This window comes from Cupressus sempervirens, chromosome 6, assembly GCF_028749045.1.
Source record: "Cupressus sempervirens isolate cs-2001-9-10 chromosome 6, ASM2874904v1, whole genome shotgun sequence".
NCBI classification, from domain to species: Eukaryota; Viridiplantae; Streptophyta; class Pinopsida; order Cupressales; family Cupressaceae; genus Cupressus; species Cupressus sempervirens.
In genome coordinates, this window is record NC_143123.1 from 675491831 (window position 1) to 675636009 (window position 144179).

General features: G+C 34.2%; 1 protein-coding gene across 2 annotated transcripts; it reads left to right on the plus strand.

Annotated features, from left to right (window-relative positions):
- Positions 1 to 4251: 4251 nt before the first annotated feature.
- Positions 4252 to 81093, plus strand: LOC149553993 (ribosomal RNA-processing 7 protein). 2 transcript variants are annotated; one of them, XM_089789323.1, is made up of 9 exons: positions 4252 to 4399; positions 28105 to 28215; positions 28386 to 28496; positions 28666 to 28776; positions 28955 to 29065; positions 29264 to 29416; positions 78241 to 78338; positions 78567 to 78777; positions 80630 to 81093. In XM_089789323.1, the coding sequence occupies exons 1-9, from the start codon at positions 4384 to 4386 to the stop codon at positions 80713 to 80715; spliced, it is 1008 nt and encodes a 335-aa protein (XP_089645449.1). In that variant the 5' UTR covers positions 4252 to 4383; the 3' UTR covers positions 80716 to 81093. The 2 variants fall into 2 exon arrangements, with proteins under 2 accessions (XP_089645449.1, XP_089645450.1); XM_089789324.1 differs by lacking the exon at positions 29264 to 29416.
- The last annotated feature ends 63086 nt before the right edge of the window (positions 81094 to 144179 follow it).

Genomic DNA, 144179 nt, shown 5'->3' on the forward strand with positions numbered 1-144179 from the left:
TGAGGAGATTGTATAAGTATACGCCACCTGTTTGACCAAATCCTTCTCTCCATCTCCTTTTCCCCTACGATGCGCCCCTACGATGCGCATAGATGACGTTCAACATAGAGAGACGATTGAAGATGCTGGTTTTGAAGCCATGTTAATTGAAATTGACGATGGTGGTCTGCAACCATGCCATGCGAACCTCGATGATTGGCTGGGAGAGTATAAAAGGAATGATAGAGCACGTGAACTTTTTGAAATAATACTTCAAGAGGGGAGAGTATCTTGAATAGCTAAATTGGGTGTAGTAATTTCGGTGTGAGGTGTTTGACAAATATAAAATTGGCATGTGTCTATTATTCATCTAATGATTGCAGGGTATACATAATTCTAGCAAGATACACTTCAAATGGAGAAATGGAGGTCATAGTCTCCGCTAAATGAAATTCTGAGAAGCAAAGTAGGATTAACTTACATTGAAAAGTGACGTGTCACTTATTGTAACCAAAGTTAGGATGTTGTGCTTCGACTTCGTAAAAGGTTTGAATTGGTTGTGAAATGCATTCCCAATGTCCAAATCATAACTTTTTAGGTAGTTGTGAACTTGAAAAATTGGTTATGCTAGAATGGCTATAAATTCCCAAATCTCAATGCAAAGGGGACTTTTTTGGATTTGGAAATAAGGGGAAACTTATGTTAAAGTTTGATAGCAAAGTAATTTTTGGAAAGTGTGTACAATTCTTGCTCTTGTAATAAAAAAAGAGTTCTTATGTTCTTGATGCAAATAAATAAAAGGAAATGCATTTTGTGTTCTCTTTTCTACAAAGTCTAAACTGTTTGGGTGTTGATTCTTGTTGTAATTAATGTTTTCAATGTATGGTGTAGATGTTAGTGAACCATCGAATCATCACTAAGCTAATGCTAGCCTTCAAGCGTAGTTCTTGATCGCTTTTATTAGTAGTTTAAGTTGTTTTAGGGAAGCTTTGAAATTGTTTGGTGCATTTATCATCAAAAGCTTTCTTTCAATCTTTTAAGTCTGAGTACATCTTATTTTGAAAAATCCAAATTACATCTTATGAGGGAGCTACCCCTCTAAACCCAGAGGAAGGCATACTTTCCAAGTGGCAAATTTGTTTACCAACACTAACCATAGTGGAATACGATTAGGGTAAAATTTTGTTAACTTCATTGAATTTTTCTTTTGCAATTTAGTGAATTGAATTGATTACAATACTCAGAAAGGAGTAAAAGTAGAGATAGGCAGGTCTATAAAGACAAACTCTAAGTAAAGCACATTCTTATTTTTACATGTATAAAGAAAGATTCAAATTCAATTAATTTTTAATTAACATCTTTTATATAACTATTGATTTTATTAGAAAACACAAAATTTCAAAATCAATTAAAAATATTTAATCAATGTAGTAAAATTTTTACCAAAAAAATGAAGTAAGTAAAGGTATTTTGAATAGATATCAATAATTAATTGCTTACATGGTTCAAATGCAATGGTTTTATGATTATATTAACCTGAAATAAGTTTTCTTTGTGTTCCTGTTGACAATAATTCCCAATTAACTTTTGCATTTGATCAAACCCTATTTAGGAATAGGATTTGAGGAAACTTATCAAACTGTAATACCAACGCAATTGGTGAGTAATGATTTCTGTTCCCTGAGTAAAGCCTTGCTTTCTTTGATTTTAGTATCTTCTCTCTTGTAAGTTTTGAATGAATGCCTTACAATCGACATTGATAGAGCTAAGCTTGAGAAATAACCAACTTTTTAGCACCATATGGGTAGATTTAGTAGTGCTTGAGATGTTTTAGGTTGTGGACCTCATCAACAACCAATTTTGTGGTGATATGCAGTCAGAGTTTCTCAATCACTCATCCTCGCAATAGCTAACACTCTCTCATAACATATTTACTTCCATTTAAGTACCAGGAAATTATGGGACAAATACTTCTAAGCTTATTTTTGTTGATTTGAGCTTTACTCAAATTCAGAGCTCTCTTCCTTTTTTCATGGTTACAATGCCAAAACTTTGGTCACTTTCTTTGGAGTACAATATTTTTATAGGAACTATTCCCTTTTGGTTCAAGATAAAAAAAGATCATTAGGGTTTTGTAACAACATTCTCTAACATGGAGGTGTGGCTAAACCCTAGGAGATATTGTTGGGAAGGTAAGTGAAACTATTAAATATCATCTAAAATCTTATTTGCCTTTTCTTAACATTTTGAAAAAACAAAATAATTCATTGCATAAATATTTTAAAAAGTAAATTTAATCAACTTAAACAATATCATAAATTTATAAGAAGCTTGCTAGTGCTAAAACAATATTAATAATAGAAAGATTAAAACACAATTAAATACATTTTTATTTTATTTAAAGATAAAATAAATGAATAATAAATAAAAGAAAAGAAAAGAAAAGAAAGACAAACAAACATGCATATGCAATGTATATTTGCCTCATATGAGGTAATTTAAGTTTGGGAGTGTCCCAAAAGAATTAATTGATGTTAACATTACTACTAATGCCATTCAAACAAGAGCTCTAGTTGTTTTGTCTTAAATGGAGGATAGATTTGTTCAATAGTGGAAGCATACTGACTAGTAAGTCAAAACAAGGATTACCATATATCTCTAAGCAATATTGTTCCTATTTTATGATGTAAGATGAAATTCTTGATCATGATTTAATTTATGTGTTTTAAATGAGAATGATAATTGACCTAAGTACCTCGCTGATCATACTCTATATTTTTATACATTTATTTCATTTTAATTGTATGAACACATATGCTTTTGTATAACATATGATGTGGAGAGCACACCATTTCATGAGAGCAACCTATAACTAAGAAAATGATTGTGCATAAATACAAACTTATATAATGGAAGGTTCTTTATACAACAAAGTAATAACACATGAGTTATTTATACAACAAATTATATAAACCAAATAAAATATTTCTTATTAATTTTTAATAAACAAAAATAAAAAATAAGATAAAAAATTACTATTACGAAATTACAATTATTATTATTTTATATATATTTTTAAATTTAATTAAATTAAGATAAAGAAAATTAAATTCAAATATCATAGAAAAGAGCACTAGTATTAGCTAGTATTAGAAAAGCCAAAATATATATATTATCAACATTTCAAATAGTCTTTTATTGTTTATAATTATTTTGAAAAATAAATAGTAAAATATTTTTATAATTGTTTTGAACACAAATATCTTATTTATTATTATAATTATCAAGCTAAAATAGTTGAAGTTGTAACACTAACTTGGTCTAATAATATCATACTGAATTCAATCTAAGCTTGATCTTATAAGGAGAATTTTAATTTTACACTTCTCTAAATATATGATAGTTGAACAAGTTCATTTTTGTTCTAGATTTAATGTTAATGCTCATATTTTTTTACAAAAACAATAACAAGAAGGTGCTAGTTCGTGGTAGAAACATCACACACACATTAACAAAAGTGATACAAATAGGAAACAAAGTAAAAGCATAATAGAACTATCATAAATGCCCAATAGTAAATGTTAGATGATAGTTATTAGATTTAAAGGATGTTAATTTAAATATGGAAAATTTTATATTTTAAAATTCAATAATAAATAATTAGTTTACAATTCATTACATTTTAACAAGTTATAAATAAGAAATAATAAAATTATAAACTAAACAAAAAACTTTTTGATTTCATAAACAAATTTTTGGATTCACAAATATACTTATACACTTTAAATATTAACATAAAATTACAAATGTGGGAACTACCCTTTTTTAATAAATTAAATAATTTTCTATTTACACAATAGATTTATTATTATTATCCGAAGAAGCCTAGATTAATTATTATTATTTATAAGAATTAATTATTATTATATGTTAAGCAAGGTAGATTCAAACCCAAGAACTCTATTTCCCAAATTACCGTTGAGTTGTAGACTTTTACCTAATACACAATAGATTTTTCAATTAATATTAATTTTTTATTTAATTATTAGCTTTGATATAATAAATTTATTAAAATTTAGTAAATATTGTATATTTTTAAAATTTAAAATCAGATAGCTTTCAAGATTATAATAAATTCTTCTTATTTGGTTCCAAAGGTGCGGAAAATACAAATAAACGCCGGGAAAATATCGATAGACCAATCAAAAAATCAGAAATCATATCTCATAATTGATTTTTAAAATAAAACAATTAATTGACATCAGGTCTAACAGGAACATTAGTTCCCAATAAACGGATTTGTGTTTGAAGTTACTCCGAGCTGGTTGAGGGTTTATGAAAGCATTGTAGTGGGTTAGAGGCAGGTTGACGAACAGCGCAGGAAGCGCAAGGCGAAACGCATCAATGGCTCCTCGCAGAGGTACTCAATGAACTGTCAAATGCAATGGTTTTATGATTATATTAACCTGAAATAAGTTTTTTTTGTGTTCCTGTTGACAATAATTCCCATTAACTTTTCATTCGATCAAACCCTATTTAGGATAGGATTTGAGGAAACTTATCGAACTGTAATACCAGCGCAACCGCCGAGCAATGATTTCTGTTACCTGAGTAAAGCCTTGCTTTCTTTGGTTTCAGTATCTTCTCTTTCGTAAGTTTCTAATGAATGCCTTACAACCGACATTAATAGAGCTCAGCTTGAGAAATAACCAACTTTTTAGCACCATATGAGTAGATTTAGCAGTGCTTGAGATGTTTCAGGTTGTGGACCTCATCAGCAACTAATTTTGTGGTGATATGCAGTCAGAGTTTCTCAATCACTCATCCTTGCAATAGCTAACACTCTCTCATAACATATTTACTTCCATTTAAGTGCCAGGAAATTATGGGGTGAATACTTCTAAGCTTATTTTTGTTGATTTGAGCTTTACTCAAATTCAGAGCTCTCTTCCTTCTTTCATTGTTACAATGCCAAAACTTTTGTCACTTTCTTTGCAGTACAATATTTTTATAGGAACTATTCCCGTTCAGTTCAAGACAAAAAAGATCTTTAGGGTTTTGTAATGACATTCTCTAACATGGATGTGTGGCTAAACCCTAGGAGATACTGTTCGGAAGGTCAAGTGAAACTATTAAATATCAGCTAACATCTTACTTACCTTTTCTTAACATTTAGGAAAAAATAAATTAGAAATGGAAAGGAATTCGGAAATTATCTAGGGCGGTTGCTCTTCGGTTCCTTAGACTGCTCTGTTCGCGTGGACGTCATTAAAAAAAATCATTTATAAATACTGAAAAGGGTGAATTTAATCAACTTAAACAATATCATAAATTTATAAGAAGCTTGCTAGTGCTAAAACAATATTAATAAAAATAAATTAAAACACAATTAAAAGTATTTTATTTTATTATTTATACTTTAACACCAGTGACAGTTTTTAGCTTCCATTTCTCTGTGACCAGGATTTATCAGAAACTCTGGCCTAACTTAGAGTGGTCTAGGCCAAATTTTGATCCCAGGCTCATCCAGTTGTGTATGTGCAGGGTCTAGTCCCAGCCTGATTATTCACACTGGCACGTCTTAAAGATCAACTTATAAGGTTGGCTTGAATTAGCTCTACATAAAATAATTTTTTTCCACCCTTCCATGTTCTGCTGAAATAGGCACCTTTTGAAAGGATTTGGAGTTATGTTAAAACTTCCAACTTCCAACTAAAACTGTTAAATTATGAAAAATGGCATGCACTGTGAAGGTCACTGCACACTCCAAGTCCTTAGTTCGAGCTTGGTGGCAGGGGTTTTGCCCAGCAACCTGATGTGGGCTGCCATCCTGAAACCCTGCTCTAGTTCTAAAAGCAAAAATAAAATGGAAGAAGATTGTTTAGAACTGCGTTGATGAAAAAGTAGTATTCTTGTGCATGTTTTTTGTTTTTTTTTCCTGTGTAAATAATTTCCATTTATACTTTTTTGTATTTTATGTCAATCCTAATTCAGAGTATACTTGAACACTGCTATATCAAATTAGGAAAGCCAATCTGGCATTATATTTCTATTCATTAGACATTAAAAATTGGGTAGAACCTTCCACACGTATTGTAATCTTTCAAGCATTGTTGTCTATGAACTTAACAAGCTGGTTCAGCTTTGTTGCAATTCAGTTTCTACTAAGGCTGCGAGAAAATGATTTAATGTTTGAGGCTTGGCTAATTGAGGTTGATTTATGCCACAAGGCTTTGAGGGAATATACCAAGAATTAGATAAATCATTCAACCTTCTCTTTGGAGTTTGATAGGATCCAGTATCTTCCAACTTTGATAGTCACATATCAAGATGTAAAGGGCAATAATTTTTAGTGTAACCATGTTATGAACCTTCATTGCTGACACTCCCAAACAATGATTGGGGTTTGTAGTATACAAACAATGAGCACACACAATTTGTTTTTCACAACAGGTTATGAGCATGCTGGGATTAGTCAGACTTGTGAGTAGAGTCTAAGTTGATTGTGGATATCTGTTCAACTAAATATTTTTCTGATTTCACTGACAAGTGGAAGTTACGGGTATTACTTTTTGACTGCATGCTGTGAACCAGAGAAATGGTTATATAGGTTGATTTACTAGCTTTACTGTTTAAATGCATATTCTTGTATGTAATCTAACTGATATTTGATATGCCTATGTGTTATATGCATTTACACTTGAATTAATCCAATTTTGAGCAATGCTTTTTGCTTTAGCTGCTACAAACAAGGCTTATCCTAAAGGACAGGCACAAAAGACTGCCAAAGCTGGAGCAATTAAATTGAAGAAAAGAACCAAAACATTCAAACATCATGATCGAGTGTTTTGATGATTTAATCAATTATATTTTTTGTGTCTAAGGAATGTGGAAAAGAAAACTATTCAGTTTTTTAAAATTAATATTATTGTCCAAATGCCTTTGGCAACTACATTACTATGATCTCATAGGAAAACAACTACTTAATGCAATTTGCTGTGTTGTATTTGAGTGCTTTTCCTAAGGCCAAAAACCAAAAACCAAAAACCGTTCATGTTATTGTTGTTTCTCTCACCTATGTCATTATCTAATTGCACAGCTTTCCATTTCTTTGATTTCTTTTTTTTCCCCCCTTTTCCTTAATTTTAAATTATTAAGTAGCTTAAAAGAAGTTGTTTCTTTAGTGGTCATCTTATTTAGTCTTTGGTTTATTAGGTAGTTTCTATTTCCATCTTTAGTTTATGATTGTTTGTTTTAGAAATATCGTCATTGTAAATCTATATAAGGACCTTTCATCTCCTTTGTTTAATACAACTACAACAACATTTGTTAAATTTCCGGATCGCTGCAAATGTAATAGCACTGGCATTAATTCGGTATGTGTTTTCCAAATGCAACATCCTCTTTAGATATAGATTGAGAATAGGTAAATGAGTAGACAAAGGGACGTGTCTATTTGTTAATCAGATAATTAATATAATAATATATTTAATCATATATATAAAATATATATATCATTATATTAATTTCTTATCTCATATATTTATAACTCAATTATATCTCATATAATTATACATATGTTTATCCGACCAAAGCTATCAAACATTAACACTCCCTCTTAGCTAGGAAGGATGAACAAAAGACAAATATTACACAATTGGTAGTATTACAAAATTTAAGGATATCTCATTAGATACCCAAGAAGTTTTCCACCATATGATATTGCATTCAGCATCACGAGTATTGGCCTCTCAAAATATCAATGATATTCACAAAGTACTCAAAAGGTTTTGATATCACATTTGATATCAAGAGTATTGGCCTCCCAGAATATCAATGATATTCACCAAGTACTCAAAAGGTTTTGATATCACATCTGATATCTAGAGTATTGACCTCCTAGAATATCGACATCTGATATTCACCAAGTATTCAAATAAGGTGTGATATCACATTTGACATTATGAGTATTGGTCTCCCAGAATATCATAACTTATTCACCAATTATTCAAAATAAAGTTTGATATCACATATGATATCAAGAGTATTGGCCTCCTAGAATATCAAAGATATTCACCAAATACTCTGAGTAATGGTCTTTCAGAATGTTGAGATGCAAGACATTCACTATTTACTCAATTTATTTGATCTCATAATACAAGCTATTGTAAGATCGTCACCTTACAACAACTTCTCCAAATACAAGTGATGATCATTTGGAAGTCGTCACTTCCTCATGATATACACAAGGGGTAGGCCCATTTAAATCACATGGTCACGATGTATGAATCAAAGTCCTCTTGACTGTGACAACTTATTGATCACCGGAGAATCCATCTCATCATGGTTTACTCCCTCTTAATTAATAACAATGAGATCACTGAAGGTTAGTAATATCCTCAGTCTTCTCCCTCTCTTTCAAGGTTGTCTTTAATAACATGTTAGGCTCCCTCTGAATCTCAATCTTCCTTTTCCTGTTGTAACATTCTTAGAGGAAAAGATCAAGGATCATAACTCTTATAATATAAATAAGAATGATTTGCATAATAATATAAGTTATTCTAATTCAATATAGATAAATATATAATTTAAAGCTATACTTTAATCTATAGTCACTTATATTTATAAGAGTTTATATATTAGTATTTTGATGTACATCAACTAATTCTTTTACATTTCATAATGTCAAATTATTAAATTAAAAGATGTTACACAGATATATTTCATATATTCATGCTATTTCCATTTACATACAAAATAATAGTATATTATACTTACCTTAGGAATTGCTACCCAATACTTCTATTAACTTAGTACTTTACTGAATGTATGCCCTTATGTTGCACAGTCACAAATCCCACATCATCCAATAATTATCTTTGATCCTTATCACTATTGACATTGTTAAAGTTGATGTTCGACTCCTCTATTCAGTCTTGCCTTAGGGATGACGTGGCTCTTGATTCATAATGTGAGGTCCGTAGTGACTTTATGCAATTGCACTACCAAGGTAGTCCAATCCAACTTGCGATTGTATTCTACAAATTTTGGGAACCTATAAATCCTTCTCTTAATGGATTGTGTTATCCCTCTTTTCTTCTCTATAAAAAATGAATAAGATTGAGAAATCCATCTTTCTTCCTCTTTTAGTGAACACTAATAGACATATCGATGCTCCAAGAGTCTTTCCCTTTGTGTAAGATTACTTGGATATGAAAAGAGAGTTCAAAATAACTGAGACTTTCATATTTGGAAATGGTTATTCTTCTTCTTAATTATGGTGTTCGATGACTATATATTTTCTTTCACTGATTGTGTAATTATGTCTTGATTTCCTATGAGCACCGACAGTGAAGTCAAATTTGTTATTGGATTTCAATAAACGACAACATCATACGTCATGCATCATTACATTCTCAGTAACCATGAATTATTTGAAGTTTTTGGTCAATAAATAACTAAATTTGTTGCTTTTGCGACAATCATAGTCCTTATTGTGATTTAAATTACTACTTATAATTTCTCTGTCTTCGGGGGTTATCTATTCTTTGCTCAATCCATTTCTCAACAGCAGTAGCTGTCAATTAAATGTATCTGTGCACATATACTATTGATACTAGGTGACCTTGTAATGACTCATGCCTAATAGATTGACCGTAAAATCATCGCATCTTAGAGTTTAGCATAAAGCTCATGACCAATCTATACCATCCACCCACATAGAGATCCAGAGTCAACCCAAAATACAATATTTGACATTGTGCGATATTTCCAAATACTTTGATCAAACATCTTGGTCGACGCCTTGAGCACATGTAGCAAATAGCTCGAGCATCGTTAGAAGCCTCTAGCAGTGAAACACGGGGAAAATATGAATTTAAGGGTGATTGCATCAATTCATTGTGGATACTATTTTTCCTTGAACCATGGCTTTGATACTATGTTAAATTTTCGGATCGCTGCAAATGTAATAGCACTGGCATGAATTCGGTATGTGTTTTCCAAATGCAACATCCTCTTTAGATATAGATTGAGAATAGGTAAATGAATAGACGAAGGGACATGTCTATTTGTTAATCAGATAATTAATATAATAATATATTTAATCATAGATATATAATATATATATCATTATATTAATTTCTTATTTCATATATTTATAACTCAATTATATCTCCTATACATATGCTTATATGACAAAAGCTATCAAACATTAACAACATTGATTTATCATAACATGGTATTAGAGTGGGTTGATGGAATTTCATAGGATTTGACGAATTTTTTAAGAAAAAGTCGAGCCACTTTTGATCTGGAATGTTTTCTATTTTTCGATTTTTAGAAATAACATTCGTTAGAGGTATTTTATGAAAATTGTGGTTTGCTTTCGACAATTTTTGCTGGAAATTGCATGCTTGGTTGAGGGTTTTGATCCTTTGATTTCTTGGTTGCAGCAAAAGTCTTTGATTTTCGAGGGTTGCATGTACTTGCATGTTTGTTGCATGCACTTGCATATTACTTGCATGTGCCGTTTTACCATGTGAAGCCTTGCGTTTTGCTGCATGAAGATTTTTTTGATGGGTTTTCATATTTTTTTCCCTAAAAAAATTATTTGATGGTGTAACATACCATTTTTCCTAAGCTAAAAGAAGAAACATATTCTAAGGTAAAATTGGATTTCATAACAGAATGACACAAAAGTAGTTATATTAGAGATGAAAATTTATTTCATTATAGATGCGGGTCTGTATGTCCATCAACACCTGAAAGCATGGTAATAAGAAAGGATTGGAAATTTCTGTTACTTAAGCAACTTTCTATAGCCTTTATCTACGACCATTGGTGTTTCGTTCATGACCAAGAATGGATAATGAAACTACTACAACTCAATTATATCATCGGTTCCTCTTTTAAATCGACAAGAAATGACAATAAAATATAAAAAAATGGTTACATGACCTGTTGATGGTTGGATGCTCTCTGTCTATTACGACTTGATGACAACGAGCTCTTACGCGATGAATGTAGTCCAGAACTGTTAGCTATGGCATTGGGTAATTTGCAGCTCTTGAAATGCACTATATGAAACAAGGATTTTATGATATCCTATTGATGGGAGTTGCAGTCAGCTTGTAGCTGTGAGCGAGTTCTAGCTAGAATTAAAACTCAAAACCAAGTACGAGGAGAGGAAAAAGAACACTCCTGAGGCAATAGAGGAAGAATTAAATAGATCACCCGCTTGTAATCATAGTTACAAGAAAGAAACAATGATCATGCATGGCCAACCATCGGTCATAAGTAACTCCACCAAATTTTAAAACTTAAAAGGGAATATATGTTGATATGAAGGTGGCAATCACTCATCAATATGGAGCCAAAATTAAAGACATATTATAATTCCTCATGGTTTTATATCAAAATATATTGGCATCATGCTATTGATGTCACCTATAACTGTACGTACATACATATATATATTCTTGTGTAATTTTGAATTATATAATTCCTTTTATCAATATATTGATTGTGCACACACACATATATACATGTAGGTGCAATTATAGATGTTAAAAATAACATGGTGTCAATATATAGAGTTACATCTTGACAACCACTCAACGGTCTCAATATAAAAAAAAAAGGTAACAATTTTTATGTTATTAAATGTTTAATGTTTTTCTTGTATTAAAAACCGATTGGTTAGCTCATGATTGTCCAAGGTATACTTTATGTTGCCTAGCCGTTAAATCCTTCCCCAAGATGGTTAGAACCCATACCTGATGGCTTGTTGATGGACCTTTTTGGTGCTCCATTCCTTAAATCTCGTTTAGCAATGCTTTCCCCCCTTTTCGTCTACTCCTACATCCAAAAAAGAATACTTCCACGATAATAACATATTCCTCAATTTAATTCAAGATAACTATAAACAAAAGTATTTCATAATTGTCATAATAGCTAACCACCATATATTATTCCATAACTGTCAGAACGGCTAACAACTATATTTATAATTTCTTGAAATGCAAATATTCATTTTTAGTTAAGTCGTAACAAGAAATTAACAAGTAGTTTTCACATTAATCAGAACGATTAACCATAATTTCCATTTCACTAGACCATAACATTCAATTGTTTTAACTATCTAACTGTCATTCACATGAAATATATAATGGCTATATGATTATTTTAAATGGGCAAAAATTTGGGATGTAACAGATGGGTTTTCATAATTTTTTCCCTTAAATTTTTTTGATGGGTTTTCACAAATTTTTCCCTAAAAATTAATTTCTGATTTTGTAATTCACAAAGTTGCGTGGGATTCCTTTGTGGGTTTATATTTTTTTCCTCAAAAAGCATTTGGTGGGTTTATAATTTTTCTTCAAATTATTTGTTGGGTTTTACCTCAAAAATTAAGTATGTCTCAGATCTATGTGGTTTTGATTGTTTTTTTGCCTCAAAAATCATGTTGGGTTTTGATCAATCTTTCACCTCAATAATTGTGTTGGGTTTTCGTCGATTTCCTAAAAATATCGTGGCTTTTTGTAGTCTATTTTGGAGCATCATGCTCATTTACAAAGTTTGGAGGGTTTGATGATTTTTCTTCAAAATTGTGCTAGTTGTTCTCAATGTTTGTTTTTGTCTCCAGGGAAGAGCAACTTCGTTTTCCAACATCAGGTTGGATGTTTTTGTGATGATTTCTGGTTAGATGCTTTGCTGATTTGGGAGGGTTGGTGGCAGAGTCAGTGACATGTTCTTATCTTTTGTTGCAAAGCATTCTAAAGAAGGGGACACCCTTATCTGTTCATTTTTGGGCATATTTTGGCTTCTTGGTCATTTACATTTTGCAGATCCAGGGAGGGTCTCAGTAGTAGCAAAATGTTTTGAAGAATTTGTGACCGAAAGGCATCAATTATACAATGACCATTAAGGGAGGGTATTAAAATATTATAACATTTCTTTAATGGTCATCTTAGTTAGTCTTTAGTTTATTAGGTAGTTTTTATTTTTGTCTTATAGCCACAACTAATTTATGCGATAAAATGTGCCATTAACTATTTTATGCAATTCTCTTTTGACTATTGCACTAGTGCTAAATGCCTTTCTACTAATTAAAACAACCCATGCGATCATTGTTTTCTTCACCCGCTTCATTGTCTACTCTTCCAATCTTTTGTTTCTTCACCTCTTTATTCTTCTTTGAAGCTGAATATGCAACTTATTCATGCAATCAGATTTTAGGTTTATCAACCCTTGAAAGGAAGACCATTAAAATAATCACACCTCATCCATCAAATCCAAGTATGAAAAAACTATTTTGTGCAATTCTATTTGCACAATTGTCTTATTTTTTTGCAGGGTATTGATCACATTATCATGACATGAAAAAAGAGCTAATCTTTTAAGACCTCATAAACAAAACACTTTAAATAAATGCCCAAACTATTTCGAAAATTGTAGAGAAAGATACAGAAAAAGAACTGCGTAGTGACTGACTTTGCAGTTCACTGTTGGTGTTGTTCTTTTGCCTCCTTATTTTTGGTTTCTTCCTATTCTTCTTCAACTGTTCTGAAACTGCCATTTTAGTCATATATTAGCTGTGCACAAAATGGCCAGTGTAAATTTTTTCTTATCAAACAATTCTCATACATTATCATGCACTCACACACATGAAGTAGTAATGCTGAATATGTAACAGACGTGAAGCAAACACATAAATATATGTAGGATACATGCAAGACACAAAGCATACATGTAAGAGGTATTATGGTAAAATAATGAATGTTTTTTTAAACAAAGATCATAAATGATCTATATATACAAGTATACACAAGAATGTTTCTATAACGAAAAAAGAGAGAAATAAAAACATTCTAAAGAGAGAATATTATGGTAAAATAATGAATGTGTTATGAAACAGAGATCATAAATGATCTATATATACAAGTATACAAAATAATGTTTCTATAATGAACAAAGAGAGAGAAATAGAAACATTCTAAAGAGAGAGAGAAAGTTTCCATATTGAATAGAGAGAATATGAAAACAGAAGAGGAGTGACTATTAGAAATAGAAGTTAATCTACGAAATAGAAATAGAGAGATTTAACTCTTATACCCTCTCTTAGTGGTCAATGAACTTCAAAACAGATTTTTTTGCAAGGGAATCCGCTCTGTATGTTCTGCAATATTGGTCCGTGGTAGCATTGATTGTGGGAGGACGAGTGTCAATACCCAGAACAAGCACCTCAAGACGATGGAAATCAAAGATCGTCATCATTGCTTCCAAGTGTTGTAGTTCTTTCTGTTGAATCGCTGACTGCCTTCCAAGAGAAGTTTTGAGAGTGATGACATGACACGCTTTTGACGCAAAAAAAATGTGAATATTTGAAAAGGCATGAACTTTGAGGCAATTTAACGGAAGACCCAAAAAAAATGAAAGGACACTTAGAAGAGTGCTTGAAACATCGAGAAGGAATATGAAATTAGATTGTAAATCTGCTGGCTCAAAAATTGAGGCACGAAAAATGATGCACCCAAAAAAAACAGAGATTGACCTAGTTGATATCTACAAAAACCCACCAAGAATACGTGAAAAGTTCTAAAAACAACACGGAAAAAGAAAGTTTCAACCCTAGCCATTTTTGAAAAAACAAAAAAATGGCAGATTTGACTATAAAGATGGTGGAAAATGAATCTGTTTTGGTCGGAAATCAATGATAAAGGGTTATAAAAACCCTAGACACTGCCCTTTGTAGAAGATGTGTAGGAAAAATAGGTCGAAAATGCCCCCAACAAAGAACACGATATTGTAGAAAACGGGCTCACAAAAAAACGTCAAATGCAGGTCTAAAATGCCAAAAAGCCAATCGTTTTCCTTAGGAAGCTGGTCGCGTAGGCAGGGAAAAAGCAGATGACGCATGAGCTATAGAAGAAAAGTGGTCTAGATAAAAAAATATAGAAACCCTAGACAGATTTTAAAAAATATCCCTACAAACAAAATTTTTGTACACACCTAGGCAAGGGATGTTGAAAATCTTACAAGTCTAAAAATTTCATAAAGAAATCAAAGATTTTCAAAACCACTTTTGAAAAACAACTTAAAAAATTTTAATAATGAAATTATTATTATTTTTCTGAAAAATAGCTTTGATACCATATTATGGTAAAAGAATGACTGTGTTATTAAACAAAGATCATAAATGATTTATATATACAAGTATACAAAAGAATGTTTCTATAATGAAGAAAGAGAGAGAAATAGAAACATTCTAAAGAGAGAAAGTTTCCATATTGAATAGAGAGAATACATAAACAAAAGAGGAGTGGCCATTAAAATACATAGGGAGTACACATGGAAGAAGCACATGAGGCATAAAGCAAACACATGATTATGCATAAGATAGGAAACATACGCATGAAATATAGACATGAATATATGTAAGGCATGAAGCATCCACACGACATGTAAAGCATTGTCATGTCATTTCCTAAAATAGGATTACATTATTAAACAATAATAATTAAATAAAAAAGTAATTAAAATTTAGTTAAGTTAACAAATGGTCAAAAGAAATGAATGGAAAATCTGTACCTTCCTCAAACATGAGGTATAATTGGAAGAGGAGAATTTCATTTGAAGGGGAGGGGGAGGAAGGAACAAGAGGAGAGCATAGGAATTAGATAAGGATCAAATAAGGAAGTGACCCTTTCAAAGGGAGGCAATGATGAAGGGTTGCAACTATGAAGGTTTGTGACTCTTTAAAAAGGTGGTAATTATGAAATGTTGTGACTCTTTCAAAGGGCATAAGGGATGAATGGTTGTGACTCTCTCGAAAGGATGACAAGTACAAAAGGTTTTGATTCCTCCATAGGGCATAAGTAATGAAGGGTTGTGACTCTCTCAAAAGATGTGATTGCGAAGGGGTGTGACCATTGCAAAGAGCAGGTGTGGTGAAGAGGTGTAACTTTCCCTCTCATTGGAAAATATAAAAAGGAGAAGGATTCATTTGAGGACATACGACATCTAAGGAGATGAATTTGGAGAATTATTTATTATTCTCAAAAGTAACAATCAAAGGTGGTGACTCAAATCTTATGAAAGATGGCGATCCTTTCACCAAGAAAGCATAAAGGAGACCTCATTTTAAGTATTAAAGGATCTTCTATCAATCATCAATCATGAATCCATCAACACAAAACCTTCATTCATCTAACAATCATTTATTCCTATTGATATCAATCAATTGACAAGCTGAAGCAAATAATCATCAAATCCATATCAACCATTCCTTCACCTTGGGATCAAGGAACTAAATAATTGTAACAATCAAGCTTCAATCTATTAAATCAACAATCCCTCAAATCGTCAATTCAAAGTAGTTCATTCATTCAATCAATCAATCATCAAATTGAAATATGATATAATCATAGTTGCATGGGTACTTGTACCCATACCTGTGGGTTGTGTTTTGGTTGCTGGTACACATACCCTAGTACCACATACACATACCCAAGTACCTATATACATACCCAAGTACCCGATACTCGATGGGACCATCATAGCTAAGGATTTTGATTAAGATTTCTGATTTTTGGTTCAGTTTTTTGTTTGCATATCAGCTTGCTATTTATCAAGCTTAATTCAATATGTAATCAGTTTGAAACTTTGATAAAATATTGATTAACAATAAACTTTATCATTGTTTGAGTCAGAAGTTTATGATTTGTAATATGTCATTGTTATATGATTTATGATCTTGTTCATGTTTAAAGTTTGTCTTCTCTGTTATACATCTAAACATGTAGCATATATTATTATTGCAAAGATATTGCAAATGTGAAACTGAAAACAATACATTACATATGAAAACTTTATCACTGTTCTTGTTTTGAAAGCTCATTGTCATGAGTCATATTTTCATATTTTCTATAAAATTTTAACTTTACCGTATTTTAAAAACTAGGCGTATTTGTACCCAAAGTACCCTTGTCCCTATTCAACCTTGTATATATCAAATGCCATTCTTGACTAGATTTTGATTACAAATTGTCTAAAGATGGTAGGACTTCACAAACTTTGATATAATGAAATATTCCTCCACATCCCCATCAATAGTCAAAAAATCATTAAGTTAAAGCAAGCAATCATAAGCTAGCGATTAAGTTAAGAATTAAATAAGGACAACAATTAAATGAGTTGAGGGGCATGTGGAAGAGACACCATTGTTTGAAGAGAAGGGTAACCACCTAAGAGATGTAACCAAAGATATTTAAAAAGGAAAGAAGGCATCATCAAAAAAGAAGAGATAAGATAAGATAAATTTAGTAATGTCCAACAAGAGACCACAAGGGTTTAAGGGACTAAAAAATGTACAACAAGCGAATAGCTAGCAACGAGAGCACTAAACAGTGTTTGCAAAAAGAACTAGCAAGGAAAAAAACAGAACAAGAAAAGACTAAATGCTCCTCACAAGCGAGAATTAGTCCAAACCCAAAGGATATGGTCTCGGGCGAGGCTGTGCTTGAGACCGTTTTAGGGAGCCGCTAGAGAAAGAGTGATGTTGCCGAGTATGTACTCTGTGAGGCCTCATAGATATGGTGTGTCCCGAAGAAGGGCCAAGCGATTGCTTCTTCCCTCAAGTAGGAGACCTAGGTGTACAAAAGGAGGCGATGAGCTGGTCTGAAGTCTGTCTCAACGGGAATAGAAGCTGTAAAGTGTGACCATGAAGCTGCATGGCCTCTTGGAGATAGAGGGAAAGACATTGCTGATCAGTGTACCTGAAAAATGAAGAAAGGGACATGCACTCTCTAAACAAGCAATAGAACTTCCCCTTGATCTCATAGTATATGGGGCAACAAAAAGCAAAATGGGCCTCCTTTTTCGCTTTACCTAGGGGACAGAGGTAGCAAATCTTGTCCTCTTCATTTTGGTGGTCAGTTTGTATATGTAACTGATGAGAGCCCACTCTTAAAGATTCAAAAAGATGCAAAGGGCATGAGATTAGCGGCGAGTGAGGTACCAAGGGTGCGCAATAACCCCGTCCTAGATATCCATGTAGTGCTCAACATAGAAAGCCATCCTCAGGTGGAGCCCCCTCGGAGGGTTATTCCATGTTGTGATAATATACTTCCTGACGTGCTCATTCAGCTCCTATTGAGAGGGAAGGAGGTGAGTGGGGGTGTCCATAGAGAACTAAAAGCGGGGAGGTGGCCCATCGTAATCCCAATCGAACCAAGGAGAGCCGAGGCCTGTGATAACCAATAGTGAGCTCTGCCAATAGGATCAGAGCCCAACATTGCCTTGGAAGAGCAATAGGCTAGGTAATAATATTTGTTGCGACCCTTAGTGGAGTCCGCAAAGCCAATGGAGAAACCAAATCAAATCAAAGATGGTCCCAAGTTTGAAAGGATGAGTCTCAAACTGGGCCAAGATGATACTGTGGGGAGTGAATCAATGACATCTGATGATGTGTCAAAGGAGGATTGGACTCTCTCAAACGAAGCCCAATCAAACTCCAGGAGAGAGGTCCCCACACAATAGAGCCATAGAGGATGGTTGCTCTGACCAAGGAGTCCAAGAGGGACATCTTGGTTGTAGTATCTTGGAAGTGATGTCTAAAGCACTGTTCTCAAGCATAGCCAGGGAACTGAGCCCCTTATTAACCTAGGGCTGCATGGAAAGTCTCATATTGAAACGGGGAAAGGAGAACTTAACCCCCAGGTAAGTATAGGAGTATGTGATCTCAATGTCCTCGCTTTGAAAGTAGAAGTGGAGATGCGAGGTCTTCAAGCAGTTAAAGATCATTACCCAGGTCCTGCCTAGGTTTACAACTGATTGCCGCAAGTCACCAAAGGAGGCTAACCCATCAAGAAGTTGTTGGAGGCCCTTTGGGGAAGAAGCCAAAAGATCTACTTCATCGATAAACAATAAAATGGAGATCAAAACTTGGTGTAAGCAGCAACCATTGCTAGGGAACGAGAAGTCCCAAAGGAAAGCCTTGAGCTCGTTTATGTAGTTACCAAAAAAAGTACGGGTGAGAGGGCAACCCTGATTCACTTCGATGGTGCTTTGAATAGGATTCAAGGATTCTTGTGGAGTCTTGAATCTGCTCACAACACTCTCATATAACCTCACGATAAACGTCAATAGAGTTTCAGAAACTCGAATGCCCCTAAATCTTTGTAAGAGAGCAGTTTGAGGAACAAAGTCAATTTTTTTGTGAAATTTTACAAAGCAATAGTAGACTTTTGTCGAGCAGTGCCAAGCCTCCTCAATGATAGTTCGTAGAATTAGATTATGGTCCATGGTCTGAAAATCTTTATGGAAGGCCAAGCCTCCTCAATGATAGTTCGTAGAATTAGATTATGGTCCATGGTCTGAAAATCTTTATGGAAATCAGTCTGCCCCCTAGCCCAATGGACATATAGAAATAAATTTCAATGCAAAATGGGATGAATCTTGTTTATTGATGTGATTTTACTTTTCAGTTTTTTCACAAGCTTAATGCCTTTCTCCTTTATTTTGCAAGGTGAATTCAAGGAGAAGGGTTGAATTGAAATTCATTCTTGGGAAATCTTGGAGAATTAGAGCATTGTTGGTGCACATAACCTCCATCTTCACGCCAACGAGAAGGAGAAGCTAGAGGGCAAGGTGATGATCAAGGCCTCAAACTTCAAGTGGATATTGCAAGAAGATGACTTAAGTTTAAGGACTCAAGTGAGAAGGAAGGATTCATGGTCAAGCTATCAACTTACAAACTCAAGTTAGAATCGGGAGCAAATTCAGGAAAGCACAGAGGATCCAGCTACATGAGTACATATCTAAGGAAAATCAAGAAGGATCAAGTTCATGGGTTCAAAAAGATGCAAGCGGTGCAAGTCAATTCCATGAGGAAATTTCAAAGCATGGAGAAAATCACAAATGTTGGGAGATACTCTACAAGCCAAGACTCTAAGCACACGATGAGGATGATGAGGTGGCAATTGTCTGCCTCCTCCAATTAGAAAATTTCAGCTTCAAGCACAGTCAATCATAACATGCTAAGTGTCCTATTTTCTCATTGGCTATCATAATCATTGTAATTTTCTTATTGGCCCACAAATGGGTGCCTTTATGTAATTGGTTGCAAATTTGGCAACCCTAATTAGGGTTTGTAGTAATAAATCTCGATCCTTGATATTGATTCGATCTTGGCCTTTCTTTGTAATCAAAGTAACGAGACTCGGACCTGGCTTAGACTTGGCAAGGGTAACTCGACTTGTGACCTGACTCGGACTTGCCTATGACTCGGCAAAGTGACAAAACCCTTGAAATTTAGAGATTTTTTAGGATTTAAATAAATTCCAACCCATTATTGAATAAAACGTAAAGATACAATTACATCATGAAATATAAGGTAATTTGATCACATACATAACATACATCGTTTACATAAGTACAAAGGTAAATTTTAGATGTATTAAGAAAATTTTGAAAACAAAAATTAAAAATCAGAGGAGTCAAATGAGTCAGCCAAGTCAGCTAAGCGAGTCAGTCGAGTCAGCCAAGTCGGGTGAGTCAGCCCAGTTAACCCATCGAGTTAGGGTCACAGGTAATTTTGACCCGACCGAGGTAACTCGACTTGTCGACTTAGACGACTCGCTCGACTTGCGATGAGTCTCGTTACTCTGATTGTACTAGAACTACTATAAAAGGCCAAAGCCTTCTCATTCGTAAGTTGTTAGATTGGAGGAGCTTAGGAGATTAGCTAGAGATTAGAAAGCTAAAGTAGAGTAGTATAGCTAAGGGAGAGACTTGATGAAGTTGTTGCTATAATACTTGTCAAAGTAATTGATAATTCATTGTTGGTTCTTCATGGTGAATTACTTGTTATTGCTTTGAATTATTGCATGGTTTCTTCAATCTTTCACATGGAGTAGATTTCTTTTCATGTTGAATTTGTTTAGTTGAATGAAAGTTATTGTGGATGTTTTCTTGTTTGACTCGAACAAATCAAGGCCACTAGCCTCTTGTCGATGGTAAGGGTGCCTAGTGTGGTAAACCGATGAGAACACTAAACTTCAATTGATGTTCAATCTTTAGTTTGCATCCAGATGATGGGATTGGAGAGAGGATATTGATATGAAAATCATTTGTGTATTCCTTAGAAGCTTGCACTAGGTGGGTGGAGCCACTGGTGAAATTACATCTAGCAGAGTCCAAGACATCCATAAATCCTTGCATTTCTAGTTAGAAGTAGAAGTAGAAGTAGTAGTAGAAGTTAAGCTTAATTTGAAGTGGAAAAGTTGGAAAAGCAAACTACATTTTTATTGCACATTGTAGAGCCAAATCTCTTGAAACGCACGAGTTGATATCCATTGAATGAATAATGTAAGTCCCTTTGTGATAACCAACATATCACATCATAAAATTGAGTGATGTCCACAATAAGAAGGAACCTTGAAGTTATTTCATGATTTTACTTTGCAAGCTTAGCATGAGAGATGACCTTATAACAAGAGAGGATTGAGTGTTTGGCGTTTCTACTCAAAACATTAAGTATTTGATTCTATATGTTGTACTAGAACAAAATTCAGATCAACAAGACCCACAATCCTCATCAAACCACTGATTCATGGGGCAAGTGTTCCTGTGTTTGGGGCAATGAGAAAGGGAGGAGGTGTGGTGGGGAATGGAGAGGAGGGAAGAATTTCACAACACAGTCTCAAGAAAATCAAACATGGAGGGAGCATAACAAAACTCACATCAATAGGACTTGCAGTCCTCATCAAACCACTGATTCATGGGGCAAGTGCTCGTGCAGTTGGGCAAACGACAAAGGGAGGAGGAATGGTGGGGAATGGAGAGGAGGGCAAACTTTCACAACATGTCCTCAAGCAAATCTAACATGGAGGGAGCATCCCCAGAATCAATGAAGGAATCATGGGGGAGGAGCCATCTAAGGTGGTGGACGAAGAGGTCACGATCATTCTTAGTGAAGCAAAAGGAGTGTCGGTTGGGGGGGAGTCACCTCATGAGGGGGGAGAAGGCGGAGGGGTAAGGGGGAGGGGAGTCCCTGAGGGTCTAGAGAAGACATTAAGAATAAACTTTAATAATAGCTTAGAATATTGATTCATTGATACGAGCATCACAAGATATGTATATTGTATAATAGGTGTTTTGATGACTCTTCTCTACTTTGATTCTGCATGCATTTTAGTGATATAATGTGACTATCTATATGTAGATATACATACAAAATCATATATATACATTTACTAGTGGTTCAATATGCATCTCACTGATAACTCATGAATGCTATAATATTGGATTTATATGTGAAATATCATGTATGTTATCTATCTGCTACAACTAGCCATGGTAGAGAAATGAGGGAGTCATAGGAGATAAAATGGTGATGATTTCACCTTCTAGGCACAACACCCCATGGTATGTGATGAAGGAGTCCCATGGGGCCAAATAGGGGATAAGGGTACTGCAATTGAGCTTAGGAAGGAGGGACTTTCTGGGCATACTGTAGTGAATGACTCTGATGATGTCTATCATGGCGAACCAATGCATACATGTACTCAATCATTGAGAGGCGAGGTAAAAGTGACAAGGATGAGGAAAATGGTGATAGGACATAGCACTAGGTATGCCACCTAATATGTATGGCAAGGGCCACATGAGGCCAAGAGGGATGGTCTATCCTCTCTTGGGCCTAGGGTAGGGGGTCTCTTGGGCATCTTATCAAATCATCCTATCTTATTACTCCTATGGTTGAGAACTTGAGATATCTTAAATCTGATTTAAGCAATCTCTTAATTTGATGTGTTCATTTTTAATTCAAGAATGTCTAGTAATGAATTATTATTAGAATGTTTCCTCGCTTGTGGGATCTCACTCAATTGAAAAAGGTACCCCTAAATCCCTACTTATTTTGTATAGAAATGACACTCCATGGCAAAATTTGGATTCTCCTAATTTGGGGACAGTACATGCATGACGTAGTACACATAATTACATACAAGGCAGGAAGCATACACGTGAGGTATGAAGCTTTTGTATAGGACATGTAATGTAGTACACATAAATATACATGAGATAGGAAGTATGCATGTAAGACATTTAAGACAATACATATAAAAATACTCAAGGCATGTAGTATATATTTAAGACATCAAGCATAAATACATAACAATAATAATCTTATTCTATTTAGATAAAACATGTGATAATCATCCATGGTTCTATTTGCCACAATTAATCACATTTAGGGCTTTGAGAAGAAATCCACAAAGGGTGCCTGAGGCCATCCACAAATTAAGTCCAAGGGCCTGGAGCATCCTGTTAGAAAGTAAAGTCCACCAAGGTAATTGAAGGTGGGTTGGGGGGGGGGGGGGGGGGGGTGTGAACCAGTTATGAATTTAAAACAACTCTCAATGTCTGTATTAATTTTGAGACATGTAAACAATAGATTCAATGACCATAGAAAGATAAGCATGCACAATAACACTAGATATGTTACCAAGGAAACCCTTGATCAGAGGGAAAACCTTGGTGGGAACGATGCCCACAAGATGATGTACTAATATAAAAGTTCCTTGTGAAGGGATGGAGTCTGCTAGGAGCCAGCGAATTGCAATCAGTACATATGAGTCCATGTTAGGAGACCTTGAATCCCTATCAGGAGATTCCAACTTTGTTAGGAGCTGTGCCAACCCTATTAAGAGTTGAAAGGACAACTGAACTTACTATTCAAATGGCCTTAGACTGTCTTTACTAAACGATTTTCAAGATAACATATCCAAGTTTTGAACCGACTAAACAACAACAACTTTGCCAATATAGTTCCTTTGAGGCTCACAATACATCCTCAACATTAATCTTTGCTTTGATCAAACATAATTCGCATTCAAGCTCGCATAACCAATAACCATCCGTACTTGATACTAAACCACAAGGAAACAAACTTTCCTTTATACCAAGTCCTAAAACAAGTATTGAGTCGGCGTTGAGGCTTTCTCAATTTAGAATGAATAATATAGGACCTCATTAAGATATTACAATACACGTTACATTACAATTAACACTTCCCATAATGATTTTATCAATAGTTGACTTCCTAGGAACAACACGCTGAACAGTCTTCATAAATCCTCACAAAATGAACATATGATTCCACCACGTTAATTATAGCATCATGAACATGTCTTGAACCATAATCTAAGTGCATTGAATGATTCCCAGCCTCTGCAAAAAGATACAATGCAAATACCATAACCTATCAACCAGAAACTCTCTCTGAGAAAAGTGTCCACCAAACTTTCTGTAACTCACGCAAATCTTCATAACTCTCCCCTCGAACATAGATATAGCATCAAGACAAGTTCTTGAATATACCTTCAAGCGCACATAATGTATCTCTTTGACCACAAACCTCGCCAAACAAAATTTCCTCTGCAACTCTGGCTGAACTATCTTGAAAATTGTTATGTTGACATCAATGACAAACACTGTCATGATTGCAACACATAAGTACTCAATCATCTCTTTGACATACTGACAAACTCCCACATACAACTACATCAAGCATTCATGCTTAACACATCCAACCAAGATAACTTGATCCCTTGTCCCACAAGTGGCGGGAACATCCTACCAAGACAATTCCATCAATCTCAGGATGGTTTGCTTAGAGGGTAAACCTATATCAGTTCTCCCAAACACATCTTCTTCCTCACCCTTATATTATTGTTTCCTTGGGAGAATAAATAAATTAATTAGCATTTCACATCGTTAACTATACCAGACACAACAAATTATATGTTAGATAATATTTTCATCATGCATACACAAAGCATATATCTCATGCATATCACACTTAGGGTCCGTTTGGTTCATGGAAGATGACAGGAATTGACTTTTTCAAAACCTGGATTTGAAAATTTTTGCGTTTGTTTCAAAATTTGCAAAATGGAATTAGCATACATGACTTCCAATTTTGCCTCAAAACCAGGTTTTCCAAATTCCTACTAGCAGGCAGGAATTGAAAATCAAAACCTGGTTTTGTTTTTTAAGGAGTGTAAAAGCAATAGATTGGACTACTTTTTGAAATTTGCCTTCAACTCCAAGCTTACGCACTTCACAGGCTCGTCCGAGTGAAACAAACAGTTTCAGTAAAATCCCAAAATTCGGAATGAAGATATGCAAAACCTTGATTTGGCTAAACCAAGGTTTGTAGAAATCCGGGTTTTTAAAATTCCATGAACCAAACGGACCCTTAAAGAAGACTACTGCCTGTATTAAATAATAATTTCTGATCTGATTGATCTATGTGCCTGATTGTTGATATATTATGAACTGATCTGCTCATTACGAGTACCAATGCTGATTGAATTGGTTTCCTATGCTCTAATGCTTGAGATGCAGATAGGTAAGATGTTTCTTCACAATTGATTATTATGTTATAGAAATTGTTCCACATTTCTTTCTAATGTCAGTAATCCCAGTTTATTTTCCCTTATAATTTTTTTTTTTGGTTCTTCAACCCAAGAAATCCCTAAACTCAAAATTTCCAAATGACATATCTATGTGTGAGATGTAGTAGTTGGGATATCTTTTGCAAAGTTGTTCTAGTTGTCAATAAGCAACTTTTGTATGTTAGGTTTAGACTGTCTGTTCTTTCCCAGTTAAGAAGATACAACTCATTACATTGGCGCTTTCTATAACATTTTATGATTAAGTTTGTCCTGTACTATGGCCTATGGACATATTTGGTGGATAAAGTTTGACAGGTAGCTGGATTGTTCTTTATCCTCAATCACTGAAATATAGAGACACCTCAGTTACAAAAGTTCCGGTGTCTGTTGTATATCTTTGTACAAGCATTTGTTTTAGTCTGTTTTCTTTGTCAAGATTGACAATCATCCATGTTGCTTCAAGGTCTGATTGACCTTCTTGAGTTTGTTAAGTCTACCATTGGCCTTGTGAAAGTCAGACTTAACTACATTTTATATGTAATTTAGAGGGACAGTCTCTGGGTCCAATTTAGCATTTTAGATAAATTCACATCAAACTCGATAATCACTAGAATCATGGTGCACATGTTGTGCCCATAGAATCATTATATCACAATTACAAATTTATCTAAAATGATGAAATTTTATTTTTGTATTGAACTTGGTAATTCTACGAATAATTCTGAAAGGAAAACTCATCTTGGTTTCCAGCTGTGTTATTATGATTGCAGATCTCTTCCTTATTACTGACTTGTCTTTCTCTTTTGTCATGTTTTCCAATTCTTTCATGCCCTCCTCAAATGAAGATCCTCCCTTTTTGTATCGCCCTTTGTATAAGGAGTTGCATGTATTTATTGCTAATACTATTATCAAAGGGTTACATTCCTTCGTTCTGTTACCTGCTTGATAAACAATAATTAATTATTTACCATTGCTGCCCTTTGTTTACAACTTAGTCAGCAAGAATTCTAATCACTGCTTGATTAACTAATGAAATAGCTGCTTTATAAATAATGAGATTACTGCACTAGTCTTCTGTAATTGCAGCCTATCCCATCTGCCTTATCCCCCTTCATGTCTGCAATTGGCATATTAATTATTTGCCTTTTGTCTTGGAAATGATAGTGAGGTCGGCTAGCCTAGGGTTAACTTTTTATTTCATTGTATAGATGTTAATACAAAAAGAATGCCCATAGTTATCCAGTGATCATCTTTTATTATTTGCACTTAAACCGTAGGTCATTTGCTTATTCCTTCATCTGTTCACTTTTAGTGCTGTGATTTGTATTAATATTATCCCTTGGCAAGGCATGACGCCATCTTGCTCACATCATATAAATTCTCGACATACCTTAAGAGACAATTTGATTCTTTAAGAAAAACTGAAGATCTAGGGTTTTGGGAAACAAAAGACTTTGTAGAGTTCATTCCATCTGCTTCGGGTATTAAAATAACTAGGTAGTATGCCCATTGAAAAGTTTCTTTTTACATTAGCTATTCTGTGTGCAGATAATATATAATACTAAAAATGGTGGATTCAGACCAGTTAAAGAAGAATAAGAAGCAAACAAAATTAAGAGGAAAAAGAATGACTCCAACATTGAACTGCAAGTGTCAGTCCCTTAGCACAGCTCTTTCTTTCCACTCTTTTATTTCCGTTCTTTTTTATTTTTTTGCTGGGGTTTAGAGGGTGGGGAAAGTGTTTTGGTTTGTGGGTTTTAATCTAAGATATTGGTGTGCTCAGGTATTCCCCGGGTGCTGGTGCTGGTGCACACAGATGCGCCTGGGTTCTGCACGGGTGCTCTCTTGGGATCCAAATGCGACTGCTTGTCCAACATTACTTTCACTCGTTTCTTCTTTTTCTTGGCATAGCAAAACCTGTTGTTTCCCCCCTCCCTCCCATTTTTTGCATTAGGTGCCTGCTATGGACTGCGATGGCAGATCTGTTTTTTTAGCTTGACCCTCTTCCACGTGCAGAACTGAATCACATGCCTCTATCCTGCTCAGCCGACGTACTTCCTGCGGATCGGCACCTTATTTTTTTCACCTGTTGTGTCAAGGGTGGAGGATTAAAGTCAATCCTTGAGGAGAATCAATTCTAATAAAGAATCGATTTTAATATCCACTGATGAGTGTATTGGGAGGCCTGGTATTTGGTTTATTTGTTTAGCTGTTCAGGCAGGAAATTTTGGACTTTCCTCCATTGTGCTAAATGCTTCAATCTGCATGCATAGTCATCTAAAACTCTCCCATCATCCTGTTAAGCAGTCACAGTTGGATTCCAGCTTGGGCGGTTGGGGTGTATATTTTTTGCATTTCTTTGCACACCCACACACACACACACACACACACACACACACACACACACACACACACACACACACATATATATATATGTAGACACATCCAAAATTGAATTTTTTTTCCGCACATCAGATCCCTGCACTAGAGCCAGAATCAGCAACTTCGGTTTTAGTCAATAATTGTTTTTTATGTTACTGATTGTGTGATAATTACCTTGCTAAATGAGATCAGGGCAGTTGCACATATAGAATTTCACAAAACAGTTTATTCATACTTAAATTTGATGGTGAGGTGTGATTATATTATTATTGTCTTTCAGGGGTTGATAAATCTAACAAAAAAGGATCACACAAACAGACAGCGCATTCTACATCAAAGAAGAACAAAAAGATGAAGAAACAGAAGATTGCAACAGTAGATAATGACATGGGTGAGAAAAACAATTATCATATGGATTGCTTTAAAGAGAGTGGATTTAAATTCATTAAGTAGGTGTGAAATTATTGTATTACAATAGTGTAACAGTCAAAAGGTAATTGCATGAAATAGATAACTGCCTTTGCATGAATCAGTTGTGGCTATTCGTTGGTTTTATTTCAGAGATGAGCAAGCTGAATGGAGAAGAATTGCTTAAAGAGCGGGGGGATCTGGTCTTAAAGAAAAAGAAGATATCGAAGAAACAGAAAGCTGTACCAGTAGAAAATAACATGGGTGAGAGAAACAACAAGATCATTAATGACTTTTTGACCTTGGGGAAATTGCTTGAAGTCAATGCAGAATATTGCATTCAGTGGTTATTTTCTAGGAGATCATTGTAATTTAGTTGTCTCATTTTTGAATTTGATGGGTGAGGTGTGGTTATATTATTCTTCTCTTTCAGGGGTTTATAAATTTAACGAAAAAGGACCGCATGAACAGACAGCACATTCGGCATCAAAGAAGAAAAAAAAAGTGAAGAAACAGAAGATTGCAACAGTAGACAATGATATGGGTGAGAAAAACAATTATCACATGTATTGTTTTAAAGAGTAGACTTAGGTGCATTAAGCAGGTGTTAAAACTATCGAATCTCAACAATGCGACAGTCAGAAGGCAATTGCATGAAATAGATAACTGCATGTTTATTGCATGAATCAGTTGTGGCTATTCAATGTTTGGTTTTGTTTCAGAGATGAGCAAGTTGAATGGAGAAGATCTGCTTGAAGAGTGGGTGGATCTGGTCGTAAAGAAAAAGAAGAAATCAAAGAAACAGATAGCTGCACCAGTAGATAATAATATGGGTGAGTGAAATGACAAGATCATGTATGGCTTTTTGACCTTGTGTAAATTGCTTGAAGACAATGCAGAATGTTGCATTCAGTAGTTATTTTTCTACAAGATCATAGTAATGTAGTTGTCCAAAGCATTTGAATGAAAAGGTTAAAACCCATTGAATTCAATGATGAATCTTGCTTATGCATTGTTTTATTTTCTTTCAGAGATGAAAATGTTAGATGCAGAAAAATTACATGAAGGGGAGAAGCCTTTACCATCAAAGAAAAAGATGAAAATAAAGAAAAAGAAAAGTTTACCAGTGGATGATAACAATGGGGAGAAGAACACAAAGGGTGCCCTTCTAAAGGGAATGAAAAGTACGTAAAGGTTGGTTGTTTACTTGCAAGGATATATTTTTTGCCTTAATCGTGAGATGGAGGTCTGCAAGGTATCCTTGTTAAAGCAAATCACTTAGGAAGGGTGGCACAACAGATAAAAGTCGAAGTAAGAAGCCAAATCTAGCCTTGGAATTTATGTTCAAGAAACTATTTTTAGCCCATGCTCTACCTCTTAGACTAAAAGAAAAGTTAAAACTGGCTATTTGATTTTCAAGAGCAATGTTTAAAACCTTATTAAGGAGCAAAAAAGTCTTTTATGGTTTTTAATATCCTTATGGTCAACGGATCTTAAAACATTTTAAAATTGGATATGAACACGTGCCAGCCCTCCACCCGTTTCTTCATGGTAGAAAAACAAATAACCAGCATAATAGCTAACTTCAGAAACCATCTCTATATGGCAGGACTACCATAGCAACAATTTATAGCAGACCAAATCAATTGAGGATAGATGTAATGTGCCCTATTTTTAGCAGATGGCAGGTAGTCAGTGAGGCCAGTCCATCATTGTGATCCTCAGGGTTTGGCAGGATGTTTAGAGAGTCCATGGTGATCGACTTACTATTTTAGTAAGTCAGTGATGACAGTTTCCATTTCCTGGCAGGCACCTAGGCGCTATATTTAGCCAGTGATGATATGGGCACTTTCAGTGGTATATATTGAGTTAAAGTTCTATAAATTGCTTTTGGGCGCCTAAAGTGGTTTTAATCATTAACTCACATGGAATATAATCCTAAGTTTAAAAGCAAAGCCTTTAAGTGAAAGGTGTTTTGAAGAAGCCTTTTTAAGTTAAAAATGTCTTCATGAAGCTTTTAGCTTGGGAGTTATTTATTAATAATTCAAAGTTATTAAATGAAGGCTTCTAATTAAAAAGTGAATTGATGAAGGCTCTTTAGTGAAAAGTGTGTGAGAGAAGCTACTTGCTTTTGGTGTCTTGAAGAAGACATCTCTAATAATTATAAAAGCAATGCTTTGTGAGAAAGCAATTCATCATATGCATCGTGTTTATGAAATTTTGTGATAATAATTATAAAAGAAATGCTTTGTGAGAAAGAAATTCATGATATGCATCTTGTTTTGTGAGAAAGAAATTTATGACATAGTTGTTGAAATTAACAATTTTTGCAACTCTTCTTGCACTTTGAATTGGTTATCTATACTAATGAATTGTGCCTTTCAATCTGATTACTGTTACGCTATCGAACTGGGGTTTTGTAGACACATTTTTGATTCAAACAAACATTTGAATTCTGCTGGAAATAAGAGGAAGAAGGACAAACATTATTGTTAATTATAGCTAGATTGAATACTAGCTAGATAGATCATCGGGCCCTTTTGTCAATCAATTACATCATATATTGCCTTGTGTAAATAAAATGGGCTGGGCCCAAAGTTAAATTGAATTTCTAAAAATCACTGACACTAAAGATGGTTGGCTAGGAAAGGACTTGATATAAAGGAAAGGTCATTTCCTTGTGGTAAAGTGTGGCATTGGATCAATGAGATCGTTGTGTTGTTTATGCAAACTTAATGCGAATTTGGCTAAGGTTAGAGCAAAGATTGATGTTGAGGATATACCGTGAGCTTCAAAGGAGCTGTATTGGCAAAGAAGTTGTTGTCTAGTCAGTTCAGAACTTGGATAGATTATCTTGAAGATTGTTTGGTGAAGACAATTTGAGGCTATTTGAACAGTGGGTTCAATTGTCCTCCTTTCAACTCCTAACAGGGTTGAAATTTTCTAACAAGGATTCAAAGTCTCCTAACTGAGACTCATATGTATTGATTGTATTTTATTGGCTCCTAACAGAGTCCATCCTTTCACAAAGAATTTTTATATTAGTACATCATCTTGTGAGCATCATTCCCACAGGGGTTTTCCCACTGATCAAGGGTTTCTCTAGTTAAGATATTTGGTGTTGTATCACGTTTTCTGGAAATTTTGATTGTGTTAGATTTTTTAACATCAATGTTTTGGATCGCATAGTGTTAGATTTTTTAACATCAACATTTCTCTCATCCTGATGATGGATCATTGTGTGTGATCCAAAACATTGATATTTAAAAATCTGACACAATCCAAATTTCTCAAAAACTTGATAGATTACGAATGGATTGTGGAAATCTAATGACATTAAATATTTGGTGAATTGCGCATGGTTATCTTTCTATGGTTGTTGCATCTATTGTTTACATGTTTTAGAATTAATAAAATTTTTGAGAGTTGTTTTAAATGCATATACACCCTCCCCCGAGTTATCTTGGTGGACTTTACTTCCTAACAATTGGTATTAGAGCATCAGGTCCTTGAAAGATAAGTTGAACAACTTGAGGAGATCCATGGCTTATTTCAGGAAAGAAAATCCGAAGTTTGAATGAATTAATTATGACAGCTGGAAGAAGAAGATGAAGACTCACTTGCTATGCATAGGTTCATAATTTTGGTTGGTTAGTATGAAGAAGAATACTGTGGTAGATGAAGAAAAGCTTGATCTTGTGAATAAAGTGAAAAATATCTATTCATTCAAATAATGTCGGCTAGAGAAGCACTACTAACTACCCTTCTCGAAACTGAATATGGAGAGGTACAATCTTTAAATCTTGCACAATATTTGAAGGTGATGTGATGGAAATATTGTCATTGATGTCAATGGGTTCCATAAGCACGAACAAGAAAGTTAGTGTTGTTGAAAATTGGCGGATTGCCCCTTGAGCCAAACGCCCACCTACTCGGTAGAAGCATTTAACACGGTAGGTGAGTTCAAATTCGAAATGAGAGGGGAAGTTTTTGAGACAAGACAAAAAGGAAGAATGTTCATTCATTCCATAAGGGACAGAGATCAGTTCAAGAGAGCAAAGCATTCAGAGAGCATAATGAAGGTTTAGGAAACCAAGAAGAAGATCAGAGTGTGTAGCAGCATGGATTAGATTTTTTGTTCTTTGTAAGTTCATTTTGTTTGTCCTGTCGAAGCAGTGATTGCTCCAGGCTTTATTGTATGCAGCCATCTAGTGTTGCAAGTTCATATTATTAATAAAAGTAGTAGGTTAAAGTATTTTGATTATGGTTTGAAGCCATATGCTCCCAAATTTGTAATAGTTGAATCAATTTTTTGAATAGAAAGTAAGCAAGCAGGCACATTAGTCAATCTCCAATTATTTGGCTTGTTGTTGTCTTCATTTCTATCTATTCCACATTGTGTTTAACATTTGTGCAAAACAGAGTTGCAACTCTTTGTTCTTATCTTTGTGTTTTAATGGTGGAAAAAACCAGACTGTAACTCGGTCCTAGTGTTAATCGAGTCCCTTCCTCCTTAGCTCGGTCTTTGTTATGTTTATGTGCTGACCGAGCATCCTTCACTTTCTAGTCTTGACCGAGCATCCTTCACTTTCTAGTGTTGACCGAGCTCACTTGGTCCCTCTGGTAACCGAGTTCACTTGGTTTAGTGTCGACAGAGCCCGTTGTTGCCGAGTAATCTCCTTTGGTGAACGAGCAACTCGGCACCCCTTGCTGCCGAGCTACTCGGCATTGCCTGTCACTTGGCTCTTTAAGGTGCTGAACAACTCGGCACTCACTGTGTCACTTGGTTGCTGAGTAAAATTTATTGAGAAGTTTTTCACAAGTGTATCCATCATCAATGTCAAAGGTATGAATATGAAATTACAAGAAACCAAAGCTATGTTCAAAGGGATCTTTTAATGCGTGAACACGTTTAAGATTTAGAATGAAGGCAATAGTATATAAGGAATTATAATTTCATAATAATAACAATATTCTTGTTGAAGGATAATATTGGCTGAAAGTGATACAATGATAAATGGAAAAAGTAAAATCACATAAAGGTACAAGTGTTATGGTTTAGCAATTCACATAATAAAAAAAGAAGAGTGACTTCTTGAGTCTCATTAATATGCTTGAGGATGAGAAGCATGTAAAGTTTCTGCAAATTCTGTAATAAAATCAGACTTTTCAAATACCCTTGAGTTTTTGTAGATAATCTTCTTTAACTTTTGAGTGAAGGAGGAGTTGTCAGAAATTTGAATGCTGTTCTGAATTTAATTGTCTCTGCAATAAATTCGTATGAGGCAGCATTGCCTTAAGGAGCAAACTTATGTTAATTGTGTGTCTTCAAACTACAATAACACCTACCTATTATACCATGACCAAAGGGCATGTCCCTCAAAGGGACATGACCCTCTCTAGGTCGGCCCATACTACACTTGCATAAATCGATGACCAATGGAGATAATACAAACATTAACTAACATAACTGTTTAGTTATAGTTAGTGCTAAACATGAATATTTCCCAAGGATTGCCGCCCATCCTTTTATCAAGTGTAAAGTATATAATGCTATAAATGGTATGCAAGGGGAGAAGATAATGGTGGGGTTTGCACTCTCAGACTAGTATGATATCACTGTTAATATTTAACACTCCTTAACTTGATAATCATATCGAGAGATAACATATCTAGCATCATCAATTATGATGAATAAGCATAGATTGATGCTCTATATCTATTTGAATCTTATGAGAAAATAGTATCATGTAACATATGATACTGAGTCATATAACCATCTTGTGATATGACTTATCACTTATACTAGTGATGTCAGTATTGCATGTAATGCAATACACATGATAAAATTCGAAGAACGATTAAGTTAATCATTTATCTAGGTTGTGATTCATAGGAACTAACAATCCTATATCACAACTTGATCTTGAGTTAAGATCTACCAGAATATAGGATAAAGCCTGAAGAATAAATTCTTCCTTTATCCAAGTTGTGATTCATAGACATGGAAATGCTTATGTCACAAATGATCTTGAACTCATCTAGATCTAACAGTAGTTCTATACTGTTTAATACATTATATGAGAAATTGTCATTTCTCATAATGTCTTTTATACAAGTATTCATTACTTCAGAGATCGTCATCTCTTAAGTAATGAATATAGATGGTGGAGCCCATAATAGTCAATAGCCTGACAATAAAATTATTTTATTAATAATTTAAAGAATACAAATAAATTACAATTCAACCATACCAAGTCTTTTTCTGAAGTGATCTGTCTTCACTCTAGAGAGAGGTTTGGTGAAAATATCTACTGTCTGATCTACAGTGCAAATGTATTCTAATTTTACAGTATCCCTATCTACCATATCTCTTACATAATGGTAAGGAATTTTGATATGCTTGGACTTGTCATGAAAAACTGGATTAACCGAAAGCTTGATGGAACTCTGATTATCACAATGAATAATCGTAGGATTCATGGCTTGCCCAAATAATCCCACAAGTAACTTTCTAAGCCAAACTGCTTCCCAAGAGGCCATCGCTACTGCAATGTATTCGGCTTTTGTGGAACTTTGCGTTACTGAAGACTGTTTTTTGCATATCCAAGATATCATTGTTGATCCTAAATTGAAACAACATCCTGAAGTACTTTTTCTGTCTTTAACACTTCCACCCCAATCTGAGTTAGTGAATCCGTGTAAATCTAAATCAACTTTCTCATATTTGAGCCCAAGATTAAGAGTGCCTTGTAAGTATTTCATAATGTGTTTGACTGTAACTAGGTGAGTCTCCTTTGGCTCACACATAAACTGACTTAAGGCATTAACAGCATAGCAAATATCAAGTCTTGTATTTACCAAGTACATCAGGGACCCAATCATCTGTCTGTAGAGAGTAGAATCTATGGAAGGTGATTTGGTTGCTGCTTCTTTAAGTTTATGTAGATTAGTCTCCATTGGAGAAGACAGACTTGCAATTCCACATTCCAAATTTCTTCCAAATACCTAATGTATACTTCCCTTGATTAAGGATAATGTTGTCAGAAGTTTGCCGTACTTCTAGTCCTAGGAAGTAATGAAGGAGTCCCAAGTCTTTCGTCTCGAATTCTCTAATTAGATCTTTTTTGCATTGATCTATGAGATGATCATCACCTATTATTAGTATATCATCGACATACAGTATCAGAATTACTATATCATCTTTATCCCTTTTATAATATAGATTTGGATCGGCTTCATTTTTGGAGAATCCTAAGCTGGTGAGATATTTATCAGCTCTTTCATACCAAGCCCTTGGAGCCTATTTAAGCCCATAGAGAACTTTCTTGAGCCTGCAAACAAAAACGTTAGGATCATGAGTTTCAAATCCTTCAGGTTGCTACAAATATACTTCTTCTGTAATCTTTCCATTCAGAAATGCTGTTTTTACATCCATCTGATGTACTTTCCATCCCTTCAATGTTGCAATGGCTAGGACTGCTCTTACAGAGGTGTATCTGGCAACAGGAGCAAAAGTTTTTTCATAATCAATCCCCTCTTTTTGAGAGAATCCCCTAGCTACAAATTTGGCTTTATATCTTTCAATGCTATCATCTGCAGCATGCTTTATTTTAAAAATCCTCTTGGAAGAAACAACAGATTTTCTTTCAGGTCTTGGAACAATTTCCCAAACATCATTTTTCATAATAGATTCGTATTCTTCTATCATGGCATCTTTCTAGGCTATATGTTTACTAGCCTTTGAAACATTGGTTCGTTTTGATTTAGACAAATCATTCATGTTTGCTGTGTGTAAGAATTTGGTATAGCTCTGATACTACGTAAGAATTTGCCTAAGGCAATAATTCAACATCAAGATCAAGAAGCTCAGTAGATAGCACAAGAGAGACAAATAGTGATTAAATGAGAATCTCAATAATGATCAAGATGATAATGCATATCAGATGATTGGATGAATACATCATAGAGGGTGATTGTATATAAGGGCAACTGATATGACTAGGAGTCAACAAAGAGATAAGGATTACAACTCAGCACATGTCCAACAAAGGTGGATTATCCTCCATTGAGCACAGAAGTTTGTGCGATGATGAGAGGATAAGTTTACATAGGTGTATCTCATAAAGAGATGTTGTAGACACCATGTGCTCTAATAAGTTGCTAACTCCTGTGTTGTCAACAAGACAACTCATGTGTTTATGCATATTCCTAAGTGTCTACATGACAACTAATATAAAAATGCATTATCCTAAGTAAACTTAAGTAAAGTGTAATAATAATTAATTATTTACACTAACACTGTGTAACTAGAAAATCTTTTGGGTCTTTTGCTTTTTTTTATTGTTCCGGATGGTGCAACAAAGTCTTATGCTTCCTCTACTATCTTAATTGCCCAAAGTGGTCTTTTCTTAGAATTTTGAGTTTCTTCAGGATTAAGATTTTGAATTTCATCTTCAATTTCTTCAATGTTCTCCCTCTGAGACTCAGTTTCAGTATTTCTTTTAGAACTAGGTAAAGGAGAGGGTTCTTCAGAACTTAGGGCATTTTTGAATGCTAAGTCTTCTTCAAAAATTACATTCCTACCAAGTTCAATATTTTTTTGTCCAGGTTTGAAAACCCTATATGCTTTAGATGTTTCACTATACCCTACAAAAATACCTTTCCTCCCGAAGGGTTCTAACTTAGTTCTCTTTTCTTTTGGAACATGGATAAATGCAGGGCAACCAAAAATCCTAAGGTGACTTATATTGGGCTTAACCTTAGTAAAGACTTCTTCAGGAGTTTTATCTCTAAGGTAGGAGTGAGGGCTTCTGTTTTGAATATAGACAACAGTACAAGAAGCTTCTGCCCAAAGATAATATTCTAGATTTTAATCAAATATCATAGCTCTAGCAGTTTTTATAATTGTTTTGTTCTTCCTTTTTGCTACCCCGTTTTGTTGTGGGTTATAAGGAATGATATACTCCGTCTTAATTCCTGTTTCTTTAGAAAACCTTTTAAACAAATCTGAGGTGTATTCCCCTCCATTATCAATTATAAGAGTTTTGGTTTTATGTCCTGATAAATTTTCAGTTAAGGTTTTAAATTCTTTAAATCTCTTTAGGATTTCTTCTGATTCTTTGCATTTTAAAAAGTAAATCCAAGTTTCCCTAGAGAAGTCATCTATAAATAGAATATAGTACTAGAATCCTCCAAGAGAAGGAACAGACATGGGTCCACATAAATCTGAGTGGATTAATTCCAAGACATTGTTAGTTTTTCTAGTGCTATCATGAAATGGACTTTTGGTGTTCTTACCCAGAGCGCATCCTTTGCATATGCTTGAGTAATCTTTATTCAGTTTAGGTAAACCAGCAACCATCTTCTCTATAGTTGATAAAGTTTTGAAATTTAGATGTCCTAACCTTCTGTGTTATATTTTATTTATATCCATAGCTTCATGAATTAAGGCTTGAATAGGTCGACTAGGTTCTGAGTTTAATTTATATAGATACCCTTTTCTTTGACCAATCAATTTTGCTTTCTTAATTGAGGAGTTTTTAGCCCATTTTATGACTTTATTGTCCATGAATGCAACATTATGTCCATCATCTTCAAGTGAAGTAATCGAGATTAGATTCCTTTTTATTCTTGGTACATAGAGTACTCCTTTAAGAAGTAGAGAACTACCTGACTTTAGTTTCAAGGTGCAATTTCCAATTCCTTTGATGGAATGTGCTGAATTATTACCGATAGTGACTTCGCCGTTAACCTTTTTTGACATAGAGTCTAGTGCTTCTTTTTATCCTGTAATATGTCAAGAAGATCCACTATCTATCATCCATGCTTTATTTGAGACTTCATTTGATAGTACCGAATACACTACACGATTCTGAGGATCATAGTTGTCTTCTTCCTTAGTGATGTTTGTACAGTTCACTTGTTGTTTAAAATTCTGAGGGCAATTTGATCTGTAGTGTCCAAACTTTTCACATGTGAAACATTTTATTTTGGATAGATCTTTCTTAGGTTTTTCGTTATTTTGATCACTCCTTTTCTTCTTGAAATGCTTCTTTTTACCTTTATAGGAATTTGTATTAAGAACATGAAGTTCTTCATCTTTTGTTTTTAGTTTTCCTTCTTTCTTAAGTTTTCTAGATTCTTCCTAAAGGCAATCTCCTTTAAGTCTGTTGAAGTCAAGAAGTTTGTCTCTAGCACTTACTTCTTGTGCGAATGTTTCCCATGAATCTTGTAATCCGTCTATAGCCATTAGTGTTAGTTCTGTGTCACTAATGATGGTTCCTATACTTGCAAGTTCATTTCTTAGAGTGGCAACCCTTAGGAAGAAAGAATTCATTGATTCTCCTTTCTTTATTTGTATGTGATTTAGTTGCCTTTTAAATGCGAGAACTCCAGTTGCGTTGTTGACCTCATATGCATTTAGTAATGCATTCATCATATCAAATGTTGTCTGATGTTTCGTTAGCATAGGTACAATATCATTTTTTATTCCATCTAATATGATTTGAATGACTTTTTCTATTTCCTTTACTCCAGATAGTTTTATGAGGTTCAACATTAGGTTGTTTGGATGCTGAATCAACAAATTGTTTTACATCATTTTCTTCAAGAATCATCATGATTCTGAATTTCTAGGCATTAAAGTGTTCTTTCCCATCAAACCTGTCCTCGGGTCTGATTGTGTATGCCATTGGAGATAGGAGAATGATGCTAGATATGATATTAAGTCCGATTAATTAATATGCAGAACCTAGGTTGGACTACCAGAGCTCTAATACCATGTAAAGTTTCTGCAAATTCTGTTATAAAATCAGACTTTTCAAATACCCTTGAGTTGCTGTAGATAATCTTCTTTAACTTCTGAATGAAGGAGTTATCAAAAATTTGAATGCTGTTCTGAATTTAATTGTCTCTGCAATAAATTCATATGGGGCAGTATTGCTTAAAGGAGCAGACTTATGTTAATTGTGTGTCCTCAAACTACAATAACACTTATCTATTATACCATGACCAAAGGGCATGTCCCTTAAAGGGACATGACCCTCTTTAGGTCGGCCCATACTACACTTGCATAAATCGGCGACCAATGGAGATAATACAAACATTAACTAACATAACTGTTTAGTTATAGTTAGTGCTAAACATGAATATTTCCCAAGGATTGCCGCCCATCCTTTTATCAAGTGTAAAGTATATAATGCTATAAATGGTATGCAAGGGGAGAAGATTATGATGCGGTCTGCACTCTCACACCAGTATGATATCACTGTTAATATTTAACAAAGCAGTAGTGAAAGATATACTACAAAATATAAACAATGAGTTTACTAAGAAATGGTTGGTTCTATATCAATATAGCAGGCATAGTATGGAGGGAAATGACAAAGACAAATAAGCTTTCGTAAGAGTCCCCAGATGCAAATAGAGACATCATTTTAAATGGGAAGACGAGACGTTTATAATACCTACAATAGAAGAAAAACCTCAATGTTATTGGCAACCATATGCAGTGACGGTGACCAAAGCAATGAACAAGGTAGAATAAATTATTGATTATGATGACTCAGCATTGAAATAAGATGTGGGTAAGTACAAGTCAATAATGAAATGAAGCTGTCCAATATACATACCAAATAATGTGCGGATGCTGTTGGGAATCTTTAGAATATTTAAGGGAATGATGGAGGTTTTACAACAGATAAAGCTATTGAATCAGATGCCATAAGTGAATATTAAAAATAACTCGGTGATTAACCATAGTCAATAGTGATGAAGCATTTGACTCTTATGCAGTAGAGATTTCTTAAGGAGCAATTTTAATACATTACATCCAGTCATCTGGAGTTTGATATATGCAAAGGACAGAGCAAAGTAACGTCGAGAGTTTTAATTGAATAATATGCACCACATATGGAGCTGGTGTGATTACAGAGACTTACAGTGACCTTATCACTGTCAATTATATGAGTTAAAAATTGATTAAATACATGTGTATTAAGACATCCTAAGCAATTCATACAGACCATCGAATGAGCACACAGGAAGTGATATTAATAGTTGAATTTGGAGTCTTGGTCGCACTTCTTGGAAATATGATGGAAAAGATCACCTAAGCTATGGTTTTGGAAATTAAAAAATTAACATATCGTGTGACAACAAATACCTTTACGCAGCTTATATAATAAGTCACGATGGACAAAAATTCTCATTTACGCAATTATGGAAGAGAATAGGGCATTCAACATACTACAATAATATATCGATGTGTGTAAAAGGCAGAAAGTAATATGTAGCTTTGTGTAACCACCGGTTTTCCCGGGTCTAATTTTAACATCTATCATAAGCATAGAATACAGTTTTAACTTCGACTTCATAAGAAGGCAGTTACATCATTCATGTTCATGTGAAGAGGATTACCGTTAAAGTTAGTCAAACAAAATTGCTTAACTAAATACTTGAAATACTTTTCAATGAAATTACTTCAGAAATTGAAATCACATACCTCGGAAAAACTGAGACTGAAATTCATCTAAGTATGCTTCTGCAACCACTCGGGTTAGTCCACAAATATACTATTACAATTTCTCAAATCGACTGCTATCTCAAAAATCATTTGATGAATACCACTAAATACCATTATAACTTAAATTAGGGCATCACATGTTATCTTACCAATTAGGGCATCAATTACCATCGGTTTATTTAGGGCTTTTGGTTCTACTTTACCACTTAGGGCTTCCGCGACCACGGATTCAATTTAGGGCTTCCGCAACCACGGATTTAACTAGGGTTTCCGATACTGCGGATTCAATTAGGGCTTCCAATACCACCATATCAATTAAGGTTCCAGCTGTCACACAATCAATTAGGGCTTCGGATTTCTTTTCCTTCCGATTGCTTATCTGTGACAATTTCTCAAAATTAGATAATTACTTATATTCAATATTCATTTATATGAAGTAAAATGATGATAACAATGAAATACCTCAATTTAATCTTACCTTCTCATAAACAAAAATGATAATACTTGTTTCCGATAGACAATTGATTTCATGGCTTATCTCTGTTTGACGCATATCTGATATCTTGAGAGAGGTGAAACATTGCCAGGGGCTTTACCACCCAACCTCGGACCACAATATATCCCCACACGATCTCTTAACGAGAAAGGCCCTCCCTACCCGGAATTGACAGGGAACATCTTACCATTCACTGGCCATCATGATATATAACATGCCATACGACTTGACAGCAGGAGATCATCATAACAGGAATATGCATGAGCTATTTTTAATGATATGTATTAAAATGTCATAACTGATATTATTGATTCTTATTGTTGATGAATCTTTCCTCACGCCCCCTCAACCTCATCAGGCCTCCAAGCCCGTGATTTCCAGGTGCTTGTTTAATATTAATAAATTCACTCTTGCAGGGTATGAATGTTTGTAATACATTCTGAACTGAATTAGTTAATCACAGTTTTTCATTGCATATCCTTATCTTTTATACATGTTTAATACTCTCAATACACACAGATACAGCAGATGAACTCATATTATATTCAACTTGCAAACTAGAAAAGAACAACTCTTTGCACTCACTAACCATCAACAGGTCTTGAGATCGGTGTCTCCTCGGTGCCTTAACCGTTACATTTTATACCTATTCATAAAATTAAGACTCTACATTCTCAGAATTTCCTTGGTGTTCAGAGTTGATCATTATTACTGTTTGTTTGTTTGAGAACATAGCTTTTCATGACAAAATCTACAAATTTAAGACATACGTGGTTTGATAAAGATATAGTCTGTATTCAAAAGTATTTTTGAATTAAGTGATGGCAATCGGTAATATCAAACAATGAATAAGATGAGAACATAAAGTTTTATTGCCTCCTTTATCGGCTTCTATCATAAGCATCAACTAATTTATTAGTAATCATGTAAACAAGCTTTGTTGGTATTTCTAATATTCTTAGCACAAGGTAAACATCAGGACTCTATTCTGTGCACACAACTCTTACATCTTGTATCAACCCGACCCAGAAAAGACAAGGAAACGTGAGTGAAAGAAGAACTATGAAATACAACCGCAAATAATGCATTCAGATAGATTTATTAAATCATGGTTATCATTGTATTTCCATCCTATATCTATATGGGTGATACACGATTATAATTTAAGAACATCAATGATAAAATAAAGAGAGACTTTGTGAACTAAAAAAAATCTATTTTAAGTCTACCTGATTCGGTCTGTATTAGACTGGCATCAATATTGGTTCTCATGCAATCAAGACTTCTTGAATCTTGACAACAGTGTGTAATGGCATTAGTAGTGTTGGAGTGCATTCTTCTAAGGGCCATGGTTGGCAAGTGAAGACTACATGATGCATGAATTCCATATTTAAATAGTCTCCTGCATTACCTCCTGGAATGACTTCAGATAACAATGAGCCCCCAAGCTCTAACTTGAAAAAGGGCGGTGGGCAATGTTCCACAATGAACCTGCGTTCTCTGCATATCCTGGTATTTGAACCGAGCTTAGCAGACGTTTCTCCCCAAAAGGATTGTTTTAGATGACGTTAGATTGTCTCTCCTAATTCTTTGTAACCAACCTCTCTCTCCCTCACGACTTCTGCTAGTTTAACCAGGTACAACAAACAGATTACAGGATATCAATTAGGTATAAATCCACCAAAATGCAAGGAATGCTTTTAAGGAAAATCGAATATGAGAGTTCTTGTTTTTCCGCTAACCCGACTCACAGGGTAATTAGTAGATGAGAAATTGGAAAGAAAGAGAAAAACGTAGACCAAAAAAATAATAATCGGGTGCTTGAAAATATATCCCATGACTTCCATATAAGGGACCAATTGTGGCTATCCGGCTCCCCATCAGTTACAAGAATCTTTTCAACTGCCCAAACAAATTATTAGGAAAAAAAAAAAAAAGAAGTTGAAAAGAATAATTGTAACATTACAATTTGAAAATAATTATTCAATTATTATAATTCCAACATTATTATAATGTACAACTAAACATCATTCTATTAATTTATTTAGGTATAATGATGCGAAATCATTATAATATTTAAATGCACAAATTTAAATATTTACAATAATAATTATGATGAAAGATAAATTAAAATCCTCTAATATAATTTAATTATTTATTAAATAACTCAATTATTTTAATTTAAACCATTTATTAAAATAACTCATGCGATTCCACAGATGTATTCTGTTCCAAGTCACTAGGTCCTCTATCTGTCTGCTCAGTGATGGTGACGCCCTGCCTAATTCTTTTCTGACAATGCTTCCACCCCTTCAACATGCTTCCTACAAGGAATTTCTCGGTAATTAAATTATTTATTGATAAATAACTATAACAGTTAACCTTTCATCTTAATTCCATGAATTCGCGATTAACGATCAACTAACATGTCATCTTCACTTGAAATCATAACGACTAAATATCAAATTAAATTGACAACTGACCTCATGTGAACCTCAACGACTATATTTCAAGCTAGGTCAAAAATTGGGATGTAACACTTTGATAAAAAAAAAAAACAAAAAACATCCATGATATATACCGTTGGGAGCAGCTTGGGAACAAATTAATTAATTTACATCCAGTCCAGCGATATCAAATAGAGGAAACAAATAAAAATCTGGCAGATACTAAACAGTCATCAATTTGTAACTTTCTATGATTGCAGTAAAAGTCTAAACTGCCTTAGTTCATATCATGGTCATAGTCAGCATATCACCAAAACATTATAAGACAAGTTTATTGGAAATCCAAAATAAACTAAAGTATGATCAAATTAAAATATATTAACTAAACTGAAAATATGAGAAGCATATAAAAGATGTGTCATTTGGCTAAAATTCACACCATTCAAATTTGAAGTAAAACAATATAAATACAAGAAAGTGAGTGGTGGATTATGTGAGAAGCAGAGAAGAGTATGATAAGAACTGTGAATAACAGAGTACAAAGAAGAAAATGAAATATATATGTATATATATAAAGCAAAACAGTGAAGTAAAAAGGAGATAGGGGAATGTATTCAGATTAACACATGCATATATATTATAAGTGTGAGAATAATAATAAAAATTAAGGAAGATAGTTGTTCTAATAAAGAAGTTTGAAAACAATATTAAGAAGGATATATTCAGACGTGAATGTGCCAAATTTCGTAATTAGACAAAAAGAAGATTGTGTTTTCAGATCGATGGAAGAAATATAGCATTTTCAATGGAGAGATTTATAAGGATCCATCATCCGTTGTTAGAGCAATATTATCAAGGTGGAAGTAAAATTTTTGTGTAGTGGGTTGGTGCTCACAAAGACAACAATGGGGGTTGGTGCTTCTAGTAGGTTGGAGCATGCAAATTGTGGAAGTCGGAGCTTCTAGTGAGTTGGTGCTCATAAACATAGGGGTTGGAGCCTTTAGTACGCTGTAGCCTACAAATCATTGTAAAAGAACAAAGTATATATATATAAAGCAATCATTTTGCTGTGGTTTTCTCCCGCATTGGGTTTCCATGTAAATCTTGTGTTATCGTGTTCATGTGCATAATTGTTCATTTCAGCATTTGAAGTAAATTGTTTGGATAAAAGTTTTAAATTGGCAAAGTTGTTATTAGACTGATTCATCCCCCCTCTCAGTATAATCGTGTGCTCTTAATAATGAACATGCTAAGAAGGCTAGATTGTAGAGTTGGATATGTATGTTTCAAGATGCTAAAATGTAGGAAGATGGAACTATAATAGTATATTTTGTTAGGATATCTGAGATTGTATCAGGAATCAAAAATTGTGGTGGAACTAAGACAGAAGATGAGATTGTATGGAAGATTTCGAAGACTTTGACACCTGCTTACCGTTAGAGGGCACAAATGATTGAACATGTTATTCCTTGTACACCGAACTTTACAAAAGAGACTCTTCTTAGAAGGTTGCAGTCATCTGAATTGTGGATGAAACAAAATGAAGAATTACCTAGAGTGGAAACAACTTTCAGCGTACAAAGAGACAGACTTACATTGACAAGAAGTGCCCTGCTTATGAAGAGAGAACCTTAAGGTAACAAAATTCTTGTTTGTTGGACATGTAAAAAACTTGGTCATTATTCTTCTAAATGTCCTAAAAGAGAAAAGATGTTTAAGCCTAGAAAGCCTTACAAGTTTAAAATACCTAAGTGTTGATGTTTAATAGCTGCTGTCAGATAAACCTATATATATATATATATATATATATAATTTTATAAGAGATATAATCTATATATATGTATTAAGATATAAGTTTATTGTTATATAAGAGATATTAATATAAATATTGATATATATATGTGTGCATGTGTGTGTGTATGTATGTATGTGTGTGTGTGTGTGTGTGTGTGTGTATATATAAAACTATAGCTATGATTAATATTAATATAAATTATAATATCAATATAAATTATTTGATTATTGAATAGATATGTCCCATGTCTATTCATGATCTATGTTCAATATAAATGTGAGAGGATGTTGCATTTGAAAAACACATACCTTTGAACAGGCAGTGCCATTACATTTGTAGGCTATCTTCCAATTCTCAACATGGTATTAGAACAGGTTCCTTACTAGGCCTGTGAGATTTTAAAAATATTTCATGGTTCATGGAAAGGGATGAAAATTGTTTTGGTCTGGTAAATTCAACACGAGGAATAGTTTCAAGAAAAATACTTCGGTAACATATATATTTCTAATCGAAGAAGATATGCTGATCGAAGATATGCATGAATTAAAGATATACTTATGGATAGCATACCCATTTATATGTAGCTGGAAGACATAGTTACAATGGACAATATATGTGCATTGTAGATAGTTTAAGTTCCAGATCTGTAGTGAGCTGTAAATAAAACTGAAATGATACACAAAATTTGGTGTAATTGATGGAAAACACGACGACTTATTTGATTCATTTATTATTGAATGCAACACCAATATTGAAAGATACAACACATCCATATTCATGCTTGAAATTTACCATGAAATAGTACACAGTGGAGAAGCATTACTTAAAATTTCATGGAAAACAAGATGATTAGAGAAAATTACAAAAGCATTGTCAATGTATACATAGTGGAATTGATGTTTATATGTAGCAATGATATAGAAGCAACATTGGTAAATTATGTTTCAGTTTGAAACATCAGCATGAAGTGCAGAGTAGTACAGAGCAATGTTTAAATGTGTGATTACTAGATTTGCCTCTATACAAATTCACTTCTGTATACAACAAGCGATTATGGTCGCCTGACAGCATGGAAGTTTAAAATTCAATGGAAGATGACGAAAGTAAGGGCATTAATATCAATAGAGATTGTACAATACCTTGATATAAGAAAGAATAAATATCCCATCCATTGCAAAGTGGCGTTAAAAAATATGAACAAAAAACAAACAAAGAAAACCTTGTGAAGCATTACCTTTGGGAGTCGAGCGCAAATACTGATTATTTCTAAATCAGAATGCTTGATGGAATTATAAGTATATGATAGTGTATAGATATCGAATTCTCAAAATTATCTGAGCGTTGGTAACTTCCACTAGGATGTGTTTGCAAAACATATCGCGAGAATTTGGTTTCAAACTTTGGCCATCCTTATATTGTCAATAACATGAGGGGCAAAACTAGGAAAGATAGTACTAACATTTTGTCGTGGACTTCATTACAAGGCTATCATTCCATGATGGATAGGCATACAATGACATTTAGAGATTTACAACTATCATCGAAGCAGTAAAAGGCATACAATGACATTTAGACATTTAGAGATTTACATTGTTACCAACAATTCTGAATGGCTCGATGAATTTGTACCGTACTACATTGAAGTTCTCCAATAATTTTGTTAATGCATACGATTGTGTATGAAGTTGATAATGAGTAGTGTGTAGGTGCCTTCTTGGCTCTTGCAAATCACCATAGCCCAAATCCTCCCATGAAGTCTTCATTTCAGGATCGAGCTTTAGAGGACATTGACAACTCGTTGTCACTAGATGATTTTTTGAAACGACACACAAGTGAGGACAATGGAAGTTCTGCTGAGATGGTTGAGAAATTGAACAAGAGGATGATGGAGAAATTTAAGAAATTACAAGATTGGATTGTCATCGTCATTGTCTTTGCAAGTTGGTCATGAGGATCATGATAGGATCATAGATGGATATGGCACCTCAAGGAAGCTTGAGAGCATGTTTGATTCATGGTAAATAACTTCCTAGAGGATGCCCTTAATGTGTTGACAAGTACATAGTAATGAAGATATGTCACCATGAGCACATAAAAGCCCAGGACACAAATAGAGTCCTTAACGATTGGATATCGTCAACTATGCTTGACTAATCTTTTAGATCAAAACAATATCCAAAAATGAAAATTCATTAAAATACTCGTCCAAAACTATTGTTGAGATTATATCATCATAGAAGATATTTGCGAGTGTGTAACTATTGCTTCTTAAGATCATTTGAGAGAAGATCATTTATGATATCTTATGTGGCATAACATTTTTGGCAGTAACTACATATTATTCACAATGTCCTGTTACGTATCTGTCTATCAATGATATGTGAGCCCTCAATGTTGTCTAAACTGCAAATTGTTGGATTCGACAATATATTTCATAGTGATCAATGGTGTTCGTAGGTGCACGTAAGGAACTAAGCAATAAGTAAGGAATTGTAAAGAGCTTAACAATTTACACATCTCTTTGCTGTTATATTATCAATAGATTGTAACAGCCCATAGGTATTATTGGGCAATTAGCCATGTGGATGGTGGTAGTTATACTCTGACTGGGATCGGTTCATAAGAATCATAAAGTATATGCAAGAAATTACATTCAAATATATATGAAAAATAAAATAAAAGGGTGGCCTTCCACGTGGGATGGAGAAAAAGTACCAATTAGGTTGTAATGTGAAATGACCATAGGGTGAATAAATGACACGCGAAGGCCATCAAACAAGTAGAGTATGTAGAATGCGACACGTATGAGTGTGTCCCACCACCAAACAAGAGGAGGTACACCTTAATATTATAAATTAGCTTTTGTATTATTGTTATCATTTATATGGTGAACTAGTATAACTCTATATACTTTGTTTAATGAATAGTTTGATATATGAATTAGTATAACTAATTTATTTGACAAATGATGGAGTATATATATATCTTGATTTTCAAGACTAAATTGTGGAATTCCTAAGATATTGATTGATTTCTAACGATAAGTTTTAAAAGGGGTTATGTTTCTACCAGTACGAGAGTATGAAAGGTATAGTTATATTTGAAACCCTATACATCATATAAAATTAAGTATTATGTTATTTTTGAAAATAGTTATGTTATAAGTATTTATGTTATGTAATGAGTTAGATTAATAACATCTTGATTAATCTCAACATTCTATTAGAGCTATTTCCCTTGATCTTCTTCGAGAATGTTATTGCAGGTAAAGGGAGATTAATTTCAGACTTGGAGGGAGTTTGACACTTCTTCAAAGGTAAAAGAGCTTAGAAGATTGATATTCAGATGAAGTCTAACACATTCATCTGAAGGAGCAACTAGCGGACATGGTTCAGTCAACCTTCGTCGATCTCAATCAGATTGAGATTTAAAGGGAGACTGCCAGCTCATTAGAGGCAACCTGGGACACAGAGAGGGAGCATAAAACAAAATAAAAATGCTTCAATCGAACTTTTGATGATCTTGGTTTAGAAGGAGTAGACCTTGTTGAGATAGATTCTACACTAGTTAGAAACTATAACAGCTAAAGGACTATGATTCATGGGATAGTCTCATGTATGTAGGCTGGAAGGCCTTATGCTGTCAGGATACCTATTGAACTAGGGAAGCATGACATGACTTGGTACCAGAGTTTAGAAGGATGATAACCAATTCAGAGGGAGTCAAACACTTCATCGGAGAGAACCTTGTACTAAGAGGTCAGAAAAGTTGATATCGGACTAAGAGGGAGCTTTGACACTTTATTAGTAACCTTGACAAGGTCAAAAGATTAGTGTTTCTTTATGAAGAAGAATTTCCAAGTGGAGTCCTTTGTATTACATTCTTGTCTATGAGAGATAAGTTTGAGGTGAAAACCTTATTCTTTGATATGTTTTATGGTGGATGTCGTAACAACACCACATTATAGTATTTGTGGTGACTTCATGTGAACCTTTGATGTCATACGTGTATGAGCCTGTCCCATGTACATCATGAGGAAGTGATGAGTTCTAAATGATTATTGTAACATCCACTTTTCCCAGGTCTTAACTAACAACTAACATATCCAAGAAATACAGTTATTACTTCATTTTCATAGGAAAACAGTTATGTCAGTCATGTTCATGTGAATGAGATTTACGGTTAAAATCAATTAAACAAAATTTCTTAATTAATAATTGAAAACATCATCAATGAATTTACTATGGAAATTAAAATATACATATCATGGAATTCGAGATCGAAACAATCTAGGTATGTTTTTGCAACCACCCAGGTTAGTCCACAAATACCACTATAACATTATCAAATGATGACTACCATCCAATACCGCTATATCAAAATCAAATGACAATTACCATTAAATATCACTATATTAAGTTATGGCATCATGTACCACTGTATCAGTTAGGGTATCGATTACCATTGGATCATTTAGGGCATCATATACCACTGTATCACTTAAGGCTTCAGATATCACTATATTATTTAGGGCATCAATTTCCATTGGATCATTTAGGGCATTAGATACCACTGTATCATTTAGGGCTTCAGATATCACTATATCACTTAGGGCTTTAGATACCACTGTATCATTCCTTTCTGTCCGATTTGCTAAACTGTGGCATTTCATAAGATTAGAAGATATGCTCATAATCATTATTCTTATATATATTTAAAACTGAATAATAATCCTATAGATATATTCCATATTCAATTAGAAGATCAACCGATCTAACTGGCAATTATATTGATGATAAGAATTGCTTTCATTTTAAGAAATAACTGTAACGATGATACAACTCCATTAATCTTACCTTCTACTTGAATATACATCATAAGAGCAAATTTACTTGTTTCCAAACAAACGTTTGAATGCATAGCTTATCTTTGTCTGTTGCACATTTGACATCTTGTGGAGAGGGGAAACATTGTCAGGGGCTTAACCACCCAACCTTGGACCATAACTTATCCCCACACGATCTCTAATGAGAAAGACCCTCCCTACCCGGAATAGACAGGGAACATATTGTCATCTATTGAGCATCCTAGTTTCTAATCACACCACTCAACTTGGTAGCAAAAGAATACGATAAACATGATCAAGCATGAGCTATTAAGTAAGATTATTAATTTTAATCATGTCTTATTTCTCGTTTGTTTTCTTGCAGATTTATTCCACCTCTTCACCATTTCATGTTTACCAGTCGATGAGTCCAAGGTGTGTTAAAAGTTTATGAGCACCTTGCCCTTTTTCATCCCTTCACCATTTTGTGGCTTCATTGTCGGTGATTCCCAGGTGTTTTGGATAAGTTGTGAGCATTCTGCTCTTAATATCCTTTATCATAAGTTGTGACAAATAAAACTTGTTCTTGAGATCAGCAACATTCAAACAGATTCTTATTACTTTTGGAATCTCTTCTCAAGAAATACTGTTTAACTTCTTAAGAGTTATTACTAAACTTCTTTTATGATAATTCTGATATAATGAAATTAAGAAGAAGTTATTCATAAAAGACAGGAATTATTCAGCATATTAGACATTGTGTTCAAAGATAATGGAAAGGAATTCCTATGCCTAGCCGACTGCTGCAGGAAATGCATTTAAAACTTGGAAAGTTGTTTCATGACCTAATAAGAAGTCGATATTTGTTGAAGAACTTGCAAAAGGATCAATTTTCCTTCAGTTGATTGGGACGTCACTTTTATTGCATAAAGTCTTTGTTCTCAGCCTGTATTCTTTCACAGCAAGGAATGGAAATCGAGCCACTTGAAATGTCAGTCAATTTGCAAGTAATTTGCAGACGTAACAATGGTAAATTCCAGGGTTGAATGGTTTATTGAGACAAGGAAAAATTGGAAACGTAGCAAGGCAGAAAGAAGTTTGGGCATTAAAGAAAAGATGGTCTCGTCTCTCCCTCACAACTTCCATATATGGAGAGTGATCGGGACTCCTTGGCTTCAGTCGGTTTCAAAAGATTATAGCCGATTCAAATTCCAAATGTTTTAATTCGATTAAAACAAAGAAGAGGAAAAGAAAAATTAAATTGTCGAAAGATAAAGTTGGAAAGATTATAATTTCAATTGTTATTATGATATATACTTATATACGTTCATGTAAGTATATCAATGGGGTGACATCATTAAATTACGTTATTATAATTTATTGATGCCATTTCATTTTTATATTTATACGTACATACATAAATATTTATATAATAATAAGGTGAACGATCATATTAAATCCTTTGAGGTACATTTTATAATTCAATTAAATTATTTTATGTTTTAAATTATTTATTTAATAGCTCATGCAGTTTCATCGATTGTATCCTGATGTTCAAGTCGCTAGGTCCTCAACCTATTTGCCTAGTGATGGTGATGCTCCTGTGCCTAATTCTTTTCTAACTATGCTTCCATCCCTTCGACGTGCTTCCTACTAGGAAATTCTCCGCAGTTAAATCATATTATCATAACAAGTTATTTAATCATAAAAATTCATAACGGCTAAACGCCTATTCAATTCCATGAATTCGTGATAAATAATTATAACGACTAATCATCTTACCATTTTGTAGGATTATAACAATTTTAACTGTCAACTGACTTCATGTGAACCACAACGACTATATTTTAAATTAGGTCAAAAATTGGGATGTAACAATTATCACTTGTATTTGGAGAAGTTATTGAAAGGTGACGACCTTACAATAACTTGTATCATGATATACATTTTGTGAAAATGTTGAAATAAATCATGAAAAGGCTTTATCTTTTAAATTAACAACTAGGTGTTAGATGTCATTAATTTGACTATCTACAAGTTGTTTGTATAGATATATTTTAGGTACTTGGTGAATATCCTGCCTTGATATATTGATAGGCCATTACCACATTGAGTACTTGGTGAATATCATTTAGTTCATGTTCTGATAGGCCAATACTTTGAGTACTTGGTGAATATTGTTTGATTGATTTTCTGATAGGCCAATACTCATGTTATCTAATATGATATCAAAAGTGTATTGGGTGAATGTCATGGGTTAACATTTTGATAGGCCAATACCCATATGATATCATATAATGGAAGTCTTCTGATCAAAGACTTCCTTGATGTGTGACTTCCTAATATCACCACTGGTGTAATATCTGTCTTGTGTTTATCCTCCCTAGCTAAGAGGGAGTGTTGATGTTTAATAGCTGCAGTTAGATAAACCTATATAAAATTATATAAGAGATATAATTTATATATATGTATTAAAATATAAGTTTATTGTTATATAAGAGATATTAATATAAATAATGATATGTATGTATGTATGTATGTATAACTATAACTATGATTAATATTAATATGAATTATATAAATTATTTGTTTATCGAATAGACATTTCCCATGAAGGGATATGTCTATACATGATCTATGCCCAATTTAAATATGAGAGGATGTTGCATTTGAAAAACACATACCTTTGAATAGGCAGTGTCATTACATTTGTAGTGATCTTCCAATTATCAAATGCTAAGGATTGCTTCTTGTTAATGAGGATGATGAATTTGATTTTAAGATGGTGAATTTCTTAGATGACAGTGATGATGAGGATGATGAAATCGGATTTTTTTCTATTAAAGAAGAAAGTCCTGAAAAAGAAATAAAAGAAGTAAAATACGAAAAAGATTTAGTATCATAGATTGAGAAGAAAAAGTTTGATTGGATTATAGATAGTGGTTGTTCCCATCATATGACTAGAGATGAGAACAAATTTGTTGAATTCAATGGTTATGATGGAGGAATAGTTAGAGTTGGAAATAATGTAGCATGTCACATAAAAGGAAAATGATCAATTACTCTTGATGGAAAGACTAACACCGAGGATATTTACTTTGTGGATAGATTGAAACATAATCTTTTGAGTGTTGGACAACTTGTTGACAAGCAATATCAGTTATAGTTTACAGAGAAGACATGCATTATCAAGGATAAAAATGTTACATTGATTGGTATGTACAAGAACAAGAGGCAATGTATTTTAGTTGAACCATACTGAATTGACATGTTGGTTATGACATAAGAGATTTTGTCATATTAACTTTGATAACATTGTAAAGGTCAGTACAACATTTGCAGTTAGAGATTTGCCTAAGATGTGAAACCTACTAATATGATGTGCAAAGAATGTGTGTTGGCAAAACAAAACAAAAGTTCATTTCCAAGCAAAAGATGCCTACTACTTCAGCAAAGTTGGAAATTGTGCATACAAATCTCAGTGGTTCTACAAGATTAAGAGCTTTTTATGATGAAAGGTATTTTATGCTTTTTATTGATGATTTCACTAGAATGATGTGGGTTGCATTTGTTAGAGATAAATCTGAAGCCTTTGAGAAATTCAAGATATTTAAGAGTAGATTTGAGAATGAATATAGTTTAAAGATTAAATGCTTGAGATCAAATAGAGGTGGATAATTTATTATAAATGAATTTGACAACTTTTGTGAGGATAATGTTATAAAGAGACAACTTTCAGCCCCTAAGACTCTGCAACAAAATGGGATATCAAAAATAAGCAACATATCAATAATAGAAGCAACTAGAGCAATGATATTTGAAAATAATGTATCACATATATTTTGGAGAGAAGCAGTGAACACCACAGTATACACTATGAACAGAGTGCAAATTAGACAAAGCACTGGTAAGACACCTTATGAACTTTTGTTTGGGCATATACCTATTGTGAAATACTTTAGAATCGTTTGAAGTAAATGCTATAGTAAGAGGGATTATGATAGTGGAAAGCTTGATTCTAGAATTGATGAAGGAATATTTTTTGGATATTCATTGAAAAACAAAGCACATTGATGTTTTAACCAGAGATTGAAGACTATTGTTGAAAGTGCTAATGTGAGAGTTGATGAAAAGTTTAGAATTCAGGAAAGGATACTTGATTCTGATTCTGATGGAGAGGCTAATCAAAGGACTGATAATCAGAATGTTGAGGAGGAATTATTTTGTGAAACTGACATTGACTTGTAGAGTGAATTACAAGGAAAATGACAAAGAGAAGAACCAAGATTTGAACCTAGAGAAGAAATTAGAATTGAGCAAGTGACAGCTAACATAAATGTGGCAAAGAATCACCCTTTAAGCGAATCATTGGAAGTGTGAACAAATGAGTTATGACAAGGTTAGTGAAGAATTATGTTTAATTTCTCAAGTTGAACCTAAGAGTGCTAATGAAGCTTGTAAAGATGACTTTTGGATAAAGGCGATGAAAGAGGAATTAGAGCAGATTGAAAATAACAAGACTTGGGAATTGGTTCTTAGATCTAAAGATAAGAATGTTATTGAAACTAAATTTAGAAACAAGATGAATGAATAAGGTGAAGTTGTGAGAAACAAAGCAAGACTGTGTTGTGAGGTTCTCACACCATTGCCCCAAAAATTTTGGGGACCCCCTTTTTTAGTCGCCTTGGCAAATTTTTGAGTTGTCCAAAAAATTTCGATTTGATTTTTTTGAGAATTCTAAGTCTTGGACAACTTTAGGGCCAGAGGGGAGAGGGATAGACTTATTTTCACCCGCTTTTAACTTGATTTTCCAGAACCACCAATTTCATCCTTAGGCTCGACAAAATTTCAAGAGACAACATTTGGCAGGATAAAATTGTAAATTTGTACTTAGGTGTTTTCTTTTGAAAATTTGGATATAACTGTGTAAATTTTGAATAATTTTCAAAAGGGAAATTTTGTTAAGATCTGAGTTTTGGAAAATCGTAAATTTTTCTTTGGTGAAAAAATTAATTTTGTGGAGATGAAGTCAAATTGCAAAATCAATTTTAGACTCTAGAAATGATTTTATTTTTGTCAAAAATTTTTAAATGGCATAGCAAAATCGATTTGGATAAAAATTGCAAAAATTGGCTTTAATAGATTAAATTTTCCTTGAAATTTTTTTAAGCCTTTAATGGAATTGGTAATTTAATATTGAAAAATGGCTTTTGGTTAGCCAAAATCTAATTTTAATGACGTATTAATTACTAAATCCTCATTAAATAGAAATATTTAACATCACCAAGGCATTATTTAATTTCTTTTTGCAATTTGGATCTAACTGGCAATTTAAAAAAGAAAAATTCATCTTGGCAAAGTTAATATTTAGCTAAGTATTTAATTGTGGGCCATAATTGTGCATTAATTATTTGTTTTTCTTGCGCCTAGGGCCCTAGTCGGCCAGTTAGGAGGGAGTAGGAAAGTTGGGTATAAGAGGAGGCCTCTCTCCCCTTTCCTCCTTACTTCTCATTCTTCCTCCTCAAGGTGTTGGCGATTTTGGCAAGAACAGTCGTCTTTTCATTTTGGGCGAATTTAGACTTGGAGCAGCTCTTCTCTTCCCTTGGCGATTTCTTTTTGGAGGCAGATTTTTTTGCATTTTCGGACAATTTTGCTTGCAATTAAGCATTTTCAGACCTTGGTGATTTCTCTTGGAGGCAGATTTTTGCATTATTTGGTGATTTTTCTCCTTCTATTAGGGCTACGATTTATGCCCTAGGTGACTTTGGAGGGCAAATTGGAGACTTCCCATGCTTGGGCGAATTGATTTGAAGGCAGAACTTTCCACTTTTGGCATTTTTTGAGGGCAGACCTGATTTTTGTGCCATAAGCGATCTATGATGGAGGTCTGATTTTCTCCATTTGGGGACCGTATTTTTGACATCAAACCTAGGCTATTTTATTTGGGAGAAGATACATGAGGAAAGTCTGATTTTTGAGGCCAAAGGTGGACAATTCCAAAGAAGTAAAATTCTGATTTTCAAGGGATTTGAAGTTCTCAAAGTCTGATCCTAGATTCGAAAAGAGGATCTAGTTATTGGTAGAGGTGACTTTTAATCATTTAGAGTTGAAAGGAGTCCTTAAGTTGACTTCATTTTTTCGTTCTTGTTTAGATATTGTCTCCCTTGGTTCATCTTGCATTCATTGTCCACCACTTTACCATCTCGTAATAGGGTGACCAGATGGAGGATGGTAGTGCAAGCAAGAATCCTAAGGGAACAAATACTAAGAAAGACAGAGGATATGATGCCCAAAACAACTTTTTTTCTCGAAAATGAAGCGAATAACCGATACCAACGTCGGTACAGTAAACATGATACAAGTCAATGACAGACTAAAAGAAGGACAATCCCCCTTGGCAAAGAAGATATACAGAAGTGGAATTGTACATGCAACGACTTTTCCTCCTACATTGCCCTATTCGGAATTGGTTACCTGATGTGTATCTCGATTTGATCTAATCAGTAAATCCATCATTTTTGGCGAAGGGAAGAGGGTGTTGGCCAATATCGGCAGACAAGCAATCGAAGAAGCATTTAACATTCCCCAGTACAAGAGCATGATAGTAGTGATGATGGATCAAGCAGTTAAATCATTTCAGGATAACCAGGAGGCCTATTTCACACATCTAAAGCAAAATTGGCTACAGAAGGGAAAGAAAGGCGTAACTAAGTCATCAAAGCTTATAGTGGTGGACTTCAAATTAGAATACAGAGATCTCATAGTGCTTCTTAGTCGGATCATGGGCCTAGCTTAAGGTACACAATTTGAAAATTGGATGTACTTCATTGGTGAAATTGAAAAGGGAAAAAGAAGATTTGATTGGGCGAGGATCATAAGTGAGAACCTAGAATTGCAACTCAGAATCATCCAAAACCAAAAGCAATTCTACATGGGATCCTATTTGTTTTACCTAATTGCCAGATTATATAGGAGTTCGGGACTTAAGGCTTTAGGAGAAGTTGGCAAGAGGTCGGGGCAATATTTGGTGCATGAATGCTATCCACAGCTTCATTTGCACAACAACGAGGATTACAAGATATTCTGTGACGCCTTTGCCATGAAGACAGTAAGGGTACTACAAGGGACACCTGCTAAGAGACTTGCATCAGAAGCAGAGGCAAAGATAAAGAAGTTTGGGAGTTGGTTCATCCAATTTCCGCAATTCACCTACATTAGAGTAGCAGGGAGCACAGTTTGTCCCAAGAGGCTTCCAAGATACCCTTCCGACAAGGTAGGTTTGATGGAATTGGCTAGGCAACTTGAGCATTATGATAGAATAATGAAAAATGAAGGTAAAGCAGGGATTACCTTCTCAATCGGAATTGGCAATGATAATTGCCCCAATTGGGCCGCCTTTGCAACTGCGGAGAAAGAATTGGAGTGGTATCATCTAGGGTGGTATAGAGCAAGGCAAGGATTTGATCCTAATGGTCTTATCAAGGTATCTCATGGAAATGCATATAAGCATGTTCCCACTATAGAGGACTTTTGGGCCAATGCCAAAGATGACTTTCATGTGAGAAAGCTTGCTTTCTCAAGATTGACGGTGAACATGATGAGGGATATCAAATGGAGAGGCCTTGATATTCTCGATCAACTGGAAGATGATGAAAATGTGTTGAGAGAAGATTATGATATGGTAGAAGGAATAGAATTGAATTCAGTGGATTGGGATGACCATTAGGATCCTTCCTTGGAGGTAGTCACAAGGGCAGTAGATTTGCATATCAAGTCATGGTATAATGAAAGATCAAGGAAGCTACAAAGACAAAGGATTCCCCTTACCTATGAGAAGATGAAGCCAAAAGGAGGTCCAATAGAATCAATCGGACACAAGGGTGAAAAAAGTAGCCGGCAACAGGAAACAGCTAGAGACAAGAAGAGAGCCTTGGAGGTAGAGAAGGGCAAAGAACATCCGAAACCTCGGGCCAAGAGACAACATACAGTTCCATCAAGGGAAAGCATAGTAGAGGCTAGAAGCCAAGAGGTCAATTCAAGCAATAAAGGGGCCGCGGTGGAAGTAAGCTCTGATTCAGAATCAAGTGGTTACAGTGAGAGCACCGAGTATTCCCCTCTCTTAGAAAACCAACAAGGAGATGATATGGCAGTAACTAGTGGAGAAGAAGATGGGCCGATTGACATCGTGGCAATAAGTCAGGCACCTGAGGCCATTGGTGATGCTTTGTTAGTCGAACCAAATCCAGATTTGGGGAGATGCACTGTACCACTATGGTTATAGCAAATGCTTATGCCAAGAGGCGAGGTAGTAACTGCCCAAACGGTGGAAGACATCTGAGGATTAATAGAAAGGGGTGATAGCGAGAACCATAAACAAATGGAAAAGACAGTGGAAAAGGTAATCAGGAGTGACAATGATGGTCACCAAAAGGTTCAGATTGCTATACCAATAGTCAATAAGGCAGTGGATGAGATTGCGGCCCAAGAATATGAGATAGTGGAACACAACTTGGGAAGAAACACGGATGATATGGAATGTGAAGAGATTCAGGAGGGTATAGCTTCAATCAGAGAAAGTTTGAGGAAGGCAAATGAAAGGATCGTAAAGTTGGAGGTCGAAAACAAATATTAGAGAGATTGCCAACCCATCCAACAGTTGCACCAGGCAACCCTTCCTCAAGATGGCGGGAGCAACCTCGAAGAGATATCAACTCAGCTACATGAAGTTAGGGATTGGATCCATGATACAATCCAAGATGGGTGAAATTTCTTGCCTTTCTTCATCTCGACATTCCGGTCATTGTTGACTGTTAGAAACAAGTTCAAATTATTTGAAGAAGAGTGGAAGGATTTCCTTCCCATTAAAGATTTAGCTATTCCCAGGGTATAGGCGTTCATTGGGCTACCAGAGGCATATTTGTAGAGGGCAAAGTTGGTTGATGAGAGAGGATTGGGTATGGTCAAATCTTGGTTTGTCACCTTGACTACCAGATTGAGAATACTCGAAGAGATATAGAAGGCAGTTGCACAACATAGCTCGAGCATCGACACTTCCATTTCAACCGTGATGAGCGACATCGGAATGGCGCTTGATTTTGAAGACATCAGAGAAGAAGATATCAATGAGACAAGACTCGGATCGAGATTGGATGAGTTAGGAAGGGTTGCCATCAAGAAGAAACATTTGAACACCCTTCCCTCCCTAAACGCTTTCATTGGATTCGCAAAGGAGTATGAGAAAGATCATGAGAAGACACTTCAAGCAGCAAACATCGTGATGAAATCGGTGGAGCTCAAGATAAAGCACACACCTTGTCCTCCTATAGAGGAAGTCAACGAAAGGCTAGCTAGGTTCATTGCCTTAGCTAAAAGAACGAAAGAAAAGGGGAGAGTCATATTAGAAGATCATTTAATGTAAGCCCAAATGGCAATTTCTCTTTCTTCTAGAATAGGACAAGTGTCCATTTCTGATTGGCCGCCATTTTGGTGCCTTCTCATTAGTTGCCACTTTTCCACTTTTTTCATTGGTCCATTGACGAGGTAGCACCTTCTCATTGGCCGATGGGGTGGCAACTCTAATTAGGGTTTCTAGAATTCAATCTGGATCATCGGTTTTGCCTTTGATCTCTACCGTCGGTTGTAATTTTGGCTTCTATAAAAGGCCATTTGCCCTCATTTGTAACGGTCGAAGAAAATTGTTGCATAAGATAATACCAAAATTCGCTATTTCTTTCTCATTGTTGTGACTTGCATGGTGATTAAGGGCCTTTGGTATTATTGCATGGTTTCTACTTCCAAAAAGTTGATTTCTTTTCAAGTTCTTGAAACAAATTTCATTTCAAGTTGCTAAGTAAGGGTAAAGTAGATGGATAGTTGTATGGTAGCATTAGTAGATGTTTGATAGGGATCAATACTAGACCACTAGCATCCTAGCGGCTTGTTGGGAAGTCTTGTGTGGCAAACTAGTTTACTTTTCCTTCGAATCATTGCACCTATGGAAGTGAGGCCACTGGTTAATTTTCATTACGTTCGATCCCAGTCCATTTGCTAGTCTTCCATCCATAGGAGTAGGAGTAGGATAACAAGTAATTTAGGACTTAGAATTTAGGAGAAGAGAGTCAGAAAACACCAATCGTAAAAACCTTTCACCCTCCACCACTATCACCTTTCCCATCAACACCATCTAGTATCCACATCTAACCACCATCTCCATCATCCCACCAAAGTCCAAGTCATCTTCAACAATTTGCATAAGGCTGTCTATGTGATCACCAACAAATCAGATCGATAAAGCTGAGTGAGTATCCACAAGTGTAAGGAACATTGGAGTTATTCTCATACCCCATGAGCAATAACTTTTCAAGAGAGGAATTGTATGTTTGATACTTTGTATCGGATATTCAATTAACTAATATGTTATGTAAGTGATACAAAACTTGCATCAACAGACTGGTTTGTAAAGGATATTCACAACAAGAAGGAATTGATTGAGGAAATTTTTGTACCAATTGCTAGATTAGAGACAATGAGACTTTTTTTGGCATATGCAACTAACAAGAAATTTAAAGTTTATCAAATGGATGTTAAGTCATCTTTTTTGAATGAAGAACTTGAAGAGGACATATATATTGAATAACCTGATGGCTTTCCTTTGACTAATGAAAAGGATATGGTTTGCAGATTGATTAAGGCATTGTATGGACTGAAACAAGCACCTAGAGTTTGGTATGCAAGATTGGATAAACATTTGACAAATTTGGGATTTGTAAAAGGTAATGTAGAGAGCAATTTGTACTTAAGATGGTTTATTGATCGTTGTAGTATTTGTGGATGAAATTATTTTTGGAGGTAGTGATGAAGCTAGCAAGACATTTTTAAAAGAAATGAAGAAAAAATTTGAGATGAATATGATTGGAGAGATGGAGTATTTCTTGGAATTGTATATTCTGCTGAAAAAAGATGACATTTTCATATCACAAGCTAAGTATCTTAAAGATTTGTTGAAGAGATTTGGATTGGAAAATTGTAAACCTATTGGAAAGCCTATGGTAATTGGATGTAAGTTATCTAGCAAAGATGAGTCCCCTAGTGCAGAACAAACAAAGTACATATCTATGATTGGTGAATTGACACGCTAGACTTGATATAGCTGATGTAGTTGGAATTGTGATGAGATTTCAAGTAGATCCTAAAGAGATACACCTTGCAGTAGTAATAAAGATTTTCAGATATTTAAAAGGAACTCCTAATTATGGTTTATGGTATGACAGATCACATGATCTCACTTTGTGTGCGTACACTAATGTCAATTGGGCAAGAAGTGTAGATGATAGAAATAACACTAGTGGTGGAGCATTTTTCTTGGGAGGAAGATTTGTTTCTTGGCTGAGCAAGAAACATGACTGTATTTCACAGAGCACAGCAGAAGCATAATATATAGCACCAACAAATAATTGTAATCAAATTATTTGGATAGCAAATTCTAAAGGTCATTGGAATTGAGTTTATTGAGCCTATTATCACACACTGTGATAACATAAGTACAATATGTATGTCAAAGAATCTAGTTTTACATTCAAAGACAAAGCACATTTCAATTATCACTTTTTGAGAGAGAAGGTAGCAGAAACAAAGATCAGATTGGAATATGTTAGCACCAAGGAGCAGATAGCAGATATATTTACAAAACCCTTGGCTACAGATACATTTGAGTATTTAAGAGGTATGCTCGGGCTCATCTGTACTTGAGCTAAGTCATTAAAGACTCTTGGTATTGGTATTTAAGAGTTTCTTTGGACACTTGAACAGATTGTTTTGGAAATAATTGAATTGACATAATTACGCCCAAGGGGTCCCTTTACTGAAGTTGCAAAACTTCAATTAAAAATCAATGGTCCATGTTTATAGATAGACGTGCAAGACGATTGCAGCGTCTTTAACTGTTTGATGGTCCTTAATCTGACAGTGAGAATTGATAAATTTGTCATCACGAATGATCATCGTTCACGGTCATTCATGTCAGATGGTATTTGGAATCTACATGCCATTGAAAAAGAACAAAACAAATCTTACCGTCGCCTGATGGCATCTTTTTTTGATGGTGTCCTATCTGGACCGTCGATTTTTCTGAAATATTCTTTGAATACTAGGGTTAGGGCACAATCTTTGCACATTGCTTCGCTTCAACACTTGTGTTTTTGGTTTGGATTATTTTCTGTGTTCTGAAGTATTTTTACTTTTGTAGGTAACCTCGTTAAGATGTTTTTTTTGCAGCTGATGATCTGTGACACAGTGACGAACAATGTTTCTGTCTAGCCTGATGGATCACTATGTGCCACTGGCGGTAAGGATGGGGTTACTATGCTCTGGGATCTTGTCAAGTGCAAGAGGCTCTATTCGCTTCTTGGTTTTGTACAGGTGTTTACTGGCTGTGATGTGGGGTGATAGATCTCAGACACCCAAAAGCTAGTAGTGGTAGCTGTGGTTTGACTGTGAGGGGCTTTAGCCACACCAACAATGGAGGCCAATGCTGGCATGGTCACAGGATCTCATAACAGGAGCAAGCTTTTTCTGATTCGCCATGAAGGAGAAGTTGGTGTAAACGTTTTGTTCTTGGATTGCATTACCCTAATTTCCCTTTTCCTTTTATTTACTCTTGTTATCAGCAAGCCATTTGCTCAATGAATGTGGCCTAGACTGGCATTACTAACGTTCACTTAACAGATCAAGATCTAATTTGAAAAACTTTAAATTTCTTTTGCTGAAATTATTTAGACAGGTTGAGCCTGTCTTCCTAGCTTTGTGATCTGGGTTTTTGTACTGCGGCTTATTGATCTTTTGGTAGCTGGATCTGCTATGGTATTTTGTATACCAGTGTATTTGAGAAATCAAAGACTGTATTCTTGTTGCTCAAGAAACCATGTAACAGCTTCCTTTAAACTTTCTCTAGATACCATGACTGGAGGGTAAGATTAGTTGGGGGAGAAGAGAGGGAAGGACATCAAATTTGCCTACTAACAAGGAGAAGTTGTAGAAAATCTCTATTATATACTGTCTTTTGTCATTGCTTAGTGTTCGTAAAAAAAAGTGTTTTCTGGGGACCATCCTCCACTAGGATTGCTAGATGTTTCTCTTGATAGGTGGATCTACAAAGCTATAGACTTGAGGTTTTGTATTTGAGAATCAACCATGTAAGAGATGATATCGATATACATAATTAACAGTATACAGATAAAATCTCTACAGCAGTCACTGTCTACTGTCTAGCAAGCCCTTAGGTTCTATAATAGATATTCTTGATATGGCATTAAAGTAGAACACTCCTAATATTTTAGGAGTAACAGTTCACAAAATATCCCAACGATAGACATGCCCTAGAAGCTCCTAACATCAAATTACTCATTTTAATGTAGTGGTCAAGAGGACCATTATAAGTATGTCGTTTAATATTTTTTCTTGTTGGTAAAGTTTACTTAGTAATAATGGTATATGCCCTTGGCTGGTGAATCTGTTAAGTTGTGAATTTGTGGCATTGTACTTGACAATATACTTAAAATTAGAGGACTAACATGGAAGATCATCATTTTGTTGAAGTCACTAATTGGTGTTTTTGCCAGAAAAACATCTAGATTAGCCCAACAAGCACCTTGGTACCAATGTTGCTGCTTTAGAATGTTGGGCTAGGTAAGATCAGCTTATGATTTTTATGTTTTTCTTTGTTGGGTTTCCTTGCCTGTAGAGGACACCCTTAGAAGATGCATCGTTAAGAAACAGACAGATTATTATGCATTTGAGAATGTTTATGGAATGGCGTAAAACTGTGATTATTTTGCCAATGTACCCAGTTGAAGGCTTTCCATAATCTCTCTCGTGTGTATGTGCTTTGTAGGCCTAAAAATCTCAACAGTAGATGGCTTTAGACTCTGAAAGGTTGCTAGATCAAGATCAGCATAATAGTTTTTTTTTCCTCATTCCTTGCTTAGTATCTTTACTAGCAATATCAAAGGAAACCCTTGGTACATGGATTCACCAAGTTGCAAACTTATGACACTTTACAACATACAAAAGAATTACAAGATTATTAGCTTTTGGATGTAGCACTCAATTAGTAATACTGGATGGTCTTGCCAGGTGGATTTGTCAGATTGGACTTATGGCATTACAATGAGAGCAAATCAAAGTGATATTTTTTTCTTTGGCATCTAATTAGCTTTTGAACTATTAGTACATTTTGATGATAGAGGTCCCCTTGAACCCCTTTGGTGTACGCTGTCAGTCTTCTTTTCTATAATGGGTTAAGTCAGACTGCTACACTAATTTAATTAGCTTTCTTGTTTCGTTATCCTTCACTAGTTATATGGGAGAACACCTTTGGCAAGTGGACCTGCCAAGTTGTTTACTTGTGAAATCTATTTTTCTTTCTTGCCCCTTTGTGAAATCCATGTTTCTTCCTTCAAGTTTAAGAAGTAAGACAAATCTATGCAGACTTTAGAATGAAACTTTGCGTTGGTTCCCTTATAGCTTATGTACATTGAATTATACAGATTAGAATAAAACTTTCTTTTCCAACAGATTTGAAATTTTCAGTTTCAGTTATTTCTTTCTATCTTCTCTTTTATGGAAACAAGTCCTTTGATATTTTTCTTTACTTTATCTCCCCAGTTTTATGCCCCGTTTCATCATGGATGCAATGTTCACATACTGAACTTGTTATTTCCGTTCTGTTTTAAGTCCAATGTTTTCTGGTTATTGTCATTATCATTTCTTGATTGTAGTCAATGACTCATTTTTGAGAGTTCAGAATGATAGGTGTCAAATTCTTAGCCCTAGCTATTTTTCCTTCAAAATCAGGTTTTTTGCTCTTTCTGAGTTGTCGATTGACTCAAATAAATAAAAGGCACTTTTCATTATGACATGCAGTTTCCTCTATTCCATCTTATAGTTGTAAACATGGCCTAAAAAAATAATACTAAAAAGGCCCAATAAAAACACAAACACTAAACCCTATTTGTGATTACAAATGAATATTGATGAACACTTTTGTCTCAACTATCCTAGTGGTAGTGGGCAACTGATCTAATCATATTAGGCAACTATGATATTTTGTATTTTAATAATTAATAACATTTTTTTAAATTATTGTTCTATACAATTATAGTTTCAAAATAATATCAATCATTTTTTATTAGTTGCTAATGTCATGTTTAGAGTTTGGATTATGATCTTAGCAGGCTTAGAACTAGGGTTGGGGCTAGGGTTGTCAATAATGTTTAAGATTTACAATTAAGTGGTTAATCATATTTAGTATTATGATTAGGGTTACAGTTTTGATTAGGGTTAGTTTTAAGGTAAGGATTGAGGTTACATTTAGGAATAGGGTTAGTTTTATGGTTAAAGTTAGGTTTTTTTATTATGGTTAAGATTAGGATAATGGGTTAGGGTTACGATTGTGTTTATGATTTGGATAATGATATTTTATTAAAAAATACAACTATCTTATTATGCTTAATATCTCTTTGGCATACCTATTGCACCTTAGTAAGGTGCAACTGCTAGTGATACCTTTGTCATTGATGATTGATGTCAATGGGGGAGAGTAATACATGAAAACATATTCTTTTGGAACAATCTTTTGGGGAGAGTTGAGTACATGAAAAACATTATCTTGATACATTCCTTATGGGGGAGAGATGTGAGTAATATAGGAGGAAAGAGCATTATGTTATTAATTATTTGATGTATTGAATGGTTGTGATTTGAACATGAAAAACTCTTTACAACCCGTCTGAGATTGAGATGTATGTTTACATTCATTGGCAGTATGAATGGGGGAGTAAAGGCAGATGAGGAAGGTCTATATATTTGGTATTCATGGTACTTATATGTTTTTCATCTATGTTACCATCAATGCCAAAGGGGCAGATTGTTAGCATGAATGCTGATGGTATTCTTGTCGGGGAGTATGTTAGCATTGTTGGAGCCAGATTGAGTGCTTATGTGTTGCATTCATGACAGAGTTTGTCATTGATGTCAACATGTACTTTTTTTTGTGAAGATTATCACAGTTGTAGAGGGAGATGTGTTCAATGCAGTCAGAGGATTATGAGTTGGGTTCCACGCACTTAAGGAGATATTCAGATATGTCTATAGATGCTACAATTAATTGCGCAAAAAGATATGTGAAGATATAATAGAGTTATGCGACATTTTCTGAAGGTACCTTTTAGAGAAAATCTCTGGAAAGAGGGTACTGGTAAATCAGTTGTATGTTTTAGCAGAGATGGAATTTGGTTAAGCGAGCTTAGAGGATGGTCAGAGACATGTTCAAGATACTATGTTCCAGATTGCAAAATTAGATATGCAGTTTGAGCTGACTTATGAAGTCTATTCAGCGTGTTGTTTCCTATGAGCCGATTATTGATAGAATCATTATGAAAAGTGTCAATTGTAATGTAATGTGTAATCGAATATTTTAATGATGTCCTATATTATTCATTGTAAAATGAGAAAGGCCCAAGGCCAACTCAATACTTGTTTTAGGACTTAGTATAAAGGAAAGGTCATTTCCTTGTGGTAAAGTGTCACATTGGATCAGTAAGATTGGTGTGTTGTTTATGCGAACTTGAATGCAAATTTGGCTAAAGTCAGAGCAAAGATTGATGTTGAGGATGTACTCTGAGCTTCAAAGGAATTGTATTGGCAAAGAAGTTGTTTAGTCAGTTCAGAACTTGAATAGATTATCTTGAAGATTGTTTGGTCAAGACAGTCTGAGGCTATTTGAACAGTGGGTTCAATTGTCTTCGTTTCAACTCCTAACAGGGTTGGAATCTTCTAACAAGAATTTAAAGCCTCCTAACAAGGACTCATATGTAGTGATTGTATTTCATTGGCTCCTAACAGAGTCCATCCTTTCACAAGTAACTTTTATATTAGTACATCATCTTGTTGGCATCATTTCCACTAGGGTTTTCCCTCTGATCAAGGGTTTCCATAGTTAACATATTTGGTGTTATTGTGCACGGTTATCTTTTTATGGTTGTTTCATCTATTGTTTACATGTTTTAGAATTAATAAAGATATTGCGAGTTGTTATAAATGCATAATTGATTCACCCCCCCTCAGTTATCTTGGACTTTACTTTCTAACACATGCTGGGCTGCGATCATAATTGATAGTGGTGTCTGGCATTGTGGAAGGCAGTGTTTGGCTTGGAGACAAGTAGCAAAGTTGTTCATATATCTAGGTGAAATTATTTAATTTCCATCTGTCAGAATCTCCAGCGTTAAGAAACATTATTGCCAGGTTCTTTAATTACAATACACCTATGCACTTAGTTGAATTGTAATTACTTGCTCAATAAATGATAGCAAAAAAAGTTGGTATATGAATTTGGATACTACTTTACATTCCAAGTTTGTCTTATTTCTTTATATTTGATTGTTTGCAAAAGTCATCTCAAAACACAAGAAAATATATAACTTACAAAGAAAAAGAATTATTCTTCAGCATAGTCAAGAGTGAGCCAGCAGGGCTTATTACAATAGCAGTGGCTATCCAGCCACAAAATTTATCGTGGTTGGATGCCCCATGCCTCGTACCTTCCATGCATGGCATATTTATATTTGTGACAACAAGTCACTGTCTGTTGGTGTACATGAAAACAACTCCCATTCTTAATTAATAAAACAATACTTGTTTTCCTTGTACTTAGTTTTTTAGACTTCCTCTTTTCATTTGTTCGCTAGTTTGAATAATATTTGATTTAGGTAATATGTTTAATAATTTTCTTGTTAAAATATATTTTGTTTTTTTAGATCGATAAGAGGCCAAAGCCAAGATTCATTATTATGTGATGTGATTAATTATTATTATTATTAATTAAGCTTGTGTAGAGTCGAACCCAAGACCTCTCGGATAAGAGGCTCACAATTTACCGTTGTGTTGTAGCTTCTTGCCTTATGTTAAAATATTATTATTAGAATGATGTTATTTTTTATTTATTTCGAAAATAAAAAGTTAATAAATTCTAATGATTTATGTAATGATTAATAATTTACATGTTAAAAAGTTATTATTAAAATTATTATTTATTCTTAATATTATAATGATGAAAATTGTTATTTCGAAATCAGTATATTATAAAATTAATTATTTGATTTAAGAAAAAATAATTTATTTAGTTAGCAATAAAAGTCAATTATTTAATTAGTGAATGTAAAGTGAACATGAAAAAACAAATTGTAGTCTAATGCATTAAATTTCAATAAAAAATATAGATTCTTATATTTATCTTTTATCAAAATTTGATAAAATTTTTTGGACAACTTTTTTATTTATTTTATAAAAATTTGATTAAAATTATTTCGCTAAACTTTTTACTTGTCTATTCAACCTACTTTTTACTTATCTAATATTCCTATCATCTACCTATAAAAAAATTACTATCATCTACTATTTTAGGTTAGAGCCATTTAGTATTATAGGTTTTTATTTAGATTTTATTTGTTGATTAAATTTATAATAATAGTTATGTATTTATATGAATTTTATCTCTTGATTAAATTATTGATAATAGTTATGTATTTATATTTGTTAAGATTTTTAATTTAAAGTTAAAGGTTAATTTTTGTTTATTAAATAAATTTTGGTGATATTTATTTATTTAATTTTTTAATTTTAAAATATTATATAAAAATTGAGATTATATGTTATAAGTTTTTTTTTTTTTTTTTTTGATGTTAGAGGACTTGAGTTTGAGTATAATGGACTTTAACATATAAAAATATGAGGGCCCTCTTAGAATAGTAGGGGCCAACCCAACGATATCTTCCGGCCCTCCGCCAATTCTAGTTGGTGGGGGCCAAAGTCTTCCTATTCATCCCTCTGTTTATAATTTGTTGATAAATTTTCTAATAATGGTTATGTATTTATATTTGTTTATGTTTTTAATTTAAAGTTAAAAGTTAATTTTTGTTTATTAAATAAATTCTTTTTTTTTGATCGGTAATAGGTATGGATAAATTAATCTAATCGAGTTAAAACCTGGCCTGAACCAGGGATGACTACTTAAGGAAAGCCATCTTCCAAATAAAGCAAAAGCATAAAAAAATCAAACAACATGTAAATATCAGGAACTTCAAAACCAAATGCAGCCATTACAAATTACCCTAAACTCCTCCCTTCTTCTGAGAGCGGAGGACCATATCAAATGATTTGTTGTGACATTTCCCTTTTCTCCCTCTCACAATCTCCCAACCATCTTCCAACCTAGTTGCCTCCTCATGCCATGACATTTGATTTTTGTCAGGGTAACAATCATCATCCAAATGACCCTCGTCATGCTTCTGCAGATTATTTTCAGGGCAGCATTCATCCAAATGACCCCCGTCTTGCTGCTGCAGATTTTTGTCTGGTTTCTCATGCACCTTTACATGAGATCCTACTGGTCTTTTCTTTTCCTTAGCTTCTGGTGTAGCAGAAGCCTTAGTCACATTCTCCTCCATAGAAGTGGTGGCTTTCTTCATAACCAAATGACCATCTTGATGTCGAGTTTCAGATTTCTGTTGTGAAGCTGCATCCGACACAACTTGAGAAAAACTCTTATGTTGCTGCCCTTTCTTCTCCACTGTATAGCGATGGTGTGCTGCATCTTTCCACCACAAGGCTGACTTAGTCAATCTCTTCCGAGAGCAATGATCAGCTCTATGCCTTGTTTGAAAGCACGGCCTACAATGAAAAGGCACCCCTTCATAATCTACAGGTTGTGTCCAACACCCTTTTGCCGTTTTAAGAAAAGTCTTCTGGAAGACCATCAGAAATATCCATCTCCACTAAAATGTGTGCATAAGTAGAATGGAGAAGATTGGAAGACCCTTCATCAATCATTAAACAGCTTCCCAGAGAATTGCCAATAGCTTCAGGACAAGAATCAAACTAGTAATGTAGAGGAAGATTAGGAAGCCGCACTCATAGAGGAATCAAGTCAAAAGTTTCTGTAGTAGGACAAAAAGCAGGGTGCCATGGTTTCAGCATTAAGGGGTACATTTGCTCCCAACTCCAAATGCTGTCATAAAGATCTTTGGTTCTATCATGTGCATGTTCAAAAACTACAATAAAGAACCCTCTTGCACATGGGTAAATCTGGATATAGCCTTCCAAAAGAGGTTCCCAGTTTTCTGATATCCATTTGTGGAGCTTGCTAAGACTTGGCCAAAGGCCTCTAAAGCACCCTATCAGACCTAAACCAGAAAAAACTTCGACATTGTAATTTACCTCCTCTTCCATTTCATCTACTATCTCCATTGTTATAGACCTTGTCTATCGAGATCTCATCGAATCTTCCACACCCCATCCAATCGTGCATTCCATCTTTGATACCCTAGTCTTTTGGTGAACATTTACCTCACCATCCAGCTCTGGCAGGGTAACCCCCACTGGGCCTTTACTTCTGCATATTTGCAGTTGAGACCCTACAATACTCCACACTTTCTCCATGCGTGGATCTCTGATAGGGGCATCCATGGCTGTCTTTCTCTCATCAAAAAGTGGCAACGCGTGATTTGCTTTATCGCCTGCAGCCCCATTTCGTTGGCTACACTCACCCACAAAGTGCTGGGAGAGGGGCATGAGCTATGCAGACTCATTACCGGATCATAGGTGGCTGCCATTACCTTTTGCATGCGAACCCCTGTTAGACACATTACCAAAAACTCTATTCACCTTTTGATGGTCATACTTCCCTCTGCATAGATCTTCAACACCCAATTGCTCATACTGGCCCACACCATTGGAGTGGCGAAAATTAGAAACCCTAGTTGCAGGCATAGAAGAAATGAGACGTTGCTCCATTGCGCAATACAAACTATGTATTTTATCAAGTTAATTTTGATGATATGTATTTATTAATCTTTTAATGTTAAAATATTATATGAAAAGTTAACTTATATATTATAAGATCTTATTTTGTTTGATGTTAGAGGACTTCTATTTGAGTATATAAAAATAATTAATAAGTGAATTGAACTACAATTTTTTCTTTTTCCCTTTATGAATGTATTTTCTTTATTTATTTTTCAATGTATATATTTTTTCAACATAGACTAATATCATTTATTAGTTTTTATTAATTTTTTTTCAACATAAATATAAATAAATGATATTAGTATTTTTTTAAATTAAAATTTGATGTAGTGGAGAAATATTATGTAAAAAATTTCATCTTCATTTTCCATTCGCTAATTAAATAGTTGACTTTTATTGCTAATTAAATAAATTATTTTTCCTTAAATCTTCATAATTAATTTAATAATGCACCGATTTAAAAATAACAAATTTCATCATTATATTTACATATATTTTTCAAAACAAATAAAGAATATAATAATTATAATTTATTAAATTATTAGTTTTAAAATAGATTAAAAATAATATGATTCTAATAATAATATTTTAACAAGAAATTTATTAAACATATTCTCTAAATCAAATATTATTCAAACTAGCGGATGAATGAAAAGAGGAAGTATAAGAATAACAAGTACTGTTCTATTAATTAAGAATGAGAGTTGTTTCCGTGCACACCAACAGATAGTGAGAGATACAAATATGCCATGCATGGATGGTATGAGGCATGGGGCATCCAGCCACAACAAATTTTGTGGCTGGATAGCCGCTGCCTTATTACAATAGAGGACAGGCTATTTCACCAAAAACGTCATTAACTGTTTAGAAAATAATGTACAAGGTCCAAGTGTCCAGAATGATGTGACAGGATGCAGCTTCAAAATTTTCCTTGCAAGAATTGTCAATATCCTCTTTTGTAGAAAACATGGGTCCTGAGTCAAGGACCCCAAGCTCCAACATGACAATAAAGCAAAGAGCGATAAAATGAAGAATTGAATTAGAAAATTCATTTTCATAACCCAAATGAGAATATCACCATCATGCAATGTCAAAATATGTATGATGTTTTCGTCATAAACGTATTGGACCTTGATAAGTAGGAGATAATTTCCACAGCAAGTCACCCCTGTGAGCATCACCTAGATCCAAGAGTGCTAAGTATTCCATTTATTCTCATGAGAGATGGATTCATGTTGAAACACTACTCATGAAACATGGGTCAATGAGTTTGACTAAAAAATCACACAGTTAAATCCTGATAACAATATCACAAATATTGGACCTTGTCAAGCAGGGTGATGTCGTTATTGCTTTTTTGGATCTGGGAAAGGTCAATCTATAAGCCTCTGTTTGCTCTTTTTGATTCCAGAGAATTGTCTTCTGATCTTGCCACCCGCACATGCAGAAGAGGGAAATTGTTGGGTTGATAGGGGTTAGCCTAGGTCGAACCCTGGTTTTTGAGTTAACCATGAAATTGAGATGTAATTGAATTGAAATAGAAGCTCTGAGTAGAATGTTGAATCTTATACCTCAAGCTTGTTGATTCAGTGCTCCTTGAATGTGATCACAAGTATTGATGCAATGACATTACATGACAAGACATAAAGGAGTTCAATCATGAAATTGTGCTTGTATGTAGATTGTTGTAACTTGCTACTCCAGAATGCTTAGATCTGAAGAATGCTTGAAGGATATAATGGGAGGAACTGTGGCCTTAAATGCTTGAACTTGGTTGGTTATGCTTGATGTTTTTAGGATGTGCATGGTGTGATGAGATATGAAAATGAATTGAAAGAATGCTCTTATATAGGGTTCTCAAGGTATTTACAAATTAATTTGACCTCCAACGGTCATATTTAGACACTAGGACAAGGAACAAGTGGTGGGAACTTGACACCGACACATTGATATTGGGCCCTAGTTGGTGTTTCAATGGCACCTTGGCATCATCGAACTGCCAAAACAAGGCAAACAAGTGGGAAATCAGACGTGCTTAGCTTGGGGTGCCTGCTAATATAACCATGTGAGCATTTGACATCGTTATATCGGTGCTACCTTGTTTTTGTGATCACAATTCTTTATGCCATTGGCAAAAATAATGTTTTAAAGCATTTTAATGTCCTAACAAGGTTTGTTAAGTTTTTGGTTTTCTAAAAAAGCCTCCATACTCTGCCATTTTCACCATGCCAGCACTTTTTCAAGTTTCAGAAACCACGTCATTAACCAACAAGGTTTTGCTAACCAATGGCTTTACCAAAGTCTTTGTATTTTCACTGTCTCTCTCTTCGTCGGCATTTTGAGTTGAAGTATTAACTTGTAAATTTTCTCTAAGTTTGAAAGTTGAGTCTTGTTGAACCTAGCTTTGGTTTGTCAGCATTTCTTTGAATATTTGGAGGTTTCAGAAACTCTCTCAAACCTCTGACATCTTCCTTGTGAAATATTTTCCAGAGAATGTTGGTAAGAAACAAGGTCCTATGAACCATTGAAATCGCTGACAACAGTCATCATTGAAGCAAAATCTAAAGGAGAATGAACGATGTTCACAGCTACAGTTCTCAAAACCAATGAAGTACTGATAAAGTTCTTGTAAAGATTGAAAGTGCCGATAAAAGAGAGGAAGATTGAAATCGTCAAAGTAAAATGGGTTTTATTGGAAAGTCGAAGGATTGTAAGCTCCAATGAGGTTAGTAAAGGAGACAGATTTTCTGATGAGTTGACGTTCAAGGTGCAAAGGTGTCTGTAGGTTCTTGAAACTAGTAATTCTTTTGACAAAGTTTGAGAAGCCCAATTCCCAACAATAAAGCGTTTAAAGGACAGAATACATCATGTCAATGAATCATGGAGTTTGCAAAACCATTGAAATTACTGACAAAGTTTGAAAGGGAGGTTAAATTGCTGATAAAGAAGAAAAAAGGTAAAAAATTGAAGGAGAAATGATGTCGGTAACAAAGAGAGTTCTCAAACTCATGAAAACCTTGGAAAAGGAGAGAGTACCGATAAAGAAGAAAGAGCTCAAAGAAAAGAAAGTGGTGAGTAACTGAGTAATGAGAACCTACAAGACTGCCAAAAAATTCACAAGAAAGAAGAAAGTGCCAACAAATGAAGATAAGAAAAGAAACGTGAAATGGAAGAGAAGGAAAGCTTGGGCAAAAGAAAAGTTACAAGTGGCTGAACTACAGAATGGGGACTGCAACTCAGTGAGTTACATTAACAATTGCCAGAATGTCTTGATGACATTTCACATGTCAATTTCAAGTTGGAGCTTAGTATTTTTCTTTTGAGGATGAAAAGTCTTTGATTTTATTATTGTAACTTTTTCTTTAAAAAAGTATTTACTGGAACTTAAGTCTCATTGGTGACAATCTTTAAATATGTATTCAATGGACATTATAGGGCCCTGGACTTCTGATCTCCTCTTATGCCTTGACATGAGTAAGAATCAAAAGAAGGCTTTTTTTAAATTTCAGCTTTGTAAGAGGGAGAGTATGCTTTTTGGTTTGTGACATGATCATTGCACAGGGGCAGACTAGTCTTTAGGCTATTTTTTTTATCAAAGAAAAGGATGAAATACATATTAAATCTGTGTGTCTATGTATATTACCTTTGACTGCGGATTTGCTTTTGAATTTCTGGAGTTGTTCATTGGTGTTTTCCTGTCTTATTAGATTATGCATATATTTTTCTGTGGAGTCTTTGACTTCTGAGCTATTCATATTTTTGATATGGAATTATTGTATCTTTCTGTTGTTTATCACTCGTGGGTGGTTAGTGGATGATCCTTGTGTCATCTGTTTCCATTTCCCTTTATTTCTTAATTCATAATCACATTTGTGTTATGGCTATGTGCAGGTGTTAGTTTGTCTTTCGTGCTTTCTGGTTAAAAGCATACCCTCAAAAATTTGAATTACATCATATGAGGGTGCTGTACATCTAAAATAAAGAGGAAAATCAGTATCTCAATAGTGATTCCTCCAACTGTTTGTTGCTATTTGTCTTTATACCAGGGCTCAGGAGAGTGAATTAGTTGATTATTTGGTAAAGACAAATATGTTCACTAACAATTGACCAGAAATAGGCTTGGATAAGAGCCAGGATAAGTTGTCGGGTCCCCTTGCTTGAGGCTGGGTTTCGAGCCGTGTGGGGTGCTGGTCCTGGGGTAGGTCCTGTTTGCCTCCAAGTTTGGCCTGAGTGTTGCTCTCCTCATTCTTATCTAAATTTTGCCTCTTTTCCATTTATGCCACTGCCCTCGTCCAGTATTTGCTCAACGTCCATTTTTGATGGTGCTATCCCTGTCTTGATTCTCTCGGATGCTCTATAGATAGATTAAAAGAAATGGAATTTCAGGGTTTCAAAATGTCTTCTCTGCTGACAAGTCTTGTTGTGGCGAAATATATCTACAGGCTGCTGTGAAACTCAAGGTTTGTTAACTGTAGTTACGAATCTAAGTTTATGCTATTTTTAGCTTGTCATATTTTTAAGAATTACATGCATACTTAGTATGCTCTATTGTAACAAATAATCATTATAATTTTAAATAAATATATTTTAAATAGGTATCTATTGTTAAACAGTTAAACTGTATACATAAGATATAAATATATTATTGTTCTTAGATATATTTTTAATAAATTATTCTAAAAAATCTTTTAAGTAAATTAATGTAGATAAGCTCAATAATAAATTAATATTATAATTATAATGGAATATTAACTAATATAATAATAATAATATGTAACAAAAATATTACAATAGTATTAATATATACACGAATATTGTTATTTTTGCAAATTATAAATATGATAACTGAGGTAGTTTATTTATAATTTTAGTTGGCAATAATGGATTTATGAGTATCACGCTTCTAACTTTTTATTTTTATAACTTTTATGTTTGAACACACCCACACATTGTGTATGTGTGTGGGGAAGAACCCAAACCCCAAGGATTTTGTTTTGGCTAAACCTGTGTACCAGGAGCAGAATCGGCAACTTAGGAGCTAGGAAAACACACAGTAAGCCAAGGGCATAACATGTGGTGTAAATTGTACAATGTTAAATAGAACTGGTTGCCACTACTCATTGTTCACGGTCTTCAAGCAAGTCTTCCATCTTGAGTTTCCAAAGTTCAAAGTTTGTGTTGTTAAACTTCCCTATCTCCATTTTGTTACGGTTGGTTATTTCTATACCTGGGAAATAAAATCCCTTATGTAGAGCCTCCACTCACAAAAGGCTAATAACAAGATAAAATAAATTTTTATTGCACTGATCTAAACAAGCTAAATTAGCTTTGATACCAAAGGAAAGGAAACTGCACTAATACTATGGGAAACAATGCAAAAATGTCTAGATCTAGACACACTTTAGCAGCATGACATAGACAATACAGGATTAATCTTGAGAAAGCTGATATGGGAAAATTCCAATCAGAAGGGCATGCACACTCACATGTATGTATTAATCAAATAAATGATTATAGTACAAGAAGAGTCTTAGTGCTATCAATGGAAATGCTTAACTTTGTCTTTTGGAGTCAACCCAACAACATAGCTCTGCAATAAAATTCTCATACAATCTCCTTCCATACCTTATATTTATAAACCTGGGAAACATCAATGGATTTTCAAAACCACAAGCCTAGCCTTGGTCCAACTAGTTAAAGGTGGACCTATACACTCCTTTTTAAGAGTTACTCCTCTTGTAATATAACTTCCGATACTGACTGTTGACTTCTATGATTGAGGGGGCCAATGTAAAGTGCTGTACATAGCAGTACTAATTGCAGTTATCACCCTCTTACAGAACTATATTTTAATTTGTCAAATATACTCTTCCTAGTTCACCATGTAATCCTCATTTCAATGCTCTCACAGCTGTCATTATACACATACCAATTGGTGTAGTGTGTATGTGATGAATCTTGAGATCTATTCCTCTTTAATTATCTATATATGTTTGTTTATGTTTTGATTCTTTGAATTTAAATATACTTGATGATAAAAATAATATAAATCATTGTCAACAGGCACATAGTCAAGGGAACATAGATCTTGTTCTATGATGAGAGATTATTAGCACATTGAAGACCTTATCTGCACCGCTACTGTTCATTTGAGTAAACAAAAAATTATACTAAAGTAATTTAAAATTGTTAAAATGCGATATGCTATTTTTCAACATATTGAATAAGGGTGATAATTGGATAGGTTAACTATTAATTTAAGGATTTAGGATGGTACATGACAAAAATTATGCGATTGTTTGTCCCACTATGTTGATAGAAAAGGGGTACATTAAGTTTTACTTTTCCATTTAAATTGAACCCAAAAATCTTTTGCTGATACCAATTGCCACCGATTAGGGAAATGATTTGTTATGCATATAGTGAACCATTTTGTAGTTGATTTAGTCTTGTTATTGATTAATGTATTGATATGTTAGCTTAGGGAGTATATTTCACTTTGCAGTTACAAATGATTAGGATAATGGTTGTGCCTTAAGTCATTACCAATAACTGTTTTCACAAATTAGCAAGTCAAATGTTGGGTTAAGGGTGTTGATATGGCAGGTCGTCCCTGTACCAAGCTTACCTGAAGAGTAAAGCAGCTGTTTTCATATATTATTCTCGTGTTATGTTCATCATAACTGATTATATTTTTGTAAGAAGTGTTCTTTGATTGTGTAGCAATTTTGTAGTAAATATGCTACTCATTGAGGCAGATTGCCTAAGTTGCTTTCCTTTCAACTCTTCTTTTTGAGGCAGAAACTTATTTTCCGATCACGTGTTAGACCATTGAAACTTATCCTATACATAGCCATTTAGTGATGAGTAGAATGAGTACTCTAATTTGCCTATTTTTGCTGTTCATTTAGCCACAAGATAAGTGTACCATGCTTTTCTGTTCTGCAACTTTTTAATTTCTGATCTTGCTTGGACCCCAATAAGGTTTTGTTGGGGTGCTTCTGTTTGTTGAAATGTTTGAGCTACTTTTAAATAATAGGTCTTGGTATCATTGATGCAGAATGGCTTCTTGATTACCATGGGAAAAGACCAGGATTACATGTTTTGATGCAGGAAATTGATGAATTTATTATGGATCATGAAGCTAGAGTAGAGAAGGTATGTCAATTGAAAATCTCTGTTTGGTCTTTCATAGTATACACATGCTTTTTCAAGTATTGATCTTCAAGTTATTGCAGTCAAGTGCATTTCAAGTGTTACATACTCACAAATTAAACTGAACTTTCCCACAATCTTACCTGACAATTGCATTTTTCAGAAATTTGCCTGGTACTAATGGCCCATGCTTATGGTGTGCTTTTCATTAAACTGCCTTAAATCTTACAGGAAAGGAAAGAGAGAGAAGCAGCTGCTGCTGCAGAAGGATGGACGGTTGTTGTTCATCAAAAAGGAAGGAAGAAAACTGTAGATGCTGAGAGTGGAATAGCAGTAGGTTCTGTTGCAGAAGCAGCTGCAAAGGCAAAAAGTGCCAAAAAGAAGTCCAAGGAAACTGATGTGGCATTTTATCGATTCCAAATGCGAGAAGCTCGCAGAAATGGTATATTTTCTGTTCTGTGTGAATGGGTGTGATATAGAGATGATGGAATTTGAAGACAAGAAAATGCTCATGTGGTTCTTACTATATGTATTTTGTTTAAGGCATTCATTTAGCATAGAAGTTTTACTTGTTAGCATGAAATTTTTGCTTATGTTGCATTTTGTTGTTTTATTGCAAAGCATCTTTTCTCCTAGTTTCTGGGATGGTAGAATGCAAGGACATGGTACATGGTTTTGGGAATGAAAAGAATTGCCGAATTTTAGGGACGGGAGGGATGGTAGTAGGATGGATATTTAACTAACTAAAACAAACTAAAAGCGGCCAAAAGTTTTAAAAGTTAAAAGTGATTCTGAATTTGCGATGACAATCTTCCTTCTAACATTTTTTAGGGGGGGTTAGCCTTTTTTGGCTATCTTGAAAGTTGGTTTATTTTTATTCTTATGGACCAACTCTTAAATGAGGATGTCCTCTCAAACACAACAAGCACCTGAAATGTCTGTGATGCTACTTGGACCCTGGAGATGTATACTTGTCGAATACCGCTCCAAAGTTCTTGCAAGCAACTTTTATTCTGGTTGTCCAGCTCTTAAATGAGGATGTCCTCTCAAACACAACAAGCACCTGAAATGTCTGTGATGCTACTTGGACCCTGGAGATGTATACTTGTTGAATACCGCTCCAAAGTTCTTGCATCTCAAATTAGAAAGGGTTCTTTCTACCAGCTTTCCTTAATATTGTGCTGAAGAAGGCATATTTGCACTCAAAACAGCTACTGTAAGAATGAGGCAAAAATTAAAACAGAAGGTTTTAACAAGTTTTCCGTTTGATGTTCTTATTTTGCAGTAAATCATGACCATGCTTTCCCTTTTGGATACATGTTTCCTTTTGCTGCCTAGATTATACTCTCATGAGGCAAGAAAGCATTCATGGGAACTGTTGGGTAGAATTTTTTCTTCCAGTGTACCAGCACCTTCTAAAATATCAGTGACACATGGGGGGAATTATCTTTTATATATTTCAGGGCATTGTTAGTAATAGCTACCAATGAAAGTATTCTTTGCTTCTTATGTAAACTTGCAGTTTGTGTTTACTTCCTGAAATTCTGCAGTAAGACACTATTGCACTTGTAGTATCTCAAGCCTTTTGATTCTTGCATTGCTTAGTATCTTTCAGAATTTGGTACTTTTTGAGTAGGTTTCTTTGATATTGCTTCATCAACAATTGTAATGTAAGGTTGGCTAGCTCGCTGTGTTTTACCCCAACTTTCTGATGGTGGAAGGGAATCATCAATCATTTAGAGGAGTTAGCACGAGTCTGACAATTTTTTAAAGGTAGTCCTCAAGAACACTAGTATCTATGTATTTAATTGGTTACTGACATTATGCTGCGGCGCCAAAAAGGTAAGTGGAGTGTGACGAAGCTAAGGTCACAAAGGAAATGCAAAATAGAATTTTTGTTGGCATTACTTTGTCTGAATTATTGTCAAATTTCATTGTTACCTGTATGCAGCATTAACTGAATTACAGGTTCTTCTCAATATCCTTGTTCTTCCATCAAATTCAAAATTATTCGAACAGATAAAGTTCTGCTCTAGGGGCTTATAATTTTACTTGTATATCAAGTTCACATAAATAACATTGTTATTTATGATGTTTCAACTTATTGGATAATATTTAGCTATGCTATACTGCATATGGTGGTATCTTTCCATTTGTTGTACAGCTGAAGTAGGCTTCTCTTGCAGCTGTGTTTAAATACATCTTAACCAAGCCATATGAGATTATAGGTGGCTGTCCAATGCAAAACTACTAAGCTTTATATCACAAATTGAAAAGTGCTCATGTTTTTGCAGAAATTATGGATCTGCAAAAGAAATTTGACGAAGATAAGAAGCGAATAGTGCAGATGAGAGCGGCGAGGAAGTTTCGTCCTTATTAATAACAGTTGAAGATTTTACTCTGTATTCTGCATACTCCAGATGTCATAGTCTAAGCTGCCATGGAATGCACCCAATGAAGTATATATGTTAAGAAAAAAGGGGTATATGAATTCATAACAAGGTATGCTTAAGCATGTTCACGAGATCTTTAACAGTCTAGTTGAGCTGCACAGATAAATCTGTGCCATTCTTTCTTCCCTTGACAAGGATTGGTAGTGAGCTGTAATATTTATGTAATTTGAAAGTAATAGAACTGCAAAAATTATGAAATCATTATCCTTCTCCATGCATTCCCAACAAGAGACATCTGTTTATGTGATGTAATGTCAAACTTGGGATCTCAAGTAACCTATTATAATAGACTGTTTCTGATACTATTTAACGAGTTCATAACATGCTTTTTCTCTAAAGCCTAATGTTGAAACTTATATTTCATTTACATGTGGGCTCCGGCTAACATAGTTTTTGTTTAATATCAATGATTTGTTTTTGCCAGTTTGGTTTCAATCATGTAAATATGGTGATAATTTGTAAACTATTGGATTACAACTTATGAAATAGACTGACCATGTAACCTGCAGATATCATTTGTGAAGTCTACAATTTTGTATCGAATTACGTTGTCAATAAGTCTTAACCTTCTAAATTGTTACTAACAAGTAGACTGCAAACTTTAGATGGACTTCAAAACATTATAAATATTGAAGAGACAAGAAAACATGCGTTGAGGTGGGGGATATACTGAAAAGGTAAGCTATTTAAATCTTTTTTCAGGTTCTTACTTCATAACCACGAGCTTGATAACTTGGCTGTTAGAAAACTGACCAGTAATGAAGACATATCTAAGAACTATTTTAATGGTGATGCTGATAGTGATGTTATATGAGGACATTGTTTTGTATTATGGTAGCAAAAAAATATTCTTGGGGATAAATCTGTACCCAAAAGATATTAAAAAGTTGGAAACAAATGGATTTTTCAAAATTGTGGAAAACACAAAAAATGTTTTAAGTTACCTTTTCAAATGTGGGGTGGGTGCAGGTACACGAGTCTGGTATGTAGGAGCTAAATTTTCAGGGGTTTGGGTGCGTATGTGTATATACACTAATTTAAGAGAAATATACATAATTATAAAACTAAATCATTTCACAGTATGATAGCTGATCCTTGTTCAATGTCAACTGCCAATTGATAGTTGAAAAATATTCAAATAAATTATATCCATGATATCTTATATGCCTATGTTTACGATTCCAATGAAAATCATTAGAATTACTGAATTACAAAATGAATTTCATGAAATATGATTCAATGTTCATCAATCAAAACTCATCGTCTATTGAATTTTCAGCGGTTGCAAGTTTGAGATCATCATCATTTGAAATCTTAAGCAGTTCCACTTGCACTAGATTCACCATGTGGTGTGCTGCCGCCATCATCATCATCCAAATCAACCATAGTGGCTTTAGCAAGATCTTGAATGTTTGCTTCCCAAAGCTTTGTTGCCCCTTGTTTGTATTGGGGATCTTTACATGGTATAAGACACAAATTGGAGTGAAACAAAGTCTTTTTAAGTTTTTTTTTGCAGCCAATTGGTATGCTTCACTAAATGGATAAAGGAACATGTACTCCAATTCCGTTCAACGGCATAAGAGCTTGCACCCTAGAGAGAATCAACAAAATGAAAAATAAAAATGCAAGATAAATTCTAGAATGATACATGTTAATTCCTACAATACAAGTGACTGGAAAAAAGGAAAAAAAAAAAGAAAAAAAAACTTGTGAGAGGATCTTGATTGCAAGAGGGTGGAGATTCATATGATCTTGACAATGGACACATCACCATGTAGTAGCATCCATTTTGGATCAGTCTTTGACAACACAAGGGGTCTCATTTTTTCTTAAGACAAACATTCCACATTCTTACCTAACATTTGACTCCACTTCTTGATCTTTGAAGACTACTAGATGCTCATTTGTACCCAATATCAACTTTAGAATCTCTATATGGTTGTACTCTCCTACAAATAGAAAGTACCAAAGTGATAGTACCTCAGAGATAGAGCATATGCAAGGGGCTACAATGACATGGCCCCCTTCCTTTAAAAGGTGGCAATATCATTCTTTGTTTTTGTATTGCTGCTTATTTTCATCAACATTGTGTCTATGATATCATAGACATTCCCCAAGCACGACACATTTGTATCAACAAACCAAAGCATATACATGATCAATTTAGTGAGTTTTAATACATATTGCACACATATCCACGAATTATCATCCAAGACCAATGCTTTGGCATTTTGGGTCCTCTTTGAATTTGATTGCTTCTATATATCCCATTAGTTCCAATGCCTCTTTCACCTTCACAAGTCATCTCAAAACAATTTTGTGAGATGCAAATTGGCTCTTGGCAACTTAAGAACATGTTTTTGATTAAGGAAAGTAGGTTTTGAAGGGTGCCTGAAACCCTTCACAAATCAAAAGATATTCAATGAAGCCCATACCAAATAGAACTACAACCCAAGGTGAAATAGGTCACCAAGACAAGGTGACCAGGGTGGCATCATAGATAACACAGTACACTTCAGCCACAAAAACAGGTTTTGACCAGGCACCTGAAACCCCATGGTGAAAAGAGGAAAAGACAATAAGTCCCTAACCATGTCAGACTACTAGGAACTACAAGCCAAAAGAGCCAAGAGAGCCAAAAATAGGACAACCACATCAGGCTTTCTCTTTTGGTCCCATCTTTTGAGAACGTAATGCCATATCAAAAGATGAAGTGGAGGGCTTGACTTTTTTTCCTTTTACTGTGGTCCATCCATCCTCCACCAAACCAGCAGCCTTCTGCCACGCAAAGTCAACAACACCACAACCAACCCCCAAAACCCTCAAAGCTGAGGAAAAGACTGTAGCAGAAGAAGGGACAACAATATCCAGAGACATGTTAATAGTAAGTTAATAACACATTTAAAATATGCAAATAATGTAAAAGTTATTTTATTCAATTACATAAAACATGACATAAATGAAACTAAGTAAATTAAATTTACCTTCAATAATACCGATCTTAAATTTTTTTTGAAAATTGCTCGTGACATAGTTTTCCACAAACATCTTGGTCTCCTGGTATATTTCTTTTGCCCACTCTATTGGGTGCTAATTACTTGCATCACCAAATCAAGGGAGTGTACAATGCACGATATCCAATAGTACTCATATCTTGCCTCTACCAGCAATCTATAGCCCTACAAACTTTTGCATTGTTCATAATTACGTGGACAACATTTTCATTACCTACCATCTTTATGGAGTTCATGAGATGCCTAGAAATGAACTCTCCATATTTCACCTCCCCTTTAAAATCAACCACCCTAAAAAACATTATCCCTTTGGGTGAGATTGTAATAACATTGATCAATGAACAATTTTTGTGATCTTTCCATCTATTTAAAATAATAGTTACATTTGTTTCAATCTAAAATATATAATCGGTTTTAGTTGGGTCTCAATAAATTTCTCCTCTTTTTGTAGCAAGTTGTACACACCTTTTCATATCTAGGACTTGTGAAACCAGGATGTGTGTTGTTTGTTTTTGATATCATGTCTCGCCAATATGGCGGTATCGCCAAGTTGAATGGAAAACCATAGGCATATAGGCAATATGCTATTTTTTCTTTAGCAATGTATCTCACCTCCATTTTAATTTTCATCTCCAATGGACCTCACTTGCAAGTAAGGTTTTCGTAGTTCGTCATCTCACTTAAAGGGCATAAGCAAGAAGGGATGTTTGGAGATCACTACCGTTTTGTCCAAAATATAACTACTTTTTTTCCTTTTGCAAATCAATTTGTCAACATCTTGTTCTTTTATAAATATCGCTATTTGTAGAATAAACAACCCTTTTCATTTAAGCCCTTACACATTAATCCCTTTACCTCAAAGGCCATTAGGATGGGGTTTCACAAGGTAATAATAGCTATTATATTTTGTATTACAAAAATTAGATTTCTCCATACATAAGAACTTTTATTAATTTTGAAATTTTGACTTTTGCCACCAAACTTTGACTACTAGCTATTGTTGGAATCAATAAAATATTTTTTTAATAAAAAATTACTTAAAAAACTTATTCACAAACTTGAAATGATCTATCAAAAACTTGAAAATAATAATCAAAAGACTAAATAATAGGAAAACTATTTGACACTCCACAATCAATCTCTTTTGAATACATGCACCTCCCTCCAAAATTGCCAAGATGGAGAAAAAATATGGTGAGAGAAAAATGATATTTAAAATGAAATGTTTTTATGTTTGAAGATCTTATATTGGGCCCTTGTAAGACTTCAGAAGAAAAATTATTATTATTATTATTTAATTAAGTTTCAGGCCCACTTTTGCAAAGTAGGTCTGCGAGTGCTCCTAATTTGCACTCTATACAAACTATGTGTACACCTAACATTGTGGGTGTACACACACACACACATGTGCAAGAGTAAACACCTTGGTTCACCCACAACGTTAGGCGTGCACTTATGCACACCCAACATGTACCAACATACATACCTAAATCGGGAACATGACCTATAGGTATGAACCCCACAACAAAGAAAAAGGACGGGAAAAGACTATTGTTTTCAAAATCTAAAGGTAGTTTAACTACAAAGAAAAATAGAGAGAATAAAGTAAGAGCGTAACATGAATTTTGGAATATAGACTTCTTCATTTGTGTTCATTGAAATTCATGAGATATACTCATTTATATTCATAGGTTATACCATTCATTTTTCTCTATTGTGGGATTTGAAAGTAATATTATTCTACAAAGCAAAAATTATCTTTCAATGCTTTAGGAATGAAACATGTCACCCTTCAAAAAGTATTAAGGAAGGAGGGTATTTTGGAAGAGCCAATGTTCAATTTTTGGTAAGTTGAGGAATAAGAAAGATTTGGAGTTAGAAATATCCTTACATAAAGAGGGTTTTGAATATGTTTATGTGGAAAAGACTTATCCTAGTTGATATGAGTTTTTAACTAAAAGTGGGGATACAAATTTATTGAATCATAAAGAGATACAAAACAAAAGAGCTTAACAAAAAGCTCTAAAGATTCATGTCTCAATCAACAAGTTCACAAAAAAAAAAAGAACTAAATCAAAAGGGCGATTGCCCATATAGTTAGGCAATCAACAACACCATCCACTCTTAAGAAACGTATGTAAAAATGACAAACTAGTCAAGAGACTTGCATAACTAAAGAATCTCATTATAGCCAAGTGCTAGCTAACATCTCCAAACTCTTGCTTAGTTAGTTATAGTGTATAGGTTTTAATGCACCATGTAGGTACTAGGAGATAATCACTCCTCGACATAAAATCATCCACTCAATGTGACTTTAGGCACTATGGATTTTATTTATAGTGGACTAGAAGAGCTTGTCCTTAGCTTATTACCACTTGGGTCATACTCTCTCACTGACCCTACTATGGAAATCTCGAGACACATGCCCACTAAATATTAGTGCAAATTTCTTTGACACCCATATTCCACAAAGGCGAGGGGAGAGGATATGTTTGCATTAATGTTAGGAATTAATTAACACACCTATCACACAAAACACAATAAAAATAGGGCTACTAGACTTGATCCCTAATTAGACCTCTTTTCTTAGTTTTTGAGAGTTCTTTCCAAATTTATCCAAATTATCCCCCTAATAAATGATCATTTAAAACACCCCTTTGTATGGGTTTAAAGAGTTTCTAGGTTTTGATTTTCCCTCAATTGTATAGTTCTAGAACCCTTACTGAGGCCAACTTGGCTTGTTCAGGACTAGAGGTTGGTCAAGCTTATCAAAATCCACCCAAATGAATTCATTCACACCTTGCTTATTGTCCTTGGTATTTTTCATCTCCATTCACCTTCTTGGACTATTGGATGCCTTTGTTAAATCTACCCTTGCAAGTTTTGAAGTCTATTCAAAACAACCTAGTCGGGTTATTGCTAAGCTTGCCTAGGGCATGACCTTAAAATTGACCAACTAAGTTTTTTGGCCTACTACCAAGTGGACGAGAGTTTTTCCCTCTTTTTGAATACCTCAAATATCCGTAAAAATCCCACGGCAGAGTTTCACGTTTGAGGCAATATTTGGAACAAACCCTTGAAATGTTAGTGAACAATAATTAGTGGTTTGATTTTTATTTAAAAAATTAAAACTTACAAAAACTCACACAACAACACACAGGAATACAATTTTCTACTCTTACTAAATACAACAAAATGAATCCATATTTAATCCATAACACACAAGTTTCTTGTGTTACCAAGTGATCGCACAAAATTCGCCAGATAAATGCCACTGATTTTGTATTGCTAGAACATCAAAATACCTTCCAATCTTCTCACGCTAATTTGGAAGCCCTTAAAAATGTTCATACAAGATGTTCCAAATATCTATGTATTCCCATAATTAGGCACAAATGCACAACCTTTCCTAGATGTTGTTAATGCAACATTGCAAAGTTACAAAAGTTGTCATGACAACATTTTGCAACATATGCAACTTTTTCTTTCCCATTCATATACTCAATCCAATGATGCATAATGGCATCCTTGGAGCCTCTAAACATGTTGAACATCAAAAATTGAATTCCTACCCATTATTACATCATTTTTCATATAGTGCTCAATTTCGACATCTTTCACAACTTTGACCAAATTAGGCAACATTTGGCAATCTTCACACAACTTGACCTAAGACTCATCAAACCTCACCAATGAAACATAATGGATTCAAAACCATCCACATTCACCCTTTGAACTACACGAGGTCTTTCAAGCCAAAATTTGAGGGTTTCTTTCATTCAAACCCCTAGGTGCTCCTACTCAATCCTCTCACAGTAAAAAGAGCTCAAGTAATAAAGGTGAAAAGAGCGTAGGATCTATACCAAACTTCATGAAATCAGTTGTAGGGACCCATGTAGCTTCAACATTCGATTAATCTTTCTACTTGATCAAGTGCTCCATATAAATCTTGTCTCTGGTCTTCTTGGAAACTCTTGACCCAAACACTTTCTCTTCTTGTGGCTTGGGTTGAATAGATAGTTTAAACCTATTCTTAAAAGTTTATTAAATTATCACTTATTACACAACTCATAATGAGTTACCTTGATAACCACTTTGGGCCTCAACCCCCATTCCAAGACACCCCCATAGAAATACACCTAGACAACCTTCCTAAATCTCATAAAGCACAAATGCATCCCATACCACAAAAACAATACTGACCAAATTCGGTTTTATAACAGACAAACCAAAAAAAAAAGATTCTCAAAACCCAAGTCATCATAAATGATCTTCAAATAAATCTCATATATATAAACCTCAATTTGAATAATAAAATACATCATAATACCTAATTAAATAATCATCATAAAAGAAATCTCAAAAAGGCTCTGTGCACATCCTATTTCAGCCAACTATACAAGTCGCATAAAACCATCACAAAATAAATATCATGAGACTTTAAACAAAACATAAAGAAACACATAGTTTTCAATCATATGGTTTAATTCCATTATTTTCTATTGTTTAGTTTGGGCCATATAGTTGTGTTTAGCAATAAGGTAAGAATATACATGTTAATATAAATTGTTATGCTAATATACTTATTTAAATAAACTAGCATTTAAATGTCAGATCTCTTTGTACATATAAAATTATCATGTTATTAATTTAAATGATCTTAAATTATAAATGACTTAATTTATAAATGAACTAAATGTAATTATATTAATTCCACTTCAAGAATATTAATTTGACTTCCATTTAAGTCCAATATTAATATATACTTTTCCTTTTTAATTCATAGTGTAATTATAAGTAACTCAAACTTAGAATTATAATTTTAATTGAATTATCTATAATTTACTCAAATTAATTAATTATAACTAGATAACCATATAGAAACTCAACTATAATTTCTCTTAAAAATATAACTAGATCATTAATTATATCCAACTTTTAGTTTAACCAACCTTGCATAAATAGAAACCTTTTTTTTAACCCACTTATAAAAAAAAAGTAATAATATTTATTTATTTATTTAATTTTCAAAATAAATAAATAACAAGTAGTTAAACTTGCAATAAGACTAAACACCAATGTTTAGAAACGAAAACCTTGGGCAACGTAGTTGAACAACAAAATTGGAAAATAGTAGAACTTAAAAAAAAAGAAATTTGTATTTGTAACACTTAGCTTTCTAGACTTTGTTTGGTGATTGTACATTTTATCTTCGTTATGTCTTAGCTTAGAATTTTTCTTGTTGAGTTAGTATAATAGAGTTTCTTGTATATGTTAGCCCCACATGCATCTTTGACATGAAAAGTAAGAGAAACATTGAGTGTTGTCATTGATGGCCAAGAGTATCTGTTTAGTAAAATTTGTGACAACCAATTGAGAGAAAGAAACATAAGGAAGAGGTATAGAGCTACTAGTTGAGAAGCACATATGCATACACTTTGGAACACTTGTTGGAATGAAGTCAAAAATGGATATCAGTTGATCCAAGTCATAAACATGAGTCACCACCGATGTGATAGAAAAGAGAAGCTAAAATGATGCAAGAAGGCAAGCACGACAAATCACCATTGGTGTGCAACTAGGACTAGTAAAAGCTACTGGCCTAGACCCCATACATAGGGTTCACGAGTCTTTCATGAATGAGAGCAAACATGGAATTCAAAATACAAATTAAAAAATGAGCAGAACAATTTGGTTTAGGGTAATTGTGCCTTGACATCAACAAAAAGAGTATATACAACAAAGTGCGAATGTTGTTGAGGAGGTTGCAAAAATAGAGAGGAGATAAGTTGAAAAAGAGTAACTACTGCAGGTGGAGAAGAAAGAATAGTGTAGTGCAAGAATAGAAGTAAAGAACTGCTACAGGAAATTGAGGGAGAGGTGAGGATAAACCACTCATCAGACAAGCAAGAAGATCAAAGCATCTTCAAGAGAGACAGAGAAGAGATATACATGAAAAATCATCACCACATCCAAGTTAAAAACTTAGTATGCTTTCTTACCATTGCGTCACTTTCTAAGCCCCTAACATGGCTAGCTTCATTTGGAAGTTTATTGTAAAATCTTCTAGCAAGGCGTCTCCCAGAAGGAGATTTGTAATTCCTTTAACCAGGTTGCTATAAAAAAGATTTAGTAACCCTATCAGGTTGTAGGCATCCCTAATAGGATGCGCTTCTAGAAGAAGCACTTGTAGCTCTTAACCAGACACCCCTTTATATGCATTAAAAGGGTTAGTGGGTATTGTTGATCTCAGATTGGTTTTGAGAAGTGAGTGTCTACACACTTAAGTCATTTACTTAATTCATGCTGAACAAGTAGTACATGCCAAGAAAAACATGTATATAATAGAACATGTTGGGTCCATAGTGAGTGCCAAGCCACTCATGTGCCAAGTCACTCAAGTGTCAAGCAGACAGTATATGCTGAGTGATTTAGGAGCTGAGTAAGTAGTGCATGCCGAGTAATATAGATGCTGAGTCATAGTATAGAAGACAGTATATGCCAAGCATTAGAGACTTTAGATGCTGAGTGAGATAGTTTTGTCATAGTTGTTTGTAATGGCACAAACAACTATGTAAACTATTTTTGATCTGACTTAAAGATTGAATTACAATATTTTAGAGATAAGGATGAATCTTAAGTTGGATTTCGAATGCATTACATGCAACCAATATGAAAAAGGGAAGGTTTAAGTAGCAAAATGGATGAATCACAGCCGTTGATTCATACCTAACCCTAAGTCACCTAAGTCTTCTTAAGGAGGACAAACCCTAAACTTTCTAAGGTGTATGAAGAAGCGAAGAGAGAAGTTTGCATGTGCAAACAGAGCATTAATGGTGGCTAAGGAGTTATGATCTGAGATTGCATTGTAGAATCAGTTAAAGGAGAACAAAGGAAAGAAAAGAGCATACAACATAGAGACATTTGATCAAGAAGGATTGAGAATACATCAGTTTAGAGGTGATCTGTCATCAAGCAATCAAGTGCTAACCTCAGGATCAATGCTGAGTCATTCTAGCAGGTGAATCAGTTAAATCTCTTAATAGAGTAGTCCTAATAGGCTGTATTGAAATCCTCTAACAAGGTGCTTACTTAATTGTGAGTTAAAGTCCTTTAGAAAGGCACACTTCTAATAGGGTGTTGAAATATTTTAACGGAGTGAGACCTAACAATCTTTGTAAGCCATTAATAGGGCAGAACTTTCACAGGGTAGATAATGTCTCATGATCAAACATTGTAACCTTCATTGGATACACTTTATTACTGTACTAGTGAGGATTTGTGGGTGTCATCCCCACCCCAATTTTACCTTCTCATTGGAGGGTTTCTGGGTAATCATATCTGGTGTCATATATGCTTATATGTTTACATGATTTAGATGTACATTCTTTACATGGTATTTTAGTTTACTTAGTGAATGTATGCGATGAATGTGTAGTGAATGTTTTTATGGGTCAAAGTTTAAACTACTAATTCACCCCCCCTCTCAAAAGTTTACCTTTCCTATTGTAATTCCAATAGGTATATTATCCCCACTATGGTTTTCATCTGCACATTAAGGGTTTCCACATAAAAAATACCTATGCCACTTGATGAATACCTTTTCGTGTGTGTGTTGAATTATTTATCTTGATGCACTTATCTCATGTTTAAAGTCTAAAATAGATTGTGCTAAGGTTAAAAGGAAGAAAGCAGGATAACCAATTTTATGAGTGATACTACTTCACCACCCCTTCCTCCCCCTCTTAGTATCAGTTGGGACCAACAATTGGTATTAGAGCTCGGATCCCTATTGCAACACATTTAACAACTTGAGGGAAGACCAATGACATCACTACGAAGATAGCTAGAAGAAGCCTTTGACACTATCAAAGACCTAAAAGAAAGCTAAGCAAATGCTTAGCCAAGAGAAAGAAGTTGATGCTAAAGCTTAGTGAGGGAACAACAACATAGTGGCTCAGAAGAGTCAGAGGAAGCCATCTTGTATTTAATGGCTAAAATACATCAGCTGAAGGGGACCTATACTTAGATAAGAAAGTTGAGAGATGAGTTAATTAGATAAGTTTCTAAAGCTCAGGCTGAATAAGATGCCACCATCCTAAAAAGAGATGAAGCATTGCAGTGGAAAAGAGATCAGGTGAGCTGAAGACTGAAGAATGTAGTTGCCCAAATATGGAATACCTCATTGAACTGACAGAGAAAGTGCTCAAGCACATTGAAGAGATAAGAAGCACAAATGAGAGAAATGAGAAATTAAGGAGACTTAATGAGAGCTCTAAAAAGATTGATGAAGAATCGAAAGCTCAGAGAAGAAACAAAACCACAACCTATCTTGGTTACCAAGGAGATAGCAAGATTGAAGAAGGAGAGACCTATGGAGAAAAGAACATGAAAATCGTTAGATCAGGGAGCAAGTCTCCAAAAGGTAAGGGTGCTACTAAACCCACTTGTAACTTTTGTGGTAAGGTAGGAAATACATCTGGTGTGTGTTGGTTTAAGAATATAACACATGTTCAATAGTGTACATATGAAGAGTACTATAACAACTACCATCTCTATGGCCATACTACACAATCATTTATATCTCCTTTTAATGGTAAGAGAATAGATAAATATTGCTACTACTACAAAAAGTATATGCATAGAGATTAATACTATTGAACCAGAGCTCAAGACAATCAAAGGTCTTTTAAGGCAATGAGTTCCATTGGAAGGAATAGGTTTCCTAAATTGGTTTGCATGATCTATGGAAATTATGGACACCCAATAACTCAATGTAAGTTGAGGACGAACCCAAGGGACACCATTGTACCATGGAAAGATACCAGAATGACATGCTATATTTTCCACAAAATTGTGCATATTGCAAGAGACTTGAGATGTAGTAGAAGACAAGGTAGTAAGTCCTTGATTAGAAAGGAGAAGACTGTGACCATGAAATAGCTAGAGAAAGACATCTCTACTATGTGGACAAAGAAGAGTGAAGAGTCTAAGACTAAGCCAGATGAGATGGAAAACTCATCAGTCATTGGTGAGACCTCGCAAACTAACTAAGATCACGTAGCTTAGAGGGGTTGAGAGACTATAGTAACACTCAGAAACTAGTCCCCTACTACAAAATCGGTAGCAATGTAGATAAAAGAAGGAATAAAGACATTAAGCATAAAATATTGATCAAGTCTTTGAAAAAGAAACTATTTCAAACAACTTGGCACAATAATGATATATGTCCTTTGGTAGGTAAGGGACTTGCTGACTATTGTAACCCTAATGGTGCAAATCCTATGACATAAATACAAGGATTGAGAGTCATTTGATACTTTGCATTGTGAAAGAATCATCTATAGAGAGAAATTCTTATGAATCTATTCAATAAGAAATCTTGAATCAAATAATGGTAGAATAGATCAACAAGGTAAACCTAATCAACAATAGGCAAAGAAGCCACCAAGAGTATCAAGGAATCATAGTGAGAGGAAGAGACATTGACGAAAAAACAACACTATCATCTCTATATGATAATTTCTAGCTCACGAAAGACGTAAGAACATATCTAAAAGTTGAGATTTAAGAAATTAGAAACAAAGAGATAAGGGAGTTATATGGTACATTCTATTCAGAAGGATCCCTCAAAGAAGAACACAAGGATCTAGTGGAATCCACACTATACAGAGTGGTGGAAATACCCAATTTTTTTCATGATCAATGGGTAAGGTTTTTTCTTTGCAGAATTCATGACTAATGTATGTGGTTGTACAAAACATATAAGATCACCAAAACCTTGATTGAAAGGGTAACTAGATTCAATGCATCTAGTGTTCATTTGTCCATAAACATTGTCTTGGCTAGATAAGAAACCTCAATCACAAGAGGAAGGACAACACATGATGGAATGGGGTGCACCATACGTGACATTCCAAGATAAAAAATTAGACTATGACTATGGTGTTGGGATACAAACTGTGCCACACCAATGAAACTGATTATGCTCTAGGCAACATAGCTTACGAAGCAGTTCAGATTATACACAACAAGTCAAAATTTGATTTGTGTGGATATCTTAACAAATAGATACTTGAAAATTTTGGAAATATAATGAATGATCATTAGAATTGAACTCTTAGATATGGATCCATACTGGTATGCATTTTCTTCTACCTAAGAGGAGAATTCCCCAGATCCTCAAAGATCAAATGGAGTGAAGACCAACTAGTCATGGGTCAGATAGAAGATCTATACAAAAGACTGGAACAAAAAGGGAACACCATGATGTGAGATTGTTTCAAGAAATTCTAGAAGGAGGTTCAGGGAGAAAGGATAGCCACCAGTCTAGTGGAGAGCTACAAAGACAATGTTTTATTTTTGTCAAGCGAGGATAAGTGCATTGTATGCTCAACACAACATAGAGCCCTATGGATAACACCTTTTAGCTATGTGGTGAAAGACAGAGAAGGTACACACTACATAGAAATGATTCTAGGCTCAAAAGGAAGCATTATTCTTCCAAGTTTTAACACATGCATAAAGATTAGAAACATGTTCTTATTAAAGAAAAAGACAACACAACATTCTACTCAACCAAGAATAACTAGGAGTTAGGCACCTAAGCTCTCCACAATTATGCCATCCCAAATTATGAGTACAAAGGATATGGAAGAAGAGAAAGTGTCCAATATAGAAGAGAGGAGAAGTGAATCATCTCTAGAGGAGCCAAAAGCTGAAGAAACTGAATAAGAAGATGATGTAGCCAGAGTAGGTTTGATCATTGAAGCTACCAAAGAGGAACCACCACCAACACATAAGAAAGGCAGATAAAAGTATAAGCCAATTCTTATTAGTAAGGTTGTAGAGAAAATTATAAGGAATCATGATTACGCTATTATAAAGAATAGATTTACAAGGTTCACCAAGGAAAACAAAGAAAAAGTTATAAATGATGTATTATCTAGTCTAAGGGTAAAATATTGAAGACGATATGATGTTGGTTAGAATTGCCCAAGGACTTAAGAAAAATATCAAATGAAAAATGGAGCACTAGAGTAAAATATTATGCAAAGATGGTGGAAGATTTAATGAAGATGAGGCCCAAAATGAGAGTCTAAAAAATGTTTTGTAATAAGGGTGTACCAAGGAAAATTCAATAATACAAAGGATAATAGATCTTGTAACTGGTCAAAGGAACCAAACAAAAATGAGCATTAGTCAAAATCTGAAAGAGCTAACACAAGACATTGATGCCTACTACCTAAAGGGAAATCAATTTCTAAGAGGTTAAATGAGGAAAAGAAAAAATAAAACCAAACAAAAAGACACAAAGACTCCCTCAAGCATAGAGGCATAGAGAAAATAACAAGAGAGGAGATAGGAAACTCCAAGTCCCCAAAGAGAGGAAGACACATTAGATGAAGAGGAGGCGAGAATGACCAAAGGCACTGAGGTAGAAAAGAATACAATCAGAATGAATAAAGATAACCAATTGAGAGAGCCCTCATTGATCACACAGGAGAGTGATCAAACAATAAAGGAGAAAGTCAGGTCACCAGAGGACATGACATCGCAAAAGATTGAAGAAATAAGCAAAATAACGACCATCTCAATTGACTCGTCACCAAAAAAGGAATAAGATTAAAGGGAGAAATCCTGTGTAGTAGTTCAGATTACAAATGAAGAAGCACAGGAAAAAATGTCCTTATTTATGGAAGAGGATGCAAAATCCCCACCCAAGACGGAAGCAAAGGAAGTTGAGTCATGAAAGGAAAGACAAAGTGTCACTGCTAGACCGATACTGTCATAATCAAAGGTGTCTAAAAGAAAGAAACATAGACAAGTAAGTTATAGGAAAGTCTAGTTGTTGTAGTTTAAGGAAATTCTAGTTTTATTTTTAGCTTTCTAGGAGTTAATTTCGAAGGTTACCAAAAATGGAAAATTTTAGGATTTGTAAAAATTTGCCAAAAAAGGTAATTTTCTATTTTTGCAAATCGATGGTGTTTTTGGTTATTTAAGAAGCTTTAGAATGATGTAGATAGGAGGATAATGAATGAAAAAATAAGGAGTTTTGAAAATTATGTATTGGATCTATATTTTTCTCTTTTATGTTTTCTTTCTACTAAATGTAATGTTGTGAGTAGATACTTGGTACTACATCATTTGTTATCATAGCAAGAAGATGAGTGGGAGAGGAAGAAGAAGAGGAAGAGGACATGTCACCCTGATGCAAAGATTTATGTTAGATATGCAGAGACAGATTGAACAACTCAGTGAACAAATGGATAATCAAGGAATGCCACAAGGGAATGAATTTGATGAAGAGGAAAAATTGAAGAGGTGCTAATTAAAATGAAGAAAATATAGAGGAGAGGTTAGAAGAATTGAGCTATGAAGATAGAGTTCTTAGGGATTTAGAAGGTAGAAGTGAAGCAATCAAGATTGAAGTTTCAAACTTTGTTGGTAGTCTTAAGCTAGAAGAGTTGACAAATTGGTTGAATGAGATGGGCAATTTTTTTTATTGGAAACCTATGGTAGAGCAAAATAAGATGAAGTTTTCATGCATAAAGTTAAAGGGATGTGAAATGATATGGTGGGATCACCTCTAGAAGGAGAACTAGAAAAAATAAAGAAAAGATCAAAACATGGAGCAAGATGGAGAAAAAGCTAAGGGGAAAATTCTCACCCTTGGATTATTTAGAAACCCTCTTTCTTTGAAGTAAAACTTGTCCTTTGTACAAGTGTACATGGATGATTTCTATAAGTTATCCATGTAAATAGAGCATCAAGAAGATAATGAGTAGATGGTTTCCAGATACATAAATGGTCTAATAGTTTCTATCCAAGATGAGATGAGCATGCATTGTGTCAATAATATGGAGGAGGCCTACTAACCAGCCCTAAAAGATGAGAAAAGAAGAATAGACAATACAACTAGAGAAATAGAGGAAGAAGAAGAGGTTCCTCAACACCATTTCAAGGAGGTTCTAATTATGGATGAGAAGAGTCCTACCAAGGAATTGAAATAAATACATACACTAGACACGATTCTGAAAACTAGGAAAGAGGAAGGGGATTTCAGAGAGTATGAGGGTATGAAAATAGAAGAGGTTGGGAAAACCAACAGAGGCCCTTCACTTGTTTGAGATGTGGAGAAGAAGGACACAGGGCCTTTGAATGCTCCAACTATAGCACGATAGAAAGAAATCAAGGAATGCAACCCAGAGTGAACCTAGTTCAGATATAAGGGGAAGAGCAAAAAGTTTCACCAAATGTGGAAGAAACCTCCTAATGTAGAGATCAATGATCATTCCAAAAAAGAGTGAAGTTCCTACAAAGAACTTTGATGATTTATGGCTTCAAACTAATATCTTTAGAACTAGATGCACTTCTAGTGGAAAGGTATGTTAAGTTATTGTTGATGGGTGTAGTTGTGAGAATATGGTGTTGAGAAAAACTGAATTTACAATGTGAAAAGCATCCTCATCCTTACCATATTGCATGGTTTAAAAAAGGAAGTGAAGAACTATTGATAAAAGATATTTAGTCAAGTTTACCATAGGTAAATTCTATAAAGATGAGATATGGTGTGATGTTATCCATATGGATGCTTGTCATATATTGTTGGGAAGACCATGGAAGTATGATAGGAAGGTCATGGGGGGAAAAATACTTACAAATTTTTGAAGGATGGCTTTGAAGTGATTCTTCTACCACTTAAGGATGAAAAGAAGAGTGAAACTATGTTGCCTATAAAAGAAGTTGTCAAAGAAATGAGAGTAACAAGATGTTATGCACTAATAGTAAAAATATGAGAAGAACAAGAAAACTTGGTGCCACCTGATGCAACGAAGGTATCGGAGGATTTTTTTTGTCATTGTGCTTGGTGAATTACCTAATGGTTTTCCACCAAAAAGGGATATTCAACATCATATTGATCTTATTCTTGGAGAAACTCTACCTAATCAAGCAGGCTATCGATTGAATCCAACGTAACATATAAAGCTGAGTAAACAAGTAACATAACTAATGCAAAAAGGCTTGGTGAGAGAAAGAGTGGGCCCATGTACAGTACCTACACTATTGACTCCAAAGAAGGATGAAACATGGAGGATGTGTACTGAAAACATAGAAATTAATAGGATTATCATTAAGTATCAGTTTCCTATTCCTCAGATAGAGGACATGATGGATGAATTAGCAGGGGCTAAGTACTTTAGCAAGATTGATCTTCGAAGTGGCTACCACCAAATCCACATTCAAGAAGGAGATGAATGGAAGACAACATTTAAGAAAAGAGATGGTTTGTATGAATGGATGGTTACACCATTTGGGATTTCTAATGCACCTAGTACATTTATGCGGTTGATGAAACTATGCTGCGACCTTACATTGGTAAGTTTTTGGGGGTTTATTTTGATGATATCTTGATCCATAGAAAAGGAAAAGATGAAAACTTACAACACATGAGAATCATCTTGGGCATACTAATGAAATAGAAACTCTATACAAATTTGAAGAAGTGCAGATTCATACAAACTAGTTTGACCTTTTTAGGCTTTGTCATTTCTGAAGCTAGTGTTCAGATGGATCCATAAAAGATCAAGGAAATCCTAGAGTGCTCTATTCCTTCCAACATAATAAGGATAAGAAGCTTTCATGGATTGGCAACTTTCTACCAAAATTTTATTCAAAATTTTAGTAGTATTATAGCACCCATAACTGATTGTACCAAATAAAGGGAACTCACATGGACAATAGATGTTGAGAAATTTTTTCTTGAAGACAAAGGTAAGAGAAGCTCCTATATTGGCACTTCTAAATTTTGACAAGGTATTTGAAGTTGAGTGTGATGCTTCTCATGTTGGAATATGTGTTGTTCTTAGCCAAGCGGGTAAGCCTGTAGATTTCTTTAGTGAAAAATTGAATGAAGTAAGAAATAATTATTCTACCTATGATCTGGAATTTAATGCAATTGTTCAAGCACTAAGGCATTAGAGGCACTATCTGGTCCCACACAATTTTGTGTTATTTACTGATCATATTGCTCTGAAATATCTTAACACTCAAAATAAGTTGAATAACCGACATGCCAAGTGGGTATCCTTTTTACAGGTGTACACTTTTGTTCTAAAACATAAGTTTGGAAAAAAAAACTAGGTTTTTGATGCCTTGAGTAGGTGTGCTATACTACTAACCACCATGGAAATTGAAATCATTGGTTTTTTTGCTATTAAGGCTTTATATGAGACTGATGATGATTTTTGGGAAATTGTAGAATAATTAAGGGATTCAAGTGCTGGTAAGTTAGACCATGTGAGAGGTGATTATTTTATGTAGGATGGGTACCTCTTTAAAGGTAAAAAACTATGTATACTAGGTGGATCTATGTGGGAAAATATTATCAGGAAGTTTCATAATGGTGGACTACTTGGACACTTTGGTAAGGACAAGACAATGAACTTAGTTGAAGATAAGTATTATTGGCCTAGGATAAAGCATGATATCACTAAATATGTGGCAAGGTGTAGAGTCTATCAAGTGGCTAAAGGACATTCACAAAATGCAAGACCATACATGCCTTTACCAATACCTGTTGGACCATGGACTAATTTAAGCATGGATTTTGTATTGGGTCTTCCACATAGTCAAAAAGGTAATGATTCTATTTTTGTATTTTTTGATTGATTTTCAAAGATGGTTTATTTTATTGCATCTAAAAAGACCAATGGTGCAACTTGGATAGTAGAACTATTCTTCTTAGTTGTCCATTTACATGGTCTTCCAAAGACCATTACATCTGATAGAGATGCTAAGTTGTTGAGTCATTTTTGGAGGACTCTATGGAGGAAATTAGGAACCAAGTTATAGTTTAGTAGTTCCTATCATCCTCAAATAGATGGGAAAATAGAAGTCGTCAATCAGAGCTTGGGAAACTTGTTAAGCTGCATTGTTGGTGAGAAGCCCAAAGAATGGGAACTAGCTTTGCCCTAGGCATAATTTGTCTACCATAGTTCTATTAATAGATCAACAAGAAAATCTCCCATAAGGTGTTCTAAAACTTGTGTCACTTCCATTGGGTGAAAAGATTAGTGATGATGGAGTAGCTTTTGCTAAACACCTTCACCAACTCCAACAAGATGTGAGACAAAAATCACAAGACGCTAATGCGAGCTACTAGATTGTTGCAAATGCTACTCAAAGAAATCAAATATTTGTTGAAGGTGATTTTTTTATGGTTTACTTGAGGTGTGAATGGTTCTCTACAAGAACATACCATAAATTGAAGTATAAATAGATTGGGTCTTGCAAAATTATCAAAAAGATGAATGATAATGCTTATGAGGTTAGCCTACTAGAAAATCTGGACATCTCTCCTATATTTAATGTTTCTGATTTATATAAATTCCATGGAGATGTTCCAGAGATAGAGGATGGACATGACGTGGATTGGCAACACCACCTTTCTAATAAGAAGAAAAAAAAGATTGCCATAAGGCTTGACAAGAAAACTACCTCCACAAGGCATGTCCAACATAATAGATACTTGATACAACGGGATGGGTTACCTAAAATAGAGAGTATATGGTTATCTAAGTGGGAAATGATGTAGTTATATCCAACAAAGTTGTGACAATTCACAACCATCCACTTGCAGGAGCTCCGTTTCTTTCATGAAGGGGAGAATGATGCATCAACTTCTGGGAGTCATAACTTTTGTCTCGGACCTGGGTTTTCTCTCAAATTTTTATGGTGGTTGCATTAGGAGGAGTTTGGTGGTCTAAAAATTTAATTTTTCTCCATTTTGTCCAATTTTTTTTATATTTAGGTCCTTGAAAATCCGTTTAGACCCCCAAAACTCTGTTTCTATAATCTTTATGCTTTTTTTACAATCTGTGTTTTGTAATAACTTCAAATGGGTATTGCAAAATTTGAATATTAGTTGGTAGATTTAGTTGTTGTATTTTAAGGAAAGTTTGGTTTTATTTTGAGCTTTCTAGGAGTTTATTTCGAAGGTTACCAAAAATGTTAAATTTCAAGATTTGTAAAAATTTACAAAAAAGGTAATTTTATGTTTTCTTTCTACAAAATGTAATTTTGTGATTAGATACTTGGTACTACATCACATATTCACCCTCATTGTCATCATCATCTTCTAGCTCAGAAGATGAAGGCAAATTTTATGGAAAAGATGTTGGACCAACAAAAGGAAAAGGTGAGTTGGATGCACTTATTACTGAAAAGAAAGAGAAAATTTAGAATATGGATCTCGAAGAGATCAATGAATACAAGCAACATCTGAAGAGGCAAGAAGAAATAAAAAAGGAACATCGAGCTAGTACACTAGTGACTACCAGAAACATCATTACAAAACTTTTGTCTGATGTGCGATATGATCCCAAAACAGATCCCATCAACCAACTTTCCACATTGGTTGATAAAGTCAAAGATGACCAAGGAAGTGTAGAAGCATTGATCGAGAAGAAAATTGAAACCAAATGAAATAATATTTTACAAGAACAAGTGACAAAGAACCAAACCACTCTACAAGAAGTCATAGAAAAGATGAAAGAGATCTTGTAGACCTCAACTCCATTCCTAAATAATTCATTTGATCCACACACTCTATCATCGGATCTGGAGTTGAAACTTCAACATGTTCAACAAGAGCTACAAAGTTTGAAAGACAATTAAAATTTAGTCACCAAATTTGCAGCTAACTATCTATCCATAATATAAGGGACAATACATCTCATTCATGAGATCAATAATAAATAGAAGAGAGCCCTCAGGATCATAGAAAATCAATGCAAACTATCTCCCTTGATAGGGGTCATCCAATGCAAATTGTAATTGTAGAAGCCATCATCAACCAACTCCTAGGAACAAAAAATATTGAAGTGGAGACACTCTTGGGAAAAATGAAGAGTGTGATAATTTCTCTCACAACTTTGAATTCATTATGGGACACCCATCTTGCCATCATATAGAGACAATATCAAGATGTATTCAACAACCTGTAGCCACATAACTCTTCTCCGTTGATGATGAAAGGGAGAGAATATAAGAAAGAATAGATGAAGAACATCAAAGAACATATGGAGAATGATTATGTGATCCAAAGAGGATACTACCAAAAGGGGAAGAACATTAAAGGGGGAGAATACATGAAAGGAGGAAAATGAGAATATCAACCATGAAGAACATCAAAGGAATACACAAAAAAAGAGTAAGGGACTATGCAAAAAGGAATGGGAAGCATGGTGGTAAATGATGTTTTTCCATCAATACCAAAGGGGGAGATTGTTATCCCTACATGTATCTTTGGAATGAAGAGTAAGAGAAGCATCGAGTGTTGTCGTTGATAGCCAAGAATATCTATTTCTAAAAATGTGTGACAATTAGTTGACATTACACAACAAAAGGAATAGGTCTAGAGCTACTGGTCGAGAAGCACACCAACATACATTTTGGTACACCTGCTAGAAAGAAGTTAGAAATGGATACCATTTGATCCAAGTCATCAACAAAATGAGTCACCACCAATGTGACAGAATGGAGAAGCTAAAATAATGCAAGTAGGGATGAACAACATACCACCATTGGCGTATAACTAGGACTAGAAAAATCTACCATCCTAGACCCAAGGCATAGGGTTCACACCTCTTTCATGAATGAGATAACAAAATGGAATTCAAAATTTGAATAAAAAAATGAGTAGGACAATTTGGTTATGGGTAATTGTGCCATGGCATCAACAAAAATAGTATATTGCAATAAAGTGTGAATGTTGTTGAGGAGGTTACAAAAATAGAGAGGAGCTAAATAAAAAAGGAGTAACTACTGATGGTGGAGAAGCAAGCATAGTAGAGTGAAATAATAGCAACAAATAATTTCTATAGGAAACATGGGGAGAGGTGAGGATAATCCACTCATCAAACAAGCAAGAAGATTGAAGCATCTTTGAGGGAGACAAAGTAATGATCTACACGGTAAATCAGTGCCACATCTAGGTCAAACAATTAGTATGCTATCTTACCATTGCATCTCTTTGTAAGCCCCTAACAAGATCAACTTCATTTGAAATAATATTGTAAAATCCTCTAACAAGATGTCTCCCAGAGGGAGGTTTGTAAATCCTCTAACCAGGTAGCTGTAATAAATATTTAGTACCCTAGTAGGTTGTAGTCATTCCTAATAGGATATGCTTCCAAAAGAAGCACTTATAGCTCTTAGCTAGGCATCCCTTTACATGCATTGTAAGGGTTAGTGGGTATATTATCCCCATCATAGTTTTCATCCTCACATAGAGGGTTTCCATGTACAAAATACCCATATTGCTTGATGAATACTTTTGTTTGTGTGTATTGATTTGTTTTTATCTTGATGCACTTATCTCATGTCTAAAGTGTAAAGTGGATCATGCTAAGGTTAGAAGGATGAAAGAAGGATATTTATGAGCGATACTAATTCACCCCTCTAGTTGGGACCAACAATATATGTACTTGGTAATATGACATTGATTTTTGGTTGCTACTTGGATACATCTGTATTTGTTGAATCTTATTGAGGATCGTACTAAATACTGCATGATTTCTAGTAAGTAGGGCTCATAATTGCATGAAGTTCTATAAAAGATAATTGTAACAATCTGTAGTGATCTGTCTACTCATTTTGTTCAAGTGCATTCTCTAAAGCATCCAGAATACTAGACCCCTAGATGTCATGAAGAAGTTACTCCCTAGAGTATGGCTACCACTAGTCACCTTGTTATGTGAAATATTTTCTTGTGGAAATTTATTTTTAGTTATTTGATGATTTCTCCGTATTGTGAGTGGGATAAAATTGAAAAAATTTGAACTTTCTTATGCCTAGATCAATCACTTCACTCTCTTTTTTATATCTATTTTGTGGCATTGGTCACACTTGATTTTCTATTGGAAATCATTGTGCAATGTTCTTTTCATTTATTGTTGACTTGATATTTACCCACCGAGGTTTTCCCTTTGGATTCTATGGTTACTATCTGAATGTTTGATATTTTTGTCTTTGTTATGTGAGAAGTATTGTTTCTATCATGTTCATCATGGACCTCTGGTAGTATGTGTAAAGGAGGACACTATGAGATTGCATTATGACTGAATGTAGAAAGGAAAAGAAACCAAGTTACATAGGTTGCATGATTACCACATTAATTATGATTGTGTAAATATTTCACTAATTAGAATTGCACTAGATTCTAAACTTTTTATTCAAATGTAATATTAAAGTAGAAATATCTTTTAATATGATACTTTTGATTTTTAATTGAAATATATTTAAGAAATTGTTTCGAGATGTATGTTGGTCAATGTGATTTTTGGTTTATGCTTAAACTAGAGTCATATCACTCTTTGTGGTGGGATGCGTATATTTAGAAAACTTGATTTGTATTAAATTCTTATTTGACTCTTTGTATGAATTTGTGCGTAGTATGTTTGAATTTTACTTATCTTAGTAGTAATAGTCAACTTCCAAGAGTAAGCCTATTTCTTGGGGCGGAGGATGTAAAACCCATCCTTTGCTATCATTGTAGATTTCATTGTTTAAGTCTTATCGATTCTTCTATGAACTCGTCAACTCTTAGGAATCTTTAAAATGTAATATTTTAATATGTAGAGTAATTGATTTATATCAATTTGTGGTGATTACATACTTGCATTTATGATGCTTTTATTTCTCTTAGTTTGTTAATAAAGTTACCTTCATGATGATGTCATATGTCATGTCTTCAAAAAATGTTTATTGTATCTTTATGGTGATGAGATGTTCATGTTAGAATACAATGTTATTTATATTGAAAATTTATTACTATGCTTACCCCATCCTTGCATGCAAAGCAATTAAAAATTTGAATATTAATCCAATTTGGAGTTTGAATTAAAATTCATTTGTAAACAATTTATAAAATTGAACCAAAATGAGAGTCAAAACCAACTATACAGTATTATAAAAAAAATTGTCAAATTTAACATTTGAAAAAATTATTTACCTTTTTAAAGTATATGTATATTTATAGAAGAAAATATGCATGTCATCTAAAAAGATATATAAATTTCTATTTTTAAAATATAATACACCATATTATGAAAAAAGAAATTTGATTATAAATAAATAGAAATATATATTTTGGAATATATATATATTTGGAAATAACTACATTCAAGATATCTTGAAAAGTAAGTATATTATTCTTTTATGTTTTTAAATGAAAATAATTGCTTATCATTATTTCTAAAAAATAACACAATTTATTTTTCACATTTCAAAAATAAAATTATTCTTTATTAATTTCATTATATATATATATATATATCAAAAAAAATAAAAATAAAAATATCATCACTTTTTTAAAAAGTGGCTTAAACAAAATAATAATGTTTCTATTTATGTAAGGTTATTTAAACTAATGGATGGATATAATTATGATCTAGTTATATTTTAAGAGAAGTTATAGTGGAGCTCACTATAGAGTTATCTAGTTATAATTAATTGATATTTGAGTAGAATCATAGATAATTTGATTAAAATTATAATTCTAAGTTCAAGTTATTTATAGTTACCATATGAATTAAAGGAAAATTAAATATTAATATTAGACTTAACTGATAGTCAAATTGATATTCTTGAAATTGAATTAATATTATTATATTTAATCTAATAATATATATTTATATGATAGCCATTAATATCCTGATATTGCTGAGAGGGAGATTCCTATGTTGGGCTCTTTGATTGATATGATGACCTTTTATAGGTTGGAGGTCAAGGTGTTGGAGCTAGACAAGGTAAATAACATTGAGAGCTCTCTGAAAAGAATTGTTGATTAGAGTTATAAAATTCTCAAAGCCTCCAATTAGCATATCAAGGTTCTCACCAGTAAGTTGGAGAGTACTCCTAGGGAGAAGTCCATTGTTAATGTTCTTGAGGATCAAGGTGGTGCTATCGAAAGTAAGGAAGGGATTGGGAGAAGGACAAAAGAAAATACAAGGAAAATGGCTACAACAACCTCTTCTAATATTGGTCAAATCAACGATGATGCAAAGAAGATGGATGAGTTGGAGGAGCAAGCATTGGAGTTGTTAAAGAAAATAGTTAAATCCCATATGGTGTCCTTTTCTCTCTATTTCTTTTATGTTTTTTGTTAGTGGTTAGTGTGCTATCCTTTTGTAGCTGGTTGTTGTTCAATTGTTGGCCCTATCCTTTTTTGTCCTATTTTGTCTAATGGGATTAATGTCTAATCTTTAAGATCTCTTTGTACATGGTTTCAAGGGCTCTTCAAAAGCCATTTTCTTAATAAAAAAAAAATAATATTTATGTTATTAGTTAATCATTTATGATTTAAGACCATTTAAATTAATGACATGATAATATTACATGACATATTATATGTACAAAGAGATTTGACATTTAAATACTTATTTATTTAAATAAGGATATTAGTATAATAATTTATATTAACATGTATATTCTTACCTTATTGCTGAACAAATCTTTATAGCCCAAACTTAAAAATAAAAAAGTGGTAGAATTAAACCATATGGCTGAAAACTATGTGTTTCTTTATACTTTATTTAAAGTCTCATGATGTATGTACCCTAAAATGGTTGCCTAGACTATGAGCCCAAATTCTTCAATTTATCATTTTTCTGAATCAATTTATCAATCTCGTGAATCAATGCATCACAATATTTTATTGAATCAATTCAAATCATTTTTCTTGATCAACTTGCAATTAATTTAATTATTTCAATATTACTTAAGGTTTGATCATTTGATCAATAATCATATTTAATTAAAAGAAAATGCCCCTTTTAAATAAATAAAACAATCTTAGTTAATTAAAAGAAAATCTCTCTTTTAATTAAATAATCTTATCTTATTTAATTAAAATGTCTCTTTTAATTAAATAAGCTTATCTTATTTAATTAAAATAAAACATCCTTTTAAATAAATAAAACAATCTTATTTAATTAAAAGAAAATCTCTCTTTTAATTAAATAATTTTATCTTATTTAATTAAATTTTCTCTTTTATTTAAATAATCTTTTCTTATTTAATTAAAAGAAAATATCTCTTTTAATTAAATATTTTTATCTTATTTAACTAAAGTCTCTCTTTTAATTAAATAATCTTTTCTTATTTAATTAAAAGAAAACATCACTTTTAAATAAATAAAATTATCTTATTTAATTAAAAGAAATTCTCTCTTTTAATTAAATAATTTTATCTTATTTAATTAAAATCTCTCTTTTAATAATCTCATTTTATTTAATTAAAAGAGAATATCTCTTTTAATTAAATGAATAAATCCCCACTTAGAGTTCTATTTTTGATGAAAAAAGGAAATAAATCAAATAAAGATTCCTTTTTTTTGCACATATCTCTAAGTGGTGAGCTTTTTCCTCTTGTCTTTTTAGGGATTTATCCCACATTGCTCTTGTGAGAAGCCTCCCACCTCCACAGTTTCTTTTATAAGGAACCCTCTCCTTCTCATTTGGATAGATGTTAGTTGCTATAGTATTATTATGCAGCAGGTTTGGAGAGCAATTTTGAAAAGGAGTTTGCGCATTAGGGTTTGGACATTAGAGCTTCATTGCAACTTCTGTCTTCTTGTCTTCTTCTCTCATGCATCCATGAATTCCATCATCATGCTTCATCCTTGCATTTTTATATTAGCTTAGAGTCATATTTGCTTTCATAGATTAATCTTTCATTCTTATTTCCTTTCATAAATTAGATTTCCTTTCTTGCATTATTTTGCATTGTAATCATTTAGATTAGCTTGCATCTTCATTTGCATGCATATTTTAATATTTAAATCTCTCATTTTATGGTGTACTTACATGGGCACAAACTAGGTCAAACTGAGGGCCTCCATTTCAAACCCTTGCACTCCATGAATAGAGAGCTATGAGTCACCATTTGAGATCTCATTCTTGAGCAATCTTGGATATAATGACTCATAAAAGTGTGTCAATATTTTAGCATACACATGATATTTATTTTATGATGGTGTTATGTGTCTTTTGTAGTTGTTCAAAATAGGATGCGAATTAGAGACTTCTTTTAAGATTTATTTTATGATGATTATTTGACTAGGAGTTATGATGTATTTTGTGATTCAAATTGAGGTTTACATTTATGAAATTTATTTGAAGATCATTTATGATGACTTGGGTTTTGAGGATCAATGCATTTTTTGGGTTTCCTGTTATGGAACCAAATTCAATTTGTATTAATTTTTTGGTATAGGACACAATTATGATTTATGAGCTTTTGGGAAGGTTGTCTAGGTGCACTCTATGGTAGTGGCTTGCAATGGGGGTTAGGGATCAAAGTGGGTGCCGAGGTAACTCATTGTGAGTTGTGAAATAAGTGATAGCTTAATAAAATTTTGGGAATGGGTTTAAATAATAACAAGATAATTGTGTTCCTTTCCATGCCTCGAGTGCTAGTACATTCTAGGATGGGAGTGGGAGAAGATGCTTGATTGCAATCTTGCATAGTTAGTTTCCATTTGATGCTACATAGAGTTGCTAGGGTGTTGGGGTTTAGAGAGATCACTAGGGTAACCTTAGAGTTGACTCATGTAATGACACTCCCTAGTATGTAGCCTAAATTTGCTTCATGTTTTTTAATAGTTGCCTCAAGTGGTGCGCTTGTTATTGGATTATTTCTTTTGGTAGGTGTATTTATTATAAGTTGATACTTATGGTCAGAGTTATTGATGGTTGACTTTTATTGATCATTATCAATTATTTCATTTTTAATTATTACTCTTTTGACACTTTCCATTTTTGGAAGTCTAATTGGGAAACTAAGATACTGAGAAGGCAGGGGGGGGGGGGGGGGGATGAATCAGGATCTATAAAACTATTATCGTTTAAAATAACTTTATTACATTCACCATATTGACCTTCTCATATCCAGTTTATGCATAACATAACTTGTAAAACCAAATGCTATAATAAATACTATCAATCACATCCATGAAATTTAAACACTTGAAACAAAATATTTGGTTACCCAAAAACCCTCCAAGGTGAAGGTAAAACTAGGGTGGGGATGACACCCAAAAAATCTTCATTATTGCAGTAACAACGTTAACCCATTAGGGTTATAATTTTGATCACTTCTAATTATCTACCCTATGAGGGGTTTGCCCTGCTAAAGGAATTTAAGATTGTTAAGCCTTATCCTGTTAAATGATTTTACACTTACAATAAAGTAAGGATTCTATTAGGAGATTTACAAAGGTCTGTTAAAAAAGTATCCTGATTCAATCTATTAGATTTAGTATCTGATCCTTTGATCTACACTATAATTGTTGATTACGAATCTCCTCCTTCCAATAGCTGATCTTATCTCCAATTTGATACAACTTTTATCTATCCTTCATTGCTTCATAAGGTCACTATACTATGCTCTTCACAACTTTCTCATGCATGCAACATCCAAAACTTAACTTCTTCGCTTCCTTTGCAATCTTTTCTATGATAGATCACTCTGATCTATTAAAATAAGGCTTGGATCTTCCTATTTTAAGACTTCTATGGAGTGTTCTAGATGCTTCCCTTTTTGCCTCTTCATCTAATTGGTTGTTCATTTTTCATAGGGATCAATGATCCACATATAGACACATAACAACATTTGTAACAAACTCTACAATCATTAAATGTCATGTCCATGTTGGTTTGAAATTGTTTACATCAAATTTTGTAAAATTATATACTTTTATGTTCTCTTTGTGTTACTTGACACTCACTATTTTTGATGCTCAGTCATAACTGTACTTGGTTGATTATGAATAACTTGACATCTATGTGCTATGTCTTCTTGACATTCACTAGGATCCACTTGTACTAAAAATACTCGACAACCAAGGACTCGCTGGGCTCCTATAGAGCTTAACATATACATGATTATTTACAAGTCTTTACATGACTTGACCTATGTAGAGTAGCTTGGTCACAGTGATGACTATCTAAATATGCCTTATATATGCCTAAGTGTTTGACACTAATAGACAACAAAACTTAGAGATATCAATAATCTCCCCTTTTTAAATTAGTGGAAAAAACACTTTGTCATGATTATATCTTTACAATACAAAGAATAATAGTAATCCCCCCAAGTATGATTTGTTCCTATAGAACTTTAAAACTTTCCTTTACATTACAATATACAATACATACTTTACATGACTCAAAAGTCTAATTTTAACTTTGTCATACCTTGTCTATTTTTTGATCTCTCTAATCCCTCAATATCATCATTCCATCATGGTCATCTATCCTCCTTTATGCTTTCATCATTAATCATAATTACCCCTTGTATATATTAGTAATTAAACATCTATCCTATCCCCTTTTTTTTTGACACTTATGTCTACTGCTTTGGCTACTGGTGTTGGAATCAAACTGTATTTATCAATAAATGTTTTGTGTTTATAGTTGATCATACAAAATGTATGATCCCATGTGGTTCATTTTGATTTCAAAATGTGAATCTTAAACTCTAGATTTGTTGCTAAGTCTTTCAAGCTATCAACAATCGAAAGATTATGATCTTTTTGTACCAGATCCTTTGCTGAAATCAGCTCTTATTGCATAACCTCCAAATGAGGTATCAACATTGATTGCATAGAGATCAATTTGGCTATCATTATTCTATCTGTTGTGCTTAGCTTGGCCAACCTTCCTTGTGCAAACAACAATTTTTTATAGTGTGTTGAACTTGATTCAACTGACTAAGAGATAGGTTCTTGATTGCTTAATGTCAACTTGAATCCTCTGTATGTTTTCCTGAAAGTCAGTTGTAAATCTTGGCATGTCACAAAGTATATTGTATAGATCCTATCCTTTCTTTACAAGTTCTTCAATGTTCTATACACATGCATGCAACTCCACTTTATAACTACAATGGCAGTAGAAACTCTCTATGAATTTCTTCTCAAATTTATTCTCAGACTAGGCCATAAGTTTTTCATTTGCTTAAATATCTTCACTATTGACATTTTCTACAATTTTACCAATTGAGAGATAATGAGGGCATTCTCATCAATGGTATGAATATCAAATATACCAAAAAATATGTCCTTGATTTCATGAAACACTTGCTTTTGTTATTTTTCTCACCCCATCTCTTCTTGCTTCTTCTTCTTTGCTAATATTTTCTTTAAGGTGACAATTTTCTCAAAAGTGAGATTGGCTAGATCCCATTTTGGCATATCAATTACTTCATCCAGACTAATGGTAATATCTAGAGAACTATCCTTAACCTTCTTTCCTTTACTTTTCTTGGGAGTGCCGGTGCTTGACACTGCTAGGGTAAGAGTAGGTGATGGAATGCCACCACTTAGCCTTGCTTGAGCTTCAATTCTTGGAGCAACAATGGTGGAACTCAACACTACATCCTCTTTTATTGTTTCTTCTTTTGTAGTCTCCTTGTTTCCCTCATCTTGAGGTCTTGAGACATGTGGTCCTTCTTGACCTGTAGTAGAAGTTTCTACATTTATTTCCTTGAATGTCTTTCTTTCTCTTGCTTCTCCCTATCGGGTTCCTTGGCTTCTAAGGTCTTTTTATGTTCAACAACAAGAATTTTAGGTGTAGTATCATGAATATGTGATAAGTTTCCTTGTGGGCTCAACACATCTAAGATTTCTTCATCACTTTTATCATCCTCAATAGTCAATGTTCTCATTAATTTCTCATGTTCAAATCCTTTAGTAGTTAATCCGAAAATGCTCTTCCATAAGAACTCATTTGCTGTACAATAGCCTCAATCTTATTGTGTAGAATCATGAATGTTCTAAATTTAGGAATAAATCAATTCCTGTGCTTTTCCAAAAATGTTATCTTTTGTTTTTTTGACAAATCAGACATAATCTTTGCCAATGTGCCTATTCTTATTTGTTTCTCTACTTCTGATGCATATTCCCATCTTCAATCTAATCCATTATACAAATCACTTGGAATTTTATTTTCCAATTCAGTAGGAGCCAACTTATTATTAGCCATCATATCTATCATTTCCTCCTCTACCTTAATTCTATCATCATTTCTCAATGCATCATACTTCACAAATCTAAAACTTGATAACCTTGCAAAGCTTCTGATGTTGGCACATATCTCATTAATATTTCTTCGCTTTGTAGGTACAATGAATTGGTGATGTCCAGGTTCATCGAAATTGGTCTTCCCTGCATCTTCCTCTTCAATTTCTTTCTTCTTTACTAGCCTTCTTCTAGCTTTTAGTGTCTAACACTTTCCTCTTCTTTGTACTGGTGCCGCTAGGTTTGGTGATTTTAACCACTCCTTTATTCATAGGTGGCTCATTACTTATAATTGCTTCTACCTTGGTCCTCTATCTTTGTGGTGCAGGAGGAGAGAGGGGCTTAGCTATTCTTTTCTCACAACCTCTATCACCTTAGGATTTGTGATTTTCATTGTCTTATCCTTCTTTGTTGGTGGGGGAACCACTAATAGGGCATTTCCATTTTTCTCTTCACTATCTTCCCCTTCCTCATCACCACTATCATTTTCTTCATCTTCTCCTAGACCTTGAGTCAGCACCAAAGGTTCTCTTCCTTTTGTCTATTTTCCTAGTTTACCTTCTAGGTCTTCAATAATTCTCTTTTTCTTCTTATTTGTAGAAGCAATCTTGATATCAACTATTATTCTATTATTCATCCTTTTCTTCTTCAAACTTTCCAAAGGGCTCTACCTCTGCATCACTTTCTTCCTTAAGTAGTGCAACAATGCTTGCACTAACATTATTACCTTCTATCTCACAATCAAAGGGCTTAAGCTATTCTTTCCTTGGCTTAAGTGCCTATACAAATGTATTATTAGTATCTACTAGAAAACATACATCATTGTAATGTTTCATCACTAATGATGCAGGGATCCTCATTCTCTTTTTCATCTTTTGTTTGAATTCCTTGAAATACTTATCCATAAATAAATTTCTCCCAACTGCATTATGTACTCACTGATTTGTTTTGTAACTAGCTTTCCTTGCTACCAAACAATATTTCCAATAGCAAGAAAATAATTATAAACATAGAAAAAAATACACATTATTATTGATCCAAACTTACACATAAAATTCTTTGCCTTCCTGAATTATGTTAGGTTCTCTGCCAATTGTGACCTCTGCAACTCAGAAAGATCATATTCATGATCCTTCATTACAATCTTCCATGTTTGGTCAACTATCATACAAGGCACACTATTTATTCTGCTCGACTGATAAAATTTATGAGAGATGAATCTCACTACAAATTCAATCATTAGATCAGTAATGGTTGAAATAAAAAAATCCTCGTCCAATTCACTCGACTTTTGTATTAGCTTCAATTTATTCTCTTCTTAGGCAACATATCATCTTCTTCTTATCCATTGTTGGGTATCCAGTCACATTATGAATTAGTTTCTTTAAAATCTTGACTGACCCATTATCCAACCACAACTTCATATCATGAATTTTACTTAGCACAAATTTGATCCATTCAATATTAAAATTCCTTGGAAAATCTAGGGCATGAATTAACCCTTTCTTCTCCACAATTTAAAAATCATCCTTCAGTATACCTTCATCACACAATTTATCATACGCCACATGAATCTCATAGTCTCCAAACTCATCAATTGTGCATGTGTAACAACTCCATACATCATGTGTCATGATAACCTTAGGTGGTATTGATGATAATGCACCCATTGAATCTCCTTTCATAGAAATATCTAGAATAACATGAAACTTAGGTGGAGGACAAGAATCACTCATCACCAATAGGACATTTCTTGCCTCTATTCCTTGATTCTTCATTGCAAATGATAAAGATTCTATATTCTCATGTTAGGGTTCTAAAACTTTGCTTTCTAAACTATTCAACACAATTGAAGATCAAAAATCAATTGCTCTTTCACTGCTATTTGGCTTTGAATCTCCTTTGAAATTACTTCACTAATTTCTCAAAGTTCTTTGTGCTCTCAAAATTTGAATGCAAGTTGTGAAGAATACCTTTAAATTTTTGATATATACCTTCATTCATTCAAGTTAGGGTCTCCATTAATCCTGAGAACTTTGTTAGGTGGAATCAAACTATCTCAATCAATACTAAACTTTTGAACTTGGTATCCACTACACAACTAAGTCAATTCCATCTAACTTGGTCTGTACATTAGTGTTACATTGGGGTACTTGGTCCATATTGTAATGCTAGGTCAATATAGACAATTTTGCTGATGTTCAACACCCATCATGTAAATGATTATTTTGCACTAGTCTTTCCATAGAGCTATTCTCATGCATATTTTTTTTGGTCTGAGATTGGTTTTGACAATTGAGCGTCAACACACTTAATCAATTCTCAAGTTGATGTCAAGTATAATACAGATGCTGAGCTACAGTATGTGCTGAGCCAAAAATTAAATAAGTGCCAAGTGAACTTTAGGTTCCGAGCAAGTATTAAGTGCTGAGTGATAAGTGATGCAGAGTCACTATAGGTGCTAAGCAAAGTATAGATGCCGAGCAAAACAAAATTACTAAAGGAGTTGAGTGAGAAAAAATTCCTATATGTGTCGAGCATCAACAACTAGTAAGTGCCGAGTAACACAAAATTAGCATATGAGTTTGTGTCTTCACAAACTTGGACGTAAACCATTTTTGAGATGACTTAGTATGAATCTCAAAGGATCTTGAAGATAAGATCAAATCTTTTGCATTGCCTATGTAATCAACATGCAACCAATAAGAAAAATGGAGAAAGCATGAAACCAATAGGAAAAGTGAAAGAATTGAGTAGGAAAAGAAGAATGAATATTGATCGTAGAGTCATACCTAATCCTAAGTCTTTGAAGCCTTTAAAAGGAGGACGAAACTCGATTATGTGTGTACATGTGCAAGCTTTTATGGGAGCATGGTAGTGAAGTGCATAGGGGTGTTAAGACTTAGAAAGTAGGAAAACATTGTAGAATTTAGTTGATCAAGAACAAAGTATCAAAATTTTGAGGAGAGACAAATTAGATCAAGCAAGGATCAGAACAAAAAAAGAAGAACAGGGATCTAGAATCAATAATTAAAGATTGCAAGTCATCAGGTCAAGATTTTCTAATACTCTCTAGCCATTGTATTAGGAATGAAAATCCTATGATGATAGGTTGGTTTAATAGCCATCTTGTAAGCCTTTAAACAAGGTGCTAAATCCTTTAACAAGGTAACATTCTGAGTGAGTGTTTGTGAATCCTTTAACCAAGTCACTTTTAACAAGGTGTAAAGTATTTAATAGGATAGGCCTTTCACAGGGCAGACCATTGGAAGTGGTCAAAATTTGTAACCTTAAATAGTTACACATTGTTGCATTGATACTTTGTGGGTGTCATCCCCACCCCAGTTTACCTTCTCATTTTTGGAAGTTTTCTAGGTTACCAAAATCTTGTGTTATCTATTTTCATGCATGTTTTTATTTTCATGTTTATTAGATGAATTAGATGCATGTGAATGATTTTAGCTAAAAAGTTTTAAAAGGTTAAAGTTAGTTACTTCTAATTCACCCCTGCCCCCTCCCTCTCTTAGAAGTAAATCTTCCCACCTGTAAATTCCAACAATTGGTATCAGAGCTAAGTTCTCACAAGGAGGAGCCTTATAGCTTGGAGAGAAGATCTAGAAATGGAAGTCTACAAACTTGGGAAGATTATAGAGAATCAAGAAATTGATGTACAACTTTCTCTACATACTTTGGAAGAAGCTAGGGAAGAACTGAGAAAATCCTTAAAGAGAAGAAGAGAGATTGCCATAGCTTAGAATAATACACAATACAAGGAGATTGACACCTCAAAATTGTTTTCAAATGGAGATTCCAAAGAGTTTGATGCAACAATAACATACCTAATGGAGAAGAATAGAGCCCAAGCAGAAGAGATCAGAAAACTCAAGCTTGAACAAGAATCACAAGCCACGATGCTTTGTGAGGTGACTGAATAGAAGAAAAGAGCCATTAAGGATAAGACTATGCTAGAAGATGACAAGAGAAATCTTGCTAATAGACTAGAAGAAAAATCAATTGAGCTTGCAAGAACTTCAAACATGCAGCTAGACACCCTAAGCTAGATGATGAATGCACATCATGAATTGAATGTCAGGGACATTGAGATCTCTACACTGAAGATGCAAAATGAACAACTGCAAAATGACCTAAAAAGAGAGTAGGAGATTGCAGAAAGCTTCAACAAACCAAATGAGGCCATCAATTAGTTTGAGCAGCTACTAAAATCACCAAGGGCTAGCAATGATACTTTAAGATTAGGATACACCAGCACTGAAAAAGGAGACTCATCCAAGACTATGGAAGAAAGAAGTAACAAAGGTAAGAACACTAAATCTCCTTGTCATTTATATGGTAAAAAATGACATACCTCTAATGTATGTAGGAGCAAGAAAGCCCATCAACATGACAAACTTAGGAATGTGAGCCACTGTCATAAGTGCAACAAGCAAGGACATCAAGCACATGATTGTAGGACTAGGACTATCAAAACACCAAGATTTGAAAGTCACTACTACAATTGCAAGAAGTATGGACATAGATCTTTTGAGTGCAGATCAAAGCCTATGTGGACACCTAATTAGCCAAAAAGGAGAAATAACCATGGACATCACTAAAATTGGGACTACAACACTAGCTATAGCTACCATTACTATCAGGAATATGGAAACATTCCTAAAAATTGCATAAGAACATATTTTAGTGGAAACTACAACAAATGGTTAAGCCAAAATACATGTTTCAATTGTTTGAAGACTGGTCATATTAGCAAGAATTTCCCAACAAGGTCAAAGGCACCCAACTCAGAGATCAACAAAGGAAAAGAAAAGGTTGACATTGAACACATTAGAGGAGAAATGAATAAGACATGGAAGAAGAAATATGGAAGAAACACATCAAATGAAGGGATCACTTCACCTAATAGGTCAAGTGGTCACACTTCATCAAACTAAGCAAAAGAAGGCATATGTAACTGATATACAAAGCTTTATCATACATCAGTTCCTAAACAAGAAAGTACTAAAAAGGAAAAGATTAGCATGAATAGAGATGCAAAGTTAAAAAATTCAAGTTCTAATCAGTGTTGCCAAGTTGCCCTTAGATGTCGAGTAGAATTCTAGTACAAGCCAAGTTGATTGCCAAAGACAATAGAAGCTGAACGATTAGTTGCAGCCGAGTTGGTAGTAGAAGCCAAGTAAAGAGAAATTTTAGTGGAAGCTGAATGAGGGACACTTCTGTGGATTCCAAGTAGTGGAAAGACAAGGGAAGCTGAGTAATGTAGAAATGCTTAAGAAGCCAAGTGGATAAGAAGCCAAGTGGATAGCTATAAATGCACTAAGAATTAAATGCTATGAAAATAGGGTATATTATTGCATTTTGAATCATTTTTCTTCATCACAAACAAAAAGAAAAGACGAAGAAGAGTGCATAATGACTTCAAAGCAGAGAATTCAACATTTGAGCCAATTTCAATAGTGATACAACATAGCTTCATTGAATTCAAGGTATTTACATTTGTGTTGAGCTACATAGTTTTAAATTTCTTCATGTTAAAATCCTAGCTAGCACAAATGGCCTCTAGTTCTAGGAAACCATAGGAGAAAGAGCTGTTTGAGGTTCAACTAGAATCAAACAAAGTAAAACAACCAGATTTATGACCAATCTTTGAAGTGGCATACAAAAATGACCCAACTGAAGCCCTATTTTTCATACCCCCTAAGTTAGTTATGGTTCAAGATGTTAGAAGATGTCACAACTACAAAATTGGAGCCATAGGAGATATGGAAATGAGGGAAGCATATGAGAGATTGTGTGAAAATGGAGTATTGAAAGAGGAATATCAAATTGTTGAGAAGAAGGGTTTGACACGTGCCCTAGAATTCCCCATAGTTTTCAAAACTGAATGGATCAGGATAGTACTCAACAGGATTCATGATGGAAATTTATGGTTAGAGGATGGTCCAGTAAAAATAACAAAGAGGATTGTAAATAGAGTAACAGGGTATCCAACCCTAGATCGGCCAAAGACACTTAGAAGTGATTCTAAGGAAGCAATTGAAAAGAACACTGGTGCCAAATGGAACAAGAGAGGAATGACAATAGACACTATCGAAGATCCTCTTGTTGACTTTGCTGTTAGACTTATTGCACACAAATTTTATCAATCTAGTAGACTTAATAGTGTACCGTGCATTGCAGTAGATGTGGGTTACAAACTAGTGAAAAAGGATCATACTTATGATCTTGCAAAACTGTAATTGCAACAAATTAATGAGAACTTAGTAGCAATAAGGAGAACCAAGGGAGCACAGTGCAAGTTTAGAGAAATTTTGATTTGCATATTTTTCTATGTACAGAATGAATATCCATCTTTTGGTAAATTTGTTAGGAAAGAAAATAGGTCTATAATAGCTCAAGTAAATGAATATATAGAACAAATGAGAGCTAATTTTGAGACTCTAATGACTAGCTATTTTGAAGACTCCAAGAAGACCATGAAGCAGAGGCTAAGAATACTAGTTTCATTGGTAGAAAACCATGTAAATGATGTATGCTTTCTTGTAGACATTGATTATACTTATTTACAAGCTTCCATACCAAGAGTTAGATGGCTAAGACCTCTTGGCTATGAGATAAATAGAGATGAGGCATCAACAACTATAACTACATTATTAGCTGAGGAAGTGGATAAAAGTGCATCACATTTTGGTACATATGATGTGGTAAGGTCAAAGGTGGATATGGAGTTAAAGATTGCCTCCATGTTGAAGAAGAAGGATATACTTGTAAAGAAAATTAAAGCCAAATTTGGTCAGGGCACAACAGAAGAAGAAGATGAAGAAGTTGAAGATGATGAAGAAGGACAAGGGTAGGAGAAACTTGCATTGACCCAAGGCATGGGTGAGGATGTAGAAGAAGAAGAAGCTACCAAGCAAGAAGCATCAAAGCCAGAGCCTAAGAAGAGAAATACACAAAAATAGCCTACTGCATAACCTAAGGGGAAGAAGAAAGTAGCAAAGCTGAGCCTAGCCAAGCCAACTGCAACGGTAGACACCAGGGTAACAAAACAAGTGGCAAAGGAATAAGGGAAGCAAAAAGCCACAGAGCAAGGAGGGCCTATAGAACAAAAGAAAAGAAGAAAATATGTTGCACCCCTTGAGTCAGATGAAGAAAAAACAAAATCTGACAATGATCAATTCAGATTGATAAGACATTCCACCAAATCTAATTTGGAAAATATTTGTGATAACATTAGGGACAATATAGATTTGACTAGATCAAAAAGCATTGATTTTAATAAAATTTTAAGTGAAGAACAAAACATAGTGGAAGAGTCCATCTACACTATGATGGCCAAGTTCAAGACGACCCCACTTGAACTAGACAATTCTATGCCTAAGGAGCTAAGCTCCATTATAGAGAATAAATGACATTAATGCCTTAATATAGAAAAGGAAACAAGGGAGTCAACATTGGCTTGTGTGATGCTAGACCTTAAAAAAGGTCAAATAAGTAAGGCAAGTAAGAAACATGGGAGCAAATTTGCACCCAAATACAGAGCCTTTAGTATTTTACAGAATAGAATAGAAGATGTTGTAAAAGAATCCACACAAATGTGGAAATTAATTTATGGATTGACTACTATCAAGGAAGGGTAGGAATATCCTTTTGAGGGAAGAAATGATGAAGAAGAAGAGGAAAATGAAAAAGAGGAGGAAGGAGAGAAAGAGAAAGAAGAGGTAACAGTGGAGAAGACATAGCAAGGTGATGAGGAAACAACTAGGGAGTAGTAGCCAGAAAAAAGTGTCCAAGACACCCAATTGCCACCACCAAGTCCTCCACTTATAGCACCTACATCTATAGAAATTGTAACTATAAAGGATTTTCTTGACACCTCAAGTCAGAACATCAATCCACTAACTACAAAGGATCTTAGAAAGATCCTTCACCAAACAACATTGCAATCACAGTTGTGCACAAATCCTATTTTGGTGAGTGTAGACGAGTTATAAAAAGCTGTAGCAAAAATTACCAAGGAGAAGGTGAACACACAAGAACTACCTTCACAACCTCCCACATCTATAAATGATCAACCAAAAGAGCAAGCAACACTTGACATAATTGCTAAGGTTGATCCCACAGTAATAGAAACAACAACTGCTGAGGAGCCAACAAAGGAGCAAATAGGACAAGATGTTACTATAGCACAAAGACAAGGTGAACCTCCTCAAATCATTATCATTGATCAAGGTAGAAGTGGAGAAGATAAGAAAGAGGAGAAAACCCCCAAGGAAAGAGATCAAGAGGCAATATAGACACTGGTGAACTTGCCTACCTTAGGGACTCCTACCAAGCAGCTGAGCACTGATGTAGTACCTTTGCAAATCGCAACACTAGGCTCAAGCTCCACCAAGGTAGCAAGGGTACTTCACTATGGAGACCTTGCACTTGATGGGAAAATAGTCATACCTAGTTATGACTACAAGACAATAAACTTGGCACAGATAAATGAAGTGCAAGAGGCACTTGAAAGGAAGAAGAACCAGAAGATACTTAAAGATGAGTATAGACAAAAGAAAGCATTGGTAGAAACCAAAGATATATTCCTTGATGCAGTCAGCTTGCTTGTACCTGATGAAACAAAGCCCATCATGGAGCAATTGTCCAACATAGTGGACTAGGTGCAAAACAAAGACCTTGATACTAATGTTAAATTATGAGAATGGTTTGAAAAGAAATTTCAAATGAAAGTTAATGAGAAGATATCCAGTGAGATAGCACTATCACGGACTGAACTAGCCAAAAAGGTTAAAAAAGTGAAAACAATATTTGAGAATATATTCTCATTGTACTCCAAATTGTGTGATTCATCATATTTAACATAAGAAACTAGTCAGAGAATACTGAGCTTGTAATAGAATCTTAAGATATCTAGCAAATAGCTACCTAAAAATCTAGCTCAAAGTGAGAAGCATTTTTCCACAATGCTTCACACTCAGAAGGAGTTAGCTGTATTGATAGTAGAAGAGGCCAATGTTAAGGCCAAATTAATACAGATTCAATTTTCTATTACCCCACATCTAGAAGTATTACATAAGGAAATGGCCTATGCAAAATTTTTTTTAAAGAAAGACCCTAATCTTTCTATGTTGGAAGGTCTTTTACATCTTGAAGTAGAGACAACCATCCAACTCAAAGCACTGGAAATAGCATTGGATAACTGGGATGCTTCTCTGAAGATGATAATGGAGGTAAATAAAACATTTTTGGCTAAATATTCTATTCTTTCTTAGGACCCTTTGACATAAGTGTCAAAAAGGCAGAGATATAAACATGGGGGAGATATTCATGTAAACAAGGTGGCATAATAAAGATAGGAGATAATAAGAATGGATGTATAGATAAAGGGAGGAATATCCAAAGGGAGAAATAAGGGAATAAAGTCAAAAGGACAATGTATAGATAAAGGGAGAAATACCAATTGGGAGAAATAAGAAAATAAAGAGAAAAGGACAATAAAAATTACAAGAAGATGTGAAAGGAGGAGTAGAAACAAAGGGGGAGTACAAACAAACCAGAAATAGGGTACATAGAAACACAGGCAAAGAAATGATAAGGCAGATAATGAAACACTAGCATGAGAAAAATTCAATAAAAGAGATTTTGGATATAGAATTGGCACATCAAATCAGGGGGAGTTACAAATTTTTGAGGTATATAGTCTTCTACAAAATTTTGAAAAAAGTCTTGTACATATACCAAACAAAATGTGTAGTATACTCATGGAAACTAGACACATAATGCTTAGTTAAGTGTTTTTGCCACTCATGTCAAAGGGGGAGATTGTTGGTCTCAGATTGATTTTGACAATTGAGTGTCAACACACTTAATCAATTCTTAAGTTGATGCTGAGTATAATACAAATGCCGAGCTACAATATGTGCCTAGCAAGAAATTTAGTAGGTGCCAAGTGAACTTTAGGTACCAAGAAAGTATTAAGTACTGAGTGCTAAGTGATGCTGAGTCACTATAGGTGCTGAGAAAAGTATAGATGCCAAGAAAAATAGAATTACTACAGGAGCCAAGTGAGACATAATTCCTATATGTGCTGAGCATCAGCAACTAGTAAGTGTGGAGTAACATAGAATAAACATATGACTTTGTGCCTTCACAAACTTAGATGTAAAGCATTTTTGAGCTGACTCAAGATGAATCTCTAAGGATCTTGAAGATAAGATCAAATCTTTTGCATTACCTATGTAATCAACATGCATCCAATAAGAAAAATGGAGAAAGCATGAAACCAATAGGAAAAGTGAAAGAATTGAGCAGTAAAAGAAGAATGAATATTGATCATAGAATCATACCTAACCCTAAGCCTTTGAAGCCTTTAAAAGGAGGACAAAACTCCATTGTGTGTGTGCATGTGTGAGAGTTTATGGGAGTATGCTAGCGAAGTGTAGAGGGGTGTAAAGACTTAGAAAGTAGGATATCATTATAGAATTCAGTTGATCAAGAACAAAGTATCAAAATTTTGAGGAGAGACAAATCATATCAAGCAAGGATTAGAATAGACAAAGCAGAACAAGGATCTAGAATTAACAATTGAAGATTGCAAGTCATCAGGTCAAGAATTTCTTATACTCTCTAGCCATTGTATTAGGAATGAAAATCCTATGATGATAGGTTGGTTTATTAGCCATGTTGTAAGCCTTTAAACAAGGTGCTAAATCCTTTAATAGGGTAACATCCCAGGTGAATATTTGTGAATCCTTTAACAAGGTTTCTTTTAATATGGTGTAAAGTCTTTAATTGGACATTCCTTTTACAGGGCAGACCATTGGAAGTGTTCAAACTTTGTAACCTTAAATAGTTACACATTGCTGTAGTGATACTTTTTGGGTATCATGCCCACCCCAGCTTTACCTTCTCATTTTTGGAAGGTTTCTAGGTTACCAAAATCTTGTGTTATCTATTTTCATGCATGTCTTTATTTTCATGTTTATTATATGATTTAGATGCATGTGAATGATTTTAGCTAATTTTTTTTTAAAAGTTTAAAGTTAGTTACTTTTGATTCACCCTCCCCCTCCTCTCAGAAGTAAATCTTCCCACTTGTAAATTCCAACACTTTTATCATGCTAATATGAAACTTTTTCAAAATTTATATAGGAATTTATGTTAGATAAATCATTAGGTACAAAGTTCCATATGTACATTTCTTGATCAATTTGACTTGATGTGATCACCTTCTCCATTAAATTGGGTGACCTTAACTTCGTTCCTTCTACTGCCTCCAGTTTGCAACTTTTTCTTCCAGGTTTGATTCATCTCATTCTTTTTCTGGTCAATATACACTTTCCCTTTACCCTTGTAGTGTTCATTATTTGGTATTTTTTCTCAGGTCCTATAGTTCTTGCTTACACATCCAATCTTGTGATAATTAGAACAAACTTTCTTAGGTGCATTCCCATTTGTCTAGTAGGGTTTTTCCTGTGATCTACATTCATATGCTCTATGTCCAAAATTTTGATAATTGTAACAATAACCTTGAAATCTTGGTGCAATAGATGTATTTTTCATTCTTAAACTACACTTATGTATTTTATGTTCATGCTTCTTGTAGTAAAAATAATAACCAATAAATTTAGGTTTAGGGTTTTACATACAATTCTTAATTTTGCAAATGTTTGCAGTGTGTCCAAGTTTACCACAATTATAACATGTAGGTTTTCCCTTTGACTTTACATTCCTTAATTCTCCACTCTTGGATGATTCTCCTTCTTTAGTAGATGAATGTTGCTTTGTATGTCCTTGTCTAGAGATGCTGCTAGAGGACCTAGGTGATTTCATCAGTTCTTTAAAGTATTTAAAAGCTTCATTGAGCTTGTTCATCTTTTCGACAAGTTCTTTCTCATATATTAACTCATTCTTAATAGGTTAGTCTATGATATCATATTTTCTATCTCCATGCCTTTCCTATTCAATTCTTGATTTGCAAGCATTAGTTGATTCATTACATCTAACTGAGTGCTTGTTAGATTTCGCACATCAAATGACCTTTCTTCAAGTTTGATAGCCATTTGTCTTTTTTTTTCCTCAGCTACAACTTTGTCTTCTTTATCTTCTTCTATTTGGTCACTTCACATAGCCTTATTGACTGGATTCAATGTTCTCTCTTCAATCCTCTGACTTCTTCATTCAGGTTATTATCCTCCTCTAGTATATTTTCAATGGCTTCATCATTCTCATTAGAGTTTCCATTATCAAGAAATCCTTGTGTATCAACTTCTTCATAATGTGTATCATTATTTTGAATATCCAAGTCCTTTCTCTTTTTGAGGGATTTCCCCAGTTCTTCTCTTGCTACTTCAAATTGCTGTAGTATGAGTTGGATGTCAATCACTTGATTATCAATAACCTTTCCCAATTTGTAAGCCTCCATCTCCAAGATCTAAACTCACAAGTTGTTAGACTTCTTTTAGGAGAACCAAATCTCTAATACCAATTGTTGGAAGCTTAATTGGGAAACTAAGATTTTGAGAGGGGCAGGGGGCATGAATCTGGATCTATAAAAATTTTATCCTTCAAAACAACTTTATTAAATTCACCATATTGACCTTCTCATACCTAGCTTATGCATAACATAACTTGTAAAATCAAATGCTGTAATACATAGATCTAACTATCAATCACATCCATGAAGTATAAACACTTGACACAAAATATTTGGTTATCCGGAAACCCTCCAAGTTGAAGGTTAAATTGGGGTGGGGATGACACCCATAAATCTTCAGTATTGCAATAACAAAGTTAACCTATTAGGGTTACAATTTTGATCGCTTACGATGATCTACCCTATAAGGGGTCTACCTTGCTAAAGGTGTTTAAGACTATTAGGTTTACCATATTAAAGGATTTTATACTTATAATAAAGTAAGGACTTTATTAGGAGATTTAAAAAGGTATGTTAAAATCACTATGTTAAGATATTTTCCCTAATTTAGTACTTGATCCTTACGTCTATATTATAATTTCTGATTAAGGATCTCCTCCTTTCTATCTATGATCTTATCTCCAATCTGATATAACTTTTCTTAGCCCTTCACCGCTTCATAAGGTCACTATACTTTTCTATTCATCTGCATGCAACATCCAAAACTTAACTTCTTTGCTTCCTTTGCACATTTCGTAACCTCTTTTGTGATAGTTCACTCTTCTATATTAAAATAAGGCTTAGATATGCCTATTTAAAGACTTCTATGGAGTCTTCTAGATGCTTCCATTTTTGTCTCTTCATTTGATTGGTTGTTCATTTTTCATAGGGATAAATGGTCCATGTCAAAATGTGTAACAACCTCTATAAAAAACTCTATAATCATTAAATTTTGTGTCCATGTCAGCTTGAAATAGTTTACCTCAAAGTTTGTAACATTACAAAATTTTATGTTCTCTTTGTGTTACTCAATAGTTAGTGTTTCTACTGCTCAGTCATAACTGTACTCCACTCATTCTATATAACTTGACATTCACTAGGCTCTACTTGTACTGAAAATACTCGATGACCAAATAGTTACTCATCTCTTATAGAGATCAACATATACATGATTATTTACAAGTCTTTAGATGACTTAGCCTATGTAGAGTAACTCAGTCCCAGTGATGATCATCTAACTTAGGCTTATATATGGCTAAGTGTTTGACACTAATAGACAAAAAAACTTAGAGATATCAATGGCATTTGATTTGGAACTGATTTCTTTTCAGTGTTGTATTTATTTATTTTTGATATTTGATTTAGACTTGGTATCTTATTGTTGCCTTTGGTATGTGGTGATTTGACATTGGATGATTGTCATTTTGACAATGGTTATCTTTTATTTTATTAATAGTTTGTGTTAGCTTTGAGGTAAATTTGGCTATTAGGATTCCTTGCCTAAGATTGTTTTTATGATTTGATTACTTGTGTGTGGACCATGCATTATCTTCCCTACATGGTGGGAGTGGGAGTCTAATTAGGTTACCATGCAGTTAAGAGATAGTGATTTCTTATCATTTGCATCCACCTCAAATTGATAGTTGTTGGATGGTCATCAATGTGGTTTTACCTATACATGTTATATTAGTGTATTCATGAGACCTTAATGCAAAATGCAGATAAAATGACAATGAACTAACTAAACCCAAGAAATCATTGTCAAAATTGAAACTCTACAAATGTCCCATGTTTCCCTAACTACAACTGTTAAGAATGCTCTTAGACCAACATCTCAGTGACAGTTCTAGAATGAGAGTATGCTTAAAATGTAGATCTATAAGAATGTATGCAAGATCTATGACTAAAATGTAGATTGTATGTGAGTGAAAACTCTAAAATGCTATTACGTGGACATGCAATGAGCTACACATGTGCTAAAATGATGCTACATAACATGAAACAAAAGCTAAAATACTATCAAAATGGCATAAACTTGCTTTAGTGACAATGCTAAAAGATGATAACTCAGAATGTGCCTATAGTGCAGGTACCTAAAACTTGGGTCCCTTAGTTCTTGGATTTCCCTCCTGTTTATAGGATTTTGAAAGGGGTTGGGGTAAGAATTAGGATTTACCTTTGATTGGAGGGTAGAGATGAAATTTGAAAATATCTCATAAGAGACCGGGAGGAAGAGTCCAACAGACTTAGTTTTGAGGATAAATGAGGATTTTTCCAATTCTTTTAAATGTAAAAGGAGGATTTTCACTTTTGATTTAATAAATGTTCTATTTATTTTCAAAAGTTTGTCTTTTTCATTTTTCCCGTTTGAATTTCATTTTATGATTTTGATTTTTTTTCTCCTCTTTTTAAAGTTGATTTAGTTCTTATTGATTTGATAGATGATTTGATCGATTAATGACCTGATGTGATCCTTGATTTGAAAGTTTGTTGAGTTCCTCTAATTTCATTATTAATTTGCATTGATTGATCAAAATTGTGTAGTTTAGATCTTTGCAAATTGTTGGGTTTCTAAAAATGCCCCTCTTTGAGCTAATATGCGAAGCATATTAGTTCAAAGACTATCTTGATTCTCTGATTTTAGGTCAGATTATTATGATTGAACATTTGATCGATGATGTTTTGATGTTTTGAGGTTGATATGATTTTTAATTATCAAAACTTGATGCCTGATTGATTTTGCGATGTTTTTGCTTGGATATCCTAGTTTTGTTTGATTTGATGTTTGAAATTCTGGCTGGGGTAGATCGTCTTTGATTTTTTTAAAATTTTTGATGTCCCTGTTTGGATGCCCCAGTTTGATATGGACATACTACCTCCTCAGAAATGAAATTGGAAAAAAATGAATGGGTGATATATATGGAAGTTCCAATTTTATTTTTGAAATGTTGATAATTGATAGATGAAGATGATCAAGTTGGTTTAAAACAATACCCAATTCGTAAAAGTGAGCAAAAAGTTCTAATGTTGGGTAAATAGACTGAAAAGGTGATATAAATGCCCCTAAGGAGGGTTAAATTGGTCAAAAGACCTTTTACCCTTGTCATTTTCACACTTCCCTTTTATATTTGGCATTTTAGAGCTTTGAGCTAGCAAGGATGGTGGTCCCTTTATGAGAGCACATATTCAAGAGGGGTCATAGGTACGAGTGTCTAGCTAACTATGGTGCCCCAGTAAGTCATTGAATCCTCCTTTTTGAAGATTTTTGAATTTGTACCTGAGTTTGTTGATTTTTTTTGCAAATTTATGTTGTAAATGTGGTAGTTTAGATGTTTTAGCACATTTACCTATTCTTTTAGCACATTTGAAATATTATAGCACATTTTAACTATAGTTTAGCACATCCAATTGATGAATTAGTGCATACAAAAACCTAGCCTAGCGACATATTAGCACATATATGAAAACAATAGCGCATATATGTTATTTAATAGCGCATGTCAACGTTTTGACATATTCGAGGGATCTTGTAGTGCATATGAGGCATAGGGTAGCATTTTAAAAGTTGATAACACTTTTGTCTTGTGAAATAGAACATATGAATTATTTGGTAGTGCTTATCCCTTACATAGCACATTCGCTATATGTAATAGCACTTTTGAGTGTTTTAGTAGCACATATGTCTATTTTAGTGCATCTGTTTGATCTAGTAGCACATACATCCCAACAAATAACATGAATGAATTTTGAAGTACATGTGATTGTTAAAATGGTGCTAATGGGGACTTGAAGAGTATAAATAGATTGTGAAGCCTTGATTTATCGTAAGATAATGCAAAAGGAAAGATTTTGGGTTTGTCGAGTAGTTGTCTATCAGAACAAGAAAACAATAGCAATCAGGTAGTCATAAAGTGATGTCTTAGGATCAATCTGACGATAGATAGATAAAGGATGATGCCCTAGCTTAGGATATCGAGTAGGGTACAAACATGTTCGGCTCAAGATACAGAGTAGGACAAATAATAGGTCCAAGGCAGGACCATTAGCTAACTTAGCTAGATATTGACAATATATTGATGTATGATGATCACTTGGGATGAAAACTAATGTTGTTGTTTAATTGTTTGATGAAAATAGGTACATGGGAAAAAGTTCATGGTGCAAGGATTGTATCCATGGCCCCTAGAGTTTGTAGATAGATTTTTAGTTGAGGAGCTATAGGTTATTAATAGATGTGGTTTCACCTATTTGTTACAATGCCCCAATTCCAAGTGAATAGAGGGCTATTGACAGCTGTGACTGAGTGACGACACTTGGACCACAACACCTTTCACTTGCCCATGGGTGAGATGACTGTAATGCCAGAGGATGTATATTGATTATTGTGGATCCTGAAAATGGGAGATGTGATGTATTATGATCAGATTGTTGGTGGTGTTGTGTTTAGGGATTTTTTTGGAGATGATAGTATTGGTGATGATAGTGTATCATGGTTCCAAATATTGTAGTATGAGCCATTGCTAATGGTGTTGGTTAGGTTGATATGAGGATTTTTGTTGCCAGATAGATGAGGGTAGGGATGTCTAGTTGGATGGGGCCATTTGATATAAGACATGATTGATCAACCACAAAGATTTTCATGGAGCAACTGCATATTGGCCCACTTATATCATGATTTGTATCAGGTTGTATATTCTAGGGCCTCATCACTGTCAGCAGGGTGATATTGTTACAACTATGGACATGGGAGCATCTACCCATCACTCACCCAATTTTTGTGTGACAACATCCATAGGAGATGCCATACATATACACTTATTCAAGTGTGATTATGCAGCCCCATCTAGGAAAGATAGAGTATTGGCGATAGATATTGGATGACATTGATGAGGTCGTATGGAGACCATATAGGTTTATCGAGTCGTGGGCCAAGGATGATGATGAGATGGTATATTTCTTTGGCCAGGTTCCTATGATGATAGAGATATTTTATTTTAGGCAGTTTGTGAGATAGTTTGGGTGGTGGTAGGGCATGCCACATGGATCAACACATTATGTTTAGGTTTAGTCAGAGAGGGCATAACGGGGACTAACCTTGGAGTATGATGCTTTCTCTAGAGGCCTTCCTTTAGATGATAGATACACCATAGTCATGGGTAGTGAGGGATGGATAGGAAGATGCAGGGATGGAGGGAGACTATGCATGATGGTTATGTAAGAACCCCTTCCTAAGGTACATGGATCTAGTAGAGCCTATTCCTGGGATTGATGAGCAATCAAGTGGAGGAGAGGATGTAGATGATGAGGGTGGGCATGGGAGAGGTAGGGGTTAGCACCAAGCTAGAGGAAGAGCTGGGGGTAGGGTTAGAGGTGGAGTTATACTAGAGGGAATCAGGGGTGTCTAAATGGAAAATAATAGCGGAGTCAAGTTGAGTAAACATAGGTTGAACCACCTATTCTACTAAGAACTCATACCACTCATGCTAGTTAGGTAACTAAAGAAAGGAGGCCAAGGTGGCCATGGCATCTACTACTCTATTCTTATCTTTGGGAATTTGTTCAAAAGTGATGTGAACAAAACATGCTTTAAGTGTGTCAACAATGTGTTTGTAAGGCAATAAATTTTCATCCTTGGTCTGATATGTGTTGGTGATTTGATTGATGATCAAATGAGTGTCTCCATAAACTTCTAGCACTGTTAATTTCCATTCTAAGGCTAGTTTAAGTCCTAAGACCAAGGCTTCATATTCTACCAGTTGTTTGTGCAGGGGAAAAGTAATTTGTAGGACTTGGGGATTGTAACACCCAGAGGCATAATGAACAAAATGCCCATGCTTGACCCATGGTGTATATAAGAACCATCAAAGTAGAACTTCCAAGTGACCGACTCTATTTGAATAATGTGCATATCTAGAAAATTAGTTAAGATAGGATTTGAAATTTCTATGGGTGCATTTTCCAATTGGTTAGCAATGGCCTATCCTTTTATTGCTTTCCTATCGACATACTCAATATCAAACTCACTTAAGATCATTACCCATTGGCCAATTTGCCTATTAATGTTGTCTTGCTGAGAAGATACTTGGGGGGATCAATCTTGGAGATGAGTTTAACATTATGTGTCAAAAGATAATGGTGTATCTTTTGGGAAGCAAAAACTATGACTAAACAAGCCTTTTCAATAAAGATGTAATTGAGCTCATAGTTGACCAGGGTGTGACTAGTGTAGTAAATGGCCCTTTCTTTGCTTTGGTCATTTTCTTGTGCCAAGAGGGCTCCTATTGATTTATCGTTCAAAGAGATGTAGAGTAACAAAGGTTTGTGTGGTACTGGAGGAACCAACCAAGTGAATTCATCAAGTAATTTTTGAGCAGATCAAAGGCCATTTGACACTGATTATCCCATTTGAAAACTATATCTTTATGGAGAAGATGGGTGAAAGGCACACATTTTTCTGCTAATTGGAATATGAACCATCAAACTAATGGAAGTATTCCTTGGAGAGAATGCAATTGGCTCAAGTTCTTTGGAGGTTGGATGTTGATTATGGCTTGGACCTTTTTGGGGTCAACCTCAATACCCTTTGCTGAGACAATATATCCTAGATGTTTACCAAATTTGACACCAAAGGTGCATTTCTTTGGATTTAGCCTAACTTTGAATGCTTCTAGGCATGTAAATATCTTTTTCAAGATAGGAAGGTGATCTTATTAGTTGTGAGATTTGGCAAGGAGATCATCAACATAGTCTTCCATAAAGGTGTGCATCATGTCATGAAAGATAGTGGTCATGGTCCGTTGATAGGTAGCCCTTGTGTTCTTTAACCTAAAAGACATCACATTCCAACAAAATGCGCCCCATGCACAAGTAAAGGCTATTTTCTCTTGGTCCTCTAGTGCTATCCTAATTTGATTGTATCCTAAAAACCCATCCATGAGAGAGAAAATGGAATGCCCTACTGTCAAATCTAAAATTATGTCAATGTTGGGAAGAGGGAAATCATCTTTAGGACATGCTTTGTTAACATCCTAGAAGTCAATATAGATGCACATGCTACCATATTTCTTCAAAATAGGTACAATTTTTGGTATCCATGATGCATAAGCTAAAGACTAGATGAAGTTGGTGCTAAGAAATTTCTCTAGTTCATGCATGGATGCATTTTTTATAGTTTTTGCTTAACCGACAGGTGATGGAGGATTAGAGTTGGATCTAACCCTGACATGTCTGCGTAAGACCATGCAAATTTTATCCACCTCTCTCTTAAGAAATGGATAAAATTGTTTTTTTCTTTTGTGTTTAAGGACTATGCAAAATAGACGATCCTTGGTTCTTTCTCTATTGCAATGTTGACCTTTTCTGTTGGTTCAATTAGGATAGATAATATTTCCTCTGAGTGCTCAGGTAAGGTATCAATGATCTCATCTGTGGGTGCCATAGTTGGATTTTCACCTTTGGATGCATCATTTCTATTTTTTTCTATTTTTTTCAAGATCAACTACAACACTATTTTGATCATTAATGTATTGATATGTTTGATTTTGTATAGTATGATTGAGATGATTGGTATCAAACCCATCTATGTATCTTTCTTATATTCTGTGTAAATGAGATGGTTCGACTATGTTAAGGTAAATGAAAACATCATGGTCGGTGTCAAAATTGGGAATATGGTGAGGGTTGGTTGTATCCCAGCTGATAAGTTCAGGATGGACTAAGAAGAGTGATTCATGATATGGATAGAGCTCAATAGGGTTTAAAGTCATGATCTTGTTAGATGGTTCTTATGTCATATCAATTAGGTCTATAACATATGCTCCTCTAGAGTGTTAGGAAAAGTAGAGCTAGCGAGTGGCTCATAGTAGTCATCTTTGACTTCTACTAGAAAGAAGACAAGAAATAGAGTTTGAAACTGAAACTCTTGGATATATTCATCATCCTCTAAGTTGTTCTAATGTGTGCTAGCTCTTGATGAAGTAAATTCCTGATGAGAAGCTAATCCTTGTGCAGTGGAACTATTGGATGTAGCGATGTGAACAAAGTCACATTCTTTATCATGAATAGACTCTTCCAATAATGATTCAGATTTCCAGTAGGTGGAATCATCATCGTCTTTGTTATTAGAGGTGTTCATGAATGGTTCTTTTGTAGGATGTAGATTTGGGATGGATAAATTGACATTCTTGTTATCATCTATTGTTTTTTCATTGGCATCTTTTCCTTTGGGTACCCATACTAGGGTAGAAGTGGAAGAATTACTATGATTGGAATGGGACTTGGAAGTGTTCTATGTATTGTCTTATTCATTATACCCCACCCCTATTTTTGATTTGTTAGACCTAAATTTGGCTGCTAGGGGTTCGACAATACCTTTCCCTTTCCCTAGAGGGTCATCACTTGTATATCCCATCTTTTCCATTAAGTCAAAACCTTTTCCATATAGGTAAGGGGAAACATCAATATTTTTTTCATTGATTTCTTCTATAGAACTTGAAGTTACACCACTTGCTTTAACAAAATGTGCATGGTAAGGCCTGATGGTGGGTGATGGTTTTCCTTGAGATCTTAGAGAAAGTGGGGGATCAAAAAATAAGACTAAATATTCACCTACCCCTTTGGGCTATAGTTTGCACTTCCTATCAAACTCCTTCATTAGTCTATCCATTTCTTCATAATGTGACTATTTAAGATTTCTGGATGATGAAGGTGAAGGAAGAGCAAGACTTGAACAACCAACTTTCTCTTTACCCTTAGTCAATGTAGATAAGTGGTCATTATCTTGACTGGTGGAACATGAAGTATTTGTTGATGTGGACCTGTTGATGTCATCTGTTGGAGTGTCAGTTTCTTCCTTGTAATGAGAAACAAGGGAATTACAATATTGGTAAGGTTTTGATCCCCAGGTATGGTTACCTCTTGATTAGGTATGGAAATTTGAGACATTGATGGTGTGTGGAAGGAATAGCTTGCATGTCATGGCTCCACAATCTTCCTAAGATGATATTGTAAGTTAATGTCAAGTCCAAGACTTGACAAACAATCTCTTTTACAACCAGACCAACCTTGATTGGCAAAATAACCATGCCTTTGGAGGATCTTTCCTTGTCATCATAAGCTTTAATGGTTATTATCTTCTATGGATCAACAACATTCTTTGTATATCCTAGGGCTTTTACTAAATTTAGTGTGCAAATGTTGAGACCTACCCTGCTGTCAACCAATGCTCTCTACACTCTATTTCTAAGGATAAAGACTTCAATGTGCAAAGGAGACTTTTGTGGCTGGATGATGGACATGTCATCTTTGGCTAAAAAGGATATGCAATGAGGGGCAACCAGGTCACTTACTATATTTTTTAGTCTACTAACATCAAGGTCATTTGGCACTAAGGCTTTGGTGAGGATCTCTTTGTGTTCAAGGGAACTTTGCAACAACCCAAAAATGGAAATATAAGAGAGAGTCTTGAGTAATTGGTTGACCAAGCTATATTTTGGTAAAGTGGAACTCATAATTTCATGGTCAGACCTCATCATAGGCCCTGGTAAAATGACTTTAGAGGCTTGACCTTGGGTAACTACATTTGATGACTATTTCTTGTTTTTATCTTTAATTATGATGACATTTACAACATCATCAAATCTAGATATAATGTTGATTGTGTTATCATAGTGATGAGCATAATTAACCTTATCATGAGGAGGTGCATTCTAATTAGCTCTAGAGGATTGACCCTTTTTGTGGCTCATGAACGGGTTCTTGAAGGTTGTATGGTCTTCATTATTGTTAAGGTTATTCACTTTGATAGTTCCATCATTGATTAATTTTTGTATGGCCCCCTTAAGGATGAAACAATTTTTTGTTAAGTGCCCCCTGTTCTGGTGGTAGGAACAAAAATTCTTGTCACTCTACCACTTTGGTTTAACTTATGGTTTAATTGGTTTGGCCTCGAGGAGTACAATGAGTTCATCGACCAAGAGGGTTTGCAAAACGCTCTCAAGACACCTTAATAGGTGTATACACCTTGGGTATGTTAGAAGACTGATATCTTCTTGGAGGAGGAGCTTGATTATAAGTGACTTGTTGATTAGTCAAGGGAGTTGCCACGTTATATTCGTAAAATGGATGGGCATTATCTTGTTGAGGTGTGTTTGGATTGGTGTTGTTGATGATAGGATACTACTGATTTGGATGGGGTTGAGTTTGAGGTTTAACATGGTTATCTTTAACCACTCCATCATTGACAATGTTTTTGTTGTTGTTTTTGTACCACAACTTTTGTTTATTAGTGGACTGATCAAAGGAATTGTGAGCCTGTGTGGAATTGTTTAAGAAACCCTTACCATCTTTTGATAACTTGATAATATCATTATTTATCAGGGTCTCTTCTACTTTAGCAACATTCTCTAAGGTAGTCTTAAAGTCTTTAGGCTGTTGGAGTTGGAGCCAGTAAATCATCAGTTTTGTGAGACTATTGATGAAGATGTCAATATTCTCTTTGTTTAGGATGTCTCTATGATACTTGGAAAATGTGTGTCTTCACTTCTGTAGGAAGACCTTGAATGATTCTTCAAGAAGTTTTTTTGTGTTACATAAATCAATCATCATTACTTCCCTTTTGATATTGTAGGAAAATGGAATCCAATTGATCAAAGGTCTTAATGTTAGATGGTAGCTTGGAGAACCACTCCATGGCTTGCCCTCTAAGGCTTCTAGGAAATATGCACATAAGATATGTTGTGTCATGAACAAACTCCATACTTAGAGTATAAAATTATCTAAGATGATCTTGGGGATCCGATGTACCAAAATATTTATTGTATTTTGGTATCTACACATTCTGAGGGTAAGGTGTCAAGGTAATGCTTTTATCAAATGGAATAGGACACACCTTTTCAAGGCTAAATTCTATAGGTTGTATTTTTCCTCGCTAAATTCTTTCCATTTCCAATTAGAGATCTTGCAGTTTTTGTGTGACAATATCTAAAGGTGACTCTTCTTTGTCTCATTTAATGTTGGTTACATCAAAATTAGATGGAAATTTTACACCTTGTTGTCCTAATGCTAGTATGTAATGTTCTTTGTATTTTTCAAGTATCTTGTCCATGATATCGACAAGCTCAAGGTTTTGCTGAAAGTCTTCAATTTTAGTTTCAATGCTCTTTTCATCCCACATATTAGAAGAAACCATTTTGGTAAAAGGTTCTAAATTTTGATTGAACATAGGTGATTCATGGGTAACTATAGTTGATGAACAATCTATTGGTGTGACAGGTTCAATAAGATTTGGAGATTTCATGTGTTTGATGGTTCTGCTGGCTATTCTGGCACTCACCCGTATAGGTGATTGTTTTCATTTTGTGGCTACACTGGTTTTATGTAGTGGCATGAGATGTGAATAGGATTCCTCTAACTCTTATGCATTTTCACAATATAAGGGTTTCTGTTGACCATAGTTCATTTGGAGTAAGAAGTTAAGTCTGACTAGGTGTATGGCAATGTTGATAGGGTAAGTTCATTGTCATGAAGTCAAGTAGGGAATAGATGTGTGTCTCTAGAAATTTTTGTCTTAATATGCAAAGTGGAGCAATAATGACTGTTGGATTAAGAATATGTGAAGGGAATTTGTAACTTTTCTTGTTTAAAAAATAATCCAGGTCAATTTCGAAATCTCTGTCTTGGAAAATGCCAACGAGGAAAAAGGGTATCTGAGTCCATCATTTGTTTGCAAGTGTCATGTATGCAGATAGCCTCTATTTTAGGTTTTTTCTTAGACGCGCTACATGATTGCTCAAATGTGCTATTTAAATGTTCAAATGCATTATTTTATTAGTCATATGTGCCATTTTAGGGTTTAAATGCATTGTTATGCAGGACAAATGCGCTATTTAAATTTTTAGATGTGCTATATTGTAGTTAGATGCACTCTAACAGAGTTCAAATGCATCACAGAATGGGCCAAATGCATTGTTTTAAGCAGCAAATGTGCTATTTCATGGTCTTTTAGCATCTTTCTTGTTTTGAACTTGGTTTCTCATATCACTTTATAGTTACATCTTTTCAAAGGACTATGATCCAAATTGGAGTTTGTTATTTAAGTTTTAAAATACATCCAAGCACAGTAGTTGCAAAAATAACAATAAAATATAAAATTTTACACATAGAAAATGGAAGAAAAGGGCTTCCTGACAAGGTTGTCTAGAGTTGACTAGTGGGTTTTAGTTTTTAACCAACAATTTTTGGATTAACCTCTCTTGTGATAGAGAGCTTCCCACCAATGCTAAGGAGGTTTGGAACAATCCCTTTTGGGACTACTAGAGGAAGGCTATATTTCAAACATGGGTGGCTTGCATTCAATTGGGACTGCAAGATTGGCAGGCGTTCCCTCTCACTGGCCCTGCTAAGGCAACTCGGGAGATAGCCTTTCTATGGCTAAGTAATCCTACCTAGTAGAAAACAAGAAAATAGCAATAAAAAACAAGTTTGGGAATTTTATCACTCTAGGAGAGTGAGCATATCCCTAATGTCCTGACCTCCCAAGCACAATAGGCACAATTGTTTAATTACAAGCACTTTAACTGCAGAAGACACGGGGCTCCTAGTTAAGCTATGTGTGGCTTCTTTCCTCATTCAATTGTAACTAATCTTCATATAAGGTGAGGCATTCTGATAAACTCAAATGAGTTGAGAGGATAGGCCTACTCCCATTTAGGTTAGTGGGATCAAACATTTCCATTAAACTAGGTTTTGAACTTGGAAATGCCACACTTTGAATCGAAAAGGGCCGTGGTCCACTTACCTAATTTGATGCTAGCAAAGGCTAGACATATTTTTGAGGGTCTTCATTCTTGTCATGTGTTTTCATTGACCTGAGAGTTTTTGTTAGCTTGGAAGAGACCTGTAAGAAACCAAAAGTTAGATTTGTATGTCAGATTCAACAATTAATGACTTTGATCAAATGCGCTACATGAATAAGCATTTGTGTTATAAAATGTATCAAATGCGCTATTTAAACTAGTAAATACGCTATTTAAAAGTTGAAAGTGCACTAAAGAAAACTTTAAATGCACTAAAAAATGCTTTAAATGCACTTCAAAAAGCTTTAAATGCGTTAAAAGATAGCTTTAAATGCATTAAAAGATTGCTTGAAAGAATTAAAACAGAGTTCAAAAGTGTTGTAGCATCAAAAAATTGTAGATCCGACCTTTGTGCATTTAGAAAAGTCTTTGAGAGTTCATTGTTACTATTACAAAGCTTTTGAAATGTTGTAGAACCTGAAATCAATTAGATTTGCACAAGAAACCAACAAAAAATGCAAATCTACAATAAAAATGGAAGATTAGACCAAAAGATTGAAGAACAGAGAGACTTTAAGTTCAAGCCGCATAATGGGCATCAATTTGTACATGGTATATTCATGTATTCATGAGACCTTAATGCAAAATGTAGATAAAATAAAAATGAACTAACTAAACCTAAGAAATTATTGTCAAAATGTAAACTCTATGAATGTCCCATGTTTTCCTAACTACAACCGCTAAGAATGCTCTTAGACCAACATCTTAGTGACAGTTCTAGTATGCTTAAAATGAAGATTCACAAGAATGTATGCAAGAATTATGACTAAAATGCAAATTGTATTCGAGTGACAACTCTAAATAGCTATTAAATGGACATGCAATGAGCTAAACATGTGCTAAAATGATGCTAAATAACATGAAAAGAAAGCTAAAATACTATCAAAATAGCATGAACTTGCTATAATGATAATGCTAAAAGATGATAACTCAGAATGTGTCTATAGTGCAGATGCCTAAAGCTTGGGTCCCTTAGTTCTTGAATTCCCTCCTATTTATAAGATTTCAGAAGGGGTTTGGGTAAGAATTAGGATTTACCTTTGACTAGAGGGCGGAGGTGAAATTTGAAAATATCTCATAAGAGACCAAAAGGAAGAGTCAAACAGACTGAGTTTTGAGGATAAATGAGGATTTTTCCAATTCTTTTAAATGTAAAAGGAGAATTTTCACTTTTGATTTAATAAATGTTCTATTTATTTTCAATAGTTTGTCATTTTCCTTTTTCCCTTTTGAATTTCATTTTATGATTTTGAATTTTTTTCTCCTCTTTTAAAAGTTGATTTAGGTCTTATTGATTTGATAAATGATTTGATCGATTAATGACTTGATGCGATCCTTGATTTGAAAGTCTATTGCATTCCTCTAATTTCATCCTTAATTTGCATTGACTGATCAAAATTGTGTAGTTTAGGTCTTTGCCAATTTTTGTGTGTCCACAGTACCATTATCATTCTTATTTTTATCTTGGAGACTTCCTTTTTAGTTAATGTATATATGTATTTATGTAACTTATATTTTTAGATCTTATGGGATGATGTATTATATTTGATGTACTTGTATCTATTACTACACACCCTACAACATGTGCAGTGGATGTTGTTTATTGGATATGATTCATTGTATCTATTTTACTTATGTATTTTCTTATGAGATTATGCATCTATTTTCATCATGGATATGGACATTATAATTAAAATTAAAACTAATTAATAAAAATGTGAAGGAACCCTTGAGGAATTTCTTATGTGTATTTATGCATATGAGTTATTTTGCTTCTACATTGTTAACTAGATGTTGTATAAACTTTTAAGCGAAAAAAGTTCAAAAAACTTTGCAACATATTGGATTAATTTCTCTTGGGTGCCCAAGCCTTATTCTTGTAAAGGACCTTGTAAAGTTTGAATTTGTTGAATAGGACCTTGTGAGGTTAAACCTTGTTATAAATGACCATGTAAAGTTGGATTTGTTGAATAAGACCTTGGAAGTTGAACCTTGTTGTTGAAAATGACCTTGTCAAGTTGGACTTTGTTGAATAAGACCTTTTGAGGATCATTCTTGAGTAGGACCTTGTAAAGGTAAAGTCTTTTTTTGTAAATGACCTTTTAGAGGTAACATCTTTTGTTGTAAAGAACCTTGTGAGGTTAAAAATTATTGAAGAGGATCTTATTGGGTTAAACCATGTTGAGGAGGTCCTTGTTCACCATAGGTGTTCTTAAGTTGATTAATATCAAAATCTATTGGTAGCTTAACACCTTGTTGTGAAAGTATAAGGAAATATATTTATTTATCTAGGTCCAATATTATTTCTATAGTATTTTGAAACCTATAATATTTTATGACATCCTTAATCTAATCTATAGTTGGTTCATCATCCATGAAGAACTTAGAGATCTTAACAATTTATGTTGGCCATGGATTCACATTATCATTCCTTCCTTCCATATTTTCTTGTTGTTTTTGTCGCATTTTTATTTTTTCAGACCTAGTTTGAGTGACCATAAAATTTCAAAATGATGATGTTGATCATATGAATTATTGATAGGAAAAAGATAAAGATTTCTAAAGTGTTCAATGTTTTGGCTTGATAATGAAAATAAAATTCTGTAAGAGATGGTTACTTACTATGACTTTAACAAAAAGTATTCAAAATTTGATATAAGTAAGCTTCTAGATTAAAGATGATAGATCTTGATAGTGAAACTAACTAAGATTTTTTTTTCTCATCTCTAAAGGTTTGATTTTGATAAATGAATTTTGATATGGCAGACAATAAGGATGGAAAACGTAAATGATGTTCAAATTATGTTTTCTACTATTTGAAAGTATCTGATGTTGATCGAATTGGAAGACAAGCCTAATGGATATCCAAATCTATTTTTATCATTTTTTCAAACTATCTCTAAGCACTCTCTATTGTAAATGTGTAGATACAAATGCACAAACAAAATAGACAAATGCAAAGATATACAGGACAAAATTATGCCACTGTGAATTATAAATGTGCAAATACAAAGAGCATGCTTATGTATTTTCCACAAGAATATAATTTTTTTTTTGGAAATCTAAAATAAGGATTTAGTAAGTGCATCCATTTTGAATGTTATGCTTGCAAAAACTCAAATCCGTTAAGGAGATTTCTCAACCTATAAAGGTTACACTCTATAAGTTTTAATACACCATAGTAACTAGGAGATGATCACTCCATGACATAAAATCATCAACTCAGTGTGACTTTAGACATTATGGATTTTTATTCATAGTGGATCGAAAGATATTTTTCTTAGCATGTTACCACTTGGGTCATATCTTCTCACTGACCCTACTATGAAAAATCTTGAGAGGCAATGGCCACTAAAGATTAGTGCAAATTTATCTTACACCCAAGATCCACTAAGCCAAGGGGTAAGGATATGATTGCATTAACCAAGTAGGAATCAATTAACATGCCTAATGCACAAAGCACAATAAAAATATATTTCTATATTATAGATAATACACAAAATAAAAATTATTCACATTTTTAAGCCCAAAGGAAGGTTATGGTTTTCATTTAACTACCCCCTTTAAGAATCTACAAACTAGGATTATAGATATTATTTAGGGACCTTCTACATACTACCCAAAAAATAACATAAATAACTACCGCCAAAAATAGTAACTAGTTAGGTGGTTAGAAACAAAAATGAAACTATGAAAATTAAAAAAAGAACTACCAATGCTAACAGATGCACGAGTGCAAACAACAAAAATGCAGAAAATGAATATAAATGTGTAGATAGAAACCATGTACAAAAAAAATGGATATAAGCACAATTATATGAAACAAAAGTGGATTTAAGAATAGGAAAAATGAAAATATGCACAGAGACATAGTTTTGTTAGAAAAAAATTGTAAGTGGAGGTATACCAAACAATATGGTTAAGAAAATGTAAGCACAAGAAAAATGGATAAGCACAATTCTACAAAGTAAATGTGCATAAAGGTAGTAGAACATATGTTCAAAAATAGAAGCACAAAAGGTTTAGATGGATGCATAAAACTAATGCATGTATGTGCCAAACTAACCTGTAGAATAACTTGCACAAGTAAAATTCAAAAGAAAAAATAAAATTTGGGGGCTAGGCCCCATGGTGGACACAAAAAATGTATGCAAAATTATGTGGAATGTATAATAGACAATAAATAAATAAATCTAATCTAATTAAGCACAACCAATGAAGAATTTCAAGTGAAATAAACCAAAGATAAGACTTTACCTCAACTTATGAAATGCGGTGCTTCCTTTGTCCTCCTAGCTTTGAGTTCTTGGATTTGTGAGATCTTAGATTTGAACCAACTCCCTTCTTCAAGATGATTCAAGGTGTTAGATAAATATAGATTCCAATACAATTCTATGGAATGATTCTAGATTGCTATGAAAACTAGATGAACTGATGAGACGTGGTATAATGAAAACTATGATCTTGGTAATGCCATGATAACAATGTTATGAGAATAATATTGAAAATGCTAATGGATGCTAAAAATTTATAGTTTATCAGTAGGATGCTAGAAATATCAAATGGTCAAGATTTTTATGATTGCTAATTATCTTGAAAATGAGGATGAAGTCTCCTTTTATAGAGTTTTGGGAGACCTAGCTTAGGTGGCACCATCCAACAATGAAGAGTGAAATTTGGATAATTATAGGGTTAGGATTGGCTTTTTTGAGAGAGGTGATAGAAAGGGGGAATCAGTTGAGATGTGATAGAAAGAATAAAGGACATGTGCCTCTTACCTTGACACAAAGATGTTTGATGAAGAGAGGGAAGAAACATGTTACTCATCTCAAAAAGACCATTGAGAAGGGTGGTGAGGCCCTACTCTCAATGAAGACTCTTTGTACAAGTGTTCTATGAGTCACCTTTGACCTAATGATGTGGCTTGACCAATCACTAGAATATAGGGGAGGTGGCAAGGACTTTTTCACAAAGAGACAAGTGTCCCCAAGACCAAGTCATATGAGGACAAGTGTCCCTTGTTGGAAATTTGTTCAACGCTCCCCTCGAGATTTGTGAAAAGTGCTTAACCACCTCTTGTGTACTATAAGTTGAGTGGTTGTATTGAACATTGACAGACTAGTCTTTTGATGCAACGACAACCCCACTCTAACAAGTGGTATCAAATCTTGGTCACATGTTTGAATCCTAAAACCCTCGGGTAAAGCTGAGGGGGAGATTGTTGGAAATTTATTTAGTGCTCCCCTCAAGATTTGTGACAAGGGCTTAACTACCTCCTATGTACTATAAGTTGAGTGGTTGTATTGGACATTGACATACCAGTCTTTTGGTGCAACGAAAACCCCACTCTAACAACCTTATGACTCATTCTTTGGAGGACACAACCCTCTTTGACCCATTAGGAATATGACACATTGGTGATAAAAAATAGGCTTAAATAAAATTAATTAAAATTAATTATCTGTGTAAATTTGAGGTATCATCTGACATGGAATAGGCATGTGGACTAGGAGACTTAGTCACCTAAATAAGTGTGTAATTAAGTAATTAGATAAATCACTTAATAGGACTAATTAGTGGACTTAGGATAGTGGGACTAACCTAGATGAATTAACTTAGTAAAAAAATTTATTTATTAAAGATAATAGAAGAATGAAATTAATTTAATATTAAAACATATAATTAGTTGACCTAAATATTTTTAAGTGCATACATTTGGTGAGGACATTCAGGAATCAAAAGTGGCAAGTTGATTTCCTTTTAGGCATACCTAATTGTCCTACTAGGCCTAATTAGGACATTTTGATTGAATTGGGTAGGAAACCCATCTTGGTGGGATAAATCATATTGAATCATCACTCATTTGGCATAAGAAGTCCTCATCTAGTAGATAGGGGAAGGTTATTATCGTTGGTCATTCAAACCCCATAAAACCAAGTAAACCTACAAGGGTAAATAAGAAGTCATACGGAATAATGACTTGAACTAATTGTGTGAAAGTCTCATCATGGAGAATGAAAAATTAAAATATGGTCAAAGTGATGTAGATATTGTGTTAGGGTGTTGTAGGAACTATTAGGAAATGTATGTGTTGAGAGGACCCTTTTAGTGGTTTTTTCAGGGAATTGTGATACCCAATTAGTTTCCCTCCTCATTAATCTTGCAGCATGACCTCTTTCACCTTACTTGCTTTTTAACTTATTTAAATGTTCTTCCACCATTAAAGTAAACTAGTATGCCTCTGGTCATTCTAACTAGACTCTACTCATAAGTACTTGGCCTTGACCCATTAAGGTAAAAAACACCTTTTTCCTTGTTAGCCTCCACATGACTTGTTCTGATGAGGATTTGATAGAGTTATTCCACCTTCTTTGAAAAAATATTCCTTCTTTATTTATCATTTGCATTTTCTTTAGTAGATAAATCTCATAATCAATGGGAATGAATTTGATCTTCTATTTCTCCACCATCTGGTACCAACTTGTGATTTTATCATTTTTTCTTCTATTCCTTTCCAACTGAATGCCCTACCACCAAATTTTTACATGATCAATTATGTTGGCCTTTCCAAAGTTTAACCTTTCAAGATCTTCAACATATTCACACTCAAAATATTCTTCCATATTATTAATCTAGTTGACTAGTTCTTTTGGGGTTAAGATTTATCAAAAATGCAAGAAATTTAATCTCGGGTCTTTTTGTAATCCTATAAATGACTCGAAAAAAAATATATCCTTCTTAGGATACCTAGCCACTTTATTTTATTCATGTTCAACTTTACCTTCTTTTTAAAATTCCTCCTCACTTTTGTCTCTTACCAAAATATCCATTCCTTTACAAAACTCCTCTTGCAATGATTGTATTTGCCTCTAGAGGGCTCTAAAACCCTATTGTGTCACACCTCCAACTCTTCCACCATAGTTCCTTTGTGGAGGATTTTGACACTTCTCAATCAAATCCACAACCACAATCCTTGTACAAACTACCTTATGTTAAATTACCTATCTAC

What these genes read in the sequence shown, in the direction of transcription:
- LOC149553993 (XM_089789323.1), top strand. An exon ending in ATGAAGCTAGAGTAGAGAAG is followed by an intron (nt 78,339 to 78,566) that starts GTATGTCAATTG and finishes TAAATCTTACAG; the next exon opens with GAAAGGAAAGAGAGAGAAGC. An exon ending in GCGAGAAGCTCGCAGAAATG is followed by an intron (nt 78,778 to 80,629) that starts GTATATTTTCTG and finishes ATGTTTTTGCAG; the next exon opens with AAATTATGGATCTGCAAAAG.